Source organism: Ctenopharyngodon idella, chromosome 16 (assembly GCF_019924925.1).
Source record: "Ctenopharyngodon idella isolate HZGC_01 chromosome 16, HZGC01, whole genome shotgun sequence".
In the NCBI taxonomy this organism is placed as follows: Eukaryota; Metazoa; Chordata; class Actinopteri; order Cypriniformes; family Xenocyprididae; genus Ctenopharyngodon; species Ctenopharyngodon idella.
The window spans coordinates 21,255,207-21,399,385 of record NC_067235.1 but is presented as its reverse complement, the minus strand read 5'-3'; the positions used below and the strand labels follow the sequence as shown (position 1 = coordinate 21,399,385).

The following is a 144,179-nucleotide window of genomic DNA, read 5'->3' as shown; positions in this document are numbered from 1 at the left end:
CAACCAGCTGTATACAAAATGTACAGAATTGAACTATAAGGCACTAGTATGCCCTGTCAGTTTAAGGAGTTTAGGTTGACTAAATGACATTATATTATATTATAGGAAAAAAAACAAAAAAAAAACAACAACTATTATATATATATATATATATATATATATATATATATATATTTTAGATAACTAATAACTAATTACCAAAAGCACAAAGTTAAAGTCAGACACCTTTTAGAGAAAAAACAATAACAAACACCTTCTACACATTGTTTCAAAATCTTTCTTTGTGATTCAAGGACATCTATTCACCTAGACTACAATCATTTCAGGCAGTGAGACCAAACATTTCAGCTTACTTTCATTTTTTCTCAACTGTAAACAAAAGCACAGATTTTAATTGAGATGTTTTTCTTGTTTATGCTTTTGCAATTATATTAAAAAGAATGCAGTGCAACAATGTGCCGAAAATGTTTTCCAAACAAATATGAACGTGCTTCATCGTTCTTGCATTCTTTACAACTGAAAACACTTGTGAGTAGGAGTTGTGGCTTTATACAATGATGCCTTTTCACCGGCTTACAAGGATAAAAGTACTGGAAAATGGTTTTAAAACTTGCTCTTGACTTCAATCATTTAAACATTTTTGTTTAATTTTTTTTTTTTATCATATAGGGTTACTATCATGATTTGAATCTCAACTGTGTGAATAGGGTAAAGAATAGAAGACAAGATAGCTAGATTTTGCCAAACTAGGGTAGGCAGCAAAAATCTGTTTTCAAGCCAAGTCAAATCATTTTTATTGTCTGGAAAACAGGTGGTCTGAAATTGATTAAAATCAGATTTTTGCCAACGCATCTCAGTCTGAATGCATCTAAAATCATGCATCTAAAAAATAAATTCCATGTTTCATCATTTGTTGTGTGTAGTCTCATGCATAGTAAACACAATAAAATAAATAAAATTTATAAAATAAAATTAATCTACAAATAAATAACTAAAAACAAAATGGGATCACTGCTGCAGTATAAACAATACCTTACATATTTTAGCAAAGATATATTTTATAATTTCTAACAACAGAGCATAGGAAGTACCACTAAATCCTGGGAATTTACCACATGCCACGCTGGGGAGAAAGTTTATAGATACAGAGCCTGATAAATAAAGTTCTGCTTGGACACATGAAGACAAGTCTTAAATGAACATGTGCTCCACTCATTTTATCTTCTCAATCACACTTTCTTTCTATTTTTCCTCTCTCTTCCGCTTTTGTTCATCTTAATTGTAGCAGAGGAAACAGCTGAATGTGACAAGGCTAATGATTACACATCTTGGAGTAATATGACAGTGAGCCCTGCTGGCCTTCATTGTGAGATGGTCTGCAGATGACAGGGCCGCCTGCTGCACCAGCTCCAGAGTGGATCACAAACAGGCACACTGTGCATACTAAATAAAGTATTCTACATACCAGCTTACATACAGAGTACAATATAGTGAAATTTTTTAAAACCTGAATAATTCTGTACTATTTTTGGCTAATTTACATGACCTTAAAGCGTACAGTTGTTTGAAACAGTCGGCCGCCATTTTATCACGTGCTGTCAGTCAGTCAGTTTACCAATTTCCTCTGCGAGTCACTCTGCCAATGCACTCAATGGCCAAGTACCGTCGGCCAGTCCATTCACACGCATGCAACCGTCTGCAGGAGGACTCGCAATTCTCCCTGATGGTCCAGTTTTGATCTCACGGCCGGTAATTGCTGCAGGAAAGTGAACCACTCCAGATGAATGGAAGAGGAACATCGGTGTCCGTGATGTCGGATGCACCACGTTCAGGTAATAGCCTCTCTTCTCCAGACCCTGTTGGCCTCTTGTACAGAATGGGGGGATGAAAGTGCTGAGAGAAGGAAGCAAGAAAAGGGGGGGGTCAATAGGTTCGGCTCCAAGACTGGCAGACCATAATTACCTGTAATGAGACTTTTGTTTTGAAGTATCATGAAAATATTCTTGAAGTCACATTGGGCTGATTGGACGAAGTGGCACCACACGGGCCTCTAGGACCCTCTTCGATTACGATTTGCGCTTGGCGTAATTACTATTGAAGTCTCACTTTCCTCTCTGAGAATTAGCCTCCTTTGGCTCCTTCCATAAAGTGCTCCTCCTGAGCTCCCCCATGAAACTCTCCAAGCTCAAGAAAACAGCTGCAACACTTTGATATTTCTTTAACAGCCATTTCGCTTAATGCGTTACCCTGACAATTTTCCTGAACTGAGGTTGAGATGAGTGAAAGATCATGATCTGACTATTTCATCTTTGAGATCCGCTTCATAGGAACTTGCCATAACCAGTTGAGGTACCTTATAAAAGAACTCTAGCAAAATGGCATCCTATGGGACTCCAGGTTAAGAGATGCCATCCATCAGTGGCTGTGTTATATCAGGAAAATCTCAGATGAAGTTCTTGATAAAGAATGCGTTTACATTCACAAATCTGAAGAATAGTGATGGTTAATGCAGAGCTGATCTGCAAAACTTAAAACCCTTCATTAAAACCCATTAGCTCTACATTGTAATAGGAGAGGCTGACTAAAAGAAAATCATTTAAAGGTTAGTCATGAGTAAGTGAATCTCACTGTTTTTGCAGTGTCACTCAGTATAAAGCAAACTTTTATATACTGTGAAAGTAGCTGGTTGTGTTATCTTTTATGTAGTAAATAAACCACATAAAATCCTTCAACAAAAATATCTTTATTCAGAATGGTCTATTTTGCAGGATTAGAGATCTGGTCCTTCATAGCATCCTCGCTACAGTCATCAGCCTTGATCACATTCAATGTTTTCCATGTATGTTTTAAAGGTCAACACAAATTTTACAACCTTTCCAACACAAATGTGAATGGTTCTTGGTTAGGCAGTTAACAAAAATGATAAGGACAATATTACCCATCAAACAGACAGAGAACCAGAAGCATGAGGCAGTCAACTAACGCTAATCACCTTATCAAAATTATTCTACAGAGCCACATGTAATCCACAACACTGACCTCATTTTGGTGTCATGCCCCACTGGAAATCATGTAGCTAACTATCATTTAAAGACTTGTAACAGTTTTTTGTAACAGCTTTTAAAAACTGAGGTGCTAGAAGACGACTACAAATAATAGAAGGCTAATTATAAATCAGACAGCTACAAATTATCTATTAATGTGCCAAGTTTCTACAATGCTTTGCAACTGAAAATGGCCTACAGTTAAACTGATTTTAACTGTAGACTATATTATTTCAGGGCTCCAGACTGCGCCTAAAACGGTCACATTTGCGACTAAAAATATTAATTTGCGAGTGATATTTTTGCCGAGGTTGCCATTATGTTATGACTGTAAAATTTGAATGTTATTTGCGTGTTCTGTGACCAGTAGCCTATCACATCATTTGTTGTGTTGACGTAATTAATGCATGTGAAAGTTTCACTGAGATAGAGCTCCAAAATATGAATGGGTAGGGGAAAATAATTACACACCAAACAAACGGCAAAGAACTAGAGCTGATGAAAGCCGACTGTGTTGTCACCTCGCGTGAGTCGCGTCGCAAAAAAGCTGCATTTGAACACACCGTTCTGCTCCTGCGTAAAGGAGAAACTGCTTATTTCTTCAAATAAATTCGTCTATATTCATCATTGAAAAGGGGAAACCGGCTCTGTAGACTGCAGATACACACACAATGCATCGCGTGCTTACCGTTTTGAATATCAATCATGCTGATCACTTTCATTATTCCACGCCCCTCATGCTCATCTCATCAGATAAATTTAAGGTCATAAAAAGTCTTCCGTACTTTAAATGGTATAACAAGAGTATTAATGATCATTTTAAGGCGTCTTATATTTTGTGGATTGAAAAACAAATCGCGATACTCCCTAATGTGATTATTATTAATGTCATTAAATAAATGTGAGCGCTGCATGTTTTAAAGTCAAAAGATGGCGCTGTTGCACGTTCTTCAGGCTCTCACAACAGTGCTTCAGAGCAGCTCGCAATCATTGATTAGAGCACGTGTCAACCGATTGATTATGAACTAACGCTGATCAATTATGACAAAGTTTACTTTATATTATTTATATTATGTGTTGTAAATGGTTGTAACAATGTAATTTTATCTTCCTCATCTGAACTTGAATGAGCAGCAAAAGTAAAGCACAGACATTTCAAAATAAGAGTCCCGATGTATTTCGGCCTGTTCATTAATCCAAGTCATTTCCCCTCGTTTGTTATTTGGGTACACAAACCAAATTTAATATATTTATACATTTATTTCCATATATTTACATTTATTTTCATTTGATTCAAAGTAAACTGTTGAAGCTTCAGGAAGGAAATACTAAGAACATTATTTGACATTATTCAATATAAAGATTTAGTAACATCAGGGTTATTATAGTTAACTATAACCATTAAAACAGCATTTTTTTTCATTGCTTGAAATAAATGTTAATACTGAAATAAAAATATATATAAACTAAACAGACATGTTTAAAAACAAAAAATAAAACTAAAATGAAAAAAATTATTAAAACTTAAAAAAAAAAATGAAAGCAGAAAATATAAAAATCTAATCGGATTCAAAATATTAATAAAAACTATAATAGTATTAAGTGAAAATAGTGACATTCATTTCCCAGAAAAATCACAAGATGAAAATGCTGAAACTGTAAAGGGGAGATATATAAATACAACAGGATGACTAAAAATAAGTGATTTAAAAATTTAAGTTCATTGTTGTGTGGCTCTTAAAAAAAATATTTGCTGCCTGTTTTTTCCCCCTATAGGAGCCAATGGCTCCTTAATGATTTTTTTTTTTTGTCTGGAGCCCTGTATTTGCTGGATGAATTATTTATTGTAAATATAAAATATAAAGGCAACAATAAGGTTCAAATAATTAAAACTGGTGCATTAGTTATCATTAACCAACAAATTAACAACACGTTTACAGCATTAATTTAGGCTAATGTTAATTTATATATACACTACCGTTCAAAAGTTTGGGGTCAATAAGATTTTAAGTTTTTGAAAAAATGTATCTTATGCTCAAACAAGGCTGCATTTATTTGATCAAAAATACAGTTAAAAACAGAAATATAGTGAAATATTGTGACAATTTAAAATAACATTTTGATGGCAAAGCTGAATTTTCAGCAGCCATTACTCCAGTCTTCAGTGTCACATGATCCTTCAGAAATCATTCTAATATGCTGATTTAGTGGTCAAGAAACATTATTATTTTCAATATTGAAAATTGTTTGTGATAAAACAAACAATTTCTTTTCAGGATTCTTTGATGAATAAAGGTTCAGAAGACCAGCATTTATAAAATTATATAACATTGTAACATTATAAATGTCGTGACTGTCAAATTTGATCAATTTAAAGCATCCTTGCTGAATATTTATATATTTATATATATATATATTATATATTTATATATATATATATATTATATATTTATATATATATATATATTATATATTTATATATATATATATATATTATATATTTATATATATATATATATTATATATTTATATATATATATATTTATATATATATATATATATATATATATATATATATATATATATATATATACACACACACACATACACACACACACACAAATTAAACTTACAGACCCCAAACTTTTGATTGCTAGTGTATAATGTTAGCTCATGTTTATTCATAATACATTAACTGATGTTAATTTAATACTGACCAAGGTTAATAAATGCAGTTAAAGTATTGTTTGGTGTTGGTTTAATACTTATCACATTACATAAAATGAAAAATTATTTGAACCTATTGCTTATTGTGAAGTGTTAGCATAAGTTACAACATTTTTTTGAATATCATTGTCTTATATTTCTGTTGCCACTGTTTCATAAAAACAGTTCTCCCGAGAATGCACGTTAAAGTGAATTTACTACATTTAAGGCAGTTAGAAAAATTCTGTTAACAACATACCATAACTATAATAGTACAATCCCTTTAATGTACAACCTAAAGTGTTTTAGGCTATTGCTTTAATAAATAATAGCTTTAAATCTCAACAGATCTTGATCTGTTAATCCTACGGATACACCAGAACAAGCACATAACTGAAGAAAAGTAAAAAGTTCATGGCTACACAATCAAAGCAGCAAAAAAGGTCACATGCATCCACGTGGACACGCGTAAACACTGTTACAGACACGAGCACACACTCTCCCCTCCCATGAGACCTTGGATTCCATAAAGGGACTCAAACACAAAATTAAGATATTTTCAAATGATGCACAAGCAGCCTCATGCATACACCTGAAAAAAGACAAGGAAAAAAGAGGAGAGCTACAGCGAATGCAATTGCTTCATGGTGGTTGAAACCCACTAAAGAACACTTGAACAACTGCAAAGGATGGAAAGCTGGCCTAATTTTTGTCAGAATGCAGCATTTTGAAGGGCATTACAGTGGTTAATGAAAAGATGAATAATTTGTAAATGAACCCTGATTGCTTATGCAGGGAGAGCAGAGTGTGTTTGGTCAGGCCTCAGGTGGGCTCTAGAATGAAGGGCTTTATGTCTCTACAAGAGAGGGGTCCTCAAACTCCAGCCACTCCTCCTGCACTATAGCATTACATAGACCAGACCAGACATGAGAATTAATATGACCAGAGAGGCAAGTAGGTAGTAATGCACAGTTTCTAACTCTCTCACACACATATATTCAAAGGCAAGCTGCAACAAGACTCGTCCCCTTGTGTATTGTAGATGTTAGTGGAAAGTTACGGTGAAAAGGCCTTCAAGTAAGAGTGTATATGCGTGTGTGTGTGACATGTGGGCTGGTTCCCAGTCCCCACTCAGCAGCGGGGTTCATTAGCATTCCTTTGTGCGTGCATAAAGGGGCACGGAGAGCCACCTATTCTACGGATGGACTTTACCAGCTGCCATCCAGGGCTAGTCCTCATTAAGGCCCCGCTGTTCCTCTGAGAACACCGCCACATGTTCCACACGCGCCCGCTCTCACCCACACTCACGCACACACGACTAAACCAAAAGAGAATTTCACACACCAAACGCTCAATCGTGCTCATACACAGGCTCGCACACTCCACCAGAAAAGCCTCTATTGTGATGGCCTATCGTCGCCTACATCTCCATATAAACACAAGGTGATCCTGCCTCACAGGAGCTCTGCGCACACCAATACACACCATGAGAAAGTCTACACACCGCGGCTTGGGTTCAAAACCCTGCTTCAGATGGCTCTATTCAGCGTGCGGCCATCAGAGTAATTGCTGTTAGAGGATAATTGTGGAGCATATAAAGCTGGAGCTCATGCATGGTGAATTTGTTTGCATGAGGTATACAGACAAGATTATTAAAAGATAAATGTATTCTCAACTTGGGGACACCAGCATACAGAACCATTCATCTCTTCAGTCCAGTGCACTTCTAGTTACCTCCTCACTGCATATTCTTTTTTAAAGACATTTGCTTGGACGCGTGAAAGCTTTAATGTTTAAAAAATGAGTTATGTTCCTGTGACCTTTGCTTATTCTGGAAAAACATTAGAAAAATAGGAAATAGGAAATTCATTCTGTTCTACACCTGTCTTATGTGAATGCTAAAGAAATATTGCGTTCAATGCAGTTAAAAAAAACGTGCTCCTAGAATCAAAATGAAATACACCACAGAGTATAAAGTTATAAAAACAGAACAAGGCATACCAATGCATTTTAGCCTTGATTTTGAATTTTACAACACAAATGTGAATGGTTCTTGGTTAGGCAGTTAACAAAAATGATAAGGACATTATTACCCATCAAACAGACAGAGACCCATTTTAGCCTTGATTTTGATTTAAACCAATAACCTTCTGCACAGATGGCTTTCTAGAAATTCTGGAAGAACCAAAGTCATGGCCTTGTTGATAATTGGACTCTGTGTTTGACTGCTACTATATAGCAGGGACATGTCATAATACCTTGGTGAGTCAAATGAGATGCATTTAACTATACTGGCATAAAAGACGTATAAAAGAAAGACAAGAGCATCTCCTACAGTTCTTCTATGGATTGTGTATATGTCCTTGCTGGAGGCAGATCAGAGCCAGTGGCACAACACTGCACCTGTACAGCTCTGAAAAGCACCCTCCATCAAACACAGATATTGGGTATTTATTTACTGTTTATTTATTTATTTAATTGTGCTAATGCTCATTTGTTGTATTTCTGTATTTTTACATTTGACATTATCTTACACTCACATAGAATTAAACTTTAAAACACTAATAATTTAACAATATTATAAAATGTAATCTTTATAATGGCAAAACATTGCACCTGTACAGCTATAAAAATAGATATTCATTTTGAGATGTGATGTTATGCCTGTTGTAGCATTTAAACAATTGATTATAGTTTTTAATGTTTAGTTTTAAATTTAGTATAGGACAATAGTGTAGCACTTCAGAATTGGCTATTTAATATTATATTGCCCATAACATGAAACATGGAAATAATAATGAGCTTATTGGCACTGGAGTATCCTTACCCTAATCCTTAGACTTAAAATAACCTGTCTAAATTTAAATGAAAAGACTCCTAGAGCGCGATCACACCATCCACCTGCAGTGGGGATATAAGCACTGACTGTCAGACAAAAAGTGAGCCACTGAGTGCAAACTCAAACCGCTTCACTCTCAAGGGCCACTGATTGACAGCACATGTCAGCGACACCCATTTAGAGTGTGTTAGCATGGTCACAAGAGACAGCGAATTAGAATGAGCGAGGACGAATCAGTGGAACAAGAGGAAAATTAGGGATGATTATAGCTGAACCACACCCATTGATAAAAGGTGGGCAGGCCCCCGTAATCCCCTGCAAGTAGACAATGATTAGAACATGAGGAGATTGAGCCCTGTGTTTTAACCTGGCCAGGGAAGAAAAAGCCCTCTCATTCTCTGTATTCTCAACATGTGAATGACCAGCCTATTAGCTGGATGCTTTTAGGTTTGGCTCACATAGCAAGGAGCCGGCTTTGTCAGCCATGGTCTCCTTTGTGTGACAGGCCCTTGCAACCATGTAATGGGATTCGCGCAGTTGAAAATGACACCCCTTTCAATAGTTCTCATTCATTTGTCTGTTTTTGCAATAATTAGGAATTGATTATTTGTTTAAATGTATGTGGGGTGTCCTATATCAATTGCAGGGGGCCAGGTTAAGATGTCACACTGTCTTTGAGATATTAATGCACATCTCTTTCTTTCCTCATGTTTCTATTTACAGATGCACTGTGTAATTCCGGCCCTGTAGAGCAGGGTTTTTTTAAACTGTTTAAACTGAGCTTCCTATTCATCAAACAATCCTGAAAAAATTTCCACAAAATTATTAAGCAGCAAATCTGTTTTCAACACTGATAATAAGAAATGTTATGACAATCTTGTCTAGGAACTGAAGATCCTCATTCTGCCATGCATCCTATATCACGGCAGTCGGCAACAAACCCATTGGACAAAGGCATATCACAAAAGATTGTCCCAATAACTCTACAAGTTGAACTGTTTCACACTGAAAAGATCTCATTCTATGTTATTTCTTCTCCCAAGAACCAGGACATTCTCTGTCATCCATTGTTGGATGCCATCCATGACCCTAGCATTTCCTGGAATCAAGGTGAACACAGTAAATGGTCTCATTACTGGTGTTTTACTTTACTTAACTCAAAAGATAACGTTCCCATGTTTTACCACAAGTGTGGAAAGCTCAGATACCTCCACAACTACAGTGATTCCAGCTGAATACTCTGAATTCTCAGAGGTCTTTAGCAAAGCAAAGGCAACCCTTCAATTGTGTCATTGAACTTTTCCTGAATACTACACCTCCCAAAAGCAAAGTTTACCCCTTGTCACGTCCAGAGACACAGGCTATGGAAAACTACAAAGTCTTGGCATCAGGCTTTATCTGTCCCTCTACCTCTCCAGCAGCGGCAGCATTTTTCTTTGTGGAGAAAAAAAGAAGGCTGACTAAGACCATGCATTGATTATCGAGGTCTCAATGCAATCACAAAAAAGAACAGATATCCATTTCTCTTGTCCTTTCGGCACTTGAACAACTCCGGGAGGCACGTATCTTCACCAGACTAGATCTTCAAAGTGCCAACAACCTTATTCGAATCAGAGAAGGGGATAAATAGAATGAAATCTTCAGAGACTTTCTAAACCATTTTGTCATGGCATACATTCATGACATCCTAATCTATTCACAAAAGAATACGTTCAACATGTCAAGACAGTACTAACTTGGCTCCAACAGAACCAGCTCTACAAAGCTGAAAAATTTGAGTTCCATACCACTAGTACTATGTTCTTGGGATACATCATCAGTCATCACTGGAGATGGACCAAACTAAAGTCAAAACAGTCACCAAATGGCCACAGCCTACTACTGTCAAAGAACTTCAATGATTTCTTGGTCTTGCAAACTTCTACAGAATATTTATTAGGAACTACAGAGTCATTGCAGGCTCTCTAACATCACTACTCAAGGACAAACTGAAGAAACTTCAATAGAACAAATCTGCTAACATTGCTTTCAACACCCTTAAAACCAGCTTCACTACTCGTTTCTTTGGGCTTTCTCAGGATGAAGATGCGGAGCAAAGACTGCGCAGCAAGTTTAGCAATTTGGAGCGGAGAGAAAACTTCAGAATAATGTCACGGAGTTCATTCACAAAGTTGTGTGAACAACACACGACATCCGTGTATATCCAAGCACATGCGCACATTGTTCAGAGTGGTAATAGGAGATTAAGGTGTTTACATGCCTGTTTATTTCGATTCAAATTGCCGTACGCCACAGTTTAATGCGAGTACAGTTACTACGCTTGTGAACTTAATCACATTAGTTTGATCTAAGTATTGCGGTTACATGATTATATTTGGCAATATTGCCAAAATTACATTATAATAGCATTATGATGGTGCGTGTAAACGCGCTCATTGAATTAGACGCTTCCGACATGGGACTGTTCTCTCTTAAAGACATGGCACACCAGGTCGAATGTACCTATGTGCCTTCTATTCTAAAAAACTCATGGCTGCTGAAAGAAATTACGATGTGGGCAACAAGAAATTATTTTCTATGAAAGCGGCAATGGAGGAATGGAGAACTGGCGAGAGGGAGCAGAACATCCATTTCAAGTTATAACCGACTATAAGAACTTGGAATACATCAAGAGTGCTAAGAGACTCAATTCACGACAAGCCCGTTGGTCTTGTTCTTCACCAGATTCCGATTCACAGCTACCTACCATCCTGGAAGCAAGAACAGTAAAGCAGATGCTCTCTCCAGAAGCTATGACCCCAGTGTTTCCCACAGGATTTCATGAGACTGTGGTGGGTGGACATCGGTTCCTCTAGGGGGTCCGGGGGACCACTTCCCTGGAGAAACATTTTGTACATTTTAAATCTAATTGCATAAATCTGGTGCATTCTAAGAGCAAAATTAAGTTACTAGATCAATGAAGAAATTTGTTCTCTTGTAAACAATTTTGTGCTCTAATAGTTATTTATTTATTGGTGATGGTAGGGCACGTTAGTCACGTACACAACGTATAGTAGGCTACATAATCGTTCATAAGTGGTCAAACATGTAGAGTATACATTTAAACCATTAAAAATATGTAGCAAAAGAGGTTAACTTTGTTGAATTAATTTATTTCTAGAATAATTAGTGGGGGCCTGTATCTACACATCTGTATTTGTGGAATTAATGGTCATTCTTTGATTTATTAAACAATCCAGAATGCACTAAACACACTACTTCATTATAGAGAAACATAACAAATGAATGAAAATATATAATCATAAGCTGACCAAAAATAAATAAATAAATAAATAAATAAACTGAGTATATAATTCAGCAGCAAAAAGTATGCTAGCCTAATTCTTGAAAAAAAACTTTGCACAGTAATTTTATAAAATCTAAATGTTAATAAAAGTTTAAAATTACTATTTGTATTCTTATGAAATGGAAAAAAAATATTTATATTAGATTTATATATGTGAATGTAAAGAATTATATGTATTAATAATGTAAGATTAAAAGACGTTTATTTTAAATGTATTGTGCAGCTTTTTAATGGGGCAACAATATATGATAGATATGACAGAACAAAATAGGCTATTAATAATCTTTCAGTGTGCAAAACCATGATAATATGAAACGCTTCAAAAAAGCAGCACAAACTGCTTATGCACATCCCGGGTGCAGAATGACGTGCTTAAAGCAATATGGAGTCACAGCGCGTAGTTGCGCTGCGCATTGAAAAGTTCACGGCACAAAGAGAATACCTGTGTTTATCTGCATCTAACAGTTTATTAATCATATGTTTCTTCTCACTTTTAAATTCCAGTTATTGTGCGTGACGCCAATTCACAGTCCCTGTGTTGTGCGATCTAACAAACACCGTGTAGCCAGTATGATGTCATCGTTCAGAAACAGCAATAAACTCCAGCAAGATAGTCATTTTACGCAAATCCACAGCCCTTTATCTACATATCAAGTATTATAATGGGAACATACCGTGCTGACTGTCGTTACCGAACGTGACACACTGTTTGAGTGCTTAACAAAGAATGATTGACAGCTACAGACGAGTTTCCGTAAACTTAAATTTAACGATGTAAATATTCTTCTGTCCCTCACAGGAAGCTATGGAATAGCTTCAGATAACTTTGAATATAGTGCACGAAAACTTAATTGGTGCTAATCTAGTACTTTTGCTCTATGACTCCCACTTTTTCTGTATAAAAGAGCACAATTATCAGATGGTTATTTAAATATCGCGATAGGCCTAATTTCCATTTAATTGAGACTGTGGTGGGACAAATTAGAATGTGGCGGGCCGCCACAGTCTAATTAATGTATGGGAAACACTGGACCCTATATCTTTCCAAAATAACCAAGATTCCATTCTCCCCTCATCAGTGATTGTAGCCCCCATTCGCTGGAAAATCATGGAATAGATCCAATAGGCACAACAAACATCCCACACATCCTCCAACAATGTGGGATCCAATGGGTACGTACATCTCTCAGCTCTGGACATTCAGGTATTCAACGAACCACTGCCTTAATACGCAACTCATTCTGGTGGTCAAACTCAACTAAAGATTTTACCTATTTTGTCAAGTATTGTCCTGTATTTTATCAATATATTTCTAAATGTGTAAGCCTTTGGACTTAAAAGCCTTAATGGAGTTGTTTTGTGCATTCGGTAACACTTTATTTTAGGGTATTTTAACTAGTTGCTTATTAGCATGCATATTACTAGAATATTAGCTGCTTATTAGTAATTATTAAGAACATATTAATGCCTTATTCTGCATGACCTTATTCTACATTCTTAATCCTACCCAATACCTAAACTTAACAACTACCTTACTAACTATTAATAAGCAGTAAATTAGGAGTTTATTGAGGGAAAAGTCGTAGTTAATAGTGAATACATGTTCCCTATTCTAAAGTGTTACCGTGGATTCTCGTGATCGTAAATAAATGGAAGCAGGTGCAACTGAATAGATATGTGTTCTCTTTTTATGTCAATATAAATATCAGTTAGATTCAGCATGATTGATGTGCACTCCTGAAATAAATTAATAAATTACTGGTACTGTAACATTTTTTACTGTAAAACATTGTTCAAATATTGATGTTGGAATCGTAAGTCTTTAAGTAAAGGCCAAACGTTCGCAAGTTTGGATTGCTAAATCTTGAATGACTCAACTGTTGAATGAACAGAGTGTTGCGTCCAGCATGTTTACTTCGAACCGGAAGACGCTCCCACTTTTGACGCAAGGCCTCATGGGCTGTAGGAAACCTGTGGATAAAGAGCTATGCTTTCCACTAAAACTTTGTTAATTATTGCCAGTCTTATGGAGCTTTCTTTCCATTGCAATTGCGACTGTTTCTTGTTATGAACTTTTGCCCGTTTCTTGGATATCACATTTATTGGATTACTGTTTTTACCTTGGTTGCCTCTTTGGACTGTCTATTTTGTTCAATGAACTGAGCCTGTATCCTTGACCATCTCTTTGCCTGTTGATTTGAATTTGTTTCAATAAAACTTCTGCAAATGGATTCAAAACCAAGCCTGTCTGTTTCAACATTTCACTCAGTGACTTATTAATTGCTGACTGGAAAAGAATCTGGTGACCAAATTAAAGAAGAAAGATTTATGGGTGAGATATTGACAGTTCAGAAGGATGAAAACAGTGAGTGTAGTCTGTAAAAAAAACATTGTTTTCTTTTTCATAAAAATGTAAGCATATTTTGAGGAGCCCTTCTTGATCACTAGCCCCACTTCTCTGGTGAACAAACTCTTGACAGAACAGCTTTATTATGTAGAGGTTTAATAAGATCATCTATTTAAAATCAGGCATGGTATTTTGTGGCAAACAACAGTTCAGTTCAATGTCAAGTAATCTTAGAGACTGCAAGTCATTAATTAATATGTAATTTTCTTTCTATCTCCAATTAATGAATGCAAACCACCCTCCTTTGCTGAATTCGCTTCTTTATGGTCGTAGTGCTCTTTCAAACTGACTGAAAAGTAAAATTTAAAATATTTCCCGAGGACAAACCATCACATGCAAATGTGGTTACAGTGAGAGAAGCATTTTTGATTCATAATAGCAGCCTTCTTTAAAATGCCCAGTTAGTACAAACTCTTATATGAGTGTTACTCAGTTTCAAGGACGTTATAAATAAGCCACCGAAAAGTGCTGGTGAAACAAGGCAGAGTGTGACCTGTACTGCTAGTCTGCATCAAGGCCAAAGCCTTGAGAGAGGAGAAACGAGAAAAGAAGCTCTGTGCATTCAGATTGTTTATATTTTTGCCCTCATACACTAGTTCGTTCTCTCTTTATCTCACACAAATGCATATGAACAAACAAGCAAGCACACACACTTTTCATCGTAAATCTAAACAGGAATAAATGTAGCTACCCTGTGACTGAAAAAGTGATATGAATAGCATGTGTCAAAGAGTATGTCACTGTTAAGTGAAGCTTTATTATTTTTCCATTCCAAAAACTGGATTACACGAAAATCTGTTCTTGTATCCTGATTTGATGCCACAATTCTTTGGTGGATTCTTTATGATTCATGGGTGGTGTAGTTATTCCCCTGGCTATTAAATTTGTTTTAGCCTATTTTTTTAAATAAGTTTAAATTACTGATGACTTCAACAAAAGCATAAACCATCAATTAGTAACCTCAGAGCTCATGGTAGGTCTAAAAAACTTCTATAGATGTAATTTCCTTAATGAAGGAAAATGAATGGGATTTTTTACTTTTACCAGAACAAGAGTGTTGCACACTACAGTAGTCTCGTCATACTGGAATTTCCAACTTCGATACGATAAAAATATCGATATTCGATACCAAATTCGACACCACAGTGAAAATTGCCATATATACCGCCATACAGATCATTTATCTCATATTTTTTTGATAATTTGGGTAATTTTGTTGCAATAGCTTACACAACAGCACAAGGAGGCTTTATTTGATTCATTGACCTAAATTTACAACAAAAAAAAAAGACAAGTAAACAGTCAGTAATAAAATAAAAACAAATAAACAAATTGTAAACGATAGCACAAATAGAATAAAGAGACAAATGAAGTAAACATGGCTTCATGTTTTTTCAGGTGGGTCTAACAGAAGTATTCAGGTAAGTAATCAAATGTAAAATAACAGTGGATAGTCTTCACTATGAAAATTAAATACAGATTTAATCCTTACAATTAAAGTTACAAACCTTATTCAGTCAAGAGCAGCGAGTGATTTTCTCTGTCTTTTGTTCTTTAACATAACAGACAGCAGCAGGTTTATTAGGCTGCTGTCACTTTAAGAGCTTATGCACAGATCCAATATACTGTTACACGACATGCGTTTTCTCAACTATTTCCATTCCAAAACTGACTATATTACCTGTATACTCTGCAAGACGGGCATTTTAAAAGAAGAGAAAAGAAAGAAGAGAGCAAGAACACGCAGCTGGTATCGGTGTATCGATATGGCAGAAAAGCAGTATCGTAACCGTTTCAGATATTTTAGAATCGATACATATCTAAATATCGATATTTTTGGCAACAAATCGTCACTCCGGTTGAAAGCAGAAATTCTGACAATATTCTAAATATTCTGATAATGACTGAATAGAAGGTGCACCATCACCAGGACTTTCCATCCCTTTCCCCATTTCTATCATTTCCTTAACAGGTCCAAGAAATGTAATGGGTCCTGTCTGATCTAATAATCATGGCAGAGCTGAATGTTTGGTGAAATAAAAAAGAAGTTTTTTGTCTGTGGGGAAAAAAAAAAAAAAAAGATTACCCCCACCATATTTTCCTGCAACTACTAGAGCTTGTAGTAATTACTTTAATGATGTCCCTGCGTCTCAGCCGCCGTGCCACGAGCAATAGAAAGCCGACCACAAAATAAAAGTTCAATGAAGGCACATGGAAGACACAATCATCTCATTAAATGACACAGAAAGTATAGAAGGAAATAAGGCTGTTCCTCATACTTTCAATGCAAAAAACCTATTAGAGGGGTAATATTTTATAGGACTCTATGTGTGCAAGGAAATAGAGGATGTCGAATACTTGCAAAGCTGTAAATTACTTGCAGACATTTTAAAATGTGCCAGTAGTAGGTTTATTTAAGTGATAATGATCTAATTCTGTGTTCTCAATGCCAGATGTATGAGGATGTATCGTATTACGGCCGCCCATAGCAATGAATGCGACATCTCCAAAAATCGCAGCAGACACGGTCAGTGGAGAATTGCGCGGGGGCATTGATATCCACAGCTGTTCTGTTTCATATCAGCTAGCAGGGACAGAGATCCAGGGCTCACCCTCACTGGCTAACCCTTACCTCCACAAAAAATATGTAATTTGATTTCAATTGGTCCTGAAAGGTAGATGGCAGGCCTTGTTGCAACAACAATGACATCCACACGCTTCACCAGGTTTTCTCGTCGAGGGGCACTGCAGCGCTTTCATTATTTATATGTAATTTTTTATTTTTTTCAGAGCAAAAGAACTGCATTTTTTTGTTTTGGGCCTGGTTGGATCCCAGAATAGGCTCCAGGGTGGAGGGGGCGCAGGGTGTGTACAGGCACGTAGGTTTTTCGGCCAATCTGGGAATCATTTACTTACATTTTCCATCTGCATAATAAGCTGGGCAGCCAATGACGGTGCTGGCTGGCCGAAGAAAGGGTGGCATGCCTTCAGATTTAATGGGTGTGCAGAGGAAACTTCCAATGCTTTCTGACATCTCTCATAGCAAACTAAATGTGCTCTGGGTCAGGGAGTGTCTATTATGAAAATAAGAGACGAACAAGTCAATTATACTTCGCTGACTGCATTGCCAGGGGTCCTCATTAGAATGATCAGGAAGGTCCGTGCCGCTGCGCTCCTCTCCTCTGTGTAGCTCCTGATTAAGCTGTGGAGGAATGACAAGACCCTGTGCTTCTCTTTATCTTATGGAGTGCATCTATAAGAACGTGTTCATGGAGTGGAATCAAATAGACATACAAACAAATGTCATGAGGCCGTACAGGCGCAAGAACGCACACTGAGGGGGCAGCATCTCGAAAGCCGGTAAGAAACTGTTGACATGCTCGGATTAAAAAAAAAAAAAAAAAAAAAAAAAAAAAAAGTGTGAGACAAACTCCGAGGTCAGGAAGCTGATAGCGTCATGTATCACGGTGCATCCAGGAAATATTTTTGGCAGGGGATGTATGAAACTGTCATGCACAGACTGCATGAATGGCTTAGGGTGAGAGGGCGGGGCTATAGAATAGATCCAAACGAAAAGCCTGGGGTTCGTTGGGTGGATTGGTGTACAATCCTGCCCGCTTGGCTGGGCTGTTTCTCAGGACGAGGAGCCTGGGATCCACTGACAGTGACAGGATCTGTGGAGACAGGGTGCAGGGAATCTGGCTTGTTCTTCCTAGTGCTTGCATCTTGTGCAGCATGGCGAAGTCCAGCCACTAATTCAATTATTTGGGCATGTAAAAAGATAACTGCAAATATCCTGCCCCTCTACACATAAAAATATTTGGTAACACTTTACAGTAAGTTTCATTAGTTAAACATTAGTTAATGTATTAACTAACCATGAGCAATACATTTGTTACTGTATTTACTAATCTTCGTTAACGTTAGTTGAAAATACAGTTGTTCATTGTTTGTTCATGTTAGTTCACAGTGCATTAACTAATGTTAACAAAAATGTAATAATGTATTAGTAAATGTTGAAATTAACATCAACAACGATTAATAAATGCTGTATAAGTGCAGTTCATTATTAGTTCATGTTAATGTAGTTAACTAATGTTAACTAATGAATAAAGTGTTACCATAATCTCTACCTTTCAAAAGTTTGGAGTCTGTAATATTATTGTTTATATAAGACGTCCGTTATGCTCACCAAGGCTGTATTTATTTGATCAAAAATACAGTAAATAATGTAATCTTGTGAAATAATTTAAAATAATCGTTTTGTATTTTAATATATTTTAAAATTTTATTTATTCCTGTTATGGTAAAGCTAAATTTTTAACAGCCATTACTCTAGTTTTCAGCATCCCACAGTCCTTCAGAAATCATTCTAATATGCTGATTTGGTGCTCAAGAAACATTTCTTCTTGTTATCAATGTTGAAAACAGATTTGATGCTTAATATTGAATCAGGATTCTTTGACGAATAGAAAGTTCAAAAGGACAGCATTTAACTGAAATAGAAACCTTTTGTCTTAACTGACACCTTTGATGCATTCTTTTTAAATAAAAGCATTAACTTCTTTAAAAAAACAAAACAAAACCTTACTGAACCCAAACTTCTGAATGGTAGTGTAACAATCTAACAGAATATAAATACATATATTTGACTCATATTTCTTAAAAAAAAAAAAAAAAAAAATCTGTTATTCATATTTCTAAGGGCAAACTAAGGGGAAACACTGATACTACAGATACAAACTGACAGATACATGCTGTGATAATACAATCTTCCAATCTTCACATCTCTATACTTTTTATTTTTTTAATAAATTTTATTTTTTATATTTTTCACCTACCTCCCTTAGGTGCTCTTTGAAACATAGATGATTTAATGACATGTTATTTCCTAAATTTGTTCTGGCACCAAATACACTAATAAACACACTCTAAATTGACATTCCCTGAGGTATTCAAAAGGCCATGCTCTCATGTTACCTGAAGGGAGACTGAGAGACATAGTGAGCACACCAGAGTACATGCAGCAACATCCAGTGTTCATGTTAAAAGACAAAGCCCTCATCCCCCTTCCTGCTGTTGTGCAGACTTAATATAGCTCAAGGCTACACAAATTTACGTCTTGACCTCCTTAAGTTGCCAAATCATGCAGAATAAAAAAGCAATTTTTTCTGCTGCTGTCTGCCCTTATATGAGAATATTCTTGTTATTATAATTGGAAATTCAGTTCTTTCCCTCTAGTGTGCTTTTTAAAATATGAGCCAGCGTGTGCAACCAAACCAACTTTAACCAGCATTACAACCTGTGTCTCATCACGATAATTGGGTTTTTGAGTTGATTTGACTGGATGACAGCGATGCCTTGAAGATTCATCATGGCAGTCTTTTTAACCAACAGTGCGACTCAGGAGGAGGCATTTAATTAGGGAACTTAAAACAAGGTCAGTTTTTGGCAAATGTTTGCTTATCCACACATTCCTCCATAGCTAACCATCCCATTTGTTTTTAACATCATGCTAGTTTCTACAGCTGTTTTCATACTTAATCCAGGTTAAACTATAATAGAAAAAATACAAGATATTTAAGATGCATTTGTTAAAGGGTTAGTTCACCCAAAAATGAAAATTCTGTCATTTATTACTCCCCCTCATGTCGTTCCACACCCGTAAGACCTTTGTTCATCTTCGGAACACAAATTAAGATATTTTTGATAAAATCCGATGGCTCAGTAAGGCCTGCATCGCCAGCAATAACACTCCCTTTTTCAATGTCCAGAAAGCTAATAAAAACATATTTAAAACAGTTCATGTGACTACAGTGGTTCAATCTTAATATTATAAAGCGACTAGAATACTTTTTGTGCGCCAAAAATAACAAAATAGCAACTTTATTCAACAATATCTAGTGATGGGCGATTTCAAAACAGTGCTTCATGAAGGATCGAAGCTTAACGAATCTTTTGTTTCGAATCAATGGTTCGGAGCATGTATCAAACTGCCAGAGTCACGTGAACTATTGAAATTTCGAAACACTTATGACGTGACGAAGCCTCGTTTACTGAAATCATTGGATTTTGGTGCTCTGAACCACTGATTCAAAACAAATGATTCGTAAAGCTTCGAAGCTTCAGTGTTTTGTAATCGCCCATCACTAGATATTGTGGAATAAAGTCGCTACTTTGTTATTTTTGGTGCACAAAAAGTATTCTCGTCACTTTATAATATTAAAGTTGAACCACTGTGGCGGTCACATGAACTGTTTTAAATATGTTTTTAGTAGCTTTATGGACATTGAAAAAGGAAGTGTTATTGCTGGCCCCACTGAGCCATCGGATGTTATCAAAAATATCTTAATTTGTGTTCCGAAGATGAACGAAGGTCTTACGGGTGTGGAACGACATGAGGGTGAGTAATTAATGACATAATTTTCAATTTTGTGTGAACTAACCCTTTAATAAAAATGCATCTTAAACAAGACTGACTTTCTTAAAAACCTTTTCAAGTGAGTCAGTAGAATTAAACTTTGATTTATTTTTTATAAAAATAATGCAGGCAAATTTGCAGACATTTCTTTAAGACATTAGTTTACTAAAAATGTACCAAATTACAAAGAAATTCAATTTCTGAAATTACTAGCATACATTCTGAAATTAGTCTAGCAATTATTAATGAGAATCAATTATTGAGAAGAAATATTGAAATCAGAAATATTATTTAAAACCTATAGGGTTACACCGATAATAAAAATTTGGCCGATACTGATAAGTCTAACATTTTCATGTAATGGATAACCAATAACCAATAAATGGCCAATATTAAAATGATGATTTAAATGACTAATAAATGCTTCAAGTGAATTTGCACATCACAACATGTACAGGTTGAACAATGCTTGTTAATTTTGAGATTAGCTAAAGAGTTGCTTCCTATAGTTGTCTAATAAAGCCGGCATTTTATATTACGAATACTGTTGGCTCATGGAAAAATTGTTTTTGCTCCTCTTTTGTAAGTCGCTTTTGAAGAAAGTATGTGCTAAATGCATAAATGGAAATGTAATCGATGATTAATGATAATGTCTTCCAATAACATTATGATACTGATTTAACATGCATCGCTATTAAAATCTTCAAAAGATTACAGCATTAAACAACAGGAACTAAAAAAGCAAAACAATGCAATAAGTACAGGAAAATTGTGCCTGTTAACACATGCTGCTTGACCTATGCGAGAATGAAATTACTAGTAGTAGTAGTAGTAGTAGTAGTAGTAGTCGTCGTTTCCTGTTGTTACAAATGGTCTGATAGGAAATAATAAGATATAAGATAACGTCCATTGCATTTATTTGTGCCTCAGGGGTCAGATATGCCTCTCTAGGTCATGACTTATCTAATGACGTTCTTCGAAGACCATCTTTTATCCTCCACCTACGCTCACGTTCACACCTCACAAAACAGAAAAGCAACCTGGAGGGGAATTGTACAGCGTTCATAATTTCACAAGAGCAGAGATGTCACTGTGAGAGGAGAGGGATAAACAATAATCTTTCTAATGCAGAGGATCCACAGCAGCCTAACTATTCTGGAGTCACTCCAGGCCAGTGCGTTGTCCCTGTCTGCACAGTCATCTCAAGCTGGGCACAGAATGTTACAGATGGAGATCCATCACTGATGCAGCAGAGTTTACAACACCCAGAGCAGCGATAAATGCGAAGAGGAGACCAAACCAATGAGAAGAGGGAGAACAGTTCTCTGTGCATCAAAGGACATAATTAGGAAGCAGCTAGGGCACTTTGAAAGAGAGAAGTCGTGTGTCTGCTGATTTCCCCTGCAGTTATTTTACAAACAAAATGTCCATGATCAAGTTAAAAATGTTACAATGTCTGAACACTTACATTCAGAAGAATTGAATCCCTGATATATCAATTTGGTCCTCTGTAAGTAAGACTGAAGATGAATGTAATACTTTCTAACCTCAAATAACTCAGTCAAAGCCATTTTAATATTGTTGACTTATTGACTTACAAAGTTCCAGTTTCAACCAACCCTATTTACTTATATTATTAAATGTAATTTTGCCCAAGGAAATCTATAAACTATCTATATCTATAAATCTAAAAGAAGTCTTCTCATTGCTGCTGGCATTTAGCTCTCACCCCTGTGAGGGTTCAGTGAGTTTAGGAATATGTAAGGCTTTAACCTTGTGAATTTCACATGCGTTTGTAGTCTTGTGTTTTTAGCTGCATATTTGTAAGATTTACTTATAGGAAAGATATCTGATCCAATGTCAGGATTTAAGATTATTTACTGTCTCACAAACTAGTGTTGGACATCATTACCAGATTTGTATAAGTTCTGGCATATGCACTACCTAAAAGTATGGGGCCAGTAAGACTCTTAGGCCTGGTTTCACAGACAGGGCTTAGACTGGATTAGGCCTTAGTTCAATTAGGGCATTTGAGTAGCTTTTATAAACATGCCTTAACATTAATGGTGTGCATCTTGAGACAAAACAATGGCAGTGACATTTTAAGATATGTCAGTGCAAGTTGCTTTAAAACAGCTAGTCTGGGACTAGCTTAAGTCTTGTCTGTGAAACCGGGGGTTAATGTTTTTAAAAGAAATCTCTTATCCTCACAAAGGCTGCGCTTATTTGATTTAAAAAAAAAAAAAAAAAAAAAAAAAGTAACAATTTTAAAAGTGAAATAAAATATAAATAAATTTCTCATCAAATTATTTCCCTCCCTCTGTCCCTGACAAGAAGCAAACACTTCAAGCTCTTTACTTTTTGTAATTTGATTATAACTTTGTTCGATTCCAGAAATAATAAATGCAAAACATTTTAACACCAATGCCTACCATAAGGTGGATGAACAAAAACACAGCCTTGCCAGCCAGAAAGGATAAGGAAGATGGTACAAAAGATAGCAGAGTGTACTTAAAAAAGGGCCAAGGCTTAAACTAGTGGCTCTCCTGAACTATAACTGAATCAGAACAGCTCGTAAAATAAAATAGCATTGGCTTTGCTTTTGGCAGCCTTGGGGAGAATTTTTTTTTCTCCCTAAGGCTGACAATAAAGCCAAAGCCACACTTTAAAAAAAATGCTGGGTTAAAAACAACCCAAGTTGGGTTGAAAATGGAACCCAGCGGTTGGGTTAAATGTTTGCCCAACATGCTAGGTAGTTTTATTTAACCCAACTGTTGTTTAAAAATTACTATTGTATATGGCTGGCTTAAAATGAACCCAAAATCAGACACATAATTACTAGAGACAAAAATAGTCATCAAAAGGTGAAAATTTATTAATAAGCAATTTAATGTTATTGTAATAAAAATAAATTATATGTTATAATAATAAATGTTATAATAATAAATGTTTATTGTTTGATTATTCATTAAACTTATTAATAAATGTTCATTTATTAAACATATTAATAAATGTTAATTTCCAACATATCTTGGGTACATTTTAAGCAAGCAATACAGAAATTTGTAAACAAAAGTTGATTTAAATAAAACTACCCAGCAGGTTGGGCAAACATTTAACCCAACCGCTGGGTTAAAACAACCTAATCACTGGGTTTGTCCATTTTCATATTAAAAGTATGTGTTTAAACTGTAATGTAATAAACTCTCTCTCTCTCTCACACACACACACACACATACATATATATATATATATAGTTTATTACATTAGACATTATGCTGACATTTGGGGGTAGATGGTGTATAGGACTTGTTCATTACAACATTCAACTCCATTTACCCTCCTAAACTGCAAATGCAAAGGTGTTGAAAAGGTGCTTCCTCATCAACAAACTAATTTACAAACCAAGTCTTTGTTCATGACTGTATTTACTACATAACGGAAGTATTTATCCAGCTACATGGTTGCGGTCGAATGATCCTGTGTGGAAAGCTGTCTGGTCCAGATTCTTTCTAGCCATTTAACTCTGCTAATGGCCTCTCTGCTGCACCAAATGGCCCTTCTCTCCGCTCCGCCACACAGTCGTCAAACTGATATGCCCTAATGTAAATATTTGGACCTGTAACCCCACCCCCTCCAAAGGACAGAAGAGGAGCTGTTTAATTGATATACTGCACACTCAAATGGGTTTAACTTCTAGGAGAAGAGGTGAGTGTCAGGAGCAGAACAAAAGATCACACCAGAACAGTCCTCTTAAGTGCTGGTGTTATGTATAGTGACCTATGTGGGAATATCTATCTTTCTACTCCTCTAGATCACAAGATAATATGACCTGGTTCATCCCTGAATGGTTCAACTCACAGACAGGGCAAAACAAACAAGTGACAGTGAAAGAATGATGGTAGGAAGGGTGAAAAAAGCCTACTTAAAAACATAGACCAACCTCTTCATAAGGCACTACTGTTATTTCCACTTGTGAAGCTTCAAAAAATTACATTTCTGTTGTAAAAGCTTTGAGAGCTGTTCTACAGTCCTAGACAGAGAATGAAACATGAGAGACAGACAAATGTTCAGTTGCTGTTTTTCTATGATGGAATTTAACATGATATTGAACTTGAACTTCTCCTTTATTACTTCAAAATACAGTAGCCTAAAAGTTTAGGACACTTAAGCCACAATTAAAACATAAATTAGGTTTAAAATTATGAAGCATTAGATATGTTGTTCAAAACGAAGACAGGAATATTAAGAACATTAATATTTGTGCTGCTAAATATTAAGAAATACTAAGCAGCACAACTCTTTTCAACATTAATAAGAAATTTTTGAGCACAAAATCAGCATATGAAAATGATTTCTGAAGGATCATGTGATACTGAAGACTGGAGTAATGGCTGCTGAAAATTCAGCTTTGCCATCACAGCAATAATTTTAAAATATAATGCATTAGAAAACATTACTTTAAGTTGTAATAATCACAATATTACTATTTCACTGTATTTTTGATCAAATAAACTTACACACAAACACACATTGTTACAAACAGTGCACTGATGTAAGGATTGTGGTCATTTTATGAATTGCAGGGTATATTTTTTCCAATTCCATGTTAAAGATCAAAAAGTGCCATGAATATAGCCCACAGACACACATAGTGTGCATATTAAACACGTCCTCTGGGTAATCTAGGTCAAAGTGTCAGGAGTCTCATTGAGGCGTGTGTCTCTGGATTGTCTTCACACCTCTCTGTGCTCGGGCTAATGGACTATAATTAGCAAATTTACTGGTCAGTAATTCAATTTTGATTGTTTTTTCCCTCTCTTTGCTCCAGTGAATTTTGGAGCTCTCACCCTGCACTAAGTGTCAAGTCCAATCAACCTGGTGTGAGACGAGACCCAATTAGCACTATGAGGCGATCCCTCAGAAAAAAGGGGGCCTAAAGGGGACATGTCCCGGGGACATAATTGAATGAGACACCAGCTTTCATTTGGGTCTATACATTAGGAAAGCTGGACTGCACATGGTTAGTCCAAAATTGTTGTTTTTGAGTGTTTTATTAACAAAAAATAGATTAAAAAAAACATTTATAATTTATCACTTAACAGACACTTTTATCTAATGCAACGTACAGTACACCAGTCACATTGGTGACTGAGCGACTTCTTGGGATGAAAAATCTTTCCTGGTGCTGGATTACTGTTAGAAATAAATAAAATGCCCTGCTCAAGCTCTATGAGACAGAACATACAAATGAAAAAGTTACGTTTACTCAAAGAATACCACCATCCTACCATGTACTATATTCTCCTTTACCTGCTAAGTGTTACAGGCACTGAGGCAATCATCTCCTCTCCTCAGTCTATTATTCTAACAATCTTCATTGCAGTGTTGAGTGACTATAAGGAAGACCTTCAGATCCGATTACCTCAGAACAGTCCACAATGAAAGCCTGAACTTCTAACCTGATATGATTCTCCCGGCTAGTATTAATAGGACACCAGAATTCCAACCCGCATCCAACCAGCCCAGCGTATTAGCACCATTCAGACCCAATAACTTGCAGTCTCTGTAGCTGGGTCTATCACATGGACTTTACTTAAATGTGAGATGGCACTGCTGGGCCAAAGACCTGCCTCAGTTTACCAGTGCCTGAGGTCATGGCCTGTGATATCTCTGTCCAGTCCTGTTGCCCCAGGTCATCTTTAGCTGGACGACCCAGAAACGAGCAACCAACTACTCTATCACACATCCCCCTCTGGAAAAGCCGGTGGGTGTCACCAATGGTGCTTGCGAATGAACTCCTCAGAGGAGCAAAAAAGAACTTAGTGGTCAGCCACAAAAGAAAAGACTATATGGTGAACTTACACTCTTATTTATTGGAAAAACCTGATGAAGGTGGATTATATATCTGGTCTACTAGTCCTCAGGATAAACTTTAAGGAGGCAAAAGGTACTGTAGAGAATAACAATCTTACCAACAAGCAGAATTATAATTGATATAAGAATAACTGCAGCAGAACAAGAGCTGTTTTCCCACATGCAGCATTAGAGGAAGCTGAGATGTACTGTATCTTTGAGCCCAATGGCTCCGCCCACTTAGAAACCAAAGGCAATAGAAATTAGGGCCACACCATCATGGTACAGTCAGTGTAATATAGGAACAAGTAAGTACACAGAGAACAACCAGTACATTTGCTATGTACATACAGAACTTGAAAAATAAGCAAATCATAAAATGTAGACTAGTTTTGGGTGGGGGAGATCAAAGATATTTAAAAGCATTATTTAAGATTATATTATTATTTCAGCTCATAACACTTAATATTCTCACACCAGAGATCAATATATTTTTTTAAGGCATGAAATGGAGTTTGTGATAGTCTTTTTGTCTCTAATGTGACTTACACTAATGAGCCAAAACATTATGACCAGTCACAGGTGAAGCAAATATCATTGAGCATCTTCTAACAAGGCCACATATTAAGGTCTGGGTAGATTAGATGGTAAGCAAACAATCGGTTCTTGTAATCAGCGTTTTAGATGTAGGATAAATCGGCAGGAATAAAGATCTGAGTGACTTTGACAAGGGCCAAATTGTTATGGCAAGGCGACTGGGTCAGAGTATCTCCGAAATGGCAAGGCCTGTGGGTTGCACCCGGTCAGCAGTGGTGAGAATTTACCAATAGTGGTCCGAGAGGGACAAACTGGTAAGAGGATGTTGGGCACCTGTGACTCATTGATGCACAAGGGCAACAAAGGCTATCCTGTCCGGTTCTAGCCAACAGAAGGTCTACTCTGACACAAGTCACACAAAATTTTAATGATGATTATGGCAGGAATAATCACAACACAGTGCATCGCACTCTACTGCGTATGGGGCTGCATAACCACAGACCAATCAGAGTGCCTATGCGCCTACAATCGGCACATTAGCGTCTGAACTGGACCTTGAAGCAATGGCAGAAGGTCGCCTGGTCCGATGAGTCCCATTTTCTTTTACATCACATGGACGGCTGTCTATGCGTGTACCATTTACTTGTGGAAGTGATAGTACCAGGATGCACTGTGGGATGACGACAAGCCAGTGGAGGGAGTGTGATGCTCTGGGCAATGTTCTGCTGGGAAACTCTGGGTCCGGCCATTCATGTGGATGTAAATTTGACTCATGCTACCTACCTAAACATTGTTGCAGACCAGGTACACCCCTCATGACAATGATGTTCCCTGGTGGAAGTGGCCTCTTTCAGCAAGATAATGCACCCCGCCACACTGCACACATTGTTTAGCAATGGTTTGAGGAACATCATGAACAGTTCAAGGTGTTGCCCTGGCCTCTAAATTCCACAGATCTCTCTCAATACAATTGAGCTTCTGTGGGATGTGATGGACCTACAAGTTCAATCCACAGCAGCTCCACCTCACTTGAGGTGGCTTTCAGGACTTGAAGGATCTGCTGCTAACGTCATGGTGCCAGATACCACAGGACACCTTCAGGGGTCTTGTAGAGTCCATGCCTTGGTGAGTTGGCACTGTTTTGGCAGCATGCGGCGGACCAACAGCATATTAGTCAGGTGGTCATAATGTTTTGGCTCATCAGTATATATCTGAGTGTAAATTCTTCTTAAACAAGAAAAAAAAATGTAGGGCAGGATTTGATTTTGTCCATTGGGAATTGATTGGATTATTGTGGTTTGCTATGGCTGTGATCTCACATGTGAGTGAAAGGTTAGTGAAAAGATCATTTATAATAAATGCTGCAATATTCCTTTAAGAAAAATAAGAAGTGCCAGTTTTAATTTCATGGTGACTTTAAACTGTTCACATTATTATTTTTTACAAAATGTACTATCATAATACAATAAGATGATGAACATCAGTGTCTCTTTTATTCCCTAAAATTAATAAATAAAAGCAAGTAATAGAGTATTTGTGTAGATCATCATCTCCTTTTATTATGATTGTTTAATCATTTCACGCACCTAAAGAATTTTTATAACACCAACTAAAAAGAAAGAGATATATTGTATGACCAAGTCCCTGCTGAATCCTAGGACTAGTCTTTTATCTAATTGGATTACTTTTATTACCACACATTGTTGACCATTTCATCCTCTTCTTTTGGATCTTTCAGCCTTTTCTTGTCTAAGGTGATGATTGGAGGTGTGTGGTGCCAAAGCTTGTGCCATTCAGTGATCTGAAACTGGAGCATAAGAAAATAATTGTGTTAAACAAAAACTCAGCTAGTACACATGCCTCTCTGGTAACATCTCAACAGCATTAAACCACCGTTTCACAGAGAAACCACAATCACACACACACATACACATACTCTCCACCAATAGGCCTCTGCAATTCTGATATTATGCACCTATACAAGTCTATTATCGTTATGACAGCCTGGTGATCTCGGGGGCCTATTTCAATTAAGCCGCTGGCTGTTTACAGGTATTGTGCTGGACTTGTTGTACCCATGCAGCCAGCGCTCTTGGCTATTGTGCCAGGCCACAATGGTTAATGAGCTATCTACCCATGAGGACCAAGCAGAACAAATAGACAATGTGCTCTTCCCTCCTACAAAACTCTCTTGTCTAACACATACACACAGACAATACACTCCACCTCTGCCACCGAACACACCAATCCAAGACCGACTACTGTAAATATAGGCCACTGCGAGTTCTCTCCTTTGATCTCTGTTTGCATTTCAACATCAAATGAGCTGACCTAACCTTCTCCTTGGGCCATTTAAATGATAATGTGTAGCAGGGACTGGTTTGGGCAGCCATTCATCTCAAGGTCAAGAGGGCGATCAGACGTGCTCTCTCTGGGTTAGCGCAAGACAACAAATGTGTTTTTAACCAACCAAATGCACACTGGAGTGCAGGTTTGCCACTGTTTGATTGCATAAGAGATGTTGTGGCCGGAACTGGTCAACAAATGAAATGATTGACAGGTGATGAACCAAAGCTTAAAGGGACAGTTCACCCAAAAATTAAATTATCCCATGATTTACTCACCCTCAAGCCATCCTAGGTGTATATAACCATCTTCTTTTAGACAAACACAAAGTTATGTGAAAAAATATCCTGGCTCTTCCAAGCTTTATAAATGGTAGTAAATGACGCTCCTGATTTTGATGTCTTAAAAAAAAAAAAAAAAAAAAGTGCATCCATCCATCATAAAAGATATCCACATGGCTCCAGGGGGTTAATAAAAACCTTCTCAAGAGAAGCGATGGATTTTTATACGTATATATTTTATAAGTAAAATATCCATATTTAAATCTTTATAAACTAAATAACTAGCTTCCGGCAGACGGCCTAAGCAAATTGACTTGAAAAAGATTAACCTCTGATATGACGCATGACGCACGACGCACTGACGAACGCGGAAGCGCAAAGGATAGAGCAAAACAAAACACTGATCACGAATTAGTCTAAAAAGAGAATTTTTAAAAGAGAAATATCAGAGGATTTCAATAAAAGAGTAGAGGAGCTTGAGTTTGTTGCCCAGCCCTATTTGATAGAACCGCGAGAGGCGACTAAACTTACACTACTCCCACGTCATACATTGTGTCAGAAGTTACTCTTTTGACGCAAATCGATTTGCGTAGGCTGTCTGCTGGAAGCTAGTTATTTTAGATTATAAAGTTTTAAATATGGATATTTTTCTTACAAAAACCCATCGCTTCGCTTCAGAAGGCCTTTATTAACCCCCTGGACTAGTATGGATTACTTTTATGATGGATGGATGCACTTCAAAATCAGGAGTGCTATTCAGTGCCATTACAAAGCTTGGAAGAGCAAGGATATTTCTTAATATAACTCTGTGTTCGTCTGAAAGAACATAGTCATATACACCTAGGATGGCTTGAGGGTGAGTAAATCATGGGATAATTTTCAATTTTGGGTGAACTATCCCTTTAACTTAGGTTTCAATCACAGTAGAAATAAACAGTGTGCTGCATACATCATAACTTGCAAACACAATAAAACAATTAAACAATTCAAAACATTTTATACTTGAACAGACAAGCAAATGGAAGCCTGCTGCCACCGCAGTATAAAAAAGACAATCATGAAAAAGTTAAAATAATAAATAGTTACATTTTGATATAAAGTCAGTCGTATTTATTAGAAACAAAGTAGAAATTACAAAAAATGCTGCATTGCAAGATTTAAGAGATGTAACTGCGATTGCGAGAAATAGTCGAAATTAAGAGAAAATAAACTGCAACAGATATATAGTCACATTGTGAGAAAGAATTTTGTGAAACATGACAACACAATTGCAAGATATAAAGATGTATAAGAGATATATAGTCGCAATTATGAGAAACAGTAGAAATGATGAGAGTAAAAATTAAGAAACATCACCCTGCTTGATATAAATACGCAATTGCGAGATATAAAAGGCCCGGTTTCACAGACAGGGTTTAGCCTAAGCCAGGATTAGGCCTTAGTTAGTTCAATAAGGGCATTTAAGTAGCTTTTATAAACGTTCACTAAAAAAAAAAAAAATAAAAAAAAAAAACACACACATTACTGGTGTGCATCTTGAGACAAAACAATGGCACTGACATATTTTAAGATATGTCAGGCCCAGTACAAGTTGCTTTCAGTTAAAACAGCTCAAACATGCATTTTAGTCTAGGACTAGTTTAAGCTCTGTCTGTGAAACCATGGGATAAAGTTATATTACAAGACAAAATGACAAGAAACATTCAAAATTACAAGAAAAAGTTAAATTACGAAAAATTAAAAATTGAAAAATACCACACTGCCTGATATAAATACACAATTAAGAGATATAAAAATCATATTATGAGACAAAGTCACATTGGAAGATTAGATTTTCGCAATTATGAGAAATAAAGTGCAATTGTCTGTTATATAAAGTCTTTTCTCTCTGAGGCATAAGCAGGCTTTCGTACAAACAAGCTAGACCAGCCAAGTTACAAGTACTACAAGCCCTTTAGAAATAGAGCATTACCAATGTTCATATTCATAGCTATAACTGAATGTCATACACAGACTGGCACTATTATCAAATGAACATAAACGCAAATACACAAAGATTCACATTCTTCCCAAAGCGTTTGTGAGTGGCCCGTCGGGTAGGTGACATCTCATGACTCACGCTACAACAGAGTGAATATACAGGCAGCCAGAGCGAATCCAGTCACCCCTTGAGCAGCAGGTAAGGAGATAAAATGCTGGACGGATTTACATGCCACAAGTGATGCAGAGAAAGAGCCACCTCGCTCCACACTGCCACATCAAAGCTGGCCAGGTTATTAACGGGGCATGAAGAGCACTGGAGACCTCACTCGTATCACACACATCACATCTCAGCACGATTCAAAATGGACAACACACACACACAATATTTTAAATGTCTAATTCGGACATTAATGTGAGGCCCTGACCACTGTCAATGCCTCTCACAATTCATTAAGCAACTTATTGGGCAAAAGATTCAAAATGCATGTTAATTTAATGGGGTTTCTTGTTAGGGGGAAATTATATTAAAAAAGCTTTGATGTTCACAAAACTTGGCAGTCAATCATTTTGCACTGAATTACAGCTTTAATGAAGAATGGAGAAACAATGAGGGATGCTATTGTTTCTAACACATGCATGTTAATGCCCTCCATTAGAATGCATGTAATCGTTTCAAAAACCATTAAAGCGGACCGGCTCGTGTTCGGTACAGGTGATTTCTGCGCCCTTTGTCTTTTAATCTGCTTTAAGGTTAACGTGATCATGTACATCCAAAACTGTGTGATACAAAGCTAGATCAGTCCAACCATCCCACTTGGTTGCAGTCATTTCAAAAATAAAACAAGGCCTTTAAGAGCACGTTCACACCAAGAACGATAACTATAACTACAATATAGCTGCAAGCAGCAATTAAGGGGCCAAGCACAAAAAAGGCACAACAAGACATGCCAGCGCAGCTGGGAGCATCAGACTGACTGCAACGAGCAATTAAAGACGTATTAAGATCAGGCAAAATGACTAAAAAAACCATACAGTTAATAATAATGATTTAATGATTTATCACTTTCAACCAATAGGTGGTGCTGTGACCAAATTGATGTGATACTGTCAGTGTGAGGTGACAATTACATATGCAAAGTTTGGTGTCAATATGCCAAAGCATTGCAGAGATACAGCTTCAAGAGTCGTTTTTGCATCATGCCTCAAATTTGTCGCTGCGGTATACGAACAATGTTTGACGAATCAACTTGAAATCCATAACTTTTTGTCTGCATGGTCTGAAGATGATACGATTCGATTTTGGTGAAAATCGGATCAACGGTCTAGGAGGAGTCTGAAAAAAGTAGGTTTTTAAAGAAAAACAAAATGGCGGACAGGAAATTCGGCCGACTATGGCAAATTTGTTATCTATGTTCTCAGCATGACCCAAGGAATCTATTGAGACCAGTTTCATTACAATAGGCTGATTTAATCAAAAGTTATTAGCATTTTTGTAAATTTCATTATAACTTTTGACCACAAGGTGGCGGTGCCCCGAAACATTTTGAGTACTGTCAGGGCAGGTGCCGAAGAACCATACCGAGTTTTGTAATGATACTCTAATGAGTTCATAAAATACAGTATTTTTGTCCAAAATTCAAAATGGCAGATGGACAAAATGGCTGATATGGGAAAATTGGATATCTTTCAACTCAGAATGTCGCCCTGAATCTAATAAGACCAATTTTATGGTTAATTTTTGTACCAAGTTTGGTCTGAATATGATAAAGCGTTGCGGAGATACAGCCTTACATCTATTTTCACAAGCACTGCGTTAAAAAATTTATTCGCACATTTTTGGAAAATGGTTTGAGAAATCAACTTGAATTCCATAACTTTTTGTCGGCATGGTCTGAAGATGATCTGGTTCAAATTTCGTGAAAATCGGAGCAACGGCCTAGGAGGAGTTTGAAAAAGTAGGTTTTTCGGAAAATTCAAAATGGTGGAAAAAATTTTATGATGGAAAATGACGTCATAGGGTGCAATCGAATCGTCTTGAGCCAAGGAATCAGAGGAAAAAAGAATTTTGTTTCTAGCCCTTACGGTTCAATTATTAGCATATACATGAGTTCAACATTGGACAATTGGTGGCGCTAGAGGGATTGAGTTAGAGACTCCAAATTTGCTATGGTGACAGTTCAGACTGTCCTCTATGTGCCAAATTTCACAAGTTTCTCACAAGCGGTTATATGGGCTGCCATCTACTGCTTTAAATGCTCAAGCTCTTTAAAGCAGGATGGGCTGTGAATATTTTTTTGTTCATCAGCTTAAAAAAATCGTTCTGAAAATGATTCCAGCAATATCGTTCCTCTGTGATATTATCGTTATAGTTGTGGTGTGGACTCCGCAATTCTTTTATATTTAGAATCATTTTTTAAACTAAATCTTGATCATTATATTTATCCTTGGTATGAACGGGCCTTTATCCAAAAAATAGCCTACTCCACCTGTAAACAACAGTCTTATAAGACTAAAGGGCAATAGACTTAACTCTACCAGGCAAGTATGCCTGTGGCAGAAGCGTTTCGACAAGATACATGACAACAGGTTAAGGCAATGCCCACCCACACTGATTCGATTAACATGCAAACAAACTCTGATGAGGCTGTTAAAAGGACTTATAAGATGACAACATGATTACATTTTTCTCACTGAGTCTGAGAGTGGAAGCACGCTGACATTTATACGGGCAAACAGAAGTGATAGATTGAGGTCAGATGGAAAACTGCGTCTTAGTTTGTCGCATTTTCAGCATGTGTTGATCCATCTGGAGTTGTGGAGGCTGGATAATCAGCACAAGCCACACAAGCATGTGCCGAGGTTGTGGGAGCGGGAAATGTGCAATGTGCACCATGCTTTTGCATAGTCAAATAACTCAGTCGAATCAACATTTTTGGTCCACTAAACATCATGGTTACCTTACACACACTGAGAATGTGGAAGAAACAGCCTTAGAGCCATATATCTTTATAATATTTTTTGCACTAAATCAATCTGAAAATAAAAAGGCATCTACTTAACTCTTATAATCATCCTAAAAATTCTCTTTAAGGGATACTTCACCCAAAAATGAAAATTCCGTTATTATTTACTCACCCTGATGTTGTTCCAGACCTGTATAACTGGTATTGTTCTCTGGAACTTAAAAGAAGATATTTTGAGAAATGTCTCACTGAATATCTACCACACATAAATTGAACATAGGCCTGTCTAGTTATGGATTTAATGCCTCTGCCACACACTTAAGTGACCTGTATCTGTCTGACTTCAGTGTCTTTGAGAAAATATGAAGCATCTTAATGAATAAAAACTAAAAATGAAAAAAAAAAAAAAAAAGTCTAGGACCCTGGTCGGTGTTTATTGTGATATCTTGCCCATTACTTACAATACTTTTATATTTGGTGTTGATTGCTGTGTGCTTTACTGTATATTGTTTACTCTGAAAATCAATTCCAGTGGGAAATAGGCCTATGCCCCCCAAAATCCGTTTTAGGAGTTAGAAAGTAGGGAAAAGTGCTCTTAATGTGGATGGACACCCAAAATAAACATTTAAAACCAATAAACTGCTCACTTACCTCTGCTAGATGTCCAGTGTTTCAGCTGAGGTCATGTGCAGAGGCTCTTCCACACAATACGCCTACAGTGTGGCAGCATACACCACAGTGCAACGAGTTTAATCTCTAGGTCAAATTGACTTTATTTATGGTTTTCACTCTATACCTGACAGTCCCACATTGATTCCACAAACACAAAGGCAACTCCAAGCTGAAGAATAATACTGCAGTTGCGAGATATTTCGTCAATTACAACTCGAAATGTATCACAAACGAGCACAGCGAGGCTTCCAATGGAGAAAGAAAAATTAATTAAAAGCGACTCTACTTCGTGCTCACACTTGTCATATTGTATCTTAGGCTTTTCAGCACCCTCACTGCACACATAGCGAGAAGCCTGTTCCAATTAACAAAGAAGTTGTCAGGCCTTTGATTCGCGCTTGGTTTCTGCTCGTGGTACCCGCCCGCGAAACAACAGGCTGTCGGGAAACCTGCGCGCACCATTGCCTCACAGGCGAAAACCTGTGCTTATCTCTTCACACAGGTTTCACCATGTACAGACATGTCCGGGAATATTAATCTTAAATAAATACGATTAAATAACCGAGGTCATTTGTCAAAGTGCGAAACTGTCAGTGCCAAATTGTTTTACCGTTTTAAAGACTGGTGTTTGCTTAAATTTCATCGTTGAAATGTATTGGAATAGCTATAGTTAATGATCAAGGAGGATGAATGCGGAAATGAAGCCCGCATAAGATAATATATATTACTATTAATTAAAAAGCTCTTCTAATTAAGTAGCTACAGTTACAGAATTATTTCTTAATATCTTTCAGTGTACATAATATATATAAGAAATATAAGAAAGGTGAAAAAGTGATTTACATAGGCTATGAACAAATTCTGGCACGTGACACTAGAAAGGACTTGTGTTGTGTATTGCAGCTTAAGTCCTATTTTGAAATAATGATGGGTTTACTGTAGGCTTTATTTCGTTTAGGAATACTCACAACAACAAAAATACATAGACATGAAATAATAAGTTATTTGAAATTATTTTTAATTATCTTAATATGATTCCGCTAAGAAAAAAAAGTCCATAATACGCGGTCTCTCGCCATTTTAGCCCCTTTTCCTACGTTTCATTATTAATAAGACTTAATCAAATTGATACTAAATTGAATTTCTCCAGTACCATTTTACAGCAGTCGTGATCGTTTTGGGCCATTGCGTTGAAAATAAAATTAATAGATCAAGGAGAATTAAGACACATGAAAGTAGGCCCAGTTTGTTACCAACGACAACAATGAAATATCCAATTTAGCGGTCATTCGACAAATTACTTTTTTACTCTGATCAAGTAGCCTATTCCAGGGAACCGTGTCATTTATTAGGCTAAATGTATCAGTAGGACAAAAATAATAAAAGGATGTAAGTGCATAAATGTTCACAGGGAGAAATATGATTTTATCTTGCATACATTATAGACCCATATAAAAACACATGCTGAAGTGATTCACTAAATATTGTGTAGGCCTATATATTTTGCCCGTTTGTTAAAAAAAAAAAAAAAAAAAAAAAAAAAAAAAAAAGCACCTGCAAACTGTAAGCTTCGAAAATTGTCAGCACATGCCCTCTACTGGTGAAAAATTAAACTACTTTAGTGGTATATTTGTACGTCCAGGATATGTTTTTGTCTGTCCAGTCTCCTCTAAAATGTGAGATGGGGTGTATGTATTGTAGGCTATAGAAATATATGGCATTTTCTATTTTACAGTGACATGGTTTCACTTGTCATCTGTACACTTCCACTACTGGAAAACAAAATGTTCTACTAATCTTCTTCTACCAATCATACAACAAATGTTAACCAATTAAAAGAAAATACTCGTGATTTCAGACAGATTTAATAACTCATATTTAAAATACAATAAATGATCTTTCAAAATAAAATAACAGATATAAAAACAAAAGCCTGCGTGTGACAAACACAACACAAACTGGCAGCCAAACTGTTGAGGTGTAAGTAACAAGGCCAGTGCCACATGAAGCAAGTCACAAACAAGGTCAAACAATGTCAGACTAGCAGCAGCAGCAGCAGTAGTCAGTCACCGCGCTCAGACAGCAGAATGATCATTCAAAGTTTGAGAAAGAGAAAAATGATGTAATGCGGAAAATACAGGGTGAAGACTTTGCAGTATGTGCTTTAACAGAGCAAGAAACAAAAGGTAAAAGCACTTTCCTACCCAGGCAGAATCTCTGTTGCTGCATTGGAATCAATAGCACAACAGTTTGTCACTTATATTACTGTATTGAATAGTATTATTGAAATGCATGGTCTCAACAAGCTATGTTGACACTGAAACTCTAATATTGACAAGTATTTGAACACATCAGTTGGTATTTTGCTTCTGGCTAGTTTACTGGACCATAGACGGTATTGAGAGACAGAGAGCAAGCACGACGGTGAGTTTTCCAGCCATTGCCGTCAGGCATGCTTTAGGTCAGACGCGGTCCCTGTCTGTCTCTGGTCTGGTCGGAGAATTGATTCAACTCTGGGAGCTGGGCTGCCAACGGATCCCTGCATCTCTGCCCGTCTGGTCTGTGACCTCACTCTTTAGAGCTGCCAGCCACTTCATTATGATGTCCAGTTTACACACCAGACAATACCAAATGCCCTAAAAGGATTTCTGCACAACAGCAACCTTTTGTCACGAGCAATATTGATTTTGCTTGTATGTAACAATGATAATGTAATGCACTCACACAAGTTGAATAAAAACATGCTCACGTGCCTCAATACATTCTGTACAGTGCAGAGCAACCTTTAGGTACTAAACACATTCATGATATGCAAAACTTTCCTTAATAAAAACCTGTTGATAATACAATAAAACATTCACAAGATAATAAAATATCACAATTTCAAAATGTCACATACTGTACAATCAAGATTAAAACCAGAAAACAGAGCCATATTATACAGTACAAGACCACAATGAGGTCTGCATTATGCCCTAAACAGTTATTATAATTATCAATATCATCATTATTTATTTTCTCCAGTGATGAGTACTGCAGACCACAAAATTAATGCAATCTGCAATTGCCAAAACTGCCCCTTCAATGAAAGGCAGGGTTGTGCAGAATTCAAAAAAGAATTGAGAATGTCTTTTTTTAATATCAATTGCAGAATTACAATTCAAATTAGAATTAGGAAATAGAATATATATTTAAAAAAATCAGCATTAAAAAAAAATCAAGAAAAAAATATTACTGTAATTTTAAGTATAAAAGTGAAGTTTTTCAAGACAAACTTTGAATGTTGACTTGTTAAAGCCTTTTTCAAAGTTTTGAAAATATAGTTTGAAGGTGTATAGGCCCTATGGACAGGATAGATAGATGGATGGATGGATGGATGGATGGATGGATGGATAGATAGATAGATAGAGATTACCAAAGTGTGAATAACCAAAGTGTGAATTACTACAACTAAACAGTAGAGGGAGCCAAGACACCACAAAAATAATAAATAACAGCACATTTAAAACACTGGCCTACTGTAAAACGTGCAAGACATGCATACATGTACATATCAAACACCCCATGCCTCCTATGAAATCCCTCCCAACAAATAGGAATCTATTTTCAATGTGCTTTGCATAAGACCAACAAAGGCTTCATCTGTTAACAGTGTTACTTGTGTTTCAGTGTTAAATGAAGTTAAAAACTGGAGCGGGGGGCCTGGATCTCCCGTTCCACACTTGGCATGCTGGGTGTATCCCGACAGACCAGCCTGTGGCGGAAGTGTCCGCTCAGCAGAATGTAGATGAAGGGGTTTATGCTGCTGGCGGCGTAGCTCAGGCACACGGACAGGTAGTAGCAGGTGTGGTACGCTAACGACGGGCGAGGTACGCTCAGGTTAACCAGCTGCAGGATGTGGTACGGCCCAACACTGACCAGGAACACCGCTACCAGAACCAGGACCATTTTAGTGAGGCGAACCACACGCTCCCGAGGCAGGCTGGTGTTATATCTGAGAGAAAGCGAGGAATGCAGGTTTTGGTCATAGAGTATATAGCCAATCTAGTTACACACAATGTTCTAATCTAAAATCCTAAATATGGTCATTACAGTTGAAGGAATAGTCCACTGAAAAATGAAAATTCTGTCATCATTTACTCACTTCCTTGTCATACCATAAGACTGACTTTCTTCTGCGGAACAAAAAAGAAGATATTTTGAAAAATGTTGGAAACTAAACAGTTTTGTTTCCTATTGACTTCCATTGTAAGAACAAAACAACTTTGTTTATCAACATTCTTCAGAATATCTTCTTTTGTGTTTAGCAGAGAAAAGAAATGCATACAGATTTGGAACGACATGAGGGTGAGTATACGCTGACAGAAATTTCATTTTTGGGTGGACTGTCCCTTTAATATGTAAATTAACAATGCACAGCAAAACTTAAAGGAATATTACGGTTTCACTCCAAGTTAAAGGTGCAATATGTACAAATGTTGTCTGCTAGAGATCGCTAGAGGCCTATTCAAAACAAAGGCGTAGCTTGATGACGCCAAGTTTGAGTGCGGAATCTTGGGACATGTGGTCTTCACCTCAACAACGGTGCAAAAGGACAGGGATAGGACTCGCAAAGAAATCATGTTCATAGATGCGATTATTAATGTTATTGTAGTATGAAGCAGAGCAGGGCCGAGTGTTGTGGGAGCTGAACGAAAACACACGCCTCACGAGCAGCGGAACTTGTATTATGCCACAGTCGCTGGTGCCGCTTCCGCTTTTCCGGTCATGAGTATGAGGTAACGCAGCTCTGTTTATTATATTAGATACATTTGAGAGTGTTGAAAATGATGTTATAACATTACTCTGTGCGTTTGCTCGGCGGCTGCTGTGAGACACTTGTTTGAGACAGTGCAGTAAACTAGATCGATTTTGAATATCATATTAAATGCTGGATGGCTTGTGTTGATAAATGGCATGCAATTCATTTTAAAACGTATTGTATGATGGAGAAAATTCTGTATTACTGTTACTAAAAATAAAGCTGCATCTGATTATGCTATGTTAGCTACTTGACAAAATAGTGTTTTTCTCTGAGGCATGGTAAAGCATGGTACTCGCAAAAAATCAAGAAAATTAGATTTAAACAATAAGACTACACGTGTTGAGCTATATAACAACAATTCGTTTTTACTGTCTATAAATATATCAAAGCAGTTGTTGCCTTGTCTATTAAAAAGTGTAATATATTAAAGCGTCTTTGGTGTTTCCATGGTTTCTACAAAATAAAACCGAGAAACCGAGGCAGACCAAGGGTTAACGCGGGTATGACGCAATTGACAGGCGACTCCTCACAGGTCCCGGAGCCTTGTTTAAAATTGCAATTTTCTCACGATTTACAAATAGTTGGAAACATTTGGAATATTGTAAGTTAACAAAATATATAACACTGGCCTAGTGGTTTTTGGATATTTTACTGCAAAAATATTACATATTGCACCTTTAAGCTCAATTGACAGCATTTGCATGTTGTTAACATGACTTTAGTGTAAAAAAATTTCTTACTAGCCTTCTCTGTGTGGGTTAAGGCATTGTTATATATAAGTTTACAACTTGTTGCATCGATAACATAATGCCATAAAACTTAAAACTCAAAAAAAAAAAAATATGCAAATAGCATTACAACTCAAAAATATACAAGTTTTAATAGAAGAATTAATGTAAGTGCTCTCATAAAATTCTACGCTTCACATTTCTCCAAAAACTGTCTGCATTTACATCCACTGTAAGTGTATTGTTTTTTTTTTTTGTTTATTTGTTTTTTTAAAGAAAACATATTGAACCTGGGATTTTTTTTTTTAAAGAAAATTCTTATAAATGATGGTTTAGCCCATAAAATCTACATTAGCATGTGCTGTCAATCTAAAAAATGAAAACATTTCCATGAGCAGGATAACTCTCAAAAGGGATGTCACATCTGACAGCTTCATACAAGAAAAAAGGGATTCATATTCACTTTGCAGATGATATTCTCCTTATTGACGGCGAACGGAATATTAATGAATGAAACCAGTGTAGACCTAATTAGAACAGTAAAGCCACTGAATGGCTTCAAAAGCAATTACATTTGTAGCTTTGACAGTTTGGTATCACATACTGGCTGTATGATGAATGTAAATGAACCTGTGAGCCTTTTTGTTCTTGCGATACATTCGCCAGGAGTAGCAGAGAATCAGTATGTAGCAAATGACAATCAGAGGTAATGGCAGGAAGAAGGAGGTCACAGTCTGGTAGAGTGTGTACCTACAGATATATAAGGACACAAGATGTCAGTCATGTGAGAAGAGCTTTAAAGCCTTTATTTTCCCACTCTATGCTTCACTTAGTTTAATTAAACAAGAAGGATGGATTCCTCTGAACATCAGACTTCAGTAAATGCAATTTTCTGTTGAAATGGAAAATATACTGACTGAAAATACAGAAACGTTTTATTGTGTTGTTTTAAGTGTCTATGAACCTATGTGCCACTATGCTGAATGGCAGCTTTCACAGCAGATAAAAGACAATAGCTTCCTTAAAAAAGCACACTATTCTGGAAAAAAAATCTATAATTTTTTGTAGCAAATTTCTCAAACAGAACGCTGAAAATGGTACACTCATGAAAACAAGTATTTGCTGGCATTTGTCAACCTCCTAGCACTTTTCAATAGACGACTGTATAACAATAGAGTGACAGAAGGATCAAATTCAGACGTCAGTCTATGACAATACAAATAAGTGGTGATCAGAGATGGAATAATCAGACCTGTGCAGAAGGTTATACAGAAGTACACAAGCAAAACCAATTACCAAAGCAACTCTTTGGGAGATACTAGGTTAAGGGAACAGCTCTCCAGCCCGTCCCTGAAGCGGATCACTTTGGCATGAACCCAGGCAGGCAGAACCATGATGAAGGAGGCCGCCCACACAAACAGGTTAATACGGATTGTCCTGGATCTGGTCCTGAGACTCAACAGGCGAAATGGATGAACAAGGGCCAGGTATCTGGAGCACATAAATGAATGAACAATACAGATTTTACCCCTCTTATGTATATTTTCAGACAAAAATTGGTCATTTTATCATTTAATTAGTTGCCTGACATCTATGAGAAGCGAAATGTTCAATTTAAAAATGTTTCCCGTTCACCATTACTGTGTTGGTGAAGACACAATCTGACATTTACAGTAATGGACAGACAGTCTTGTTGCTGAAAGAAAAAGCAGAATGAGCTTGGTGTTAAATCATCTTGTGCCAAGATGTGCATTGGAATTAATTAATTAATTATCTTCTCAAACCCAAAAATAAATCTCTTTGAAACAAAAGAGAAAACAGAGTCTACTGCGGAGATGCTGCATTGTGGGAAATGAGGGTGTGCATGGATAGTCAACCACAGCTTCCTGTCAATGTCCAAATAACACATCCCTGGTCAAGTAAATTCTTCATCAAAATGATCCATTATAATTCTGAGAGGGTTTATGGGGAAAAAAATAATACATGTTCATGTAACAAGAGAATATATACCACTCCTTATGCTAAAGAAGCACAAAATAGGCAAGACCCTTATTATACTGTATGCAGGCCAGCATAGAATTGGTTTGTTGTTCAAGTGTTTATGAACAGTCAAGTCTTATTATTTTAAAACAGTTTGAGGCTGCTCCAAGGTTTTTTGTGACTGATTGAAATTATTCCTGTTTTTATTTCCTGTTGTCATTTGTTCATTTTGATATTTTGCTTTGGGTCAAACGGTTTGGGTCAAAAGGTTGTTTTTAAATGTGCTACACAAATGAAAATGATTTTACTAGCCTGCTCTATAATTGTGGTAAGTGTGGCCTCTAGTGGTGATATTATAGTATAGCAGCTCTAAATGAAACACTAATGCACTTATGTGCTACATCAAAATATTACTGTAGGCTACTACCAGCCACAGTTCAAAAACTGTATGCAATTCCCAGTGGAGAAGTGTAATCAAAACCTAATAAATATGTCAGTGTAGCACTAACTAACAATTCAGTGACTTATCACACTTTTATGTCAACATGCCCAAGTAAATCTGTACACATGTACACAAATTATCATAATTTACGATGAAACCAACATACAGAAAACAAAATATTCGAAATCAAACTTTTGCTTAAAACCTTGTTACTCGAAAATAGTTACTGAGATAAAGCCCTTATAACAACTTCTTCACGTGACAGTCTGTCTTAGACCCTCTTCTTCTAAGAACTCATAACCTGAGCTTTTATTAGGCCTATCAGAAGAGATTTTTTTTTTTTTTTTAAATGTATTATTGCCAACCCAATGTGCTAAAGTTTTAATTTCCGAATTCGGCATTCGAAAATATATCGATAATGAATCTGTTAGTCTGGACCCGACTGGCAAAGCTAGTACGATCCGGCTCACGTCTGCTCCGCGTCTCCGCCAGCGAGGGCCTCGAGGTCGAGGAGGATGAAGAAAGCGGTCAGGTGGAGCAGAGAGGAAGGGCATGCTAATGTAATGGTCTCCAAGAAAAACTAGCGAAATGCAGCAAAATTACAGACATGTTCAGGGTTTCGAATGCAGGTCAGTTTCATCTGTAAATAGACTACTGTAGTTTTGTCTTAATTAACTTAGCATTAAACGGCTAGCAAATGTTAGCATTATTATCGTCACTTAAATACTGACTGTTAAAGGACATAATTATCAATTGTAAAGTTTCAATAGTAATTTAGCAGACAAATGTTCACATTGAAGGGAGCGAGGGTAGAAAATAATAACAAAAATATGAGTAGTCATAATGCAATAACATGTCCAGTATTAGGATTTTTTTTTTTTTTTTTTTTTTAAGATATTGTCATGATGTAGTTTTTGTTGTACTAAGTTTGGCATTTAGGCAATTTAGAAAATTTGTTTTACTATATTTGTGTGAAATTTAGTTTTGTTAAATCTATATTTAATATATTTGGATATTTAAGTCATTCTAAGAAAAAAAAAAAAAAAACATCAACACGCCCTAATGCAATACTTTGATTGTCCTAATGCAATAATTTGATTTTAACTTAAATAAATTTAGATTCTGTGCAAACAAATTACGAGGTGGTTGTTTTGCAACAAGGTGGAGACAGTTCTGTTTATAACAGTAGACCTGCTGGTGAAGTGACAAGTAGCCTACGAGAAAAATAGCAAAATATAGCTGTGAGCAGCAATTATCGGGGTTCAAGCGCTTTAAGGTCTTTAAGCACATGCTTAAAAAGATATTGTTTTATTTAGCAAGCATTTAACCGCTTAGATCATAGATTGAAAAGGCCATTTACAGCCAATACAGGCAATTTACTAAGGAAATACATGGTTTTTTTTAAAGCTTTTTAACAGTTATCGAGGTTGATCCAAAAACCTAGGATTAGTTTACCAAATTTTTTTTTTTTTTTTTTTTTTTTTTTTAAATTATCTCCAATATTTAACAAATTATTCAATTGACAGCGGCGGTCCTAGAGTTGCTCAAAATGAGGGTTTTTATCATGTGGTACGAATGTTGTGGACATATCCAAGGAATCATGTTGCAATCCTTTACGCAGGCGAAAAACATGAAGGGCCCCCTTGGTGGCCGATTTCTTTCAAATTTCTCACAGGCCTCTAGGGCTGTGAGTCAAACAGGCCCAGTGAGTTTCGTTCCAATCGGCCTCCGTTAACCTTGTCCAATAGCTGCTCAAACTTCATTGGCCGATGGCAGACATGTTTTCTGAGATGTGTCAATGTCCCACATAGGCAATTATAGCACTTTAGACAAAGACACTGCATGCCAATTTTCAAGTCAGTCAGACTAACGGTGAAGTAGTTATAACCGTTTTCATGTTTTTTTCACGCGACCACAGATTAAGCTCTTACATAGGTATGCTGAATTTGGTGAAAATATCTCATTCCGTTCATGAGTTACAGCCATTTTAGTAAAATTGGCTCTGCCCAATTCGAACGTTTTAAGCGGCCCTTAGGGACCACGAATCGAAATTTCAACTTTTTTTTGATAATTATTGACAATCACACTCCAGAGAATCTTACTGCACTGGTTTGGTTCCGATCGGGCCAAAAACCTAGGACTAGTTCGCAAAAGTAGGTTTTTCAAAAAAATCCAAAATACCTGAAAAATGAAAAGCAAATCCAATGCATTTTTCCATCTTGAGCCAAGGATTCCAGCGATATAATACACTTGAGTCTACGCCTAATGTTTTAGGAGTTATGAGCGATTTTGTACTTTTCACCGCTGTAGTGCCCCCGTCAGGCCGATCGAGGTGAGCATTGGTGATGTTGTAGGTGGTGTGAGTATACTACCAGCCCTCAAAGTTTCAAGTCTCTATGACTTAACGGTTTGGTCTGCCCAATAAATTTTAGGGGAGAATGCTGATCCTTGGAAATTTTAACAATTACAATAGGTTTTCAGTGCTGTGCGCTTGAACCTCTAAAAAGTACACACACAAGGGAAATACAGAGAGGTATCAGGGAAAATGAAGAGAAGGAAAAAGGAGGTGAAGGTGCAGTTCAAGAAAGAATCTTTACTTATTTTGCATGGCTCCAGCCTAAGGATTTAGACCTTTTTATGTGACGGCCATACAAAAATAGGGTTGTCCGTGGTTTCAAAATTTGTTGTGGTTGTATGGGATGGTCTGAATGAGTGTGAGATTTTCCAGCCTGAATTTGTGTCCTATTCCGGCTCTGGGTGTAATGATTGCATTTTTGGCTTCGCATACATCAGTGCAGTTGAGACAAGCATTTTGATTAGGATTAAAAAAAACTATTTTGATTTGAATGATATGATAAAAAAAAAAAAAAAACTATTTTTGCGAAATAAATATGACTCTTTAAATAAAAAAATCACATGTAAAATGTGTAATGGAAGAACAATTGTGTATTGTTATATTTGCTAAACAAACACTTAATGCTTGTTTTAATAAAGCTAGTTATCTGGAAATGTAATTATATCATTTCAAGCATGATTTCATGATTTGAACCACATGACAATGATGACATTGTTATTTCACTGATCACAAACCTGTCGAGACTCATAGCGGTCATGACTGCAGCGCACGCCACTTGGTTGCAGTTATCAAGAGAGGTGATGATCGTGCAGAGGGTGCTGCCGAACACCCAGTGCCCCCCACGTGCCCACTGGTGAATAAGGAATGGCATGACGGTCACGTGCACCAGGTCGGCCACAGCCAAGTTTCCCACATACACATCTGGTACTGTCTTTTTGGCGGACCTGCAAAAAAAATACAAGAAAGAACTTGTGATCTGTGGTCCCTTGGTGAGATATTGCTAAAGAAACTACCAGGAAATGTGAGAGAAACATGACAAGTTGCAAGCAGCAATAAACAGGGTTATATAAGCTCCACTGAGTGACAGTGTGGGTCATGGCTATTTCCTGAGGGAATCCATCCACCAAAACTGTGAAAATTCTCTGAGGAATTCCTCTAGCAATAAACTAGCATTACCTGTGCGTTAAATGGATTTATTGAACACCTTCCAGAAAATCAGAATTGAGTATTCAGACAGACCATGATATAAATAAATAAAGAAGATGTTTATTTGTGAATTAAATCATTGAAACAATTTCATTGATCTAATGGAAAAGAACTGTGGCAAATAAAAAGTAACATTCATTAGAGATTGATTGTGCAAATGAAAAAAATATTTTGATCAAGAATATATATATATATATGTAACCAGATGTTAAATGTAGTCTATTGTGGGGCAAATTCCCATATAATGCTTATTTTAATAAAGCTATATCAAATTATTAAAGTTATTAAATCCAATGACATCCTTTCAATAATGATTTCAAAAACATTCTTAAGCCTTCATAAACATGTTTATGATTCGCTATGTTCACATTTATTTTTATTTCCTTTAGAATTTCCTGTGGCATATTTCTTTACTAAATACCTTTACACAGGCATTCGTAGAAAGAAGAAAGAGAAAACCACAATTCAAGGTAGAGAATTTCAGGAAAGTGGTTATGTATTCCATATGAAGTAATTTATTAAACATGCCTTGAAGTAAATGTATTGTTTTTAAAATATATAAACAAATGCAAAATAACTTAATTAAAAACAGAAGCAAAAGGTTTCCTTATCAACCTGTAAACTTACCTTAAAATAGTCACCAAAACAAGAACATTTCCAACAAGCCCGGTGGAGCACAGAAACCCAATAAATGCAGGAAGGATTTTGGTTTCCGTGACGTGAACAATATTGTAATACTCATCGGCTGGATATCCTGCTGTTGTCTCATTAGCGCGTGTGCCGTTGTCTAATTTGAGCGTAAAGTTCCAAACAACAGGTTCCAACTCCACCATGGCGTTCATCATTCGCGTTTCATTCTGATCGACGAGAATGCGCTGAAATGCGGAATAACATCACACATATTTGTATGTCCATTGAATGTCTTCGAGGGCTTCAGCGTCCTCATCATACCAGAGAATGCGCACTGGTGTCTCCACTTGTACCAGCGCGCGCGCGCAGCCACCTTGTGAACAATCCATGACGCACTCCAACTCGATATTATTGAAAGGTACCAAGAAATTTACAGTACGAGATTTTATTGCACATTCGGTCCTTCTTCTATCGCTAATCAAACAGTACTAAACCAATTCCGCCACTTATAACTTTAGTTAACTTTATTGATTATTTGCATTTAAGTGGAAATACTGTGATACATTTTGAATATAATAATTTGAGTATCATAGGCAATCGGTGGGAAAATGTAATTACAGAAACATATCAAAAGACAATCAAAAGCTGTTATTAATAAGTGCCATTAATAGTCATTATAATATTTAAATGGACACCAATTACGAATATAAATACGTTTTATTATTTTTTTCAAGTGTCTTGGAGACATTGCCACAGTTCTTCTGGATTTAGTCTTTCTCATTTTTTTTCTTTTTCTTCACATAATCCAAGATGGACTCGATGATTGTGAGATCAGATCAGATTTCCTACTGACACACTACAGCAAAAGATATAAATAACTGGCTTAAAACCTTTTTTTTTTAGTGAAAATAAGATTTTTTTTCACAGTACTGTATGTCCAAAGAATTGAAGTCTGTCAGGTGGAACTAGAGCTTATTAATGCAGTTCAGTCTGCTAACCGTTACTCCTGATCGGAGGCTTTCGTAAATATTTAGTTTATACGTAGGGTTATGCTTGAGCTAAGTTTAATGGTGCAATGCAAAAAATATTTAGTAGTGTAGTGTAATATTTTAGTAGTAACTAGGCCAAGTTGTAACTTAAGCACAGCTGGTGCAACCAACCCATTAACAATTAGCAACCATGGAAACAAACTAGCAATGAGAACTCAGGAAAACAGGAAACCAGGAAAATGAAACTAAACAAAACATGACCATTACATTACGTAACAAAACCAACAGAGGGAGGGAGGGAAGGTGTTCTGGAGGTGGATGAGAGGCAGTTGAAGGGCAGGAAACTGCAGAGTAAAACACCAAAGAGGAGACAATGGAGGGGGGAGCCGGGGGAGATGGAAGAAGGAGGCAGAGAGAGACCCAGAACAGAACCATCAGGACGAAGGCCCATGACGGAATCGATGGAGGGAGAAGCCAGGACACCGACTGACTGAGGTGGAGTCTGGAGTGGTGGAGACCCAGGCGGAGCCGAGGAGACAAAGACCCGGAGTGACACCGTAGGCCAGGAGGGCCAAGTTGGAGCCACAGGCTCGAGGGACAGAGGTGAAGATGGGGGATCGGCAAACCGGGGTGGAGCCAGTGGGACTGAGGACAATGGTGAAGCCAGAGGGAAGGAGGGTCAATGCGTAGCTGAAGACTCAGAAATCCCAAGCAGAGCCAGAGCAACGACTGACCAAGGTGAAGCTAGAGGGACAAGGAAGCCTGGCGGAGCCTGAGGGATAACGGGCCACAGTGGAGCCGAGGGAGCGTGGAGCCAAGGAGGAGCCGATAGGTTGGAGGGCCCAGGTGACAAAGGGACTCGGAGGCCTGAGGTGGAGCTAGGGGATTGACACACCAGGGTGGAGCTGGAGACCTGGAAGCCCAAGGTGGATTCAAGCAGCTGGGCAGAGACACTGATAATGGAGCTGAGGGGCTGAAGGGAGCCAGTGATAGTGGGGCTGAGGAACTGGATGGCATTGTCCGAAGAGGAGGGAGTGCGAGGCTAGGCGGAACCAGTGGCGACAAAGGAGACTTGGGGACTGATCATCCAAATCATAATTCCATTCCTCGTGGATATGGCACAGCACACCCTCAGTTGTATTAGTATGGGCGTGACTCCATTCTATGCTCTCAAACTCCACTAACACTCCCTCAGAAATGAACAGAGATACCAGCTCACACACCAGGCTAGACGTGGCTGGCATAGGTCTGTCTTGTGCTCTGGCTTTGGGTCTATAGCGGGCTTTGGCACTGGCTCTGGGTTCATAGCGTGTGTGGAGGTGTTGGCTGGATTCTGGTTCTGTGATGGTCGTGGCAGAGGACATTGATGCTGAGTAAGCATATCTTTTGCTTCTGACCAAGTGAGATCCCCTGTCTCTGGCAAATCCAGTATATATATATATATATATATATATATATATATAGTAGCCAACATTTGAAGTAGATCAAAACCTTTAATCAAAGTTGTCCTAAAACCTTCTTAGGACAACTTTGATGAACTTTTTTGATCCACTTCAAATGTTGACTACTCTATGTAAAACTTATACTAAACTATCAAACAGCAGTGCAACTGTTGAGAAATGATACTTTTATCAGTGCTCCATTAGGATCTCTTTTAGTTCACCACGCAAATCCATTAGCAAAAACGTTTCAACATTTCTCATATTGCATTCAAGCTTATTTCATAATTTCATAAATTCCCTGATAATCAAACCCACAACCTTAGTGCTAGTAATTAAAGAGCATTAATGAAAAGTAAACAGTGCTATCATGCAATGTTATTGCACCTTAGTTCCACTTGTACAGTGCGTCATCAGCTCGCCATAAAGTATACATACAGTGAAGACAACTACTTTCCTCTAACATGAAGTGCGTCTTTTACCATTTCAAACTTTTCTTTGAAAAATAAGTATTCTAGATTATATTAATATACTGAGTCAGACAACTTATTTTGAGAATATTAAAAAAACGAATCAAAGCCTTTTATGTTAGAATCCTTACAGGGCTGTAGACTTCTCCAATGTAAGTTCCTTATCTTTACTTAGATTTCTTTAAACATTTATCTGCTTCTCAGGAAGCTTCTCATTAAACATGATAAACATGCAAATCCCACTGTGGGAATGATGTGAATGTGCAGCTAAATAATGATTAAATTATGATGCATCTGAAATTCACAAATTTTGAGGGTACTCCCAAAGGAACAGCATGTTCCAGCAGCACATATCTCAGCACTTGGTTAAATGTGCAACAGATTGAAGTAATTGAAATATCCAAAGTCCTAGTGATGGTATACGCAGTGAGATGAGCCTGAATCTATTATCTGAATCCCTTATTAAACAATTAGTGGCCTGCACTGCACAGATGTTTTCAAAATTTACAAATTATACATTTTATTTCCTTAATGGAATTTTGTGGTTTTACAAAAAAAGTATATCTGTTTTATCTGGCCAAATCTTAGTAGGTTGAGTGTTTACATAGATGACAGGAAATGAATGATAATTACAATGTACTTTGGAGAGGAAAGCAGGTTTTACTGCAGTTATGTAATACTTATATCATCACTTACCGAGACCTTCAGTTTGACCTTACAAATAGAGCAAGAAATGGGGAAAGATTGAGAGCTTCATTGCACAGTACATGGATCAGGTTGAATACAAAACGTATTATACTGTTGTTGCCTGATTCTATTGCTAATTTGTAAAATGTTATCAATGTTTAATCTTGACAAACCTTTTTTACAGAACTTCCCACCTAAATAGATATGAAATATTCTTGTATGACTATTTCCACAAAAAGTAGCTGGTCGCCAAGTGAAATTACCTGCCTTAAAGGGACTTTGTTCAGTAACTTTTTGTTTTTACAAATAAAAAAACACCAAAATCAACACAACACAGAAAAGGGCAGCATAAACACTCCCCCCACAGCTTTCACAGCAGCTTGTACGATTACATTAATGTGTCCGATTCAAATGTAATCGACCTTGATCCAAAATCTGTGATACATTACAAGGAAGGCTACAAATTAAGGGTGACCATAAACACTTAAAGCTACACTATAACTGTTGGCTCTCTTATTTTAAAAATACAAAACTGCATGCATTTTGCAGAAGAACATTGTTTTGGTTGTGCTTCGGCTCTGCGGGACTGTGCAGATAAATATGGATATATCTACTGCTCATAAAACATTCACTACTAGACTTAAGAAATGTAATCAGTTTAAATGAAAGCATCTCAAGCTGACTAGCTGAAGATGTTATTGTAGCTATACCCATTAATAGACGGTACTTCCTTGAAAATAAATTCCAGCACAGCGCTACAACAAACGTAATGAAATGACCCTTATACACTGAACAAAATTATAAACGCAACACTTTTGTTTTTGGCCCCATTTTTCATGAGCTGAACTCAAAGATCTAAGACTTTTTCTATGTACACAAAAGGCCTATTTCTCTCAAATATTGTTCACAAATCTGCCTAAATCTGTGTTAGTGAGCACTTCTCCTTTGCCGAGATAATCCATCCAGCTCACAGGTGTGGCATATCAAGATGCTGATTAGACAGCATGATTATTGCACAGGTGTGCCTTAGGCTGGCCACAATAAAAGGCCACTCTAAAATGTGCTTTATCACACAGCACAATGCCACAGATGTCGCAAGTTTTGAGGGAGCGTGCAATTGGCATGCTGACTGCAGGAATTTCCACCAGAGCTGTTGCCCGTGAATTGAATGTTCATTTCTCTACCATAAGCCGTCTTAATAAAGGATTAGTTTACTTGAAAATGAAAATTATCCCATGATTTACTCACCCTCAAGCCATCCTAGGTGTATATGACTTTCTTCTTTCAGACGAATACTATCAGAGTTATATTAATAATCACCCTGATGCTCCCAAGCTTTATAATGGCAGTGCACAGAAACCACCTGTTTGAAACTCAAAGTGCATCCATCCATCATAAATGTACTCCACATGGCTCCGGGGGGTTAATAAAGGCCTTCTGAAGTGAAGCAATGCGTTTGTATAAGAAAAAATATCCATATTTAACACGTTATAAAGTGAAATAACTAGCTTCTGGCCAAACGGATACTACTTGCATCTAAAGCGTAACTTACACGACGTACTACTGGTATTACGCTACGCCATGACATTATATGTCGCATAAGTTACGGTTTAGACACAAGTAAAATTCATATGGCCATTTGGCCGGAAGCTATTTTTCTTACACAAATGCGTCGCTTTGCTTCAGAAGGCCTTTATTAACCCTCCGGAGCTGCGTGGAGTACGTTTATGATGGTTGGATGCACTTTGAGCTTCAAACAGGTGCTTTCCATGCACTGCCATTATAAAGCTTGGGAGCATCAGGATATTTATTAATATAACTCTGATTGTATTCGTCTGAAAGAAGATAGTCATATACACCTAGGATGGCTTTAGGGTGAGTAAATCATGGGGTAATTTTCATTTTAAAGTGAACTAATCCTTTAAGAGCTCTGTATGGTTCTCATTTTGTCAGCAGACATTGTTCAGTGTTTTTTTTTTTTTTTTTTGCGTGATTCCCTGGAGGTTCAAGATATAGCCTGCTCTCTGTCAACCTTTCTCGCTTGTTGTGACAATTAACCTATGCCACTCCCACAGCATACACATCCCAAAGTAGTCAGAACAACTTTTCTCTATTTATGGATATGACAAGACACACACAGGCGAGTGATGTATGTATGCAATTTCCCGCGAAAACCATCCCACTAGGTATAAAATATAATCACTTATAATAGACATACCATAGTGAATCAGGGTAAGACAAAAACACATTTTGGAAGAAGGATTAATTATTTATTGACTCATTATTTAAATTTTGTTAATTTTGGGGAAGAAAAGTTACATAGTGTACCTTTAAATTCAGCCTAGTTTAAAAGGGGCTTTGCTTTTATCCAAATAGATAATTTTGTCTTCAAGTTTAAATGTAAACATTTTAAAAAAATATTAATTCAGACAATTTTGTTTCTCATCAGCAATAAAACATTCTAAGAAAAATGGCATAACAGAAGCCTGTATAAAGCACTCCACTGGCAGCCACGACGGCTCATTAAGTCCTGTTTTTAAGACAAGCCAACAGCTTCAGTTGATAGTAATTTCCAATGGAACTATCTAGAGTAATTGATTACGGTGTTAAAATAATGTGCATGACAAAAAAATCTCTTTATAATCTTTAAAATGTTCTTTATATATCTGGTGCCAGAATATCACTTTTCTTGAAGAGAACAACTCATTAGACGAGTATTTCAAACGTGAAAGGAGCTTGATAATTAGTGGCTTTAAAAGGCACAGCTCTTTTTATAGCCCAACATGAACTGTTCATATAATGATCATGCAGTGCTGTATGTTCCTTCATGCATCATGAAGTACATGCTGTACCATATTACTTATAGACAAAGGAAATCCCATACAATGTAACATAACATACTCTCTTACAAAATTACAATAAATTTATACATCTATTGAGGATATTTTATTAAGGATATTTTTAGTTTACAGTACTGTTTGCAGATAATCATTATAATCATTATAATAAATCACATTTAAAACAGAAATGTCATTAATCTCATTCTGGTCTGTGTATTTTAGGAGGTCACAGTTTGCACGTTTGGACGTTCATGGCATTCTCAGGCCAACTGTATGAGTCCACCGTGAACTCGTCGTAGTCTGTGCTGTAGATGAGCGAACGAACAAAAGCCTCTTTATCTTGCGGCTCCGGGTGCAGTGTTGCCATATTGTGTTTATAGGCGTACTCCGCAATCTGTCATGATGCACATAAAAATGATTAGAATCTGTAAATAGCGACATGCATGAATCACGGCTGTGGCTTGAGATGTTATTGAGTCGAGCCCACCTTCACAGCCAGCTTGATGGAAACATCCTGGATGCTTTTGAGAGGAGGATACAGACGCCCCTCTGCAAGATCCTTCTCAGTCACCAGTTCTGCTATGGTCTGTGAACACAGCACAAACTGATGATTATTATGGACTTAATTTATGCACAATATGTCTAATTACACCATTTGTGTACATGCACAAAGAGTTTGAACCTAATTATTTTTCTATTGTTTGTTTTTCTGATAGAACTGCATCAAATATTCATCCGGATTTCCCACTGCTTACATACGTGGATTGTTTAGCCAGTAACACATGTTTTTTTCTTTCCTGAGATCAGCCAGATCCAATCCAAACCTCAAAAAAAGAGACTAAAATAATAACTAAAAAATGTATTTTGCCTAGACTTAGTCCAGACTCTTAGTTTCGGCCTCTGGTCTGTGGTACCAGTGTTGTTAACTACAACTAAAACTAACATTTTTAAAAACTGAAAATCAGACATGTTGCTTTGGCAACAAACTGAAATAAGTTGAAGTTGAAGTACTTAAATGACTAAAACTAATACTGAAATAAAAATACAGCTAAATAGAAAAACAACACTGTGAGGTGCAGAATAACAACAAGTCTCCTGGAAAAACAGCCAGAAGGTCTTGCTGCTTTAATTAAACTACAACAGAAGCACAGTCATGGTGCTTTGTTGTGCTGCCCCCAAGATAATTTCTTTCTTTGTAAATACTTCTAGATACCAACATCCTTTTGGCTCCATTAGAGTTACAGCAACCTTGACCACCAAAAACAACACAGAATAATAAATCACAATTAGCGTTGGTCATTTTCTAATTAAGAACTCAACAAGAAAGACAACAAAATTCTCCAGCTACCATCAGCTGCAGTTGCTCATTGTTCTGGTTGCGTTATTTGCATCAATTTCCTGTCTCTATTTCCCTCATTTGGTTTGTTTTGTGTACCAATGTGCCATTCAGGTCACATTGGGTTGCTGCAGTAAGTGATTATAGACCTTCTTGAGAATCGATAGCTCAGAACCCTACCTTACTGAAATATACAATAGCCTAGTACGACCAGGGGGGATAGAGATATTAAGCATTCCCCCTCCTGCTGCCCAATGCTGTTTGAAGTTCAGACATCCACAATGCAGCTTCTCTGGAGTTGTCCACAGACTGCAAGAGAAGTGATCCCTCTCACGCTCCGAGTACATCATTCCACTCTGAGCTGCTCTAAAGTGACATATATAACATGTGAGCTCGTATGGCCTTGGCTAAACTTTTTATGCTGCAATGGTTTGTTTCCAGCATAACAGGGCAGTGGTTCATTGACATTCATAAAAAGCTCTCTTGTTTATACCATCTGACGCAACCATTCGCAGTACCTGACTAAAACACTGTCTGGCTGATATCAGGTGAAGCACAGATGACAGCTTGATAGATACGTTCAGCAAAATACATGACATCGCTTACAGTGATAAAATGGAAGGCGCTGCATATTGAAATGGGATTGGTTTATTACAAGCATGTTAATACAGAGAGACTGAAAAAGTAGGGCTGAGAAAAATAGTGATTTTCTGATTATGCACATATGCACACTACATTGGTTGTGTTATTATTTTATTTCTTAAAACCCTCAGAGACCCAAGCATTGATATTCATGATATATATATATACAGTGGGTACGGAAAGTATTCAGAGCCCCTTAAATTTTTCACTCTTTGTTATATTGCAGCCATTTGCTAAAATCATTTAAGTTAATTTTTTTCCTCATTAATGTACACACAGCACCCCATATTGACAGAAAAACACAGAATTGTTGACATTTTTGCAGATTTATTAAAAAAGAAAAACTGAAATATCACATGGTCCTAAGTATTCAGACCCTTTGCTGTGACACTCATATATTTAACTCAGGTGCTGTCCATTTCTTCTGATCATCCTTGAGATGGTTCTACACCTTCATTTGAGTCCAGCTGTGTTTGATTATACTGATTGGACTTGATTAGGAAAGCCACACACCTGTCTATATAAGACCTTAAGCTCACAGTGCATGTCAGAGCAAATGAGAATCATGAGGTCAAAGGAACTGCCTGAAGAGCTCAGAGACAGATTTGTGGCAAGGCACAGATCTGGCCAAGGTTACAAAAAAAATTTCTGCTGCACTTAAGGTTCCTAAGAGCACAGTGGCTTCCATAATTCTTAAATGGAAAATGTTTGGGATGACCAGAACCCTTCCTAGAGCTGGCCGTCCGGCCAAACTGAGCTATCGGGGGAGAAGAGCCTTGGTGAGAGAGGTAAAGAAGAACCCAAAGATCACTGTGACTGAGCTCCAGAGATGCAGTCGGGAGATGGGAGAAAGTTGTAGAAAGTCAGCCCTCCACCAGTCGGGGCTTTATGGCAGAGTGGCCCAACGGAAGCCTCTCCTCAGTGCAAGACACATGAAAAAACACCTGAAGGACACCAAGATGGTGAGAAATAAGATTCTCTGGTCTGATGAGACCAAGATAGAACTTTTTGGCTTTAATTCTAAGCGGTATGGCACTGCTCATCACCTGTCCAATACAGTCCCAACAGTGAAGCATGGTGGTGGCAGCATCATGCTGTGGGGGTGTTTTTCAGCTGCAGGGACAGGACGACTGGTTGCAATCGAGGGAAAGATGAATGTGGCCAAGTACAAGGATATCCTGGACGAAAACCTTCTCCAGAGTGCTCAGGACCTCAGACTGGGCCGAAGGTTTACCTTCCAGCAAGACAATGACCCTAAGCACACAGCTAAAATGACGAAGGAGTGGCTTCACAACAACTCCGTGACTGTTCTTGAATGGCCCAGCCAGAGCCCTGACTTAAACCCAATTGAGCATCTCTGGAGAGACCTAAAAATGGCTGTCCACCAACGTTTACCATCCAACCTGACAGAACTGGAGAGGATCTGCAAGGAGGAATGGCAGAGGATTCCCAAATCCAGGTGTGAAAAAAACTTGTTGCATCTTTCCCAAAAAGACTCATGGCTGTATTAGATCAAAAGGGTGCTTCTACTAAATACTGAGCAAAGGGTCTGAATACTTAGGACCATGTGATATTTCAGTTTTTCTTTTTTAATAAATCTGCAAAAATGTCAACAATTCTGTGTTTTTCTGTCAATATGGGGTGCTGTGTGTACGTTAATGAGGAAAAAAAATTAACTTAAATGATTTTAGCAAATGGCTGCAATATAACAAAGAGTGAAAAATTTAAGGGGGTCTGAATATTTTCCGTACCCACTGTGTATATATATATATATATATATATATATATATTTTTTTTTTTTTTTTACCCTTAAATATGTCTTTTGGATGCAATTAGTTATAAAATCCATTTTTGTTTAGGCAAAAATTTGCATTGGGGTATTATGTGAAAAGTTTAGGGTTGCAAAATGTCACTTTTTTTTTTTTTTTTAAACAGTTTCTTTTCTTTCCTTTTTAATGCCATTCCAGTTTCTCTGGCTATATTAAGTGGAAGTTTTAAATTCACAAAACAATTCAACATAAATGTGTTTGGAAAATAATATATTTCAACCAGTAAGGATACAGTCAGGAAAAGTAAGAAAATTTCACTATTTTACCATTTAAATACTGTAATAAATATTCATATTTAATCATATTTTAAATATAATCTAACAATTTTAATATGATTCATTTACTAAATATATATTGCTGTATCAATGAGACAATAATGATGAAAAACTACAGAAAAAAGCCTCCATTATGAGAGAACAAAACAAAAGTTTGACCCCTAATGCCCTACGCTTAGAAAAATTGTGTCAAATTTATGTACATCCAAAATTTCAGGGCATGTAAGCCTTTTCCCATCACTAGACATATGGAAAAAAATAACAAAAAAAAAAAAAAAAATCTTATTTTGTACATAGATGAATTTGTTTCAAACGTGTTAAAAATCACGTAATCTGGCTGGTCCCATTTTGTGTGACTATGGTTTTTACCCATATTTAGTGAAAGGTACATACTATTTAATTGTTTTAAACAAACAAAATCAGAGTTTGAGCCCTGTTGTTATTTTTTTAAATGATTATTTTTGCAGTTAGAGCTTCATTGTATAATTTTAGTAAATCTGTATTAAATCGAATCAGGAACTGTGTATTAACACCCAGCCCTAAGAAAGAGCGAGTGAAAGATGGAGGCAACAGACTGAAATTAAAAGATTAAATTAGAGATGAAAAATTTGAGAGAAAGTATCCAGAAACTTTGTAAAGACAGATTTAGGTAGACGTAAAAGAGCAAGCGAGATTCGATCACCTCAGCTGTAACGAGGAAAATATCCTCAGGGATGTGTCTCATCGCACAAGCGGTGACCCCCAGCCCCACTCCAGGGAACACATAAGAGTTGTTGCCCTGACCGGGGTAAAACTTCCGGCCATCGGGAAGGGTTACCGGATCAAAGGGACTCCCGCTTGCAAATATTCCCCTTCCCTGCAATATAAAACAAAAACAAAAAACAAAAAAAAAAGAAAAGAAAAGAAGCAAAAATGAAAACAAACGTTTCACTCTCTCACATAAATGTTCACAAATGCGACTCCTCCTCAAAAGCACCTCAGTGAGTGTGTAGCACTGCTCAGCAGTGCACTCCGCCTTGCTGGTAGGGTTGCTTAGAGCGAAGATGATAGGTCTCTTATTGAAGGATGCCATAGCCTTGATTATCTTCTCAGTGAAAGCACCAGCGATAGCTGCCACCCCTGTGAAGATGATGAGAACTATTTGAGTACAATTGTTATCCTAGGGCCTGCTGGGACAACAGTTATTTGTTTATACAGCACATGTATACCAATTAAAGCAGTGGGTTTCAGCTCCTTCACAACATCCTCAAGCTTCTTCATTTGTGCATGCTCATGTGCAAACCTCTCTTTCTCGTGGGTGAGGTGATCCCTTCCCTTAATGGGGGACAGAGAGATGACAATTGACAGATAAAAAGACGTAGAGAACATTAAAGCATATCAGGAACACACAATAGCACATCTCACCGCATAACGAACACAGATTCAACAAAGAGAACAAAAAGAGTGTATAATCTGCCAGATGGGCAATAAAAACTGAAATATACACACTTAAAAATGTCACACTTTAAATTAGTATAAATGTCATTGCATAGATAAAGTATAATAAAATCTGCCATTAATTTTAATGAAAGAAACCATAGTTAATTAGGTTTTAAATGATGAGGCAATATATATACTGTTTTTGGTTGTCAAATGTTAGTGGACCTCATCCATATTTCATGTGATGAACTACACCTTAGTGAGAGGAACTGACTTCACACAGCTACTAATAAAAAAAAATCACAGCAAAGGCTCAGAAAAGTGTTAAATTAGCACTGACAAAAGGTCCAGTATCAAAAGGTCTAGCACATGGCATTTGGTTTGATATTTTATTATCTAATAGGATGAAATTCACATTTTTAGGTGTCCGAAGCACTTAAAAAAAGGGACACACTGATGTTCATTTAAATAAATAAAAAGAGGCATCTAATCCGAATGGTGACAGCCTTCCCGTACAGGATCTGAGCCATTAAGTAAAGTGTTGAGGATACAGCCCCAGGCTACAGAGAAGCGGAAAGGAGCAAGACATGAGAAAATTGCTGAGATTGCTGAGCTCCTCCATCACCACCATCCTGCCCTTGAGCAAGATTCTTACTCCAAGGAGTTCCAGGGAGGTGGACAGCAACTGGTGTAAAACAGGTCACCTGGATGAAAGTATCATCGTCACAACCTCCCTGACCTCTTTGTCTTTATTAATCTAACATGGCCAAATGATCTGTTAAGCATAAAATAACAAAAACATCTTTTGAATTCTTACCAGTTTTAAAACAAATTCTAATGAAGACCTACCGTAATGTTCACTGACAATCAATAAACATGATTGAATGAGAAGAGTGTCAATTCCAATACAAACCACATGGTGTGTTTGAATGTCAACACTGATATAAATATAACTTGTCATTAATGATGACCTCACCTTAACGATAAGTCCTTTAGAGTCCACCATCCAGATTTTCTTTATACACTGCTCATGAGGAAGCCCCTCCTTCTCCATCGCCATAATGATCAGCTCAGCTATGCCCATTGCGGCCTGAAAACATAAAAATGCCATTAAAAATTAATAGATTTACATTTCACATACACAACTAAAGAGACCAACTCTGTCAACCTCATAATAATTCAATAAAAATCCCACAGCTTGAATCCATAATGAATCCATTCCATACATCTTAAAAGAACATGAGAATCATTTCATTCATTTTTAAATAGTTTTACTGACAGACAGGATGAACCGTGGAATATTTGTGTCCGTGCATCACTGTGTTGTTAGTGCTGTTGTTTACTTAATACGGGGTTGACCACCATCGAAATACTGAAACAACTGGCATTTAAAACTGTAATATGCGGATCTGTGTAGCCGACACACGCACCTCCCCAGCACCTTGAAACACAATGGTATGGTTGCACATTTTGCTCTTGGTAATGCGAAGGGCAGCCAGCAGTCCCGCCACAGCCACAGCAGCAGTACCTATGGGACAGGAAACACAAATATCTTTTACTGAGATTATCTAATCTCTGTGGTAAGCAGAAAAACTGCACAAAAGGAGCCGAGGCTGGAAGCTCATTAATTCTAGACATCAAGGTGGAGTTTACAGTATATAGGGCTGAATTTCTGGAGGAATTGTCAAAGGAGTGAGATAAGCAGCTGTTTATAGATTCTCAACCTGTCGAAGAAGAAATCCACTTAAAATGCTAGAGATCTGCTGATTTGGGGATGAGTCTGTTAAATGTACAGTGTGGCTATCTTCAGTGAAGTCTAGCTTGCTTTCAATACACGGTTAATAAAATAATTTACATATATGCATGATAACAGTTGGAGAATTGTAAACTTAATTTTTGAATGGTCCATTTATATCGTTATGTTGGACAATGGGGGACCTTTGAGTGAAAATGGTTGAGAACCACTGGCCTAAACATCGAAAATGTGCAAACTGTATTTGAAATATAAAATCAGCACTGACATCACAAGAAACTCCAATATCAACAGCTCCCATTTAGAATAAATTGAAAACGACCGATCATCTTTGCTCGCTCGCTCCACTCTGGTGGACACATATGGTTAACTCTGTGAACGGTGAGATTAACTGAACACGAACCATCCAAACGTTTGATTGAAACTCAATGTCAAACAATAAGATTGTGTTGAAGTTGCTGATTGGAATGTGTCTGCAATGATAATGTAAAAAAAGGATAGAGTGGGAGAGGTGGATGGTAGAAAATAGACTCAAGATAAACACAGTCTTGCTATTGAACCATAAATACAAGAGGGGTTTAAGCAACGGTAGGAAGGAAAATCAGAGTGAGAGATGTGGTCTGAATGAATAACTTACAATCATTGATTCCAGCATTTGCTCAAATGGACTGCAATACAGACTGGGAATCAGCTTAAGAGAGACTAAAAACAAGTGTGTGACTAAAATCTCTTTTAGTGCCCATACCTTGGATGTCGTCATTGAACGTGAGGTACTTGTTGCGGTATTTACTCAATAGACGGAAGGCGTTGGTGTTGGCAAAATCCTCAAACTGGATAAGGCAGTTCACCCCATATCTGTGCATAACAGAAACATCAATATATTTCTTTAGAACTAAAGAAACTCAACAAAATGAAAGATAACATCAAAGGTATATACAAAGAATCCTTACAAAATGGAAATTAAAATGATCCAAATCTTCACAGGCTAGTCTAAAAATTTAAATAACCCTTTATCATTTCATATAAAGTGGCTTGCTAATGCACTCCACTTCAGCCTGTAGAGGGGGCCATCCAACTGCTCCTCAAGCCCATCATACATGGGGTGGTTCAATCCTAAAGGGTTTTTTTCCTTCTCAGTGTGGGACTGAGACTGTTATTGTTTCTTCGTAGGTGTTTCTACAGCCAAACACAACTCTCAATAGTCAGAAAAGAAAACAACCCTTGCATGATCAGTTAGCAAATGATGTGCTAATACCGTGGCCTCTAATTCTCCCAATGAAATACTACAAAGAAAAACATACCAACATGACTATTCAAAATCAATAGCCAATGAACTGGATGCCCACAATCGTGTCTCTCTTTAGAACAGCAACTCTGAGGAAAAAATAAAATGGACTTTTGAATGGACTACAGCGGTAATTCAGTGGTTTCTCCTGTTGAAACATCCAGTCAGCAGAACAAATGGAAGAATAGTATAGAACAACCAACTGATTCCCCAATGTAAAATAGAGAGCAGAGATCTTCATCAGATTTTGATGCAATATTAGGTCTCAGACCCCCAAACATTGGAAACAGGATGAGTAAATACTGCACTGCAGAAATCCAGTCTGTCACTCAACCTAATGCGACAAGAGAGATCTGCATTTCTGCCTAGAGCTGTGGATACATATCATTCAAACACACACAGGGATTTGCTCACTGTATTCAGAAATGACAGTTGTCTCTTGAAGCATTCATCCGTTTCTCTATTTCTGTCAACAACATCAAGAATAGAAAAGACAAAATGACAAAAAAACAACATAAAAGTATCCATATAACATCTGCATTGTATTCCAAATTTAGTCATGACTATTTTCCGAAAGCAGTAACTCTTTTGCACATCCATCGTTCAAATCATGTTGCTTCAGCAATAAAACTGTCATTAATGACTAGAATTGTTAATTGATCTGTTTGAGATCAAATTAATGTCAGATTATTGCTGTAAGCAACAAACATGGCACCTGATGGTTACTTCACTATTTTTGTTCCGTGGTTTTGCTTTATTTACAGATGTTTGATTCAGTCACGGTTCCCTCTTGCATTATAGAGTTCATTCGCACATGCACACTCTTCAAAAACAGGGCTTTCATTCTCTTGACAAACTACAAGATGTAGAATGAAATTTGTAGATATATGAAATGACAGATATAGATTGTACTGCATGTTAGCTTGCTCATTTTGCACAAGAACATGATCTATTCAAGTCCATGTCATACTAAGTAGAAACTATGCTTCTAACCACAGGTTGAGAGCTGTAGGTTCAACCACACAACTTTTTGTGACGCTGTTTGCAGATGTTCTTTGGAACTATGGTTTTGAAAAAAAAAATATTGTTGAACTATGTTGCAAACGACAGAAATTAACACACATCTGGCTAACAATGCTTTCGGATGCATGTCTGAGTGGTTTTGTAAACTAGATCAGTTGATTAACTGAAAGTATTTGACTCTTAAGAATGATTGACAAATCGGCCATTACTACTTCTCTCATGAATCCACAAAGAAGAGCTGGCGGATGTCAAAAATGTATGTGATTACATCTCACACAAAGCCATTGTAAGACTTCAGAAGGCTTGGAATAAAGCATATAAAACATTTTTTATGATACTAAAATGTCATTTTGTCACTCAATTTCATTATGTGGAGAAGAGTGTCCATGGTATTCTTCAAAAATTTAATTAAAACTCATATAGGTTCAGAAAAACATGAGAGTAAATGCAGAGAAATTTCATTATTTGTGAACTAATCCTTTATGTGATACACTATGGTCAGTATTGTGTGGTCAGACATGCTGCAAAAACAGAAAAACGCTATAAAGTTTTCATTGTCTCCAGAGACTTTCCAGCACCAAAGCACTCTAGGTAAACAAGGTTTAACGAGTTCAAAAATTTTTCAAGTTTTCAAGAAACCTCTGTTCTGAGACACGTCCCCAGATCGGTCTTTCTAATCAAACTGCAGTCTAAACTCTGCAGGAAGAGGCAGGAAAGCAGTCAAGAGAGACTGACAGAGTAATTGCTCATGGATTTGGAGAACTTTGGCAGATATAAATAGGACGTAGAGAAAGTGAGTCATAATCTCAACATGCTCTCTGATCTGTGTACAGAATCATCTGAGGATGAAGATGAAAAATGAGATCATAACCTTCTGATCTAGCTCAACAGTGGTCGTAAAAGACATTAAGATTGTCATTAGAACAAGAAAATCTTTGCTAACTTAATACTATTTAATATTTGAGGTAATACAGAGTTAAGTATGGCTGCCACAGTTGTTTATTTTGGGTAAATGTGCATGAGAGAGAGACGGAAAGAGGCAGAAACAACTAACCGACAAAACAAAGCGCTCATTCGGTGCATTGTGCTCTCATTCTCACCAAAGCTTGTTGTCTTTTTCTGGCGCCTCATTCAATCAGATCCATAATGCACCTCTGCATCTGTTGTAAAACTCAAACAAAGAGCTGGCCGAGAATCAACTCCACTGGTCCACTCTACCAAAAATCAGGCCAGACAATGATAGACACACCCAAGCACACTGAGAGCTACAGGATCTGTCTCTCTTCATCTGCTTTTACCTCCAGACAGGAGCAGAATGCACTGGGGTGTTGAGAGGAGCCAATATTAAATCAACTCAGTGCTCTGGGACAGCTGTGCTATGTTTTTAGAAAGAGAAAAAGCATGAAAAAAAAATCTCATTTTGCAAACAGGCTACTTGCTTTAAAGTTTAGTTCTATCCTAAGAGTTCTCTCAGTCAGCAGATCAGCAACTGTGAATGAGAAAACTTTCTATGCTGGAATAGTAACTTTTAGAAATAATCTCTTCACAAGCCTTCTGGTTACCGCACTTCTTTTGACCTTTTGGTGCTTTGGAAAATGGCACAAACAGAAGCCATTGCCTTACATAGTAGGACAAAAATACTATGGAAGTCAATGGCTACCGTTAACTTTCTGGTTACCAACATTCTTCAAAATATCTTCTTTTGTGTTCCACAGAAGAACAAAACTCAACAGGTTTGAAAAAACATGACGGTGAGAATTTAAATTTTTGGGTGAACTATCCCTTTAATACACACATGCGACAAGTGTAAACTTGCATAGAAGGATGACTATATCCTCAGATCAACACCTGAACATTTTGAGAATTCATTTATTTATCACATAGAAACAGACTCAAAACTGTACCATTCACGTCTCACAATTCCCAAATCTATTTTTCAGGCATATGGAAGCTGGAGACTGTAGCCAACAAATTCTATACAAACCATAATACACTTCAGTCTCTGTCTAAGTGATCTTAAGACGGAAGCTGGGCTCCATCACTCCTAAAGTGGAATGCAGTAAATGAGCTTGAAGCCCATGAGAGACTGTTAAACCCATCTCCACCATCTCCACACCATCACTAACACATTACACCAAGGCCCTTTGTGCCTTCTTGTTTCATACACTGTTGATTTATTACTTGTTTCTTTCTGAGGTAAATTATTTGTGCCAGACAAAAGTGCAGGACAAATTTTCTTTTGATAAAGCACTGAGATTTGACACTAACCAGCCAAATCTCACTGCGACACTTCAGTATTTGTACACTAACAGGAACACAACATGACTGTTGGGAATTAAGCATTTTTCATAAAGTGGTTTGCTCAGACATAACAACAGAGTGGAGAAAAGAGAGTGGAGAAAACAGCCACTAGGTTTAGGTTTACTGTAATCCTGCTGGGCCGATGCTGGCCACACACGCTCAGAACGTTTACTGAGATTGGGTCTAAGGATTCTGGTGGAGCTGACACGCTTTCAAAGATTATCTTTTCCCCGTATGCCTACCGCGCAGCCCATGGGCCTCTGTATTAAAGGTCATGGTAAGAATGTCGTCCAAACACAGCTGTTCAACCAAAGTTTTAAATATGTGCACGCACACAGTATAAACACATTTTCTGCAGTAGCATTCTACACAGGTTTGCACACATTATCAGGTTTAAAGCCAAACTGATATACTATATCCACATCTTCTTCATATGCTGAGGGTGAATATCTCAAACTAACACCCAGGACCTCGTGTATAAAATTTTGCATAGATTTCATGCTACTGTAAGTATGTGTATGTACAAATGGTAAAAAGTTCACTTTACATATACTTTATAAATCCCAGTTAGTGAAAGAGTGTTTATTCACCACAATAACCATATATGGGGCTAATAATGTGTCTTTTAAATGTGCAGTACCTCATTTGCATTTCATTTTCATATACATTTTTTAATGTTTTTGAAAGAAGTCTGCTTGGCTACATTTACTTGATCAAAAACAGTAATATTGTAAAATTTGATTACAACTTAAAGTAACTGTTTTCTATTTTAATATACTTTAAAAATGTAATTCAGTCCTGAATTTTTAGCCATTACTCCAATCTTCAAATGATCTTCAGAAATCATTCTAAAATGCTCATTTGGTGCTCAAAAAAATATTTCTAATTATCAGTTGAAAACTGCTTTATATTTTTGAGAAAACCATAATACATTTTCTTCTTGATGAAAATAAAGTTCAAAAGAACAGCATTAATTTGAAACAAACAAAAATTTACATCGTAAATGCATTTACTGTCACTTTTAATCAGTTTGCATCCTTGATAAATAAAATAATTTCTTTAAAAAATACGAGTTGACCACAAACTTTTGAACAGTAATGCATTATTCTATATTATAAAACTGTTAGTTCCTGTCCATGATTCTGATTGGTCAATAGCTGTGTTTTATTCACAATAAAACACGGCTATGACCGCTTCACCGAACGGTTCTGTGTATCACTACACAACACCCTTAGCAACCACTCTTAGCAACGTAAACTGTTTGTTCTCAGTTTATATTGCTCATTGAAGTTTATTGTATTACGTAGAAGAGTATTGTGAGAAAGAGATCGATTGAGCGAGTTTATTAATACCTGCATTCAGATTTAGCATTTTCCTTCAGATCAGTCCTATGTTCATAATAAAAAATCAGTTTAAATGTCCGATTGTATTATCTTGTCCTTTTAACAGTTAAGGGGTTTTCCCATAACTGACAGCGCTAGTCAAAGCATTTGTCAGTTGCGTCTTGTTCCGTGTTCACAACAGTTCAGTCTTTTCAATGCAGAAGTCTTTGCTACTAACTGACACACTCAAAAAGACAGTCTTTGCCGCCATCTAATGGCGTATTAATGTAACTTCTGTTGCTGTTCACGGTCAGGGACTATTTTTTCCGGCGGAAGGAAGGCTTTTAGAGATTTTACTTCATGAAAGTTGCATTGATACATATTTTTGGCTTTAATATTTATATTGTGTGGTAACCGTTTTATAAAAGCAATAAGGTACTCGAGGCTAGTGCTGTATCTTGAATAAGTCACGGCTGAAGGGGTTGCAGGCAACAACGTCCTTCACCCGTGACTTATTCACGATGCAGCACAGTACTTTATTGCTTGCGTAAATTTTTTTTTAGAATTGTTTCAAGCATAAACTAACCAAAATTAGGTAAGTTATATACACTTTATGTAAATATATCACTTCTAGAATGTTTATATATTTTTTACTGGAAACCAAACAGACATTAAGAAATTATTTCGCAACATAAAAAACCTATAGTTTGACATCAGAATATAATTGAAAGACATTTTTAAAAACAAAACTTTCCAAGCTGTTACTGTGCTGTTACACCTAAACTTCTTAAACGCAATGTGTTAGGAAGGTCCTACATGGGGTTATCATTGTCAGGTCAGGGTTAAGTGGGACAAGCAATACATTCACTCTTGCTGAGCACGCAGCTCTGAATTTGGTGCGCCTCTCCATCACACACCGGCTCCCACGGGACCCATGGAGCTTCACAGGCTGCTCTTTCTATTAAAACACTCCTTAAATTCCCATTCCTCTATTCCCATCTGCAGGGAAAAATCAAGTGACATTCCCCTCCATCTCTTTTCCTAGCATGGCTCCGTAACGTTGCCTTAAGATGGCCCATGTTACCATAGCGATAGCTGGAACACCGTCACCACTACAGCTCTGTGAAAAGCAACAAGCTCTAATGAAATAATTTGACATGGGAATTGTGCACACAGAGGGGCTAAAGAAGACAGATACTTTTCAGTCTGTTCTGGGAGCAGACAGAAAACAAAGTCAACCCCCCACAAACTACTTCAGCACAACAACACGAAGCCTGAGAAGCAAAAAAAAGAAAGAAAAAGAGTCTATTCTTGAATTAACTACATCATAAAAGAACCATAACAACCCCCCGCAAAAATGCTCCCAGCATTTACCGCCTAAAACGCTGCTTTTTTTTCTAGGGTGTATTTCTTTATATGGTGTTGTACACTCTTTAAACAAAATAAAGACCTCAAAGGGCATCTCGCCCACTATCTGTTTTAGTTCCTCTTGTTAAAGCCATTGTGGTACAGAAAAGTGGCCTGATGGGGTTTGGTGTCATTATTCTTCATCACTCACACAAAAAGGCTGGATGTGAAACAGAGCACCTGCAGGCTGTTAAAGGGGGGGTATAATGCTATTTCACGCATTCTGACTTATTTACACTGTTAAAGAGTTGGATTCTCATGCTAAACATGGCCAAAGTTTCAAAACACGAGTTGGACGTATGACGGAGTATACTCTTTTAAATCCTCACAAACTTCAGGGTCTTTTTTTCGAGTATGGGCCTGTGTGACGTCAATGGGGTCGGAATTCCTTGTACGGGCACTTCTCCTGGAAGAGCGTGTGCACACGTCGACCAGAGTGAGAGAGCAAGAGAACGCCCATCAACATGCTTCGTTCGGCTTTACGGAAGTCATCAGCAGCGCTGCACAGGACTTGCTCGAGAAAGATTTGTCACTCTGTTTTTAGACCACAAAATCAACAATGTCACCAAAGATATGTATTTTTGGTTGTGAGGGAAAGATAACCTTGCTTTCCAAAGAACCCAGTGGAGCTGAGAGATTTGTGCTCACGCATTACATTGATGCGCTCTCGATATTTGTTATTAAAATAACCATAGAAACTGATAGTTTAAAATGAATGGAGAATATCTTGTGTTTTTCCGTGGCTGCTCAAGCCCTCAGGATCGGCGCTTATGGTTTCATAAATAAGGCCCAGTTCTACGCTGGATTTACAGATAGTTTGAAACTGAAAGATGGAGCGGTCACAGCGGTAATAATCCCGGTCATGAGTCGGAACCGCAGGTGGTGAGTAAAACTGCTTCAAATGTCTGTTTTGTTGGCAATAGGCACCTAAGTGCATATAATTTAAACAATACGAACGTAGTGAATTCATAAATTCATTATTCATCATTCACTATACGCTATATTCATTATAGTGATTCAAAAGTTATCCATGGATAATGCGATGGTGTATTGTGTGTATTGTGTGGTGTATTTAAATTTAGCTGACCATTGATAGCTTGCAGACGATCGCTACGCAAAAGCTGCGCATGCTTGTGACAGCTTGTCACTCTATCTCCGCTCACAAGACACGCCTCCAGGCACTCGGCTGTTTTCGGAAAGACTCGGTACAGCGTATGTATCTTTTATAAATATAATAAAACTAAAGACTTTTCAGTGATATGAAGGATGCTATACTACTCTATAGGTACTTAAGTTTAACATGAGATTGGCAGAAACTGTGTGTGATATCCCCCGTTTCAACTTATGGTCTGAAAATATATACAGTGCATTTAACTGTTCATGTCACTCAAAGAGTAGAAAATAATGCTAGCAACGGCAAAGTCATGGTCAGTATTGGGGGTAACTCATTACAAGTAACTTGAGTTATTTAATCAGATTACTTTTCAAGTAACTAGTAAAGTAATGCATTACTTTTTTCAATTTACAACAAAATATCTAAGTTACTTTTTCAAATAAGTAACACAAGTTACTTTTTCACATGTACTGACTGACAGCTCTCCTGTCCCCATGTTGAGAGAAATAAAGTGCAGAGGTGTTGTGTGCGCTGTGTAAACATGATGGTTATTGTAGTTCTAGACTAAATGTGACCATGCATTTACTCATCTCACTTGCACGAAAACATTCAGTATTCCTCAAAATTAATAAAAACAGTGAAATGCAATCTCAGAATTTTATGCAAACCTGTAATAATTAACTATATTAAATTACACAAATATACTTTATGTATTTAATCTCACTTTATAAACCACCAATGTCTTTGCTCCTGACCTTCAATGATCTAATTCAACCATACTAATAAGCAAAAATTACTTTAGATTAGATTTCCTTCCACTGTATCCTATTCTTCTTTAATCCAGAATGACAGCACAGCTGAAAGACTTTTTTTGTTATTAAAAAAGAAACGCAAACAAGCAAGCCCAGCCCAGGTGAAAAAAGTAACGCAAAAGTAATGTAACAAATTCCTTTTCACAAAAAGTAACTAAGTAATGCAATTAGTTACTTTTTTAGGGAGTAACACAATATTGTAATGCATTACTTTTAAAAGTAACTTTCCCCAACACTGGTCATGGGTTCGATTCCTATTAAAAATATAAACTAATGGCCCAAAAAAGGCCCTTTAATGCAATGTAAGTTGTTTGGGCTAAATGTAAATGTTTGGTAAATTTAGCATTTATCCAGCAACCTTTTCAAGATTTTTCTGAAGCATTAAGCCTCTGAATTTTAAAATTATAAAGGAGTTTATTAAAAATCACCAGGACTGTAATCATTTGTTCAGTCGGCAACCTATAATCATTCATTTTCCACCAACTCTGCACTTTTGGGGAAAAGTGATGCTGTTCCCTGTAGTTTCATGTCCACCCCGTTATTATAGAATCATGGCTATATTCTGCCAGCTGGAGGGAAATCAGACACTGGGGTTTTTGAGTTCTCCTTTAAATATAGTCATGTGTGGCACTACGTTCTTATGACAACCTCCATCAAACCAGGCCACACCAGAGCCTAAAGCAACAGAGAGACCGTAAATATTATTGGTGTTAACCATTGCAAAACATGCCGCAGTGGCATTGCTAGTTGGTTGCTAGGCTGTTCTGGAGGGTTTTAGGTGGTTGTTTACTGTTTCAGATCAAAAGAGCCCACCTTAAAACCCCTATGATATTCTGGTCCCTAGATACTGTTTGTGTCTCTCCTTTTATGCAAGTCTAATTTTTGCATCCCCCCAAAAGTACAATAGCACTTATCTCCTAGACAACTTGCATTATAAATATATTCATGTTCGTAGCACAGTTAGTGCATCTACACACTGAAATTTGTAATCAAAATCCTACAGTAAAGAGTTAAATAGTAATGCTTGCTTTAACAAATTCAACTAATAAAGACTTCTCCATTCATTCTCCATAATTAACTAAACATTCAAAAGCTGAGTTTTATGCATGGACATTCTCTCTCCCATTAGCTGTCAAAAGAAGAAAATGACATAAAACAAAATATGATAATGACTCAAAAAACACAAACTGCCATCTTGAAGACTATCAAAGAAAATGGTACAAGATCGTGAACCATTCTAAGTATCAGGGAGCGCATTGAGCCATCAACCAGCCATTGGGGGCTGGTTATGGGCTGAATTACATCACCACATGGCTCTATATAGAGCAGGATATGTGGGGAGAGAACAGATGAGGCGTGCAGTCAGCGATCTGGTTGGGGTCCCTGCCACTGGAGTCGTCGCTCAGAGCCCGCAAACCTAGAGGCATGCGCTTTACCCCACATTCCTGAAACGCAATGGCTCAGCTATGCTCTCCAGGCATTTCTATCAGCTGCCTGTGGAAGGAAGCGTGTGCTGTGAGGGAAGGGTACAGTGGATTTACTATACCTGTCTGTGATGGCCTTCATAAACTCATCCAGCAGCTCATCATAGGCCTGTCCACGTATTCTTTTATGCCTCAGACCAATGTACAGAGGGTCCTTAAGGAGTTCCTGTGACAGGGAAAAGGGAAAAAGAGAGAAATAAAGTGGTTTTTAACCACACTTTTATAATCCCAGGCATCAAGTAGAAACAATAGCATGACATGATGATTTATTATATTACTCTAACTAGTACCATCAAAACTCAAAAAAAGCGAATGTTTATTATGTATACAGCTCCCCTTTCATTAGATTACATATGGTAATCTGGTTACCCCGCAGCTGGATAAACCTCTCACAGTTATTTGTGCCTGCGTGTGCTTAAGGAAACACAGAACAAGAACAAGAGAAAGAGAAATGTATGAAAGCATAAAAAGAGACAGAAAGAGGCCAACATGTGAAGAAAAAGAAAAACACTGCATTTTCAATTTGAAAGTCTAGCAGCTGTCGCTCTTGTACAGATCTGCAGACATTACACTGTGAGCCACAAACGCTATGGGAAAAACAGAAAAGAAGTAGAGAGAGAACGCAAGCAAGCATCAAATAAAAATTCTGGGCGCCCCATCACTGTCAGCATGCCAGTCATCCAGAAAAGAAAATGAATTAACAGAGCACCTGCATCACACTCAGCAGTTCTGATGTGTGGTGCATACTTAACATCGTATGGCAACAAGTCTGGAACTTTTTCCATGTTTTGATCACAGTGAGGAGGAAGTGCTTTCATCAGAACTCATTCCCACATGGCACACAAGATTTCAGTCAAAATCATTTCTGACGATCTGTCCTCAGTATTAAAGCATTTTTTATCTGACAGGACTAGTGAAAAAGAAAAAAGTTGTGTGGAACTGAAAAAGTAATAACTCCTGTGAAGTTTTAAAATTTCTACGAGACAGTCTTTAAAGTCAACATGCAGTTCGAAAATTGTTTGAATTTTCATTTCAAGTTATTGATCTTATTGTGAAAAATTCATCCATGTTTCTTTTTTTTTGACATTGTAATTCTTAACCAATATATCATAACTCAATTTTCCAGTGAATGACAGACTTCTCTGGTGACATAAAGTATGGCAGACTTTTCCAATCTTTAAAGATATGTCGCTACTTCGGTTTCATCTTCCTTCAAATTTCTTTTAAAATTCTAATGGATAACTTAAATTCATAAAAATGGCTTTACAGCAACAGCACGCATTGAATAGTATAAACAATACTGTTGTTGTTCGTAAGGTTTTTTAGACTATAACAACTTAGACACTATAAAAGCATTGATTTGCTTGGTAACACTTTGTACAAATTTTCATTAATAAATTTTACATTCTCAAAAGATATACATTTTTCATGTTCTACAGAAAATAAGAATATGTGCAGTAAAACAATGCAAGATCAATATCATGATCCATGAGAAACTCTGTTTAACTGAACTGGCATGCTGGCTTAAAAAAAAAACATGCAGGAAGACTGAAATTGATCTAAGGGGACATTCTTCTTCCAGCACTTCTTTGGATTTCTCCTTAAGAGTTTTACACAGCAATTGCGCTCATAAAGGTGCCCTTAAAAGGGAGGACTGTCTGGTTTCTGGCGGTAGGTGAATTCATCAGTGTGGGAGAGGAAACAGAGAGTGCAGTCTGAGATATGAGACGGTGACTGCAGGCAAATTTATTGTGTGTTCATAATGCTTCTAAGTGCACACTCAGTGGGAGGGGATATACTTCCAGAGGGTCTGGTTTGTTGTGAATGTGTTTTTTAATCTCAAGGCTGTCGATATAAAGGTTGCTTCTCTAAAGCTCACAGGAACCAAAACAAGCATCAAACTGCCACTCCTCCTCAGATGTGACATGTTTTGCCAGCTATTCCATCAATGGGGCGGAGCCAAAATAAGCCCTTCCCACACTGCATTTATAGGATGATCGCAGACTGCACCAGGACAAAACCAAAAACTGTTTATATTATTCATCATGGCCTGGATTTTGCCAACAAAACAAAAATAACGACTTTATTCAACGACTTTATTTTTTCTCTTCCCTGTCGGTCTCCTACGCTGTTGACATAGTAAACACAGTGCAGCACTTCCGGTTTTTACATCAGAACGGCGATTCATTATTGGCCGGCTCCTGCGTCAGCATTACATGCATGCGTCATGCTGCTCACATGTACAGCGTCGGCAGGTAGGAAGAAATTGTTGAATAAAGTCGTTATTTTTGTTTGTTTTTGCACACAAAGAGTATTCTCATTGCTTCATAAAATTAAGGTTGAACCACTGTAGTCACATGGACTATTTTAATGATGTCTTTACTATCTTTCTGGGCCTTGAAATTTGTTATGACATTGCTGTGTACAGGGAGATCAGAAAGCTCTCGGATTCCATTGGAAATATCATATCTTATGGGATTGGAACGACATGAGGGTGAGCAATTAATGACAGAAATTTTATTTTTGGGTGAACTAACCCTTCAATAAGAATACCATTAAAGCCCCACCCCTAAGTCTAACCTAAAATCTGACAACTTGATGAAAATGTAGTTCCGGGAGCAACAAAGATTAAATTTCCAATCAGTAATCACTTGATCTTCTTACCCATTTGATAAACACCAGAATGTATTCTGGTAAAATATATATTCACAAAATATAGGAATTATGTCAATCGTTGATGTTAGATAAGGCTCTTTTTTCTGAAAAACAAACACATTAGATTACAAGCTAATATAATATTTAAAATGACAGATAACATCTAAAATAACAAGATGTGCCTGCTCTCACAGAAAGTGAAGTGCTTGAAGTGCTCAAAAGGAACAAATCCACCTGATATAATTCAGGCAGAATCAGGACATAGTCTGATCCTAGATCAGCACAACTACTCAGAAGTGAATACAAGTACTGATTGGTCAGAGGGTGATGAGAGAAAGCCTTTTTCTCTTTGGGATTAATACCGGGTTTTGATGAACCATGCTTTGTGTGTGTGAACTGTAAGTGTATGTAGTCTTTCAGGTGAGATTAAGGCACAGGAACAGTCAGGGTCTGTTAGCCACAGTCAGAGAAGAATGAGAAAATGAGAGTCAGAGAGAGAGAGAGAGATCCCTAGGCCACCCACAACCAAAACAGACAGCACTTTGTTTTTGCGATGACATCATTTGGTTTCCTTCCAATATGTGAATGTATGCGTGTGGATGAGGTCACATGAGGTGATAGCAGTTTAGACAGAGTATCCCTGCTGTCAGTCAGCAGAAGGAGTCTCTGAAGTTTAATGATGATGTGTAAGAGACATCGTCAGAGATCATATTTCTCTTTTCCACCCGACACATTAACAGACTTGGTATCAGCAATCATGATCTGTTGTCTGGAGGTCTGCAGTGTATACAGGAGCTCAGAAATTTCCATGATACAGCACTGTTTAGACAAGGCACAATACTTCAGCAAAACTCACAGGAGGTGTTTACACAGATAGTGTTTACATGGGTTTGATTGCAATCTGCTTTGGCTGTTTGTGTATGTACAATCTGGATCCACAATGCAGCTGCAAAATTTACTGAACCTGTCCTCAACACTAGCACTAGTCAGACAGAGCAGCTACAGTAACATTTGAACCCAGGTCATGATATTTTCAGATCCTGCCTGATAACATCATGATAATACTATCCTATAAATAAATTAATTTAAATAAATTAAATACTTAAAATACATTTAAATACTTAAATTAAAACAACCCAAGTTGGGTTGAAAATGGACAAACCCAGCAGTTGGGTTAAATGTTTGCCCAACCTGCTGGGTAGTTTTATTTAACTGTTTAAAAATTGCTGTATTGCTGACTTAAAATGAACCCAAAGTATGCTGGAAATTAACATTTATTAAATTGCTTATTAATAAATGTTCACCTTTTGATTATTATTGTTGCCTCTAGTAATTATGTGTCTGATTTTTAATTTCCAACCTATTTTGAGTTCATATTAAGCCAGCCATATAGTAATTTTTAAACAATAGTTGGGTTAAAAGAACCCAATCGCTGGGTTTGTCCATTTTTAACCCAACTTGGGCTGTTTAGAACCCAGCATTCTTCAGTCCTTCCAGGATTTCGCGGGATTTTTTTCAGATTTTTGCGGCCTAAAATGAATGAATTTGCGGCGGCTTTTTTTTTTGCGGCGCACGAAAAAGTATTCTCGTCGCTTAATAACATTAAGGTTGAACCACTGTACTCACATGAACTGTTTTAAATACGTTTTAGTAGCTTTCTGGGCATCTGAAAGTGTTAATTATCTTGCTGGCAATGGAGGTCTCACTGAGCCATCGGATTTTATCAAAAATATCTTAATTTGTGTTTTGAAGATGAACAAAGGTCTTACGGGTGTGGAACGGGGTGAGTAATTAATGACAGAATTTTCAATTTTGGGTGAACTAACCCTTTAAGTTCTAAGGTGGCACCAGCCCCTGATTTGGCAGTGCTGTGAGGGCTGAGAGAAAAGCACTGAGCTTGAGTTGAGATGCAGATAATATTAACTTTTCTTTTTATTATTAATATTAAAAATATATACTAGGGTGTGAAAATGGCTAATAAGCCAATAAGTGCTCCTCTGCAGCATCTACTACAGTGGTAATTTATTCTTTTTTATTTCTAAATTAGTGTTTGCTTTCCTACATCGTGAAACCTTTAGTTTTACAAATGGGGACAAACTAGGAAGTATGAACAAATAATGTTTTGGACATCACATTAAAAATAACAGTCAAACTGGGCAATATTTAAAGCTTTGAAGTGCTGGGAAAAGTTGTGTGAAGCACTTCAAAGCATTAGACCATTTCTGCCACAAGTTATTTCTGTTAGTGTCACAATGTTTCTCATGGTTTCCAGATTAGACGTGCGATGGGAAGAAACTGCTTGAATTCACTGCAGAATTGATAACATCGCTGTGAAATCTTGTGAGAAGCATTTAGGTTAAATTCGTCGCAGAATTCTCTGTTAAACCACAGATATCAGATCAAATATCAGATATCATATCAGATCAAACAGTGTCCACAGCGGCACCGTTTGATCTGATATCTGTGGTTTAACAGAGAATTCTGTGACGAATGTGAACGCTTCTCACAAGATTTCACAGCGATAAAATTAATTCTTATACTGTTCTTATACTATTTTATTATTAAACAAATATATATGTATGTATATATATATATATTCCTCAAAAACCTCATAAGATTTAAATATAATAAATAATAATAATGTTATACTTTTTCTTTTACTAATGTGTTGTTCTTATACTATTTTAAAATTATACACAGATGGTACTCAACCAGAATGCGATTTTTGTTGCCACGGGTACCACCACAGTTGCAGCGGGATACGCATTTCTTCTCTTGACCGTTAAGTGGCGCTATAACCATAGATTTTCACATTATGGAGTGGATGTATCACAGCTCATTTTCGCAAGTAGCAGTCAACCATGCCATGTGGAGATTACCACATTTTTAAAAAAAAATACTAATCAAAAAGATAAAAAAAAAAAATCACATTCATATAACCAAATGTAGTAATCAAACGCCACTGTAAACATTTGCTGTTCAGAACAAATTCAAACAGAACAGTAAATGTCAAAATTGTGTTTACTTTTCCATGGACTGTGCTTTATATTGCAGTACTAATACCTGTATTTAAAAAAAAAAATCTTAAATATGCATTATGTTATTTTCTCCTTGTAATAAAATAAAAAAAAACTATAGAAGTGTGAATTATATATGCTACACATTTGCATGGAAGTATTAAGAGTGCTAGTGTAGTTTTCAAATAGGCTACATGAATTAGGATTTGCATGAGAGTGTAAACAAGACAAGACCATAGCCTTGTGGGCAGCACTACTATATATTTCACAGCTGTACTTCAGGTGATCTAAGTTCGAGTCTTGGCTCGAGGTTCAGGCATGTCAAACCAACATGATAGTTTGGTCACAAACTTTAGCCTCTAGTTTAATATTTGTCTCAAATAAAAATGTGAAATGTACAATGTAGCCTACATATGAAATGTACGTTAATTGATTCGAAACAATTTTCAAAGCTTTGTTATTCATTGTCTGTCATTTTTATTTTTTAGTAGGCTATGTTTATTTTTAACTCATACTTAATGACAACGACAATTTAAATATTTGCTCTTTAACAGATGTTGGCCGGCGACACCATTTATGTCTTTCCGTTTGTGATGCGTAGAAATAAGAAAGAGTAGACCATTATGGTCAAGTGAAAATTGAAATTCAGTTAAAAATTTATGTTTAAATATTTTCAATTGTTAAAATTTATTAGTATAAATACACATATTATTTTTTATATTTTAGTATTATATATTTCAGTATATAATCTAAATGCTACACAAAAATAATATGTGCAAACTCCTAAATGTAATAGTGTATATATTTTCACTGGGGTGCAAATAACGACTGCAATTACGAGGCACAAATAGTAGCCGACAGGAAATCCAGTTTGCTGACATGAACAATTAGCGCACTTAAGCTCTTCATAAAAAGCCTGCGCAAAGCCCCTCCATGTTATTTGCACATCTTGAACTTTCTCTAGCAGCCAGACCACAGACAGCGTTCTTTATGGATTAGAGTTTAACCAGAGCGTATAGGGCCTGGATCAAGCAACCATAAATGATGTGTGCTGATCCTGGATCAGATTCCTCACTGTCTGTACTGATGTTAGTGACTGTGCTTGGAGAGTCAAAACTGATCCAGGTGCAGTCGTCAAGCTCCCTCTGACAGGCAGAAAGAAAGGAGTCAGCCTGAACCCAGTAGGCGTCTTGCTCCTTTAGAAATAACAGTAGACTTAATCCTTTAATAACACTCATTTTATCATCTGACTGCACAGTCCTATAAAATGCACACACACAGCTGTGGGGGTATAAGCAGTGAGTTCATCAATCAGATCTGTCATCTCTTCAGAATATCCTGAAAACAAGGTCTTAATTATCTCAGACTTCATCCAAAGTCGGCCAAATGGCGCAGCTGAAGAAGTCTTTCAGTTTTAGACTTGTAGTGGGACAGAAGACTAAACAGCGAGCTATGTGTGCGGGTATGAAATACTGCGTACGCATTTATGTCTGTCTGTCTATGTTGAGACCATTTTAATAACAAAAACAGACTCTTTATCGTGAACATACGCATGCAACATTAACCCAGACAGTACAAAATAAACAAATAAATAAAGTTAAACCAAAACAAATGATAAATAAGTGAAACTAAATTGAAAAAGAAACTTTTTTCCCTCCATTCCTCCAGCTGAATACACTTGGATGCAGACCGAGACAGGGGGCCAAAATCTAGAGAGTCAACTCATTAAAGTGTTTTGATGCCTGAGGGTACGCTGAATCGCTGACTGGCCACTCTGGATTTAGCATCGCAGCAGAAGACACATGTGGAGCTGGCCTGCTGGATACTGAAGCAGAACTGAACGGGAAAACTGACTCAGAGCAGTTACACAACAGTGTTAATGTGCTTTTACCTTCATACACATTTATGAGCTTTTGTGCAGACCAACAATAGTGTGAAGTTGTTAAATGAGTTAAGGAACTTCGAATTTTAGAGTAAAAGCAAGAATTGTTGACATGACATACCTCATATTAACTGAGATATACGTAATTGCATCTCTTGAATTCAAAGTAATATGCTTTGGGTAAGATAGTCAAAGTCTCTTATGCCGGGTTTGCACTGAACGATTTTAGCCCCGATTTTCACTCGCTGATAGTTTTGTGGAAATCACTGACAAATGCCCGAAATCTGAGGCAAATCGGTGCTCGTTCACATGAGTCAAAAATAATCACGTAGTGTGACTGATCAAAGATGCGATCTGCATGCTATGAAATGCATGCTAAATATCTGGACCTGTCTGTGACTTAGAGTCATGTGTTTTGACTTTAAATTACATCGGAGTCAACCTACAGCCAATGAGAGAGCAAAGATACAGGGCAAGGGAAAGTTCAGGTGGGAGGAGTCCTGCAACAACATCAGCAAGAAGCATGGCTTCTGCAAGTAACCATTCTCTCTTTCATGTTCTTTTTTTTCTTTTTCGCTGCAAATCGGCACATAGACAACTTGGATCACAATCTTCTTGCATGCATCATTTTAACAAGAAGAAATCCAGTCTTGTGTGAGAACTCCACTCACATGTGATTTTACATTATTTCCTGTATCAGTTCTCATGTGTGTTTGGTTGTGAAACGTAGTTTGTAGACCAGACAGAGTTGTTGGCGATACTTTCTACTGAAATTGTCACTGATCTGTCAAATAATGTGCACGCAAAAATAGAAAAGTTATTTTAAATCTGATTAAATAAATGTAGCCTTAGTGAGCATAAGAGACTTCTTTCAAAAACATAAAAGGAATTCTTAATTATTCCAAACTTTTGACTGGTAGTGTATTATATATACAAAGTTATGTCATGAAACTCTAGATGGCGCAGGCTCCTTAACCCAATCTGCTTGCAATTACATCATTCTCTATAGGGCACAGCTGATTGGTTCCCGCTGTATTGGTAGCCAATGAGCTTGCTGCTCAACATTCAAATGCCTATTATTAGCTGTAGCAGTTTGCAGCGCACTTTCAGAAACCCTCCACCCTCCCCAGCTCAACCTGCATAGATCTGCTATGGGGGTGATTCATGTATGCTTGTACAGCAGCAGTATGTCTTGCTTGCTCATTGCAACATGCTGTGTGTATTAGCAGTGGCAAGTTCCGTACTTGCTCTGCAGCAGCAGCAGCTATCTACTAATACTATTAACTATTTACTAAATTAAAAGCTCTAATTTTACCCTAAAATGTTAAAGCTAAAAAAGTGCATGTCCATGTCATTTTGAGACTTACAGTTCCATTACTGTACATATGCATGTACTGTACATATAAGATATAACTTCAATAGAAAGACAAGTGTCTCTAAAACATAAAGCCTTGGAAGTCATACACTCTTTCTTAGTCTTTTCTTCTCTCACTTTACTCTGTCATTCTCCCTCCATCTGAGAATCGGCATCTATGATGGCATGGCTTAGCCACTGCTCTGGCACAGAAAGGGAGTGCCAGGTGGACACTGGCACAAAGCCTTGGTAGATGAGGCAGTGGTTTTCTATTTCTGCAGTGCCACACCCTAAGCCCTGTTGAGAATGACACAGACTTTACACTCACTAAATTTAACCTCTGAACTCATTGGGCTATTAATAACCTACAGCTATTACAGCAGTAACCTCCGTCCTTCTGGACAACACCTCAACATTGCGACCAGTGAAAACAAACAAGATGGCAGATTAAAGTCGTGAAAGAGGATGTGGTTGCTATGAATAGTTATGTTCCTCTTTGATTATGTCAGAGTAAGCGAGATGGCAAGCGGGTGTCAGCAGTCACGGTCTGGATGGCTGTGGTGCCACATGTCTGCCTACCTCATTGTCTGTCCCCACGTCCAGCATTACAGGCAGGCACTGCTGAGGAGGCATTCCACCACAGGCAGTGTAGAGGGCCAGTTTACCCACTGGGATGCCCATGCCATAGCAGCCCAGATCCCCCAGGCCCAGTATCCTCTCTCCATCTGTCACTACTACAGCCTAATAAAAAATACAACCAAGTTATTGAGACAGTAAGCAAATTTAGAAACAGGCTGCATGAACAACCAAATCATTTGTAAATTTTTAGGTGAACAAAGTTTTTTTTTTAACCAAAAAATATGGGCCATGCATGCATTATAAGGACCCATGATTTTAATAACACACACACGCACACAAGTATATATATATATATATATATATATATATATAGATAGATAGATAGATAAATATAGATACACACACATGCACATTTTTTTTTGCTAAAAGATTTCAAATAATTTAAAGAAATTAATAATTTTATTCGGCAAGGGCACATTAACTTTATTGATAGTGACAAAACATTTATAATGAAAAAAAAAAGACATTTATAATGTTACAAAAGATATATATTTTAAATAAATTCTGTTCTTTTATGGTACCTAAAAATTCTGAAAAAAAGTCATGATTTCCACAAAAATATTGTACAGCACAACTGTTTTTAACATTGACAGTACTAAAAAACGTTTCTTAATCCTAATAACATACTGGAGTAATGGCTTCTAAAGATTCAGCTAAAATATATAAAAAGAGAAAAAAAATTTTAATTGTAACAATATTTCACAATATTACATTTTTTTTTTTAACTGTATTTTTGATCAAAGAAACGTAGCCTTGGTAAGAATTTTTAATGCCTTTTTAAAAAGAATCGTACTGACCCCAATTTTGTGAATGGTAGTGTGTATATAATGTTTTGGACACTACAGAAGTCCACACATTTAATTCACTCTACAAAGCTTGCTGATCTAATTTAAGCACTTTATTATCAAATCACTTTCTTTATTGTATTTTTATGTTTTTGTCCTGGATTCAGCATATGCATTTTTAACTGGATCTGTGATATTCTAGGTTGGCATGTAAGTCTGCCCTCCAGTAACAAACAGATTTTCTGCTTTTATAATCACATTTTCACATATTCACAATAAACTACCAAATTGAAAATAACAGCATGAGCTGTGTAATTCAATCCCATTACCGGACGCAATTGATCCCAAAGCAAGAACAACGTGTTTTTTTCCGTTAACACTGTGATGCAGATGCAGTAGGTGTTTAACATTTTTACTGCTTCATTTCATGCCACCCCACATTGTTCCTCAACATGCCAAAGCCCTAAAGGGTGCGACATCATTACCTTAATAACTTTTAAATGCTTAATGAGTAGATTAATATGACTTTATTGCATCGTTTTCACGGTACAAGTCTTATGCATTTGGAATCAATGTCTTTGGAATTGGAGAAACCCTGGAGAGTTTTAATTTGTGTCTGACCATGAAAGTTCTGGTACATTGTGTAATAGTACAAGGTGGTGTAGATGTAAGTGGGCAGTACTTACACGAATGTCCTTCTCTGGCCAGCTCTGAAGTAGTGTGGGGATGTGGGAGCGGTCATGAATTGTAATAAATAGGCCCCTAGGAGAGAGAAAAAAGCACAAATTAAAAAACATGCTCAACTGAATTGATTCTGCTTTCCGTGTCAGCAAGTGTTTCCATTCATTATACATGGAATCAGATTACCAAAACATTTAAACAAATCAGTGGACATCTAAAATGAGGAGGTTGAGTTTTATCATGTCCAGTGTAGATTCACTTTCCAGTTCCATTTGGAGCAATTCATGTACCACCTTCAGGTAAATGATAGGCACACAGCTCCTAACTATAAAGAGGCTCATTCACAGTTTTTTTTTTTTTTTTTTTTCACTTCAGTGACTGATTTTGGCAAATCATAGTCTCCCCTGGCATGTGACTTACAACTTGTTACTTACAACTCAACTTACCCTTAAATTCACTGTCAGCTTCAGTGTTGTTAAAAAAAAAAAAAACTAAAAATATCAAAAATATTTTTCAGTAACTGAAATAAAACTGAAATAAAATATAAACATGAGATGAAAAATAAACTAAAAATCAAACAAAAATAAGAAATGTTGCCTTGTCAACTAACTTAAATATGTTTAAATACTCATTGAGCTCCCTCTGAAACTTCTGAAACTATCTGCTGCTGTTGCTGAGCTACTATAAATAAGTTGATTATATATTATTTTATCCCATATTTCACTGTGCTTTATTTCTGTACTCTCAATTATTTTTTAATCCAAATCAAATCTATCAACCTCCCACGTGTAAATAATGAAGAGTCTATTTTTTATAGCCACCCATTCCACCCATAACCTTCTTCAAATAAATCATCAGCTTCAAACCTGGGCTACTGCGACAAGAAACCTGTTTCTCAAATTCACTTCCTGTTACCATTTGTGATTGAAGTTCAAGGGGAGGGCTACTGATTTTGTGTTTCAACAGAAAGACTGTGTTGTTTGAGCATAGTTAAACCAGCCTGGATCAGTCTGGAAAGTCATGCTTGTTGATCATGTTTTAGTAGAGGTTATACTTGATTGATCCATGCCTAGAAAACAGATGAACGAACGCTCACAAATATTCTGATCCATGCATAAGTTACTCAGATGTGGCACATGTTTGCCCAGTTTTATATGTGGTCTTCGAGTGGTGTATGATCTTGGTGTGTGGTTTGTCTTAGTTGCTAATGGTTGTAGGTCAAAGAGGTGTGGAACAGTTGTCAATCATGGGATGAATAAATATGACAAACAACCTTGGCTTAACCTTGCTCAGTTTTGTTTTACTGTACACAGACATCAAGTGTAGCGTTAGTTCTGGCAGGTCACGTCAGTTAAGCTCACATCTAGTGTTGTCAAAAGTAGCGACTTCGATATCAAATCGATACTAAAATTTTAAAATTGTGATGCTTTGAGCACTATTGAGTGGATTCGTAAACACCTCTGATTGGCCATTGTGTTCACGTGCTCAACATATGTCTGCGACTGGCTACAATGATCAAAGCTTCAAAAACATGTAAATAGACATCAATGATGCTCTTCATCGAGCACTTACACAGATACACACTGAAGCGTTTGAATGCAGGCGTCTATCAGAGGAACGGTCCGCTGATAGACCCCTGCTTTCAAATGCTCCCGCTCCTGCTTTCAAAATGCTTTCAAATTCAAACACAGACATATATTTTGAGCGAGTGAACACAATGGCCAATCAGAGGTGTTTACGAATCCACTCAACAGAGCTCAAAGCGTCACATTTTTAAAATTTCAGTATTGACTTGGTATCGAAGTCGGTACTACGAACGTAGTCCTGACAGAAATACAGTTGGAGATGATGCAGTAGATATAAACAAATGCACAGTGGCATTCATATTTTTCTGGTCTTCTCTCTGTAGCTCAAACTCTCCTTTGACCACTCTTTTTCACTTTTAATATTTTTTTTTTTGATCTCATGAGTTCCACTGAGCGTAACTGGATGAGCAGGATGCCTGGGACATCTTTCACATTGACCTCAAAAATATCTTGAACATACACCTACTGCAGATCTTTCTTCCTTCAACCTACGGCTTCATGGAAAACTTCCAATCTCTCAGTCAGCCTAAGTTCACAGAATCCATAAAAAAAAAACAGATCATTCTTACATCTGGAAGAATCTTGAAATTAGACTTTACTAGGTGGACTTGATCCAGTTCCAAGAAGCCTACAAATGGAGGACATCTTGTGACAGGAAGACACCTCAGGCAATGACAGGAAATCTAAAGATGGGTATATAACAAATTATATGACTCCAGGGATACAGTTTAGACATCCTTTTAGGCATCAACAAGATGTTGCTAAATTCCAGTGCAGCGGAAAAGACACATAAGAGCTCTTCCCCAGTAGCTGACCTAAAGTCAAACGAAAAGCACACGCCTGGGAGCAGGGATAATGCTCGAAACACAAACATAATTCAGACTGCATGCTCCTCTGACACAGAACTCTTTAAAAGTCATTCATCACCTAGCACCATGGTGAAGTGAACAAACTTAAAAATATAATAAATGAAATGGATAATATAGATTTTAAGTTCTGCAGTATTATGAAATCCTCACTCAGAAGTGCCTGTTGGAAGCCTCATGACTGTCTACAACCATCTTCTTCTGAAACAAACAGGATCCGACAGTTAAAAGAATTTTAAAGGACCAAATAAGAATGTAAAACATCATTTAAAGTTGTCAGGAACCAACTTGGTGCTCATCTAAAAATATTATACTGTACTACCATTTAAAAGTTTGGGGTCAGTAGTCTCTTACCAAGGCTACATTTATTTGAGCAAAAATATAGTAAAAACTGTAATACTGTGAAATATTATAATGTAAAATAACTAGTTTCTATTTTAATGTATTTTAAAATGTAATTTATTCCTGTGATGGCAAAAATGAACTTTAAGTAACCAGTACTCCAGTCTTCAGTGTCACATGATCCTTCAGAAATCATTCTATGCTTATTTTGTGCTCAAGATTCTTCTTTATATTATGTTGAAAACAGTTACCTTGCTTAATATTTTAGTGGATAACGAATTTATTTTAGGGTTAGTTGATAAATAGAAAGTTCAAAAGAACAGCATTTATTTGAAAGAGAAATTTTCTGTAAGATTATAAATGTCTTTACTGTCATGGTTGATCAATTTAATGCATCCTTGCTTGTTAAATGTATTAACTTAATGTATATATATTATATATAGTATATACAGTGTAAAATATTATACTATACTGAAAATATATAAAGCATCCTGTCTACTAAGATGCCCTCCTCTGGTCATTTTTAAAGACATGATCTTTGCTGCTTATGATATCCCATCATCCTGTGCTTGTGGTTTGGCGGATGGCTGAAAGAATAAAAATGGCATCTAAAGGAGTGGATGAAAGTAAATTCATTTGTAATTGTAAATTTTCCCCATTTTTTCCTAATGTATGATTTCAATTTTACTGGGAAATAAGCACAGTACTCATTAAAAATCTTGCATTGTTATGTTCTTTCAAATTTGTTTAACATCATTGCAAATGATGTTATGATGCCTTGGAAACCCGTTTCCTTCTTAAAAACATTTCAGACTAAAGTGTCCCAGGTTTTGACTGCTCTATGAAATTCTCCACAGTGACGCAAACTTATGCATGATGAGGGGAAAACCACAACAGATCTTTTAAACAGGTTTGAACCATACCCAGACAGCCTGGACAACTTCCCCCACATTATGTCTGACATAGTGCTGTCAAAGTATGGGTACTTTGGTACCAAGTTGATACTGCGATTTAAAAAATTTACCAATACCAGCCTTTCTGTAGTACCAGTTATATTAAAAACCAGGGCAACTCACTACTTGCTGAAAGGCGGCTGCTTTTTTAAGCGCTCTGTGAAGAGCATCAAAGTTTTCTATTTACAACATGTTTTGATTGTAGCTAATCACAGACATTTCTGTTGAGTGCATGAATACAATGGCCAGTCAAAGGTGTTGAAGTTAGTCAGGGCTGCATCCACTCAATAATGCACAAAATGCACAAAAACTCATTGCAGTTCTGCATGCTGTTGAATACTTTCTTAACCAACAACTAATAGTTCCTCATTTTATTATTAACCTTTTTAAAGCCATGTTTACTTATAAATATTTAAAGGCTATGTGCTGATTTAAAGGGAATATTGCAGGTTAGAGCTTCAGTGAATAAATGTATAGAAAAATAATGTAGGAACTAGATTTTCTTTAAAATATATGTAAAAATACTCTACTTAGGCTTTCTGGAGTGCGGTCCATTTAAACAATAGGAAAACAATGGATTGCAATGACAGTTCGGACGCTGAGGAAATTGTAAATGTTTGTTTATACTCGTATGACGGACCACAGTCATACAATTAGCCTGCTATGCGGCCAAGAGAGCAGGGACAGGCCAGGATTAGACAGAAGAGCGGTCAGAGGAGACAAATTGAGTTATGGTGTGAGGAGAACCAGTGGAGAACAGGGCAGGAGACCAGTGTTAGCTTACAGATACACGTTAGCTAACGATATGTAACACTGTGCTCAGATCACAATATTGTACAGATTATTATCATGTATCAGGCAACAGCAAAGCTAGTATTGGTCATCTAGGAGTATTGATACTTAACAATAACAGAAACGAATAAGCTTTGATCAGACGTATGTCACACTCGTTAATATCCGTCCACACTAACGTTCTGTGATATAGCGGTTTCACGATTGATTTGGCAGTAAGCAAAAAAAGACTTACGGTGCACAGTTCACGTTTTTATTGAGCTGCATCTCTGACGGATCCGTGACCATCATGTCTCCCGCCCGCGGCCAAACCACAGACAGTATAGTGTTATTGTATGTGTTTCATGCTATCCTTTATTCATTAATTCTGTGTTATGAGTTTATTCCATGCCGGTTCACTGATAGTGTGAGTAATTAGTAATTATAATTATTATTAGTTCATTTTATTTTATTTCTTTTTTTTTTAATAGTTTTTTGCTATGGTACCAAAATTGGTAAATTTTGGTACTGTGACAAAACTAGTCTTACGTGATATGAAAAATTAAAATTTCAGACAAAAAAATAATGTCTTTTCTGATGAGGTTCACAATAGAAACTCAACCATCTAGCATTAACTAATTCAGTTCTGGCTAAGTGCCAGCCCTACTCTGCAGCAATTATCTTGTTCTTCTAAAAGTCACTTGAAAAAATAAAGCAGGGGGAAAGACAAATGCTCTGATATAAGATCAAAAATTATTAAACAGTGGAGAGAGAGAATGAAGGGTCATGAGACATTAAAGCAAATATGACCTTTGAAGAAGCCACAAAGCCAAATCCAATCAGCTCTCAAAGCTAATTTTCATTGTATCACAATCATTTTCTGCAACACTGACAAATGGCCTTTATATTTTCTGAAGGTACAGTTGGGGGTGGTGATATGGTGCTCAGGAGTGAAAAAAAAAAGAAAAGAAAAAAGTAATTTAACATACAGAGCATAAATGTGATCCATTTGCATTTGTACTCTGCCTCAAATGTATCTACAAATACAATAAAGCATGTGTATTTTCCAGACAGTCGAAATTTAGAATTTATTAATACAAAATCACATTTATGAATTTGTGGATTGTGTTGTGTAACTGTTCGACTACAGTATATCTCTGTACACCAGGGGCGTTTCCTCCGAGGAGGCAAGGGAGGCAGTGCCTCCTCAAAAAAAAAAAAATAGGAGAAATGAGAAAATAATCCATATTACATATAAAACAACACAAATATTACAAATTATGACATTAAAAAGAGCGCAAGTCACTTGTATTTCTTAAGGAACACTGCCCAACAGCGACACCCGCAGGTAAAGTTAGATCAGGAGTCATGCCTCCCTTTGCTCTTATAGAAAACCATAGAAAACCATCAGACCCCCGGTGTGCAGTGGGTTTTGTGGGGGGTAATTGAGAAGAAATGGTTGAAAGTCACGTGAGAGGAGGCAATGTCTCCATCGCGCTATAATTGGATGTAATTGGTTATGATTGGATATGATTGGTTTGTGCGATAAATCCCGCCTCTTGTTTACGTGCACGTTCCGCGCGTCAGTTTGAATGAACAAATGATGGCGTCAATGGGAAGACTGATTGAAATGTAAGTAAACAGATCACCCAGTTAGATATCACTGCTTTATGTCACGTCAAAATCAAACTTGAAATGGATTGAAAACACGATGACTGCGGGGTTTTTAGTGCAATCAGCTTGGTGAAATTAAAAATACAATTCGTGTCTGTGACAGACGGTGTTTACAGAGCATAACTGTTGATCCAAAATAGTCTAAGTTGACTATTAAAAAGCAAAACATCAATACACAAATAAAATATAAGCAAAACATCAATACACAAATAAAATATGCCTTTAGTTATTATTTTGGAATGAATGTAGAAATGCTTAAAACACTAACTTGATGAGATCGACTTGGTTTTGATAAATAGAACATTTATTACAATACATTGTTAATGTAAAATTACAAAATAGAATTGTATTTGGTTTCTTTTTTGATGTAATGTAAAGTAATGTTCATTTAACAAGGAAGATATGTCAATGTTAAGAGTAATGCACATGAATTTACATTGATTCATTAATAAATAAAAAATTTGCCTCCTCATTTCAGAACACCACTGCACGCCACTGCTGTACACATCATGTAAATTTACTGTTTGCCTGCAGCAACCTCAACAATATTACATCCTGCTACCTTATCAAGCTAGATCTCCAAAATTATTTTCTGACAGTGTAACTCTGAGGAGAAACGATGCACTATTAAATGAGAAACCTTTAACAGTGTTATGTTTTGTTTACTAAAGTTATGAATGCTTCATGCATCTGATTAATCAGTATGTCATACTTTGTGTATAACTTTTTGTAACAATCTTCCAGGCAAATTGTGTGACATTTCTGCAGCACTGGGATCAATCTAATCAAATTAATTTATTCACATGTGAATGTTAATTGCAGAATTATTCCAATGTATCTTAGCCTTTTCAAATTGCAATTACTGATTAAAAAGCCAAAACAGTTTAGTTCTGGAATCTCTTTTCATTTAAACATTATAATAACAACTTTCTAAATAAAATCATGAAAATTATGATTCAACTATCCCACAGACAGAATAATCCCATGGAGGTCCACTGGTTTCAAAACAAATATAAATACAGAAAAAGAAACATGTAATGAAAAAGGACAGCGATAGGAATAGGACATGAGATTAAATTATGTGGCTGGATTTGACCAAGTTCTGGCACCAAAAAACACTGACAATACAATACTTTCAGAATGCGGTTACTGATTTCTTGACACAGACTCCTTCCTAATCCTGATCTATGAGATAATAGCAGGACAGAAAGTTCATCTGAGTGGAAAGAAATGTATGAGAGGAGAGGAGAGGAGAGGAGAGGAGAGGAGACAAAGAACATGCAGGTATTGTGCAATTACGAAAGATCCCACAAGCACAATCTCAGCTGATTACTATGCACAAAAGTGGGCACTTGGTATTAGAAAAAAAGGGAAAGGGCATATTATTTCCACCTTTATAAACCGCCTGTGATATATACCGAGTTGGCAAATGGAACTATGCCCAGAGTAAACGGTATAAAATTAAAGTTCTGTAAACATCGACTTGCTTCAAACGTCATTGTGGGGACACGATCCACTAACAATAAAACAGAGAGCCTAAAACTGTGAGAGTGCTGCGTGGGAGTGTGCAAGGGCGTGCGTGTGCTCTGAGGGATGGAAAAGTGCTTGGCTGGAACGAGATGGAGAGACTCGGATGAAAAACGAAGAATCAGCTGGACAAACACACCATCCGTTCTTTCCAATTCCCTCTCCTCAGCTCTGTGCGGGCCACTAGCAGCAACAATAGACTCCTCTCCACCCAGCTGCCGACGGCGGCCAAACTTTCCTCTATTCCAGTAAGAGGAGCGCACTGCATGAGACGTTCATCTTTCTGAACCCACCACCCTTTTCCATACAGCCTATGCAAAGTGCAAAGCCGTTTCGGCTCTTGAAATCAGAGAATTATAATCCCAGACCATCATCTTCAGACCCTGAGTGCCAGTCTGAGGTTTGCATCACCCTCATTATGAGCAGTCCAGACATGGCTGAGGGCTTTTAGGTGAAAAATGACAGTTAGAAAAGAATAAATACAATGATTTAAGTTAGTATAGATGGTACTGGTTTTCCTTCTTCAGTAAATGTGGTGCAAATCATCTGCATTTGAATGTCTGTGGGTGAGAGTGGGCTGCCCTGTCTGTATTTGTGGGAGTCATAGACAGTTCCTCGACTTGCCATTCAGACAGCCAGAAGAGTCAAATTACGCAAGCTTACATAACAGTGAAACACACACACACACACACACACACACACACACACACACACACACACACACACACAATGCTAATGGAATAAGCCCTCTGCAGTCAAAGTAAAAAGGACAGATAAATTACAACCACGCTCCATTTTTCCATCAATTACTTCGCAGTAATTGTTGCATTTTGGCGTGACGTTGGCTATTAAACAAATGACATGCTTAAAATGTTACATCAAATAGAGTATATGGCTCATTGTGCTAAAGACTGACTGCTACTCTACAGCAAAAGCCAATACTGCACTAACATCCCATATGAAAATAGTATTAGTTGTGTCTGACCACACCGAGACTCTTTTAAGGAAAGTTAATTCAAAGAGCCTTGGAAATGAAATAAAAGGCAAAGTTATAGCATTATTAAATATTGCTTGTGTGACTATGATTTATGGATTGCGCAGATTTGGTATATTTTATAGATGAATGTGAATTGCATTTTCTACAAGCATGTAAAATATAACAGTGCCTTGTGGGATGACTGTACACAAATCACTGTTAATGCAGTCCGCATGTCTCATCGGACCCCATTTCAGCTGATGATTAATGTAAGTTTCATGTACAGCAGTAAAATAAGCATAATTTGATAATTTAGTGGAAAAAATACACCTCACTTAAAACAGATGGCGGCTGAATTAAGATTCTCTAACCTCTAACTCTTACTGAAATACTAAAATAAATTAACAAATAAATAACATATAATGAAGAGCAGCCATTAAAAAAAAGCCAATAAAAATGGACTTTCCCCAGTTGTTTTTTTTTTCAACTCAGTTGACAAAACATTCTTTACCATCATCACCAATTATATCACCTCAGAGTCCCGCAGAGCTAGTCAAAGTTCCTGTAAACTTGTGAGATGTCCAAACAAATGTATTGAATGACATCCAACCTTCCATAAAAACTGTGACCAATGAAAGGAAACATCACCATCACTTGATTACACAAGTGGATAACTCTTACAATCAAAAAGGAAATTTGATGAAAAAAGCCTGAATTGTTCATGACATATTCACTTAGGTAAAGCTTTTTTTTCCCCAAACAAATCATAAACAACAATATATTCCAAAGCCGCCTCGGTTGACTGTGGGTGTGCTGCATCCACGGTGCCCATTGAATTTCCGCTATAGCTACGATTACTGCCAATTTTCCCCTCATCCAAATCATCTTGAACAGCTGCATCTGTGTTTATGTGTCTAATGAGAATGAATACTCTATTCAACATACCATGGGCAAGGTGCACTGCATATAAAAAGGATTTCATAATCACAGTAGAGCAGCACAAAAATCTTCTTAAAAAACATTTTAAACATCAACCATATGCGGTTTGCCATATGCAGCCTAATTATCCAGTTAGTCTGAACTTTGCTAGCATGGCATGCCGGGAAAGACCTGTGGTCCGTGACGTTTGTTAACTTTCGCATCTCTTCAAAAAACTGACGCTATGGAGATGCGAGCAAAAAATAAGCCTGACACCAAAGTTTTAATGATGATAAACTCCCACATATCAGAATTATATGCACAATTGGAGAGGTAAATTGACACAGAAGTGTTTTATTTTTATTTTTATTTTTTTTTTACCTCCGGTCATGCAATTTCATTTTTTGCTGCAATGGCTGTCAGGCTTTGTGAGTCCTCATTAACTGTGATTAACATCCTGAGATACAGTATATTCAGAGCTTTTGCACACGTCATTCTTTCTAAAGTACCGGAGTGATGTGCAACCTCTAGATGCTTTCTAGGTTATAAAACCCCAAGACTAAGTGCACATACAGGAAACATAAATGCTTTAATAATGTCTCATAAAATTTAACATGTTTTTAAGGCCACGAGTACCACTATCAGTATCCACATAAAATAAATTGAGATGAATTTGAATTTAAAATGTCCTGTTACACATAATTATTTATGACTATGCATCCGGAACCAAACATCAACAGTTCTGCTAAATAGAAAATGAGCAAGATGACAAGTCAAGATTAACGAACTGGGACACGTCTGAGTTTTTATCCCTAAAGGTTACTTTCCCACAGTTTTAAGGAGGACAAAATTGCCCACAGGCTTATTTATTTAACTAAATCACTTTTAAAGTCTCTTCAGGCTGAGATTCTGTTTTCCCCATAGGAGTTGTTGCACTTATTGCAGCTGATAAAATAATAAGGCACTAAAATTAAACGTAGAAGCGTCAGCGCAGTGACCTGTTGGACGGGGCCTTTTTTAAACATGACACCACACAGAGTTATAAAACGCTGCAATAGTGTTTGACACTGCAATAGAGCCTGCAAAAAAGAGCTCTTTCCTCCCCTTGAGAAAATCACAGCACGCTGCATAGTGTTTCACAAGCCCTTATTAAACACACTCTGGCATCTTCAATTCATTCCCAAACTATTAAAAGCTCTCTTTACGGTCAGGCCAAAGATTTTGTGCTGTGACTTCCCTACTTCACTTCATTTCAGAGAAACTGTACAGGCAAACCAAAGTCTGGAGCTTGACTTAGTATTTAACTTCATCTGAAGAGAGTTTCTTCTGTTTGCTAGGTTTAAAGAGATAGTTTGCCCCAAAATGAATTCATTATTGTATGACTTTCTTCTGTTGAACACAAAAGGAGACATTTTTAATAAAATACTGGTTGTTTTTTCCATGCACTATAAAAAATGCTGGGTTAAAAACAACCCTAGTTGGATTAAAAATCCCAGTGATTGGGTTGTTTTAATCCAGCAGTTGGGTTAAATGTTTGCCCAACGTGCTGGGCAGTTCTATTTAACTCAGCTATTGTTTAAAAATTACTATATGGCTGGCTTAATATGAACCCAAAAACAGTAATCTTTAAACAATAATTGAGTTAAAAAAAAATTACCCAGCAGGTTGGGCAAACATTTATCCTAACCAGTGGGTTAAAACAACACAATCACTGGGTTTGTCCATTTTCAACCCAACTTGGGTTGTGCAATGGACCCTAAAAGTATCATAAAAATATATTCTATACAACAAGTGCACCTGAGTATCACACAGTGAATGCAGCAAAAATTTAAAATAAATGGCTGGATCTATTCGCAAGAAGTTTTTTTTTTTTTTTTTTTTTTTTTAATGAAAACAAACTCAGGAAATAACCAATCAAAGGAAACAAGAAACAGGTGCAGAGAATCAACCAAACAATGAACCACCATAGAAACAAATACTAATTTCAATTCAGAGGCTGCATCCTTTGAAGGACAGAGACTTCAAAAGACCATGTTTTTGAAGGCTGCGAAGTTTGGACCGAGCATTATTAATTGGGATCCTCTAGCCAACGGGGGACTGTTCTTGTCACCTAACAACTGTGACAGGTGCCATTGACAAGCGACAGTAACGTTTGTACTAGACTGCACTAGAAAGTTATATTCAACTGTCTGAAAACAAAACAGGGTCCACAACCTGTCTAATATGTTCAACTTGGTCCAATTCTGTACATAATAAAGAGTATAAACTATATAAAATCACATCTTAGTAAGATATAGGTCAACATTTGAACTGCTTTATGTATTTTTTTTTTTTCTTACATTTGTATCATTAGATATTTGAGTAAGTTGAAACCCAGTATTTACATTTAGAAGTGTAATCTGGCAATTTCTCTCAAAAAAATCATGTCATGAATTCTAGGGTAGGGTAGGCCATGAAGGCTCCATCTGTTCATTCCTTCATTGCGTGGGAAATGAAGGCTGCATTTCGAGGCCACATTTGAAGAAAGCTTTGAATTGGGACAGCCTCCGTTGCGCCATTGTGATGGAATGGCCTTTGACTGCAGCCTTCAAAGGATGCAGCCTTTGAATTGGGACGCAGCTAAAGTCCAACTCAAACTAACTCAAATACAGATCAAACCTGACACTGAGACTTAAAAAACTACTTCCTGTTTGAATATAACGTTTTTTTTTTTTAAGGTACTTCCAACATTAGATTTAGTAAATAATGACGAAAATGTTCATTTTTGGGTGAAATCTTCCTTTAAATTCTTACAGCTATAAAATCTGAACATTTGCGTTAATTTTCAAATTTACCATTTTCATCAAATTAAACTGGGCAAGTGTACATTCACAATCTGTTCCATTCAAAACAAAACACCAATTGCACAATGACACTGTATCCAAGCCTTTTTCATTCCTAAATAATCTTAAAACAACAGACAAATGTTATGTGATTTGCCACGCATAGATAATAGTATAATGTCTAATCTCTGCAAAACATGTAAAATGATTTCACAACACATGGCTAAGACCTAACAACCACTAACAAATGAGCATGATGTTCAATTTGATGCTATTCCAAATAATGTTTTGTTAAACACTGCTTAAAATTCATTATACTACTTTAACATGAAGAATGAAAACTGTAAAGAACATTTTTTAAATCAACCAAACCAATGAGCACAAGCATCTTTCCAAGGTGACTGGAAATTAAAACATCCTTCAAAAGCAAATAAATGGCATAGACCCAGGCTAACACATCTGGATCAACAGCTAACCTAAAATAAAACATCTGGATGGAGAATTTGTTGGCCTCTAAGCACCACCAAGGAGGAGTCAATACCACAGCTTGGCACGTGTGGGACCGACGACCACAGGTTTATGAGTACATAAAAATGCAGATAATTATTACAACATTGTTTGAGTGGACAACACCTGTTTTTCTCCGAGTTTTTCTCCCTTTATATTAACTGACACTAAAATGTGGTAAATGTCTGTTAACCTTGAGGTCAGAACAGTGTATTTGTACAATATGTGAGAGACAGTGTCAGGTGCCTTGCCGCTCCCATGAGTGGGAGATTCCTGAAATCCTTTTAGGCTTATAATGGCTCAGATATATAGCTCAAATACATCTTCAAATTGGCTGGTGTCACACTGAGAGCTACACTAAACACTAAACGAATTTTTGAATTTTCTGTTACCTGCAAAAATAATTCCTTTATGAATCTGTGTATCATTCGTTCATTCATTTTTTTGATTCAAAGATTGAAAGTAGAAAAATGAGAAAATGGCCTTTTTCATTTAAAAAACAAACAAACAAACAATTCAGCTTGAGGTTTTTTTTTTGTTTGTTTTTTTCAGGGGTAGAAAATTAATAAACAGCTTGAATATTCTATCTCTACATGTGGGCAGGAATGAAACGCTTCTTTTTGCTGATTGGTAAACCAAACATCAAACTGTGCCATCATAAGTTGTTTCTCAGATTCGTGCAACAGAATAACAGTCATCCGATGCTACAGTTGTACAGATTCTTAAAGCGTTTATTGCAACTACATTTCATCTCTTTCTCATTAAACAACCAGACTGGCTCGACACAAACCATACCGGAGCAGAGCCTAGACAAGGCATTATAAATAAAATTAATCAAGATATAAATTATTAAATTAGCTGAAAATTAAATATATATTTTTTTAAATGAGAAACTAAAAAGGTGTCATTTTCTCATTAAAATGATTTCTGAAGGATCATGTGACACTAAAGACTGGAGTAATTGCATTAGAAAAATTTAAACCAAGTGGCATTTATTTTTAAGAAAATCAATCATATTTTTAAATGTTGACTTAAATGTCTTTTTGGGGTCACTGTATAATTTTTTAGGTCATGTGACTACCAAAGCATTTTTTCCAAAGGCTAGTATATTTTTCCATTTGTTTTCAACTTGGAGTGCTGCATTTTTAAAACGCTAGCAGCGTGACGAGGTGCTAAGCGTCTATTTTACACTGAGTAATGTTTTTTACCAGTCTCCGAGAGTTGAAGAATGTTCAACTTTGGGTAAAACGCAGTGCTCATCACTGTCACTTTTTACAAGCCATCCAATCACAGTGCAGGAGGGGCGGGATAAATACTACACTGACCAACCGTCACATTCTGCTTGTACAACGATAACAAATGACAACAACATGCACATCTCTTCATTCAAAACTAGTGCCAGAGCAAGTATGTTACATTGTGTCGGCATTTTTATATTCAGAAACAAACTATTTGCAAAATCGGATACTAGTAACAGTTCCACGGATATTCCGTATCATAGCACAAGGCGTTTTAAGAAGAGCTCTGGCATTTTCAGCTGGCTACAAACGCTTTGGTGGACATACGGCCTGATTCATTTCATGCTAAATTAATTCATCATGTCTAAATTTAGCATATCCTGCAGCCTCAACTTAAATTTCTGGTACAAGAACCACAGGATTGCAAACCCTTTAACACATGGGATTGTAAAGATGCAGCACATTTAAATAATTCTCTATATATTAAAAAAAAAATGACTATAGAGTCAACACAGCAAAATGGTAAAATTTCAGCTGCTCAAAACACATAGAGCTCTACAAGGAAACACCTATTCTCAGCACCAAAGTTCTATAAACTGCCTTAAAGAAGCTTTTTGCCCTCTAATCAATACACAATCACAAAAAGACAACTCTGACTTCTACTCGGGAGTCGGGATAAAGCAAAAAAGCAGAATGTGCCAGCATTTCACTGTGGTTGGAAAATGAGGTTTCTGAGTAACTGGAGGGCATTTACATCCATCACAGAATGGTAAACCATTCAACCTCTTACCACTAGGAAATGAGTTCTTCTTAAATGATTCCTGTGATATTCAGTGCTTTACATTCTGTACAGCAGATCAACTATAGTACATGCAAATTCACAGGACAGGAAGATGCTTGGGGGCCTCCGACACCAATGGATTTTTAAATTATTCTGGAATCTGCACTAGCACTAACTTAATAAAAAAATTTTTTTTAAAAATCCTAATTTTCAGTCTTATTTAATATTATTACCTCATATTGTTCCATTGCTGGATACTTCCATGTGGAAATAACATCATAAAAACACCCCATGAATGAGTATACCAACCGAAACTGCCAACACTACACCTTATTTCTCTCAGCAGCCTCTCTTGCTTTAGGGTAAGGTTCCACAATTTTACTAGAAGGAACGGAATTTCAACAACTCGGCCAATTTCAATGATTTGTTACAGAGAAACATTGTCCTTAAATTGAATATTGCACAGATTTTTTTTTAACATAATCTGCTATACAACATGATGTTGTAAGCATCCAAAGATCAGAGTACATCTTTGTAGCTAGTACTAGGGGAATAAGCAAAAGAAGTCAAAATTACTATATAGCTTCCATAATTTGCACAGTACACTGCAGTGCAATTCTAGTTGGATCAAAAAGACCTGAAAGTCCCAAATATATATATATATATATATATATACATATATACATATACATATGCAATTGGAAAAGAGAAACAAATTAAACATTCCAAAACCTAAAACTGTGTTTACTCTGGATGTGATTTTTATACCCCACCAAGCCTATACTACATGAGCTCCAAACTGTTTCACAAGGCCCACAAAATCAGCAAAATGATTAATCCCAAATGTTATGCCATATTATTTGTCAAATATTTGTAATTCCAAACTTTATTTCCATTTTTTATGTAAGAATAAATCTTAAACTGATGGTTTTCAAAAGGTTCAAACCCAGTGAACACAATCAACCACTCAAAAGCGAGTCCAATGGCTCTCTTGAAACAGAGGGGTAAATGATTGAAAATGGTGTTTCTAAGTCCTAGATGCTCATCGATCTGATCCTAGTGTGTGTGGGCCAAATAAAAGAATGTCTTAATCCTCTTTATGGGGGCCACAAAGTTTAAGGAGACGTGTTCAGCATAAATGACAACTCTGATACGCAATTTCTCTGTAATTATCTCAGGAATAATGACAGGAAAAGTATCCAACCACACTGTTAATCCATGTTGCCCTTCTAAAACATGGTCAATAAGCTACTGTAATTAGACTGTGTAATTTTACACCTAGGCAATTAGACAACTGCGGTTTTGACCTTTGGATCTGCAACCGCAAATCCCTCTTGCTCAGAATCAAGCCGAAACTAACTAAACTAGCAGACGACTTGAGTTTTTTTAAAACAGTTCAAGTCTATAATGATGCGCCTATATCTCTTTCAAAAGTCTCCATAAAAGATGGCAAATTTATTTTATAAACTTAGTAATAAGCAAAGTCCTTTCACATTTGCATTCAGTTACAACTTGTTATTCGAGAGTCCTGGGTCATGGAAAGGTCATTCATACACCCCTGACATTTCACATGAAAGTCTTTTTTGATTTAAAATTTTGTGGAAGGAAGGTCACCCTCAGAATATTAGAAATTACCCAGTGTGTTCTCTAGCATCTGAAGATCAGTGGTGGAATAAGAGGGTCAGCAGGAAGATCTGTCTAAACCATCACTGCAAAAAGGTCATCTCACACTGGGCCATTATTTTGGGGTTCAATGGTCTGATATGAACCCTGCTGGACAAGCACAAGAAAGCTGACATATATATATATATATATACAGGTGCTGGTCATATAATTAGAATATCATCAAAAAGTTCATTTTTTTATTATAAATTATTTTTAAAAATGAAACTTTCATATATTCTAGATTCCCCACATGTAAAGTAAAACATTTCAAAAGTTTTTTTTTTAAATTTTGATGATTAGAGCGTACAGCTCATGAAAGTCCAAAATCCAGTATTTCAAAATATTAGAATATTTCCTAAGATCAATCAAAAAATGGATTTGCAAAACAGAAAAGTTCAAGTTCTTTAAAGTATGTTCTTTTGTGCACTCAATACTTGATCGGCAGGACATATTACAGTAAATGACTTGCTCCTAGCACAAATTACTGCATCAGTGAAGTGTGGCATGGAAGTGATCAGCCTGTGGCACTGCTGAGGCACTATTGAGCCTTCAGATCATCTGTATATTGTTGGATCGACTGTTTCTCATCTTTCTCTTGAAAATATCCCATAGATTTAGGTCAGGCATATTGGCTGGCCAATAAAGCACAGTAATATCATGGTCAGCAAACCACTTGGAAGTGGTTTTTGCACTGTGGGCAGATGCTAAAGTCCTGCTGGAAAAGGAAATCAGCATCTCCATAAAGCTTGTCAGCAGATGGAAGCATAAAGTGCTCCAAAATCTCCTGGAAGATGGCTGCATTGACTTTGCACTTGATAAAACACAATGGACCAACACCAGCAGACGTCACGCCCCCCCCAAATCATTACTGACTTCAGAAACTTCACACTAGACTTCAAGCAGCTTGGATTCTGTGCCTCTCCAGTCTTCCTTCAGACTCTGGGACCATGATTTCAACATGAAATGCAAAATTTACTTTTATCTGAAAAGAGGATTTTCGACCACTGTTCACTGTCCAGTTCTTTTTCTCCTTAGCCCAGGTAAGATGCTTCTGACGTTGTCTCTGGTTCAGAAGTGGCTTGGTAGTCCTTTTCCTGAAGATGTCTGAGTGTGGTGACTCTTGATGCGCTGACTCCGGCTTCATTCTACTCATTGTGAAGCTCTCCCAAGTGTTTGAATTGGCTTTACTTGACAGTATTCTCAAGCTTGCAGTCATCCCTGTTGCTTGTGCACCTTTGCCTACCCAATTTCTTCCGTCCAGTCAACTTTGCATTTAATATGCTTTGATACATCACTCTGTAAACAGCCACCCCATTCAGTAATGACCTTCTGTGACTTACTTTCTTTGTGGAGGGTGTCAATGATTGTCTCCTGGACCATTGCCAAGTCAGCAGTCTTCCCCATTAGTGTGGTTTCAAAGAACAAGAGATACCCGGAATTTATACTGTAGGGATGGTCATTTAATGAAACTCAAATGTAAATATTCTAATATTTTGAGATACTGGATTTTGGACTTTCATTAGCTGTACGCTCTAATCAACAAATTAAAAAAAAAAAACTTTTGAAATGTTTTACTTTACATGTAGGGAATCTAGAATATATGAAAGTTTCATTTTTTAAAATAATTTACAATAAAAAAATGAACTTTTTCACGATATTCTAATTATATGACCAGCACCTGTATATATAGTCAAACCAAAAATCATTCAGACATTTTTGATATTTTTTATATATTTTTACTAGTGGGTGCAGGACACTAGTTCATTTATGTAAGTGAGGACAGCAAAATAAAGTAAACTCTGACATATTATACCCAAAAATTCTTCATACAGTGGACTACCAGTAAAATTTATAAAAATTTGGAACCAAAAATTATTCAGACACTTTGACATGACCATGTTTTGCTTAAGTGTTATCTGACATAATTAAGATGAACTTTTTCTGACACAGTTTAACTCTGAGATCTTGTCATATTTTTTTTTACCATTTTTTTAAACTACAGTGAATAAACTGTATTAATGAATGAAATGTTCAAGGTGTCTGAATAAATTTTGGTTTGACTGTATATACCCATACATATAAACTTTACTCAGCAACACACCACTGAGAGATTGAAGGAAATAACACCCAGCCGCACCTTACACTGCTTATTTCATGCTGTTGTGATTATCGCTCTAATCTGAGATTGTTGCTCTACCCTGGTGGTCCGTTTGACACGTTTAACACCCATGAGGAAGTCTGCTATTTGTGTGAGTGTAAATACTTAAAAGATATTTGCTTCAAAGAGAAGAAGGCAGAGGGGTTTTTTTCTGGTTAATGTGAGCAATCTTTGAAATTAGGGATGCACAATATACTAGCACCATAACAGTTTCTACTTCGCCTATGTCCGCCATTGCACAGACTCCCCTCATGTAAACAAAGGAGATAGCGGCACACAATCTTGCGTCAGACAAAAGAGATAACAGCACGCACTCCATCGTCACAAGCCAAAATCTCCAGTTTCACCATCTACACAACAACACTCCAACCGGAGTTTCTGAAAATCTTCACCCTGGCAGGAGTTTTCAAAAAGGTTCCGTTTCAGTGACCTGATACTGCGTTTGCGTGTGGACGAACGGCCAAACCGCATAGAAAAATTCCAAACCTGTATGACTTTCTATCTTCTGTGGAAAACAAAAGAAAAATATTGTGGACAAAAAAGCTTCTTTGTGTTCCACAGAAGAAAGTAATAGGTTTGAACAACACAAGAGTGAGCAAATTATGACAGAATGTTCATTTTTGGGTGAACTAGCCCTTTAACAAACACTGGGTCAAATATAAAAAAAATAAGTAATATTAGCAATACTATCAAGTGACAGATGAATTTGCACCAAAATACAGTAATGTGATTGGACGTACAGTCTTTAACCTCATTAACAAAAGATATGGACACTTTTCTTTTCAATTTTATTCTTTTAATTTATCTCTTAACAATGCACAATTATATGGGTAATTGAACTCTAGCATAGTCTTTTTCCCTCAGCTGTCCTGTGACCCTATCAGAACAGATCTGTGGCACATTTTTGGGTTGCAACTCACCAGTTCTGAACCACTGATAGTCTGGTAATGAGGCATTCTTTCCAAATACTTTGCATCTAGCGAGATTGCGGAAGGCTCTCTTGTAATGTTGAGGTTGTGGAATGCTCTAAAATTTTCCCTCATTTGAGGATCCTAGGAAATCCCTCAAAATGAATCACTGAAAACAATGAGAAGACTTGAAAAGCATTCTTATATTTGATCAGGGCCAGACCTAACTCACTCCACAAAGTACAGCGGTGAGGGAAAAAAAGCAAAAAAGAGGCATAATTTGAGAGATAAAATATGATAATGGCTGCTAATCACGTTGAACCAGTACAGGAAGCTGAGAACGATAACAATCTCACAACATATGCCAAGCTCGTCAATGAACTAAAGGTTATGCCTATTTAAACTGGCATATACTTCAAGGAGTCTGACAAAAAAATCTGACAGCACAGTCTCCAAATTCCACCATACAATACAATTTCTGTTATGACAGGATGTATATTCAACTCTCCAGACAGATGTTTCAACTTTCCTAGAGGCGTTCAGTTTCATTTGCCTTGAGGCAAGATTTTTGACGATTTGTAGAACAATTCAAAAGCAGAGTGACAATGCCAGAGCTGAAAAATAAGCTGCCAGTCAGATGAATGTGTTTGCTTAAGGAACGTGCTGAAGGAGAAAGAGCTTAACAATAAAATCAAATGAAATTATGTTCAGCAGTCTCTTACCTAGGTCTCCTGAAGGTAAGGCCGTATTGCTGGCACGCTAGACCGACAGTAGGCGTGTACACAATGGGCATGAATCTCTCTACGTCTGAGATCAAGACCCGGTAAAACAGCTTCTCGTTGCGGTCCTGAAGGCCCATCAGAAATATGTATCTGTAAGAAAGTGGAAAATAAATACAACAACATGCATTAAAGGACATTTTATAACAATATTCAGCAAATGCTAAAGGAAGGGACAATAATAATGCAACTAAAGCTAGAAAGCAGGACAGACACAGGGTATGGAGAGTAACTTCAGGACCTCCTGGGATTATACTGCTCCATATTTAAGGGAGGATTACCCAAACCACCCACCCAACCATTTAAAGCTGGCATAACAGTCTTTTATTTGCATAAAAATATTTTATTTTGGTCATTTTAATGTTAAAGTTTTCTGCCAAACTGGAGCTTCTCAAAACAGTTACAGGGAATCGGAGCGAAATGTCACACATATTTGTTTAATTGGTCAGCCCCCTTCAATTCTTAATCTGTGACTATAACAGAGAAGGACAAGATTTCAGCAACAACAGTCAGTAAGTGTGACATCCCCAACCTATTTTTAAGTTGTTCTGATTCAGCTAGTGTGACACCAGCTTAAAGCAGGAACAGACAAGCCCACATCCACAAGTGAGTAAGAAGGTGAGTAAAGGCAATATGAGGACTGGGGAGAAAATGTGTGAGACAGAATGAAAGATGATAAACTAAATGCTGAGGAAATCACTCTGAGCTACATAAATTTATTAAAATCTTCACAATCGGTTCACACCTCTTCTGTAGTAGTGTATACAATGATAATGTTTTATATACCCACTTTTAAGTTAAAGGGGACCTATTATGCCCCATTTTACAAGATGTAAAATAAGTCTCTGATGTCCCCAGAGTGTGTATGTGAAGTTTTAGCTCAAAATACCCCACAGATAATTTTTTATAGCATGTTAAAATTGCCACTTTTTGGGGTTGAGGAAAAACGCGCCATTTCAGTGTGTGCCCTTTAAATGCAAATGAGCTGCTGCGCTCGGCCTAAGAGGGCGGAGCTTCAAGAGCTCCTTCTCCGGTGTCAGGATTCAGCGGGACGCACTATAATGTCAGAAACTGCGAATATATGCTGCATGGAGATAGAACAGGTATAGTTTAGTTTATGGTTATAACTTATATTGTCTTCTTGTTTTTATCCACTATATTAGTACAAGCCTGTTTACCGATGAGTTTTATAACGTTTATTGCACTTAACACAAAATATGAAGCGTCTGTTTTCACTCTAGAAATTCACTGTAAGAGCTTAATAAAACACAGTGCATGTGTGCATTAAAATATTATCCATAAACTCTCTCTCTCTCTCTCCCTTGCATTATCATCAACATACACAGCGAAGAACACAGAAACACTCATTACAACTAACAGTAAACAAATACAGTATATAAAGACCTTATTCCTTTTCGGGTGGTGCTTAATAAACTGGTAAACTTTATATCTGTAAATCAACTCCGATGAACTGTAATAAAGTGCTCTCACTTTCATTACTGCCATATCCAGTATCACTCTGGAGGCTGTAAGCTGGATCATGAACAGTTTACTGATCTATCCTTGAGTAGCAACTTTTTAGCACAACCTCTGTTTTGTATTGTCCCTTTTTATTGGCATTCGTTCACTAAGCAGTCCGGTGTGAAATGATTCGCGCAGACATAAACAAATTTCGGTAGAGTTGAGGGAGCATTTTCTTCGAAAACAAAATTAATCCACCTCGTCTTCAGCGGCTCAGATTTCGGGAGTAAATGGAGAGAGCTATGTGGATTAATCCATTCAGCTACAAAACACCTAAAACGCTTGGGAGACGTTCTCATCAGTGCAGCAATAGCAGACTGTGAACTCGCTGTGAACTTGCTCAGGACGGTTCTATGTTAAAATGGCAGTGTCTGTCAGCATTCGTGTGGCTAAATTGACGTCACATTGCCAGGGATCTGGACACAGCTTGTTCTGAGACACTGCTTATGATTTATTGGGATTTAAAAAAAAAGGAGTGGTTGGATTTTTATCATTATAGGGTGGTTTTGTACACACACTGCCAACACACATTTATGTCCAAACACCATGCAAAAGTGAATTTTGCATAATAGGTTCCCTTTAAAAGCAACTGAAGAAGTCCTACTATGCCTTTTTTTTTTACATTTTCAACTTTCTTTAGTGTGTAATGTTGCTGTTTGAGCAATAAAAATGTCTGCAAAGTTATAAAGCATAAAGTCCACAACAAAGGGAGTTATTCTCTATATCAGCAAGCATTGTTTCTGAACTGATTGTAGGCTTGAGTTTTTTTTCCGGGAACATACATTTCATAATACCCCTCATTTAAATAATTCCCCCCAAGGCATATGGAAAAAAAAAAAGGGGTAAGGCCTGGTAGAGTTGTATTAGTGGTGTGATGAAACTCTCGGTTATGATTAGGGGTAAGACATTTCCAAAATACGCATGAAGTGGTTGACCAATCACAACACACTGGTCCAGCCAACCAATCAGAGCACATTGTGCTTTATGGAAGGAGGGACTTCATAGAGCCCAGAAAGTGTTACAGACAGACTGGGAAGAGAGGTGCAGCAATAATGTAAAGTATGTGAAAAATAATGTGTTTTTCAAACATTCAAGCATGAAAACCTAATCAAGTAGTCCCCAAAAACATAATAAAGACTGAAAAAAGGCATAATAGGTCCCCTTTAAAACTAAGTAGCATCCTCTGATGAGACACGCAAGATTGTTTGTCTTTACTTTGGTTTTCTGGTGGATTTATTGTAGTTGTGTGGTGGATTTTGGCCTTTTTTTTATTGTATATGTTGGAAAGTTTATAATTTCGTTGTATGTTTTTTACAATGACAATAAAAGAAGAACTAAATTGAATTGAATTGAATTGAATTGAAGAATTGAATTGAATTGATTTTAAATACCATAGAAACTCAAGTTTGAAATATCACCTATGATATAATTTTTAAAATACATATATATTTATATATATTACTATATATGTTGATATATTAGATTTTTATTTAAATATGTTTTTTATTATTATATATATTATGATATTGTTTCTTTTACCACTGTGAGAATGAGAGATTACTTGAGAGAAATGAGAGAAATAACATGACAATGCCAACAAATGTAGTACAGAGATGGCAGGAGGAAACTGTCAGATGTTTACCCCAACTGTCACATTTAAAATGTTTACCAAATGATCAGACTGTCACATTAAAAAGTCTTGACCATGTGCTGCTGCTTGAAACAAAGCTTAAGAATAACTGGGGCTTTTCCCTGCTTATGTTAAAATGTTAGGAAAAATACACACGCACAAAAATGCCCCCAGAGATCTTAGACATAAGTTCCTTGTTATAGAAATATGTTTAAGAGAAATACATTCAAGTTCTACATCTGACCCAAATTAACAAGACCACGTCACATTCCCCATCAGTGCGAGCAAGCTTTCCATCAAGGCAAGAGCATAATATCTCACTTGTTTGGCTCAGAAAAAGTGCGCACACCTTCCTCAGGCAGGAGGAAACTGTCCGATGTTGCACAAGGTGGGATGAGAAAAAAAATCGAACTCTACCTGAAAGTGTCAGCTCTGTCATGACAAATTTAGACAGCAGTGCTCTGACAGCGTTTGTGAGGGTGAAAGGTGTGAGCGATATTTTGGCACCCTGTTACCTAACTAAATCTCAGGAGAGTCAACCAAATGTCATTCTTGAGACTCAGCTCAGCTAGAATCTGGCTGGATTGGCCGTCTTCTATTTTGGCAAAGCCAACTGCTGTAAAGCTGTATGTATTCCCAATAAACTGTTGGAAGTAATGGCTTTCACAGAGTTTATATTGTTCCTGCTATATGCGATGGCAAGTGCTTAGACTATGTTAACAAGCGTGATAATTCTGGACACTAGGGAACATTTTCTTTGCATAACTTTAATTTAAAATACTTTCTATATTTCTTTCAAGGTTATTTTTTTTCCTGATGTGTAGGGCTCCACAATATTCAAGAAAAATGTGATGCGTTAAATATCATAGTATGTGATTCTTTATATATAGTTCAAGGTCCACAAGTCTTAAAGTAGTCCACCCTGTGAGACAATAATCAAACAAATGAAACTATTCGCAGTATGTGATGAATTAGCTCTAAGAGCTCTGTTCACTCCATCTTGTTGTATGTTGTGGAATGTTTAGTCACTACTGCTCCTCAGTCATGTTGACAGTCTAAACTGAACCCAGCCTTTAACCCATTAACCACTGGTTATGGCAGAGACTGGTTTCAGAGGCCTATGCTGCAATTTGTCAACAGATTGTCAAAACTATTTGTTGTTAATGTTTTTACTCTCATTTTTTTACTTTGTCTTTTATCCCTTCAAATATTTTTGTTAAAAATGTTGGCGGGCTGCCCGTCCCTTCACAAAATTCATGCAGCAAAACATCAAAATAACTTTGATAGTCTGGGAAAGACTCCCTCATTGCTAAAGCAGACAGTAATATGAGTGCCAAGGTCAGGGTCATTCGTCTGAAAGCAACCCATCCAGAAATAAACCGCGTCCACTGTCTGCGAGGACAAACCAAAGACAGTTACATGACTAGTAGCCTTGAGATATGACAGAAACATAATTTCCAAAAAAGTCAGGCATGCAAAACATGGGAACAGATCCCATGCAGGGACTAGTAATGAATTCTGGGAAAATGCTAACTAACAAGATAGCTAGAACTATTGATGTTATTTTGATGACACTTTGATGATGCTTTTTATGTCCCATCAACTCTTGATGTCTCTTTGCTTTGTAGTTCAGAAAAATGGGGAAAGCAAAAAAGAGACAAAAAAGAAAACCATTCTTGCTGTAATAAAGGATCTAATTGTATTGAGTGTGCAAATGGTGGCAACATAACACTATAACACTTATACTAACACTATTTCTGTGATCTGATGGTGTGAAATTTAGTCACAGAAAACAACTGATCGATTTGAAAGAGTAATTCTAATGAAGCAGGACTGAGAGCAACAGGATGGAGGTCAGTACTCCATTTCCTCACCTGTCCAAGTCATCCTTTTTCAGCTCGTAGTTCCTGAGGACCCGCAATACTTGCACATCCTGGCTGAGGAAGCAGGGAGGCAACAGGCCATGAATGCCCAGCTCCAAGCGCTCTTCCAGGGAGAAGGCCATCCCCTGCAGAGAGGACACAGAACAGTCAACTATTAACTATTACAGGAGCTACTGAGCATTGAGAACTGACACTAATGTGCACTGCTAAATTTTAAATCAGAGAGAACTGAAAATTGCAACCCATTTTACTTCCATAATGTAACTTTTTTTAAAAAGTGAAACAGGGTATCTACCTAGTTCTGCCTAGTTCTGTCATGAAACTCTAGATGGCACAGGATGATGGGGCCTTAACGCAAACTGATGATATTCTCAGCGTTAACTACTTGGCACAAGCTGATTGGTTGATGTTGCATCTGCAGCCAATGAGCTTGCTTCTCACAATTAATGGCTGGTTAACATTCACTAGCAGTTTGCAGCATGTTTTCAGAGTCCCTCTGAAACCCTCCACCTTCCCCAGCTTCCCCAATAATCAACAGCAGCAGCAGCAATAATCTACAACAATAGCAATAATCAACAGCAGCAGCATAGCAGATCTATCGCCAAGACCAAATGCATTAACATTGTCATATCCATTACCATTCTAAAAATCTTCAGAGAGTTGTCAAGCCTCGGAAGCTGTATTATTAAAAGATTGTTTGGAAAAGCTTAAATAAATCCCCATATTCCCCTTCCGTATGTCTCAGATGACTTAAAAGGCCTTTTGTCACTGTTCTCACAAAGTTCTCTTCCAGAATCACTGTTTGTTATGGTGGGGAAGTCTGTAATGCAAGCAAAGCCTCAGAAAGGTCACAGAGGTCACAGTTGGATCACACCACTGTGTGGTGTAGAGCTAAAAGGGCAAGACTGCTGCTTTGCTGCTGCAACCCTTGACATTTACCCTGACCCTGACCTTGACAAAACAAATGCTACAGCCAGGGTGCCGTGAGTTCATATTACCAGACTCCACATGTTCAAGATTGAGCTCCACATGGATGGATGCCTGTAGGAATATCTGTCAGGACCAAAAGCTGTGGCATTTGAAGCTAGCCTGTCTTTTCCTTAATGACAGACTTGCATCATCATTGCCGCGCCTCTGGCTGCTCCTTCAGAGGAACCACTAAGGAAGGCCCAAAACCCTGAAAGGCTGTGCTAGATTTGCTTTTTAAACAAGTATATGCAAGCTTGGCTTTTTAGCCCTTTTTCATCTGTTCAGGTTAAGTGGTCTGTTTGTAAAAATGATTTTGGCCTTGTAAACATGAGAAGACTAGTCTGCACACGTGCAAAAAGATGTGGTGTTAAACAAAGGAACTCGCCATGTAAAAATTCTGAGGTTTGTTGGTTTGTAGAGCTCCTGGCACTTCATAAGTTGTAAATCAAATGCAATATTTCTGTATTATCTGCAATTTATGTATGTATTAATGTAATTTAAATCTGTGTGCAGTCTGTGTGGAAAATAAGATCTAAACCATAAAAGGCAAAGCAGACAAATGAAAATATAGTAGTCAACATTTGAAGTGGATCAAAACCTTTAATCAAAGTTGTCCTGAAACCTTCTTCGTAGGACAACTTAGTTCTTAGGACAACTTTGATAAACTTTTTTGATCCACTTCAAATGCTGACTACTGTATATTGATATATATATTATTTAAATAGATGCATTTCAATGTGCATATTTGAAAATATATATTTAAATAAATCTAAACATATTCATATATAAAGTAGGGGTGGGACGGTTCAGATTTCTCACGGTTCGGTTTGTATCACGGTTTTAGTGTCACAGTTTCAATACAGTTCGGTATGTGCTATGTTCAGTAAAAAATAGGACAATTGTGAAATAAAGATAAAGAAAATAAAAACACATAATCTAACTACAAGAAACAGCACAAATAAATACATGAGAGCTAAGATACAAATAAAATAAACAATGCTTTACAGGTTTTTCAGGTATCTAACAGCTTTCAGATACAGAAATTGAATAAAGTAATCAAATATAAAATAACACTTCATATAAACTTCTTTGAATAATTAAAGTTGAAACATTATTGAAGTTACAAAAGCTATTCAGTCAAGAGTGATTTCTTCGTGCTTTGTCATTTGATTAACATTAAAACACAGATAGCAGGAATATTAGACCGCTTTCCCTTTAAGACATAATTCAAAGATCCAGTACACTGATACTGATACACATGCGTTGTCTGTCTCGTTTTTCTCCTAAGACATGCTATGTTTGTTAGGATACTCGCTAAGATGGGCATGTTGACAATTTTTGTGTAAATCTGTCCGTTTAGGTGCAAGACTTGAAAGAGAATTTGCGCGAGAGTATTTGCGCGCTGTGACGCGGCTCTCCATGCACGCGCTTCGTATGAGTACACACAAATCTCCTCACAGCGCGCGCGAGTTCTCTTTCGCGTCTTACGGATGAATGTTTAAATTGGCAAGGTTTAAATGAGTTTAGTTTAAACACAGATAGCAACGTGAGATGTTCAGGTCTCACCTGCGCTCGCGTCGCGCGCTATCAACACCCGGGTGATGACGGCGTAAATAACTGGTCATAGAGCTTTCAACACATCATTGAACATTTGTTTACAACGAGTGACTGTTTTGTCCATGTTCTTTTGATCATCGCTGTTGTAGTGTATTGGGAAACTAGAATGCATATCCATCGACTGAAACATACATTAGCCGAATCCATCTGTCTGTTTTGCACGTTGTTTTCAACAAACCATATTATAGATGCGTCGTCAAATTTGGGATGAACCGCGGTGCAAGCGCGTGCCGAACCGTGGGTGGAGAACCGAACGGTTCGATTTTTTACAGCGACCCGCCCCACCCCTAATATAAAGTATGTTAACATACAATTAAAAAATTTTGTTTTACTATTTATTGAAACATAAAATCCTCAACCTTCCTCGGACAAAACTCTTTTATGACAGCTACACATACAACAGCACTCACCAATATAACAGCAACAAACGGCATGTAAAAGCACTTTTTGGCTTCTAAAAAGATGAGGCACAAATAGAGACTTATTACTCAAAAGCCATTTTATTTGTAGCTTCTATCATGTCTGTCATCTTCTAAAGCTAACTGTGCAGTGCGCCACTGATGGTCTGTATTTAAGAGCCTCGAAAAGTCACCGCCATCTTGCCAGGTCTGAATTGCAACCTTTGTGATTAAAAACGGACATTCTATTTTCTCAAAAAAGCTGGTGGTTTATGCAAGACTATCCCTAGACACTTATGACTACCAGATTTCCTTTCTGTTGGTTTGTAGGGCTGTTAAAACACTAACTATACTGTATATTAGAGAGTGGAGCTCTGCTGAAAACATATCCAAGACAACTTTGACTTAAATAAGCATTCCACTGACCTTTACTGACACATGCAAATGTCTAAAAGTGCTTGCTATTTCTGTAACTAGCCATTCGAGAAGACTGAAGATGACTCAAAAGCAACAGCAACAGGGATTCTCAATGAGAATAGCTCTACCTAATCAAATATAATTACTCAAACAGCTCTACGAACACTGAATGGTTCCTTGTGGCATATGTGTAATGGAGACATTGGTGGAACCGGGCCCAAGCGGCAAATTAACGTCTCTGACAATGGAGCTGCGGGTGGAACTCCAGAGGGCACGTCCACAGGCCCCCAGGACTGGCATTCTGATCATGGCCATGGATGGCTGGACTGGGGAAAGTGGTCTGTTTGATGGCACGCATGGATGGCAAGATTAGAGCAATGAGTCCCAGAGCTCCTGGCGGGGCTGCCGTGGGAACTGGTGAGGTACTTGGTGCTGGTTAAGAGCAGTTCAACTGAGTGGAGTGCGAGACTTGCAAATCTTGCTCTATATATAGAAAACACAACAGTAGCGCTACTATCTAGATAAAAAGGGTTGCAAACTGATTCACATGAATGACTAAAACTAAAAAGAATGAGAGCCAAGTGATAAGTATATTGTCCAGATGGATGTATCGCTTAATAGCACTTAAAGGGATTATTTACTCAAAAAGTAAAATTCTGTTATCATTTACTCACAGACTAAAAAGTAATCTGTCTTTTTCAAGATCCAGTTATCCAGGTTGATTAAACATTACAATGTCATACATTTTTTTTTTAACTGATACATATGCACAGATGAATTGTTCACAATAAGATCTATAACATGCATTTAGAAGAAGAATGAAAATCCTTCAAATTTGGAACAAAATAATGATCAGCAAATTATGAGTTAAACTTATATCAGAGGCCCTGTCATGTTTATTGGCTCAGGTTGTTACAGCTTTGCTTTTTGTAGCAATAAAGGGACAGGCAGGGCAGGAATGTGTGAACGCTTCCACATGCGCAACGACCACATTAAAGACGCCAATGTGTTGTGTGCCAACACGTGTTATGCCCACACAAGCTCAAGCAAGGAGAGCTGCTGTGCATGCCAACCTGTAATCTCAAGATCAGTGCCACCACCCCTCTATTTTGGCCATGACCAGTACCACCCCAAACACACAGCACTAAGTACTTTGTGGCAAACATTAAAGCCTTTCTTTTGACTGATAAAAGCCAGTCTACAGCTTTCAAAAGCTCTTCAAGACTTCCAGCAAGAGGTCACGTTGAAGAACTCAGGGATTCCATTTCAAACAACTCAATCTGAATCCTGAAATTCCCAGTACTTGTATGCGGAAAAAGTTGCAGCTGCTTCATAGAGTGCCAAAAAAGCACCAAGGCAGAGAAAAGGCAGAAAAGCAAAGCAAAGCTGTTCTTCAATGGAATTTTACAGTGGGAGTGATGTTTCTTGATCCTGTAATGGAGAATGCATGAGAGTCCATGAAGCACATCAGTGTCAGTGGCATTATAATGAACCGCTTTGGATGAAGTATTGCATTTTGTGATCTCACTGATGAGAAAAATTTGAGCTGAGCCATTGCATAACCTCTGCTTCCAAAAATCCTTCCTTGTTAATCGAATTGTGACTTTTCTTATCATATATTCAGGACTGGCCTAATGTTCTTGGAGCAAGACCAAAGCACTGCCAATGGGCTTTTCTTCAACTTTGGCTACTTTTATGTTGGGTTGGTTTCTATTAAAATTTTGAAATGTCACAGATATGATATATGTGATACTGTATATATATACTGAGATACAATGGAATTGGAAATGTAACTGTGGTGGGAATTTGCATTACTTGATGTGAATAATAAATGAGCATGTGAAAAGCGTGCTTTAAGATAAATTTATTTTCTAAAATTCCACAGGGCTAAAAAAGTCCCTATAGTTGAAGAAACAACCCAACTATGCATATCTACATACACACATAAAGTAGACCAACATTCACACACCAAATATAACTTCAAATCTTGCTCCAAACGGAAATCATGGTGTGAAGCAGGGCTCACTACTTGGCCCATTTCTGATTCTCAAAATGACAAAGGGACGTGAGAAAGGAAATCATTCATGTCAGTCTAATATAGACACTGGCTCTCTTTCTGAGAAAGAGATCAGAGGCTGAGTTTTTGTCCTATTGTGCTTCTCACATTTCTCTTATGTCCAAGTGGTGACCTTCATCTAAGTGAAAACACTAAAAAGTTTTCTGTTAAGAGAATGCTTTGACCTGATGCAACAGCCATGCTAGTGATCAGACACAGAGACAAGAGTACCAAGCTCCCTTATGTCAGTGAAGTGTACAAACACACAGTACAAACAAAGGAACAGAGAGTGGGAGCTGTATGTGAGACTGCTCTGACATTGCTGATGACAGAGGATGTTTTTCCCTGCTGTCTGAGACTCATTGGAGACGGTCAAATCCAAATAAAATGGGTGTGGGTAGTGCAGTACAGTAGATGTCTACAGATCTGAGATGATTTAAATCATAAGTTTGGGTTAGTAAAATGGACTATGGTTAAAGGTTGAGCTGCACAATTAATCGTTAAAGCATCGCAATTTTAATTCAAACACCCACGCGATCTTATTCCTAAATGACAATGATTCTGCTATGTCTACTAAACCTTTGACAAGTATGATCACAGCGGAACATTCAAATCTGCGTTGGCACTGTCGCTGAACCAGAGAGAGCAGTTGCCATGTCATGAAACAGCTTGATAAACAGTCCACACAGAATCATTATTTCTGTTACAATAAATTAAATTACCACAGAAATGGGATAAAAGTTTATAGTTCGTATACAAACAAAGATTTCTATGGTAGCAATCAAAATAGAATGAATCACCTTTTGAAAGTAACTTGATGCTTCAAATAAAGAATGTATTAATTACACTGTTACGCCAGTAGAGGGCGAAAAATGACTGTTAAAAAATGTATTTGTCATTGAATCGTTCATTCAAGAGATTTGCTCAAAAATGCTGATTCATCTGGTAATGAGACAAGTGAAGCCTTTATGAGTGAGTCATTGTATGATTCATTCAAACCAATTTTTTTAAATAATTCATTCAGATCAATAAAACATTTTATGCAGCAATTAACATTTTGTCAGAACCTCTAATAAGTTATGTTATTTGGTTTAATTGTCTATTCAGAATCGTGAATCCCTATTTAAAAAAAAATAAAATCATGATTCTCAATTTATCCAGAATCGTGCATCTCTAGTTAAAGGGCAATTTTGAAGGGTTAAAAGGTCTTAATAGGTGTAAGTAGACACTAAAATCCACATGTCTGGTTCAGCTGCTTGATGGTGCAACCAAAAAAAAAGAAAAGTTTTTTCAAAGTTTTTCATGGTTCCAGCAGAAGCTGTCACAGTGTATAACTCAGAGTAGACCTTTCCAGCTGACCAAATAGGGAATGAATAAACACATGCCATTCTCATAAACACCCTCATTGCTTAAATCGCTGTATTAATTCCACATGCATCTTCCCACGCTCTTAATTCTGTCCACAAGCAGCCATTTCAGAGCTGTTAAAAGAGCCAAGAAGGATGACCAAAGAAAGTGACTTGTAGGACACAAGCAGAAAAAGCCAGGGGTGAAGCTAGTGTGGTAGATGTTGTATTGACCCAAAGCATACATCAGATTGGGTGGAGTGGTACAGCGATTAAGTCTGACTGTTTGCTGATTCGATAACCTCAAAAAGCAAGCCATGAGACATCAGCATTGCTTGCTAAGTTAAAGGGATAGTTCACACAAAAATGAAAATCCTGTAATCATTTACTCTCTCTCAAGGCGTTCCAAACCTGCATGACTTTTTTCAAAATATCTTCTTCTGTGTTCCACAGAAGAAAGAAACAAGCAGTTTTGATGATGACAGAATTTATATTTGGATGAACAATCCCTCTAATGCCTCTGATCTATGATGACAGTGCATGAAACTCCTAGGAACAAATTTCATCAGCTCTGGTTTGTGTAAAAAATCTATAAAAGCATCACTTAAATGGCAAGTAACCAGATGGGGAAAAAGACAAAAACAAGAAGCAAATTATCTCAAATGCAGAAAGACAAACACATGTGAACTTTTAGGAAAATGTAATAAGCAAGATCCACATGTGTACCATTAATTTGTGAGATGACTCCAAATGCCAAAAATATGTACTTGAACAGCAAAAGTAAAGATAAAGTACTGAAATTAGGGTTCTTCAGCAGCTGGAGGACAGTGTGACTCACATGCACAAACAAAAGTGAAGGCTGCATCAACAAACATCAATGTGATCTCCAAAACATCAGCAAAATAAAGCAAAAGTGCAGAAATTCCCCTCCATCAATAGCACACTGTCTGGCTACGAGCCAGCGCTATGTTTTATGAATTGTGGACTTTTTAGTGGTAAGCAAACTATGGTACCAGAACGATGACTCAGATTCTTGACTTCCCTGCTTGATCATTTCCACAGAGATTGTTTACACAACACTCTGCTGAAAGCTCAATGACAAAACCATCTATATGTGATCTAAGACACACTCGCATAACAATCACTTCTCCACTTATCTCTCAACATCAACTAAGAGGAGAGGAAAACAGATTTCTGATTCTAAGGCTGGCTGGCCTATATAATGCAAAATTAAATGGTGATGAAAAACTGTCATCTTTAAAGAGTAATACATCAAGTTCGGATAATTCTCTTGTTGGTCTGCTTATTTTTTAATAACAAGCAACTACAAATCATTCAGGGCCACAAATATAAAAAATAAATGTTGTCTGATCATATACCAGTGGCAAGATATCATAATTTTTCACCTGATTGCCTCTTCTATACCGTTTTTTTTTTTTTTTCTCAAACTTTTGAATGGCACACATCTCCAAATACGATGATCCCCTTGTGAGGAATCCCCTAAAATATAAAAGCAGCTATATAAAAATAAAAGAATATTATAAATACGTGTAAAACATTACCTGGAAAATATTTACTTTTTAAGTTACTATCTTTTTTCCACCCACCAATTAGAAAGCAAAATGAAACATAATATAGTATTTTCCTTACAGTTTTATCTTAAAGCAGAAAGGCAGAAACCAACATTAAGCAAACTAAGTTTGCAGACGGCTCCACAAGGAATCCAGTAAAAAGATTATTATGTGAAACATCCTTAAATATTTAATTCAGCAGTGAAATATGTATATTATAATAGTCTTTTGCTACGGTTGGAAGAAAAAAACAGTGGAAGGCAGAAAGGCAACATTGGATGTATTAAGTATGCTGAAAACTCCACAAGGAATTCATTGATAAGACTCATTTTAAGAGATATCACTATCAGAAACTATTTGTGAAGTGTTTGTTCATGTATGAAGGAGAAAACAAAAAAAAGAGAGATGAAATAAGGACATTGTTGGCTTTTGTTCTCAGTTCTTTGATCTGCTCCGAAACAAATTTGTCCTGAGCTCCTGGTCCTTCTCCAAAACAAACTATGAACTGAATAAAAACTGAACAAAAAACCCTCAGGGATGCAATTTTTATCTCTAATTCTGAGAAAGAAGAAATTACGATCTATCTGCAGTCAGGTGAGGCTGCAGACCTTTTTTTTTTTTTTAACCTAAATAGCAGCCATATTTCTGGACAAAAAAAGGATCCTCCTTTTACTCCAAAACACTTTTTATATATATATATTTTCAGCAGACCAACCAAGAGATTGACAAATTGGCACTGCCTGACAGTAGCATTTTTATTGCAACGAATTAATTGTCACCATGTCTGCCTGTGTAGGACATTGTTGTGGTGTAAGCTGGTCTTTTCAGCAAGGTCAAGCCATTGTGGTGAGACTGAAAAGATTGCATTGTTTTCTTTTATTGCACTTATTTTTATCTACTTATTTCTATCTGAAATGTCAAAAATACTTGAGAATGAACTTTTCATAGAAAATATAAAGTTTTTTCAAGACTAAAACACACAAAAACAAAAGGGCAGACACTCACATGTACAGTGTAATATCATTAAGATTTATCTTTATGAATCATTTTTGAGGCTGACTTAATGTGGGTATTTTAATTTCAAAGTGACATTTGTAGCTTTGCCAATATGCTTCTAATCTAAATCACCATTCATATCTGCAAATCCACAATCCAGCAGAGCAACAGAGCAGCAAATTTTGTAAAAACAACAATCCAAAGACATCTGATTCCTTTTTGTGCTGCTCTTTAATCGTTAAAAGTTACACTCTGACTTTTGACCCTGTTATGTTAAGTAAGATGATTGTTAAGGAGGGTTGCTATAGCTGTGGGACACAAACAGATCATGTATCAGTGAAATTCCCCTTCCTCTGCATCCAGTTCTATTTTCAAAATGATTCACCATGTTGTCCACAAAGGTAACAATGTCTTAGAGTTGTAAAAGGGGGCATTTTTCAATGCTTTCTGGTAAGGTCGTAAAATGTCCTTTCAGTCCAGCAGGGTCCAAGACGGTTGGTGGACATTAATAGTCTCGTTCTAAACAGCAAGCAAAATCTTTACAGGCCTGGACTGCAGGTGTAGGACTTGCAGTGAAAAAAAAGCTGCGTTGAATTCGGTCACGACCTCTAACAATGGTACAAAAGCGCTGTCTAATCCATCAACCAAAGTGTAAATTCTGTTAAATAAAAATGAATGTCGCTATTTGTGTTACGGTCAAAGTGACATTTACAAGGAGACTATTTATAATGAAGATAACTTTTATCTCTTGCTGCTTTTATTGCTTCTAGCTTTATTGTTGTGCCTGTTATCATATAAAGGTTCGTTCCCTTTTTTAAAAAAGAAGATTAGTTAAGTCACAGTCATAAACCATGATTTGTTACTTGCTAGTCGTAGTATATTGGACAAAAACGTGTAGCACAGGGTGAATCATTATTAATATTTTTGCTGCATTTTCCCAGAATAGAAAGACTGTAAATTTATACTGTCAATTTTGCCAATGTTTAGGAGTGCAAAAGCCTATAGATGACTTTAAAGCAAACACTTACGAGACTAAAAGCCACAAAACTTTCATTTCAATGGGTCTTAAGAGAGTGGAAATAAGATGCCATAAGCCAGACTTGACCCTCGGTTCCCATGAGCCAACACCCTCCTAACTGGGGTTATTTTATTTAAATTAGGAGACATTATTAAATTATATAGACTTTGAAGATCTAATTGTATAATGGATGTTAAATAAAATTCCGAGCCCTCATGGCCAAGAGCGAGTCAAGGCTGGGTAAATATGCTGTCAATCCCTCCAGGCACTCAGTCCGTGGTCAGACTCATGACCTTTTCTCAGGTACATCAACCTTGACGCTGTTTTTTATTCTGTTTTATGCACACCGCTTTCTTTTATCATTTTCGAAATGGTCTGTCATCATCTCTTTGTACCTAAAAAACAAGTCTCTCCAGCTCTATCTTTTCAACAGAGCACTGGGGAACAGGATCAGAACAACTAGACAAAAGACTAAATAGGAAACCACTAAGGGGAGGGTTTAAAAGTAACAGAAAATGACCTAGGTGACAAGGATAGTTTAATATAGTAAGAAAAAAACTTCTTTATAAAAACATGAATAACTGGACTATGTAAATGGAGACTTTGTGGTTACCAACTATTCAGAAAGTCAGAATATTATGGAGTGACTTGAAAGCTAACAATTAAATTCACACTGATCAAAACCACTAGACAGAAAAACTGCAGAAAGCAAGTGTTGGGCTCTTTAGACATGCTAAAGTCACAAAATGTTAGTGAATGTCAGTGTGCCAAATATGACAATTAGATATGACTAATATTAGCTTTGTGTAGAACTGAAAAAAAAAAAAAAAAAAACTAATGGTGTGTTCAAGTCATATCAAAAAAATTGTATTTATGAGTTGAACGCACTTGAACGGCACTACAAAATACGAGTGGGAAGCTCTGGATTTTCCAATGTTTACAATTTGGGGGTGTGTCAGTGAGAAACGTGGCAGAATACCAAAATATTTATAGGTATTTAGCAGTGACATTGTCAGGCTTTTTTATTTACAACAAAATAAGCTAATTCCCTGCACAAAATATAATGGCATTGTAATATAACAATATAATATATAACGATAACATTTACAGTGGCTTCATAAATTAATTTAAAAAAATTAAAAAGCAAAACACACCTGATGGACATTCTTTGTTCTTCAATTTCTATAAGTAGCTTAAAATCCGTGCTGTATTTTTGTGTAGTTAATTAAGATATGGTTCTTGAAATTGACTTGAATGCACCTGACGTCGTTAACACAACTTCCCAACTCGTAAATACGACTTTCCCATTAGGACGCACCGTAACCACTAACCCTAACTGAATGAAGCATGCTGTTCTTACATTTTAATAGAAAAGATAATAGTAGTGTTAATATTAGCTTAATACAAGATAATAGAAGTGTTTGGTACTCCAAGTGCTTTCGTACACTAGTATTTGTTGGAAAATGTTGTTACCTGCAGTGAGTTCTTCACAAGCTGTAATAAAGACATTCTTCATCACTGCCAAACTATACAATAATATTTATCTGATTTAAACAGAATGAAGGTTAATATATCCACTTAATCCTGCACTCTTTTTGTTCTTCTAGCTGTGTTTTAAGGATGTTACTGCAATGTTTTACCAGTAACCGCTCAAAACGATTCACATGTGAGTCGTCTGAATGATTCAGACTTATTAGCGAACTGATACAAACTGTAATGCTAACCAGTTTGACCGACTCACTGCAACGAAGCGATTCATTCGTGAATCTGGTATTGCTAGTTTTGATTCTAAACAGACAGAAAATACAGACACATCTTCATTGCTGAAATTATTGTCATGTAAAATGTTTCTCAAGTCAGTTCGGACTGCGCACTGGTCGACCTGCACTGATTTACTTGGTTCAAAGGAGACATTCATCTAAGAATCTAATTGCACTGTTTTTCATGTGTGTTTCTGATTCACTTAAAAGAATCAGCTCGAACAGTTCATTCGTTTGGGAACTGGACTACACTTGTGTGTACTGTATGTTTTGATTCATTAAAAGAAATAGTTATAAGAGTACTTCGTTCAGGAATCAGACTACACCCAATAATCGGGCTGTGTTTTATTCATTCTTTCAAAATAACCATTTCTGACTGTAAGAATCATTCGGAAATCTGCCTAAATGAGTTAATAAGAACCAGTTCTCCGTTCACAACACTTGACTGTCCCGAGAACAATACAACCTGACAGCTAGCTCATGAATTTGACATTAATGGCCAAAGAGTCAAATGAAAAATGCACACATTACATTTTTTCCAAAAGGAACCAATTTTATTGTTTGGAAGAGGGTTCAAAATTCATATGTGGAGTTCTAATCAAACTCACAAAAGATTATGGTAACACTTTACAATAAGGTCCTACCTGTACCTATTAAGATGACCTAACAATGAGCAATATATATTTTTTAAAGCATTTATATCTTTGTTAATGTTAGTAAAAAATATAGTTCACTGTTTGTTCATGGTAGTTCACAGTGCATTAACTATGTTAACAGACAGCTTTTTTTTTTTTTTACTTTTAAAAATGTATTAGTAATTGTTGAAATAAACATTAACTAATATTAATAAATAGTATTAGTTCATGTGAACTGTTAACTAATGAAACCTTATTGTAAAGTGTTACCAATATTATATAAGCTGCTGCTTCGCTTATTACAAATTACAAATTAACGTCCAATGTTGAATCTCATGTTTAGGGATTATAGTAACATATGAAGTTGTGAAATTAGATATTATGTTTTTCAGACTTTATAATATATAAATATATATTTCATAATATATTTAATGCAAATTTCCACAAATGTGCATAACATTATATCTTTGGCTACAATTTGCTTTGATGCCATAATTGCCCTCTTTCTCTCATGAGTGTCACTACTGTATTGTTTTTTAACCTTGGAAAGCTTTTATAAGCTTGCTTAGGTTAAAAGCATCTTTCAAATGCCTCACTTCCTCAATACAAAGGCTAAATTACTATCTACCTGTCAGATAAATTCCTCCATAAATTCATAAAGTCAATTTGGCTGAATCATGGGTTACTGATGTGTTTGCCTTTTGATTTTGTTTAGATGGAATTGTGTCATTTATCTTAAGTGATCTCAAAAGGGTTTGCCATTTTGACAAACACCAGAGAATTATGAGCCAAGAGAAAACTATTTAGAAACATTTACTATTGTTAAAGAGTATCTGTCATTGTTTTTCACTTGCTACACAAGCTGTGCCATGACAAGGACACTTTACCTCACATCCAATCATGAAACCTCAATGTAGCAGACACCAATGACAGTAATAAATAAAGCCAAACTGACATCCTACACAAGCTGGTCTCAGCAAACTGAAAGAGCAGGGCAGTGACAATGTTAAGAAACCATTGGCTACACTTTGCAAGGGCTCTTTCCTGACAGGAAAAGTAAACATGATGCTTCATTAAACGGTCTTCCATATGGCGTTATGCTGTCCAAAAAAATCGTGTTTCCCATCCAGAGAAGGCTGGATACTATAACTTAGTGATAGTTTCAACCCACACTCTCATTTTGGCGCAGGGAGAAACAGAGTTTAACACATTTCATTTCTTTACAAAAAGCAGCCCCATGCCATCTGAGGGATGCATAAATGGACTTGTTAGTTAAATAGCCCTGAAAAGAGTTAAAGTCTGACATGTTGGCTTGAGGAGAACAGATATAGATGTAAAACATTACACTGGAATATTTTACAAATGGTTTATGCAGCCATATATTGTTAAAGGGTTGGTTCACCCAAAAATGAAAATAATATAATTTATTACTCACCTTCATGCCGTTCCACACCCGTAAGACCTTCGTTGATCTTCGGAACACAAATTAAGATATTTTTGTTGAAATCCGATGGCTCAGTGAGGCCTGCATAGCCAGCAATGACATTCGACACAAAAAGATTCATACGGTCCAAAGCTTCATGAAGCAGTATTTTGAAATCGTTATTTTGTTTTTTTGGTGTACCAAAAATATTCTCGTCGCTTTATAATATTAATATTGAACCAATGTACTCACATGAACTGATTTAAATATGTTTTTAGTACCTTAATGGATCCTGAGAGAGGAAATGTCATTGCTGGCTATGCAGGCCTCATCGAGCTCTTAACACCGGATTTCAACAAAAATATCTTAATTTGCGTTCCGAAGATTAACGAAGGTCTTACGGGTGTGTAACGGCATGAAGGTGAGTAATAAATGACATTATTTTCATTTTTGGGTGAACTAACCCTTTAACAATATATGGCTGCATAAACCATTTGGTTCTTTGCATTCCTAGCCTTGATCTAAGAATCAGTCAAAAGTAATTTAACATACTGTACAATCCAAATACACAGACACAGCAGGAGCCCTCTTAATGCGATAACCATGATCAGAGGCATTTCTCAGTGGACACGTACTAAAGCTCAAGGCAGATAATTCTTTTTTCCAGAGATTCCAATCTACCACACAATTTACATATGATAAATATCAAACCACTTTTTTTCCTAAAAGCTTTGAAATATTTTCAGTTTGGCATTCAGGAATGAAAAGGAGGTACAGATATATCAATCAAACACTTGAGCAAGTGCTTTCAAAACAGCCTTGATGTTTAAGTTGATGCAACTGAGTGGTACCTAATGACGTAGGTAATTTTACTTAGAGATTAAAATGAATAGGAATGGAGCAACAATTCCTGTGATCATTACGTAAGAATTCTGGGTATGTCCATTGAAAGCATCTGTAAAAGTAATAGATGAAATTTTATTTTCTATGGCAAAACTCAAAAAAATAAAAAAAAATGTTAGATGAACTTGAGGAACATTTTTTCACACATAGGCTAAAGTTAAAGTCGGCATAAAACGTAAATTGGGATAGTCTTTTCTTCCCTATTGTGACGTATATGTATCTGAGTGAAACGGCTTCCTAAATGTAGGGTAGACTTGATTTTGTCCATCGGGAATTGACTGGATCGTTGGATCCATTTTTAATGGTGACTTTAAGACTTCAACAAAAAATCTTTATGAACAGACTTTGGGACATGTTCTAGTCTTCTTGTATGAACCTGAATTCATTTGACTCTTGATTGCTGACGTAGTGACTGTTGAACCTCATTGCTATACAATCACCATTGCTCCTCTGGGGCTATATTGTCCTGGGAACTTAATTTGACACCATTCATTTACATCCTCCTTACATCTAGTTAAGTCATTTACATGCCTACCCACAGGGTGGTTATCCATGTGAAAAACTGCACATCTTTAAGAAAACAAAAGACAAAAAGGAGGTAGACTTAAGGGCCTAAAAAAATCCTTCTCTTTGAGCAAAGACTGTGACCACTTTCCCCATTCCCCATGAGAAGTCTGAGCATTAAAGGCAAGCAAGCACAAATTTCAGAGCAGATTTAAAATCCCATGAGCCCCTCAAAATGAGATTACTCTCACCTGTTCCTCATAAAACACTTGATATAGGTAATAAATGTAGAGCTTCTCAAATCGGATAAGCACTGGATTAATTTACCATAAGTTGCTGTTTACGTTGTTTTACATCTTAGATCATACCCATTACATTTATCCTTTAATTTTAACTACTTTGGCGCATGAGTTTACATCGGCCAAAAAGACTTACTGATTACGTCAAAGCTACTAATAGACATTATTATGACTGTGCTGTAAAGCCCTAATATGTGTAATAAATTGGTTGACATCAGATTAGAGATTAGAGCTGTCATCACTATATCGCCTTAGGTCTGGCATAATTTATTTAGCCTTATTATTTAATTCATAAGTCAAACAGTTTGGATTTAAAATCACATTTGACAACCAAAGGAAAAACCTTGTTCAAAATCTATAAATGAGATTGACAGCTACAAATTCTTGTACACTGATTATCAAAACATACAGTATGTGATGTTGGTTTTATAACGGCATTATTTTATATTGTTTGTTGCGTATTCACTTCTATCAAGGTTTGTCAAATCACATTATATTTTACACAGCAGCTCTAATCAATAACAGCCCTGGGGCATGATTCATGGAGCAGGAAATAGAAAACATGGAGTGGATCTAAAGCGGAATGACTGTGAATGTGATATTGATATTTAATAAAGAAGAAGTTAATGTTGAGCATCGTACCTTTTAGACACAACATTGCCACTTTGCTTTCTCACAGCCAAAGTGTTTCGTGTTTCGAAACGACTAAGTGAATGATTCAATGACCTGCTCATAAAGACAGTCCTTTGATTTGTTCCTGAATGAATCTGCGTTTTTGAACAAATCGGCTGGAATGAATTTCCATTCCGTTTAATGATTCACTCATACAGACAGCACTTGCCGCCACCTACTGGTGTATCGATGTAACATGTAGAAAGAGTATATTGTGTAAATTAGTATATTGTGTAAATTAGTTCAAATAACCTCAAAGGATTACAAAGAATGAATACATTTCTGTCATGAAAACTCTCGGAGTGTTTGGCATGGTAATGGGTATGACAATGTTGTATGTTTGGTCTTGGCGGAACAGATCTGCTACGCTGCTGCTGCCTTTATTGCTGCTGCAGTGCAAGTACGGGACTTGCTACTGCCAATACATTCACGACACACTGCTGTGAGCAGGTAAGAGATGCTGCTGCTGTGCAATATAGTGTACATGAATTACCTGTAGCAGACCTATACAGGTGGAGCTGGGGAAGGTGGAGGGTTTCTGAAGCGCTGCAGTGCTAAGGCATTGCTACCAAAATATTTTGAAGGTTGAGCACGCAAGCTCATTGGCTACTGATACAGCAGGAACCAATCAGCTGAGCCCTATAAATAACGATGTGATTACGAGCAGATTGAGTTAAAAGACCTATTAACCTGTGCCATCTAGAGTTTCATGACAGAACTTTGTATTTGCACAAACTGGATAAATACTAAAAAAAAATAGAAAAATTCTATACTAAAAAATAGAAATAGAAATCATTTGGAGATCTCATCATATTGTGGGAGAACTATGCTCAGGCTATTGTATATAACTGTGCAAATCATAAGATGGGTTAATTATTTGGCATGAGGCACTTTAAAAAAAAAAAAAAATTCTGGGAACTATTTTAACAACACTAAATCAAATCAAATATATTTTATCAGGTTAATATCTTCTTGATAAGAAGTCTGGTAAACATGTCTACCTATCGTTAGCTGAACATTTACACATGGAAAAATCCAGCTATGGCAAACTACTTGCTATTGTGGTCACCAAAACAATCATTGTCATCTGATTTTATTGACCAAAAAAAATTTTTGAAAATGTGTTAGTGTTCAAACGCATAGTATACACATAGGATTAAAACTGCCTTCTGTACATATTATGGTAAAAATGTATTCTAATATCTGAGGCTAATCATTTCCAAGCTAAATTATACTAATGAATTGCATCATGTCTCAGTTAGAAATACTGTTCTGCTGAAACACTGTCTGGAACTTTGCAATTTGTCAAAGGGAAAAATGTGAAGGCCAAATGAGCAGGGAGATCAGAAGGCTGTTCTATGCATGCATGCTTGTGTATGTATGTGTGTAGAGGAGTTGGATAAGGGTGACTGGCACTTAATCTCTCTGTGAACAGTAGGGCACTTTTCTCATTTAACCACTTCACTCACATAGCACTGGAATGCTTTACCGCTACCATGTGGGTGGTCAGTCTCCTCTCCTATATGCACCTGGGCACACCTGGGCTGCCATACATCTATACACACTACTGGAGCCCACCTAGAAAGAGGTGACCGACAACAGCACCTGACCCTCTCTGAGAGCTTAGATGCTCTCCGGCCAGACAAAACGAAGTCTGTTCCATCAACCTTTCATTAGCATACTGACTCAACACACACATTTATAAGAATCTCATCTGCATGTATAGGCAGCTGAGATTCTGTCCCTATCTTCTGTAATGCCCACACATACAGTATTCTGTGATTTACAGCACAATCCATTAAAAAGTGGTAGACAGAAGCTCACGTTATCTTGCATTCTCAGTGCCCTGAGAACATTTCTAGAGCTTATAGGGTAGAAGTGCAGCTAATTAAATTGTCTGAGATGCCAACCAAACATCTGTTAATTTTAATGTCAAAAACAAACCCATTAGTTTCTGGCATGAAACATTTTAAAATCAGGTCCCATGGTGGTTCAGCATAAAGTTGGGCTTTTTCTTCAATTAAGATTTACTTTATGCACCCTTCTGCATCTGAAGGGTAAAACATTAGAATTCAAATGAAAGCACCTGCATCTTCTTTTAAATCATTCTGGAAGAAAGCATATGGCAAGGGAAGAGATGAAAATGTAATGGTCTCTGCCAACACTCAAACACACACACACACACACACACACACACAAAAATGTTAAGATTAACCCCCCAAAAAATCTACATTTTTGTCTGTGGAAATAAATTGAATGCAATGAAAATATGAAGGACTGAGCAGGATTTAAACTTGGGTTATATAAAGTACAGTGCAACATATCACTGTATATATACAGTATCTTTGACAAACTATTAAAAATATTACTGCATTAAACATTTTTTTGTAAATTGTCTGATAATTTTCTGGTATACAACAGCAAATTAAGTAATTTTTAATTTAGTATAGCGCTAAATTAAAAAAAAAAAAATCAAGGATGGATGAAAATATAATGCTTGTGATGATGAATATCCAACATGTCTGAACGTGAATTCCTGATATAGCCAATTAAAATTATTCATTTTCTCCCAATACCAATGGCTAAGTAAACCTACATTATATAAATTTAAATTGATTCATGCAGACAATGAAACTGTGACAAATTGTGCAACCAAATATTAGTGATGTACTGACAAATGCTACTTTATCTGGTTCATTAAAAGAAAAAGTCAGAATATCAGAATCAAGCAAGATTCAAACCTTTCACGCTTAACCTTCAAGGGAAAAAGAACATTCAATTTGAACAACGATACTGCACTACCAAAATATGGGCTTTCTTTACTTTACAGTGGAGAAATGAAAAGCTCAGTGCTTGGTTACACTTGACAGCCTTTGGCTTTTTGCTTATTTTATTTACCTCACCTATATGCTTTCATTTCAATGCAAAACTATACTTCTTATGGTATACCTCAACCCCCTTTGAGATTAAACACACAACGTTTGTGACAAGACAAGTATGTGTGTGGGGGAGGAAGATGTAAGACAGCAGGTTTAAAATAGGACACAATTGTCCAATTTAGACAATTCTTTCCACAACCGCAAAGAAGGTTGTTGTCATGAGAATGCTACAGCCAATCCCACTCTGGATTGATGATAGCAAGATCACTAACCAATGGGGTCAATGCTCTGGTTAGCCTGGTCCATTTAGCCCCTGCTGGTAGATGCTGGAACTACACTACTGTACATGGCTACCAAAATCATTTTTATTTTATGGTCATCAGTTGTCGTGAACATTATAAATCGCGTAGCAACTGCAATTGAAATAATTGGGATAGCTAACAGATAGACTTTCCCAAATAGCTCTTTCCCTGTAACAATAGTTCATTGCCACTTTGAGGCAATTGGCACAAATAACAACCACAAGGGGGCCTTAAAGTCTCCAAAGCTCAACCCAGAAGGTGCCACATTTCCAACTGAGCTCTTGTTTTCAAAAGCAAGTTGAATGGGCATCTGTTAGTCACCTGTGCTCCTAAAAGCACATTTCCCCATGTGAAACAAGATCTCGGCTTGGATGCTAGGAGAGTTTTGTGCTGCGTTGTTTGCGTTTTCAATCTCTGGCATGGCGTGAAGCCAGAGGCTAGTGCTGTTGGCCTCGATTCACACAGGCGGTCATTAATGAGAGATAAAGCAGAGACACAGAGGAGGTCTGTAGAGAGCAGAGCAGCTCCCTCTTTCTGTCCTTTGCTCCACAGAGACCTCTTTCTCCTCACTCTCGTCTCTTACTGTGCAAAGCTTCCCACAAACACAAGGATAATATCCTGCCTGCACTTCAGGCAGACACAGGGAAGGGCTGTTGAGAAGGGAGGAGGTCAGAGGGGATACCGGGGAGGGGTGCTCCGTAAACTCCAGCTTGCGGACGTGAGGCCTCTACATTTTCAATCCCACAGCATCAATTAGCATGTTGTCCCATGCTTCTCTGCAGCTAAGAGTGAGAAAAAGTGAGAACACTCAAGCCCTGTGATCGCTGGGCCCATGGGAAGGCAACAATGCGCCACTGGAGAACCACAGAGTACCGAGTGTACAGCCTTGCACAGCTCCTCTCAGGGGTCATTTCCTACCTTCTCTCTTAATTTCCTTGTTTTGGTTCATGAGTTCTGAAGGTTGGTTTTTCAGAAATCTGCATGAAAGAGCAAATGTTTCACTCGATGTGGGACTGTATTTACAAGCGAGTATCACTAGGGCATTTTCACACCTGTAGATCGTTTTCTTTGTTCTGAAACAGGGACTTAATTTATTACAATGTTGCATTTTCTTCTTGGTTCTCGGTTCTTCATTCTCTCATTTCAGAGCATACCAAAATGTGTTTATGCAAATCACATGTGATTAAAACCGTCATCTTATTGGTCAGAATTCATGTGTTTACGTTCCTCTGTCATCCATCAAGATGGAATGACAAATTTGCTCCACAGGCTTATTGTGGCTTTATCTATAGCTGTCGTTACACACGCAAACATTTATATGAATGTAGCCTTGATTCCTGCTCTGACTGATAAGTTATATTTTTAACTATATTTAAAATGATATATACTTAATTATATATAGCAATTACTCAGATGAAGAGGTGCTCTTTGGTTTTCAACCACAAAAACTCACAGAATCAGACACTACTGCTTTTTATATAACATATAGTTATATAGTTAGTTGGTTCTTAGTTCGTTGGTCCGTTGGGTCGGATTGCTTTCTCACTTAAAACAAACCACTCCAAAATTCGTTTTCAATCAGGCCGAGATCACCTCATTCAGGCGATCTCAGTGAAACTGTTTTGGTGTGGATTCGAGGGCGATTGCTGTGTTTGTTTATAAATGAACCGAACTAAGGGAGAAATTTGCACCAGGTTCTGAATCAATCTATCTATCTATCTATCTATCTATGTATAACAGAGTTTAAATAATGTTTAATTCATGCATAAATATGGAAACTCACCATTGGTTGTTGCACTGCTTGAATTACATTTTATTAGGGGGCGGTGCTACATAATTGGCAGCAGTCTCACGATGCCTCGCTGCTGGTAAGCTGCTTTGATGATTGCTCCTAATAACTAAGTTTGGATTGTTTTCAAGCGCAAAGTTGGACTTTTATACTACACACAAGTTTACTACTTCTGTCTGTGAGCTCCTAGTCAAATGAGGAGTGTGTGTATTAGCCTACTTGTAAACTCTGAATCTCTGTTTATTTCATTTAAGACAAGACTCTCATGCATCATCAATGCTCTGCAATCTAATCAACCTTTGGTCCTGTCTATCCCAGGCACAGTAAAAGAGACATGGAGTGACCATCCACCTGCTCTCAGCGTTAATCCATCCACACACAAACACACACAGTCACATTGGTGCCGTGACCCAGATAAAACAAATACCTGGGACAAACAGGACCAAAGGATGGTTAGATTGCAGATCATTAATGATGCATGAGAGTTTTAAATTAAATAAACAGAGATTGAGAGATTACAAGCAGGCTAATACAGATACACACACTCCTCTTTTTATCGTCCCCAATAACACGTATTTAACTAACAGAACTAGGAGCTGACAGACAAAAGTAGTAAACTAGTAGTAAACGCCCTAGTGATACTCACTTGTAAATATAGTCCCAAACATCCTGCATCCATTCTCAATTTAGCTCTGAATGGACCTCGACCCTGAATCTGACATAATGCTGCTTGCTAATTGCTGTGCTAATTATGATATCAATCGCACACAGTCTTTTATGGTGGAGGTTCATTTGTTTATGTAATCGTCTTTCCTTCCTTTTAATGGCAGAGATTTCACATTGCACACAATTTTCCTGACGCCTTCAGCAAAGACAGAGCAAAACCCAAGGCCTCTCTTTTAATTAATCTCATTAAATCATGTCTCTGTCTGTAAAACAAGACAATAACACTGAATTTAGCTCATTAGAGTCAGGGACATGGGTGGAACTGGAAAGCCATGTCATAAAAACATGAAAGCGTTAGAATTGCTCTCACACCCCAAAGCACCACATGAGCTTTAAGTTGTGGCACCAGTCTGGCAACTTATAGCACCACAGGCACAGGAGCTGCATTAATGAGAGCCATTAATCCATGATTTTTTTTTTTTTTTTTTTTTTTTTTGATACCAGGAAAAGGGACAATAGACAGTAATCAAGTGACACCTTGAAGGATTAGTTCACTTCAGAATTAAAATTTCCTGATAATTTACTCACCCCCACGTCATCCAAGATGTTTGTCTTTCTTTCTTCAGTCGAAGAGAAATTAAGGTTTTTGAGGAAAACATTCCAGGATTTTTCTCCATATAATGGACTTCAACAGGGTTCAACGGGTTGAAGGTCCAAATTGCAGTTTCACTGTAGCTTCAAAGGGCTCTACACAATCCCAGACGAGGAATAAGAGTCTTATCCAGCGAAACGATCAGTCATTTTCTAAAAAAAATATTAATTATATAATTTTTAACCACAAATGCTTGTCTTGCATGAGTTTTTCGCCCTACCGTGGTACTCCACCTATGTAACACGAGAGCTTTCCAACGTGATTACGTAATGCATGGTGCATCGCAGAGCTAGTGCAAGACAAGAAATTGTGTTTAAAAAGTATATAATTTTTATTTTTTTTATAGAAAATGGCCGATCGTTTCACTAGATAAGACCCTTATTCCTCAGCAGGGTTCGTGTAGAGCCCTTTGAAGCTGCATTGAAAGAGCAACTTGGGCCGTCAACCCGTTGAACTCTGTTGATGTCCACTATATGGAGAAAAATCCTGGAATGTTTTTCTCTAAAACCTTAATTTCTTTTTGACTGAAGAAAGAAAGACATAAACATCTTGCCATGGATGACATGGGGGTGAGTATATTATCAGAAAATGCTTTAAGATGTTACTTTATTACTGTCCATTGTCCCTTTTCCTGGTGAACTAAGAGAACTAATCCTTTAAAAAACAAAAAACATCTTTGGGCACTTTACTTTGAAATCATACTGTATGCGATCATAAGTTAGTTTATCTAAAGTGAATTTAGCTGGCTAAACAAAATGGCACATCAACTGAAAATCAGTTGAAATCGACACTGTGCCCCCAACATGCCCCTGAGCCACACGCCAACACTTAGTTTATTTTATTTTGCAGTAAGGAGCTTTTGAACTCAATATCTCAGGTATAAATATTTAACATCTCACAGGTACAGAAAGACCTTTTCAGATTAACATGATGTAAAAACACAGCCTATATTCTTGAAAAACAGCATCATGACCTCTATAATGAGTGGGTCACTGAAAATGTCTTACTTCAATAGCCAGTTCTGATTAAAGAGTGCCTTTGCATCATTTATAGGCCTATGAAAATGTTATTTTTTAGCCAGGGTCAACATAGCTGAAATGACTGTGAAATGAGTGTGCACTAAAAAATCTTCATACCTCAACCAACCCTATGCATTCACGTATACATAAAGAAACCTTTCAGAACTTTCTGGTAGTGTGCACCTGGTTTGAAAATATGACCTCATTCTGGGGCATCTCTTGTGCAGATTAGAAGTCATTAACCTTAACGACAGGCAGCATGCTGTGTTGTCATCAGTACCTGACCTGTGGCAGAGTGCCAAAAGACGTGACGTTTGATCAGACTACGGTCCTTCATTTCAGCACGGGAAACTGACGCAAAGGGTTCAGGAGGACATAAAGTCTACCTTAATGAAAACAAAAGTGCAGAGTGCAGGCACACGCAGCGGAAGACTGAAGAACAGAAGTCCAAAAAGAAATTAACCAAAGGTCAGGGACAGTGAGATACAACTGAGGATCAAACAGTGACAGATAAACTCTAATAAATATAACTGCAAATGAGATAAAAAATAAATAAAGTATTATGCAAATGAGATAAAAAGTAAAGTATATATATATATATATATATATATATATATATATATATATATATATATACTTTACTTTTTATCTCATTTGCATAATACTTTATTTATTTTTTATTTTAGCAGAACAAAGAAATATATACAGGTTTGAACAACTTGAGGATGAGTAAATGATGACAGAATTTTCATTTTTGGGTAAACTATCCCTTTAATGGGCTATATAATGTAAGAATTTTCATGTATTAATCGCTTTTTAATTGCCAATGTGTGAACAGCTTGTAACAAACTTAAAAAAAAACGAGATCTCCCTTACTTCCTAGATTGTCTATGAAAGCCTGTAGAAACATTTTTATGAGAAGGACACGGTTTTGTTGGGAAAATCAAAAGGATATCATATGACGTTTGCGCGCGCTCCCCAGAGACCCTCTTCCGTTCAATAACACATTAAATGAATGCTTATACAATGTACAGGATAATCCCGAAGCAGCCATATTGTAATGTCAATGTGTCAAGCAAAGAAAAGGGATTAACTAGTGTCACATAGTCAGATCTATAGTCTGTAGTCTCAAATATACTTTATAATCAAACTATCATGTAATTTTAATTACCTCATCTGTCGACATGATGCTGATGAATTGCAGAGCTCGTGCAAACACATCCACATCGCTATGATCAGATGCTTTCTTAACTGGTACTTTCTCACAGCTGTCATTTTTGTTGTGTTTATTTTGTTAAGAGAAAAGCGCGCAGCACATTCATGTAAACGTCGCTCTCAGCATCGTGGACAACATCTGGATCTTCTTCATTTTAATTCTAAGCGAAAAAAAAAAAAAAAAAACGTTGCCGTAACTATATCAGGACCTTGATATATATCAGGACCTTTTTTTTTAAATCCGATGGCTCGGTGAGGACTGCATAGCCAGCAATGACATTTCCTCTCTCAAGATCCATTAAGGTACTAAAAACATATTTAAATCAGTTCATGTGAGTACAGTGGTTCAATATCAATATTAATATTATAAAGCAACGAGAATATTTTTGGTGCGCCAAAAAAGCGAAATAACGAATTATATAGTGATGGCCGATTTCAAAACACTGCTTCCTGAAGCTTCGGAGTATTATGAATCAGCATGTCAAATCAGCGGTTCGCACCAAAGTCACGCGATTTCAGCAGTTTGGCGGTTTGACATGCGATCCGAATTATGATTCGACACGCTGATTCATAACGCTACGAAGCTTCCTGGAGCAGTGTTTTGAAATCGGCCATCATTATATAAGTCGTTATTTTGTTTTTTTGGCGCACCAAAAATATTCTCGTCGCTTTATAATATTAATATTGAACCACTGTACTCACATGAACTGATTTAAATATGTTTTTAGTACATTAATGGATCTTGAGAGAGGAAATGTCATTGCTGGCTATGCAGGCCTCACTGAGCCATCGGATTTCAACAAAAATATCTTAATTTGTGTTCCGAAGATGAACGAAGGTCTTACAGGTGTGGAACGCCATGAGGGTGAGTAATTAATGACAGAATTTTCATTTTTGGGTGAACTAACCCTTTCAGTCTCTTGTACTTTTTTCTGCTACAGCAACCTGTAGCAGAAAAATCTGTATTCACTGTCTCAGAGGCGCGTTTTGTTAAATGCGTTGCTAATATAAAGGGTTTTTGAAAATCATCTCTGAATGTGGAAAAAACAGTCCAAATAATTAAAATAGACATCTCAATCTACTATGGCAGACAGAGGGCTAAATAATGTGATAACTAGCCAAAAATATATTCTAATAGAGCATTTACTCTTAATATGTTATGATATCATGTGCATTATTTACAAGAACTATAATTTGATTTTAAGGTAACAGCAATAACTTCTCCAATTAAGAATTTATTTCAATTACTTGATTCATTTGTAGTATTTCACATTAATGGATGATGCTCTTTGTTTTGTTACATGCCTGAATAAAAAAAAAGCCCTGAAAATAAATTCCAAAGGGCAATCATTGATCTATCCCTTTAACTGTTTTCTCAATCAATTGGTAGTATGGTAGCAGATTAAAAATTAAAAACATAGTGAATCATGCCAGGCTCTTGTTTGCTCTTTTTCTAATGTTGTTTTAGGAGGTTTGAATGTCATCACACTAAATAAAGAGAAGAAGCTAAACAGAATCCTCCAAAAAAACAAAAACAAAAAAACAAAACAATCGATTGCTCGAGGTCAATAATGTTTACATTCAAGGTCAGAATGAAAAAAGTGCAGTTATTTCAATCACTAGAATTTGTTTCCTTAAGCATTTTTTTTAATTAGATAAAAAAAGTCTGTAGGCTACTAATAATATACACAAGTTACCACTGAACTAGGAGGTGGAAAGGCAGGGCTAAACCTTTATTTTAACAAATTAGCTGTAATTATTGGAACATTGGAGAGCTAGGCACTTCATGATCCAAAGAGTGAATATTTTAACTACAATTCAAGAACTTGCATTAGAAAATGTGATTATAACCCTGTTAATGTAAACATTTTTAGTTTTTAACTCAATACATGTATGATACATAGCACGAACATACAAGCAAATAAAGTAAATATTTTAGCTCTGCAGCATCACGGTCGCATCCGGTGCGATTTCTTGAGGTGATGCCATAGCAACCACTGGTCAGCACCTTGGACAGAGGCTGCTGTTGATCTTACCAAAAGATTATTAAAATAAGGTTTATGGGTCTTATATTATTCTTTATATTGTCTAGCAAAATATGAGGCTTAATATTAGGATTCGTACGGATTAAAACTGTAAATGTAGACTATAGATGTTAAAAGAAAACTTCGTACTGATCCTGAAGATGGCACGTCATGGCCCACGTCAGTTCAAGAGTACCTGTAAACTACAAACGGACTTGCTTTAAACACAAGCAGCAACCGCAAACAAAGCGAGCGTGTGGCCCTTTAAGTCTAAATATAGTTCCTCTTGAAACTGATATCCACTGCCCTACTGTCGTATTGGGAAACAGTCAACACAAAATGTTATTTAGGGAAAAAAAACGTCCAAAAGTTATTAAAACAACTAATTTATTTTACCTTATTCAGGTGGGGGTTGCGTGTAACTTCATACCCCCTCTTCTTGGTGTAAACAAAGGTCTTGGTTTGGTCTGCTGACTTCTGCATCTCCCACTCGACAGATTCCTGTTTGACTAAAGCGTGTGCCATGCTGCTTCCCCTTTAAATAGCGCTGAACTCAACAAGTGCACGCGCTGCATCACAGACAGGAAGACGTTACACAGCGAGAGTGTCAACAGCGGTTGCGTGTTTGTCGTTATCGCCAATATTAGCTGTAAAAGTCGATAATAGCCTTGCAAATCTTGTCTGAGTCAGAACATTATAGGATTTACGTAATATTTTCACGCGTTGTTTCAAAATAACTTTCACATTTTGAAACAGAAAAAAAACGAGACCGGGGCTAGTTGTCACAATGTCTGTATTGCAGATTCTGAGTCAGTATTAGTTATACAAATGTGTATTTTCTTAAGCAGTGGTTTTACAAGTTGGTTTAAAAACTTGACAAAAAAAAGTGACATCCAAACTTAGATTTTCAGTGTCATATTTTGCTATAGATGTTAGGTAAGTAACACAGTAAAACCACAGTAGAATATAGTTCATAACTTTTTTACTTTACAGAATATCATATAAAAGCAGGTTTAATTGTGACAGTACCCCAGTGGTCCACAAATTGTCGACCTATATTAAATGAACAGTTGCCTTGCCAATAACAAATGTTCAATCTGCTGCCAAGTTTTAAAGGTATGTGACCTAAAACCCAACCTGAGAAAAATTATAATGTGACAACTATCCATGGTCTATACCTAACCATTTATTTCTGATATATTACTTTAATCTTAATCAACAATTTGTATATTGATTTACGAAAAAAATACAAACAAACTGGTGTATGGTGTGGTGTCAGGTGATGAGCAAGGTTGCAAATTCACAACCCAGATGTCATTGTGCAAGTTGCTCTGAGTGAGGTAATATGGCTTTGAATGATGCAAAATTGCTGAGTAAGACACTGTAATGGGACGACTAGGTAAAAGGGAGTCTCGTCCTTAGATCGCCTGATGCATATTGCACCAAAAAAAAAAAAAAAACCTTTATTGCAGCTGTGCCTGAATTCTCCTCTCATCAGATTTTTGAATACAAAGCTTATTGTTCCCATATGGACTATAGAACTATAGATTAAGATAGTGTATGTCTTTGTGTCACTGTGAGCATTACCTCACTCACCTTACATTGCACAAGGCCATTGAATTAGCTGAACTGTCTCGTAATGATAAGAAAGATCATGTTTCACAAATGAGCATGTCTGAGAGCAGTGCTCTGGCTGAACCCTGGCCTGAATGTGTGTGTGTGTGTGTGTGTGTGTGTGTTCACAAGTGTACAAGATATCTGGTTTGTACAGTATGCTGGGATGTGCATTCTTACAGACTTAGCAGTTAGTGTCCTCTTACAAAGACGCTTAGTCACTGTGACTGCTGTGAAAAGCCCAGGGCATTTGGCCCTGATCCAACACTACATGCCAGGGGCAAAAATGTTGAAATTGCTTGTGCATACCATTACTGTTCCCATATGAACAAATATATAGATAGTAAGCCTGTCTCTTTTCCAGATACATATAAGAGAAAGTAAAAATAATGGCGTGGCATTAAGGAACTGGCTCATTAAGGAAGCTAATGGATATTCTGTGACCTTCAGGCACTTCCCTGTATGAAGTGTGACTCAAGGGCAGCTTGTTCAAGTGCATTCCTTTTAGCCCCAGGCCCATGTCATGTTATCTTGGCTTTGCACAGTCTAAATGTAGGAGATAGTGAAGTTAAAGGGATAGTTCACCCAAAAATGAAATTTACCGCATGATTTACTCACCTTCAAGTCATCCAAGGTGTACATGACTTTCTTCTTTTAGACGAATACAATCAGAGATATATTTAAAAATATCCTGCCTCTTCCAAGCTATATAATGTCAGTGAATGGGGGGCCCAATTTTGAAGCCAAAAAAAAAAGTGCATCCATCCATCATAAAAGTAATCCACATGGCTCTGGGGGGGTTAATAAAGGCCTTTTAAAGTGAAGTGATGGGTTTTTGTAAGAAAAATATACATATTTAAAACTTTATAATCTAAAATAATTAGCTTCCGGCTTTTATCAGTTACGCCAGTTTATCAGTTTTTATCAGTTACACAGTTTCATTCATTCAGACTTTTTCATGTCCTTCCTTATTTTAACCCTAAAAAACAAAGCTAACTTTAACCCATTTAAATCTATACCTGGGTCAAAAATGTCATATGATAAAAATAATATATTACCAAATATCACTATATAATATAATATTTAATTTTATTTAATTTTATTTGTATAAAATGATTTTAGTATATAATGCAACTATTAGAACAAAATAGATATAGAAAATATTATAGAATAATGTCTAGAACTGTCTGTTTAAATAGGATAAATGTGATATCAGGAGGCTCTTCTCCGTATGAGGTGATTAAACATGTCAGAAATAGATTGGAAATGATTTACAAGAACAGGGAGCAAACCAGACATGACAGTGCCAAGTTCGAGATGATGTCACTAAATATAATCCTAGCTTGCAAAACAAATCAAATATTTATTCTACTAAATATATTGTAAAAGGGTGGTTTTTCAGAGAATCATAGGCCTTATAAATTAGATCACAAAAAGACAAACACTAGCTGTCCAAACACTATGTTGCACAGAGTTATAAATGGAGCGATACATTGGGCAAGACTGTGGTACAGAGGCTCAGATAAAAGCACAATGAGGCTCAGATAGGAGAACATTCAGTTCATTTTTTATTTCACACTACACCAACAGGGCAATATAATAAAGCTGTTGACTGTGGTAAATGAATAATATCTTAAATAACATCTGCAGTTTTACGAATAAAAATGGAACATGTAATTCAGTACATAAAGGAAATTTATATTTAGCCATTTAGAGGACACTTTTTATCCAAAGTGACTTACAAATGCAATTTATCATAAGCCCAAAATATTTGCAGTCCTATAAAAATGAAAATTCTGGACAAAATATATTACAAATATGTGCAAAATACTTTGGAAACAGCACAACTTTAGGATTTTTTTTTTTTTTTTTTTCAAATTGAAAATATATTTTATTTAAACTTTCAAATGTCAACATGTATATCTAAATGTACTTCAATTGGCAATAAAATACATTTCCAAAATCTTTAAAAAAACAAACAAAAAAAAATATGAAAAATATTTTTGCAGAAAGTGTTACACAACTCCAAAATCTATAAGCTAGAGTACACAAGTTAGGAAATAAAATTAAAACAATATTGAATATGTTAAATGCTATTGAAACAAGTGTGTAAAATATAAACAATATTAAAACAGAGGCTTTTTTGGACTGCTTTTGCTGATACATTTCAAACCATGAATTTCACTTTCCAGAATGTTTTCATTCACTGTTCCTTGCTGGTGGAATGATCTTCCCAACCCTAATCGTAATGCCGAATTCCTGACAATATTCAAGAAACAGCTGAAAATCTCTGCTGAGAAAAAAACAAAACAAAAAAAACTTCACTATTCCTTAATCTCTCCCTGTTCTAGCTTGTACTATTCTCTAAACGGTGTCTGAAACTTTGTTTCACCTGTACTTTTTAGATTACCTTACTATAATACTGGACAGCTTTATATACCAAGACTAAGCAGCCTTACACCACAAGCAGTTTATCAGCAAAAAGAAAAAAAAGCCTCAGTTTCTTCTTTTCTTCATATTTCTTCTTCTACTTCTTCACGCATAAGGAATGGTTTTTCCCAAAAGTCCAGTTGTCAAGCTAGTATTGCTATTATTTGTACTTTCAGAACAATATGTTTAACATCAGGGTAAACATGCAATTATCTGTGCACACTCTGTGTTATCTGGTTCATAATAACAGGATTTGCTTCCGGCTGTGTATAATTATATTTGCAAAGGTGTTCAATTAAACGATAAGGTTTAGTGATTCCATGCAGGAATTCCAGGAGCCTCCTATGACATGCTCTATTCCCAGATTTAGGCTGTTTGAGTCCTCTGGGTCTTTAAATACAACACTGAGCTCTTCGATCAGAATCAAAACCACAACACTGACCAGAGATCAGCAGGATGAGGGAAATATCTACATAGCTCCAGAAAAAGACATTGAAGGATGTTCTTGATTACAGAGGATTGCTGAACTTCCTCCCTAACCCCTGAAAACCAACACCTGGTGTTGCTGCAGCTGTGATGTATGATATTAACACACACACTCACATACTTACATAGTGTGGACCAAAACACCTAGATTTCCAGGAATGAGGAAATTATACTCCCTGTGCCGTGATGTATACCTGCCAATGCAAACTGTATCAGTGGAGAGTTTCTCAATGAGAACCCACAGTGGGAGTAAGAGGATCCCTCTGTGCTAATAACGGAAATTGCATGGATAATTTGGAATAGGCTAGAACTACGAATGCAACATGGATTATGTGCTAGAAAGTAATACTATATTTAGGAACAAAGTGAAAAGATTTAGCAGTTGGTGGTTCAGGGAGTTGGGAGAGAGTAATTGAATCAGAAGAGGTGGGGAAATGGAAAGAACAAGACTTTAAAATGCCATAAAACGGTCTTGCCAAAGTTGCCATTTTTTGCCTCACTGTTCACTTAGGAATAAAACAATGCACAGTTGTTTAGTTCTGCTTTAGACAAATACATAAACATTGTCTCAATGAAACACATTGTATGGTGTGGTGTTTCTAATAGAAGACCCCACTGAGCTCCATCAAGAGGGAAATGCTCAAACACAGAGAGATTTTTTTTACTCAATATACAGTTTTTCTCGATTGCTTAAACACTATAACCAGGCTTTTGAACTAAAATTTCAAAATCATAACGGCATTTATCAAAAAGCACACCCATTTCCCTAAACTATAAACACTATTCTCCTTTTTGACACATGAATCAGATTTGTTGAACTGTCACTTCAAAACTCTACACACAAATTCTTTCATTTCTCATTGCCTACACCATGTTGTCATTTAGAAAGCACTAGCATTCAATATTGTTCACTCAGGTCAGCATAGCTTGAGCTCAATTAGCACACAGTTACCCATGTGGAAACACTAAGAGTCAAAATTTATCACAAACCAATCAGAACCTTCAATAGAGAGATAAAAGAGCCCGAGTCAGTTCATTCAGTTTTGGAACAATGGATCCAGAGAGACATGACTGAAAAGGTCGAGGACACCAGAGAGGAGGAGGAAGAGGATGAGCAAGAGTGGTAAAGAGTGGAGGAAGAGGTGAGGGAAGAGGATGAGGATGAGGTGCAAGGAGACAAGGAGTCTCAGATGAAATTCGTGCCACTAGTTGACCATGTCCTTGTCCATGGTATGACTATGAGGGAGGCTGGGCAGTGAGTTCAGCCAAACTTAAGTTGCTTCACCATCGCCTCGATCATGAGAACCTTCAGGGAGGAAAACAGGTAGGTGTACCTCAGTGTACTCTACTGTAACTTTTGAGTGTTACAACACATGCATCAAAGTGCCTTACATACCGATAGTGTTTCTGTCTGCTTCCATTTTGTAAAAAGGATGTGTTACAGTTACAGTAATCAGTACTTCTATTTTTGTAGGACACAGAGACAATGGAATGGAAGAAGCCTGACTATACATTTCAGTTGATGCGTGCCAGGGGTGGATCAGGCATGCAAGAGGATTTCCCCCCCGCTGCCTGGATAGGGCCAGTACAGCCTGTGATGTTGACGAGATTCTCTGGCCTGTCCCAGACCAAAGATGTGATGCTGGGGCAGGATATTTTTTGTTGTTTGGTGTATTGTACTGTACAGTACATTAAGGAATAAAAAATGTGCAAATGTATACACATGTTCATCATGTGAAAAGTTCTTTGAGGGGGAGAACCACAAGTGACACAACTTATTATTGGTTTTTGTTTTTTGTAGTATTGTTTTGAATTTATCTCACCAGTGTGTAAGACTATGTTGTAGTGTGTGTGTTTTTGAGGGCTTGTGTGTGATGTCTGAGGGCAAAGTTTGGTTTTTCAGCAAGAGTGAATGGTTTTGAGTGTAGAGCTTCATTTTGACCTGAAAATAGGATGTTTGGGGAATTGGGTGAGACGTTATGGATTTGTGTTTACTGTTTTGAGAATATGAGGCATAGTTTCAAGAAACGTGTTTAAGCAATCGAGAAAAACTGTAATGCACCATTAATTATACAGTATATTCTGTTCTTTGCATATTCGTAACTGATAAAAGGGCATTTACAGAGCAGGTGAGTTAAGATGGAACTATAAATGTGTGCAGAAGCAGTGAAAGAACTCTGAATATGAATTGAAAAGCCCAAGTTTAATGATGCTGCGTGTCCAAAAACTGTCCAGAAGTTACAGAATAAGCTGCAGGAAAAAAGGGAAAAGATGTAAAGTGACCAACTTCTTTTTACATGCCTTTTGGGGGAGGGTTTATCTGAAATAGATGAAATAGATAATAACACAGTAACAGACCACCTTTAACACATTAAAAATTTAATAATTGTCGCCATTGACATTGTTATTTAAAGGAAAACTGTGTCCTTTTTTGATGTATGGGAATTTCACAAGTTCACACTAATCATAAAATTATGCGTATTTGGCATGCTGTCCAAGGGGAGAGCTCGGAATTTGGCCTAAACCCAGAGTACTCCACCCATATCCCTGGCTGGAATAGGAACCAGCCAATAGTGAGGAGTAAGGGTGATGGAGGTATACAGAAAACTGTCGAGGAACATAGCCAACACACCTATATATAAATATAGGCCTCCTCTCGTGCTGATTGGATAGATCATTTGAACGTGTTCCTCACAAACTTTGTAAATAAAACATCATCAGGACAACGGTTTTCATTGAAATTCCACATCATCAAAAACCTGGTCAAAATTTATTTATTTTCACATTAAAATGCAGGTACACGCTTAAAAATAAAGGTTATAAGAAGGGGGTTTTCGCAGTGATCCCATAGAAGAACCATTATTTGTTCCTTTCACTGAACAGTTTTTAAAAGAACCATTTATTTCTTAGTGTGAAGAACATCTTAATAAACTGAAGAACCCTTTTCCACAATAAAGAACCTTTTGTGCATTGAAAAGTTTCCATGGATGTTAAAGGTTCTTCATGGAACCCTCAATTCCAATAAAAGAACCTTTATTTTTAAGAGTGTATTTTTGGAATTTACAATTTATTTAAAAAAACATTTAAATATGACTCACAAAAAACTTTTGGGTAAATTAATTTAATCTATACATGTTTAAATAAAATTAATTATATACAATTAAATACATTTTTTAAATAAAATATAGTAAATAACTATTACAAAATGTAAAGAAAAATGATAAGATTATTTCACAGTCAGAAAACAAAGCAGAATATACAGTTCTGCTTGTGAACATCTGGATTACTAAGTACAAAACTCAGAATTTCTTTCATATATTTTGGTGCCATTGGCCTGGAAAACCTAGTGAACTCATCGACTTGTTCTTCATAGTGCTCATAATATCAACATGGTAAATTTTCCTTCATTAACTGTGATGCAGCTATGATTAATCTTCTGACGTGATCATACAAAGTGTTTGCACGTGTTTGGCAGGGACTAATAAAGCATGCTAGCACACGAATGGGCAATGCAAAAAATAATACAAAACAGAGAATGAGACAGACTGAGAGATAAGGAGAAGGACAACCAGCTATACACCGTAAAGTGACTGGCTTGAAAAATGCAAGGAAGGTCAAAGGTCACACAAGGGGGAATAAGAGCTGCTTTTGAACTTGGTTCTTTGAAGTAATCTTGCACAAATAGGGAGGCCAATGTGATTTAGCAATGCTCCGCTATATGTAAATACTTGACTTTCTGCCAGACAAGAAGCTTACTGGCAGTTATGCGGATGTCATAATGCAATTCAAGCACTTTCACTTCAAATTTCTGTCTTGGTATATTGACTTCTGTATTAGCAGCATAGTATGTTAGCAAAGTTTGAATAGCAAAGAATTTGTGTTTCTATGACACCTAAATACAAGTTTCCCAAATCTGACAATGAGTGCTTTGTATGAAAATCTGGTATTACATTTAAGATTTAGCAGAACAACTAAGTAACCTGTGAGCTTATCCAACTGCACCCTGGCTGTTAATAAACTCCTGAAA

The 144,179-nt window shown here is 36.9% G+C and overlaps 2 protein-coding genes and 2 long non-coding RNA genes across 4 annotated transcripts; 1 reads left to right on the top strand and 3 right to left on the bottom strand.

Annotated features, from left to right (window-relative positions):
- Window positions 1-775: 775 nt before the first annotated feature.
- On the bottom strand, window positions 776-36,061 carry LOC127497540 (uncharacterized). The gene is made up of 3 exons (XR_007925576.1): window positions 35,381-36,061; window positions 28,851-28,963; window positions 776-1,893 (listed from the first exon to the last, which is right to left on the bottom strand). It is a non-coding gene; the product is annotated as an uncharacterized LOC127497540 (long non-coding RNA).
- A 1,183-nt stretch (window positions 36,062-37,244) lies between these two features.
- mchr2a (melanin concentrating hormone receptor 2a) lies at window positions 37,245-48,038 on the bottom strand. The gene is made up of 5 exons (XM_051866051.1): window positions 47,545-48,038; window positions 46,446-46,655; window positions 42,230-42,424; window positions 41,564-41,683; window positions 37,245-39,395 (listed from the first exon to the last, which is right to left on the bottom strand). Exons 1-5 carry the CDS (start codon window positions 47,760-47,762, stop codon window positions 39,083-39,085), a joined length of 1,056 nt encoding a protein of 351 aa, XP_051722011.1. The 5' UTR covers window positions 47,763-48,038; the 3' UTR covers window positions 37,245-39,082.
- A 5,342-nt stretch (window positions 48,039-53,380) lies between these two features.
- Window positions 53,381-136,182, bottom strand: me1 (malic enzyme 1, NADP(+)-dependent, cytosolic). The gene is made up of 14 exons (XM_051866048.1): window positions 136,019-136,182; window positions 108,484-108,617; window positions 103,402-103,551; window positions 82,993-83,068; window positions 81,462-81,623; window positions 72,037-72,140; window positions 61,972-62,081; window positions 60,904-61,001; window positions 60,450-60,563; window positions 59,263-59,368; window positions 59,031-59,173; window positions 58,737-58,910; window positions 54,460-54,558; window positions 53,381-54,366 (listed from the first exon to the last, which is right to left on the bottom strand). Exons 1-14 carry the CDS (start codon window positions 136,145-136,147, stop codon window positions 54,199-54,201), a joined length of 1,767 nt encoding a protein of 588 aa, XP_051722008.1. The 5' UTR covers window positions 136,148-136,182; the 3' UTR covers window positions 53,381-54,198.
- Window positions 136,183-138,674: 2,492 nt separating this feature from the next.
- Window positions 138,675-142,209, top strand: LOC127497346 (uncharacterized). Its single transcript, XR_007925512.1, has 2 exons — window positions 138,675-141,476; window positions 141,627-142,209. It is a non-coding gene; the product is annotated as an uncharacterized LOC127497346 (long non-coding RNA).
- The last annotated feature ends 1,970 nt before the right edge of the window (window positions 142,210-144,179 follow it).

Bases quoted from the DNA above. Each gene is read 5' to 3' on its own strand.
- mchr2a (XM_051866051.1), bottom strand. From the start codon at position 47,762: ATGATGAACGCCATGGTGGAGTTGGAACCTGTTGTTTGGAACTTTACG. The intron at 42,425-46,445 runs GTTTGTGATCAG...TATGTGCTCCAG, and splicing joins ACCGCTATGAGTCTCGACAG to ATACCTGGCCCTTGTTCATC. The intron at 39,396-41,563 runs GTTCATTTACAT...GCTTTCTCTCAG, and splicing joins AAGAACAAAAAGGCTCACAG to ATATAACACCAGCCTGCCTC.
- me1 (XM_051866048.1), bottom strand. From the start codon at position 136,147: ATGGCACACGCTTTAGTCAAACAGGAATCTGTCGAGTGGGAGATGCAG. The intron at 108,618-136,018 runs GTAAAATAAATT...TCCTCTCTGCAG, and splicing joins GCAACCCCCACCTGAATAAG to GGGATGGCCTTCTCCCTGGA. The intron at 59,369-60,449 runs GTGAGGTCATCA...TCCCCCATTAAG, and splicing joins CTAAAGGACTTATCGTTAAG to GGAAGGGATCACCTCACCCA.